Here is a 144,179-nt window from a genome sequence, read left to right as displayed (position 1 = left end):
TTACATGTTTAAGTTTAAATTTATATTGTGTTTATACATATTAAAAATTAGATTGATTTTTAAATAAAACCGACATTAAATTAAAAATGTTAAATGTTAAACATTATATTTACATTTACATGTTTATATTTTTATTTGAGATCTACCCCATACTGAATTGTTTACATTTATTTTTAAGTTTACATTTACATTTACATTTATATTTGCATTTACATTTTTATGTGAGATCTATCCCACACTACAACTAAATATAATATAATAGTACACACTTTTCCAAACAATAATAAAAAAACATTCTCGAGAATCGCAACCCCATTGGGAAAATGTAATAATAAACATTCATGTGATCGACAGTTTCAACTTTTGAAGTCAAATAATCACATGAAATACATTATACGTGAGGACAAATGGTACATTCCTAGTTTGAAGAATCGTAACACAACAATGATAAATATTAATAATAAAAATTATTAATATTTAAGTTATATTGTTTATTATTTTTAATATTTGTGAATATTTATGCGACCGACGAATAGCTTATGTTAAAATCTTGAACTTATTTGTGGGTCTTTTGTTAGAAGGGAGTGATTACATTTAGGAATTATAGTAGTGGTCAAAATCAATCTTCTATCACATAAATATGAGTGGAGCCTAATTTATTAATTTTTATATTATTTTATTTAAATTTTATAAAAATAAAATTTTTATATTATTTTATTTAAATTTTATAAAAATATTTTTTTTTATTTTTATATAAGAAAAGAAAAGTACATGATAATATAAAATTCAAATATATAATATCATTATAATAATTAAAATATTTATGTAATTTTTTGGTTTAAAAATATTAAATTAATATGTATTATTAAAAATTAGTTTAAATCATTTCAATTCTAGATCTATTACATTGAGAAGGATCAATTTTTTTTTCATTTTAAAAGAGATTTGTATTTCAAGAAATTTGATCCCTCTAGGCACTTGGTAGATCTGGGTTAAAATGGATCTAGACTGGTATAATTATTAATTATAAATATAAAGATTTATTTTATTTTATTTTATTTTATTTTATTTATTATTTTATTTTGACTGAGTCAAAATGTTAAACATTACAATATCTCTACCATATTGGAATCAAATATTTACATAGGAGATAAGTTTACTTATGAACCTTAAATATAAAGAAAAATAATAATAAAAAGTGGATATAATATTATAGTATTAGAATTACTAATTTAAATGTAATAAAATTACATTTTACCTAATATTTCTCATCACCCCTGACCTAAATATTACATTTTACTCAATATTCCCCCTCACTCTTGATAATTTTATAGTTTGTTTACTTTTAAACTTCAAATATAAAGAAAATTACAACAATACAACCAAACGAGTTGTCTTTAGTGCAGCTTTTTGGAAGCTTTTTGGGTGGGTTTTTCCTCTAAAAGCCGGTAGGAACTTATTGAAATCAAAAATTTGATGGGTAACACTGCACAATCGAAGTGGGTAACACTGCACAATCGAAGTGCACTGCACAATCGAAGTGCCCTAGGGGTTTTTCAGGCGCTGACTGTAAAAAAAAACCAGTTTAAATAACACAAATCAAGATTTCACCTCAATTTTTCGGTCCGCACCCAAAAGTCCAAAAAGTTTCACTAAAGACAACCTCGAGGAGAAATATTGAGTAAAATATAATACTATAGTATTATATTTTACTCGATATTTCTCAGCAGTAAAAAGTAGATGAAGGTATGCATAAATATTAGACAAAATGTAATAGTTACATTTTACCGAATATTTCTCCCACCTCCTCTCCTCACCCCATTTCATTTTCATAATTAAGCTTATTCATTTCTAAACTTACCATGGTAGATCTATTAGAACTCTATTTCTATAGCACATTCTATGCATATATACAAGTTATGTATTAGTTCATTCCACAATAAAAACAAAACATACAAAAATGCATAGGGTTGCCAAATAAATCCATACAAATGCCAAGTGCAAACATATCCATAAAAACATTTTACCTTTATAGGCTACATGGATTCAATGGCATCATTTTCTACAGCTAATTATGTATCTAAATATAACATCAAATTAAGATGGATCTAAGCTACTTTAATTTCCCCCTTAAATAGGGTATATTCCACATGAATATCATGGGTTAATACCATGAGATCTTAATACCATGGGCCATTTTTATTTTTTTATTATTAACTTTTATCGGGTTATTTTTCTTTTGTTATTTTTACACCAAAGGTTTCCTTTTTTAAATTGGTCAGATTAGACTTTGTCTACTTTTTCATCTACATTTGACATTTGTTCATGTGTTCTTTTGACATGCGTCAACTTTAACTTAAGAAAAAAAATTACACATCTTATTGTAGAATGGACCATTTTGCTAAATAAAATTTGCTTATATATAAATGAATGTTATAAATAATAATGAAGAACTTATCAGGGAGGAATTTATTAGAATTAGAATAATCTCAAATCCTTAGGAAATTAGTGGGTGGGGAGCCAAGTGACACAAAAATAATTTATTGAATTTATTAAAAGTAATAGATCATTTTGATAAATAAAATTTTCTTATATCTAAATGAGTGTCATAAATAATAATGATGAAATTGTCTTGGAGGAACTCATTAGAATTGGAATAATCTTGAATCCCTAAGAAATTGGTGGGCCAGGAGCCAATCTAACTTTTTTAATTTATTAAAAGTCAATCTAGGCCTCAATTAAAAAAAAAGGTTAACAGATCTTCATCCACTTTAAGTTGAAATAAAAATCCTTCAAATTAAATTAAATCAATATATTTTTTAAAAATAGACATTTTATTACATGATGAGAAATTTAACAAAATTTTCATTAATTTTAAAAATTAAAAATTTAATTATTTAGATAATCTTGTTTATTTTGGAATAGTTTTGAATTTTAATTTAATTATCAACAATTATTAGGTGGATGGTAAGGATTTAACGTCCATGAAATATTCTGAAATTTTCATAGTAGTATACACAAATCAATTATTGATATTTATCTCCAAAGTAATTATGTCATTTTTATCATTTTAATTTAACTAATTAATCAAAAAAATGTTATATGAACAAGTATCATATGAAATGAGTTATGGTTTTTTTGGTATGTAGTATTCATAAGCCATAGTAATGGCTCATGATATTATAACAAAGCCTATTTACAAATCAAGAGTCTCCACGATAAAGTAGGGATAAATATATTTAATTAATTTCTAATATATGAATTAAAATTAAGTTTGTTATTTATTTATTTTAAGTGTTTTTGAATAATAATAATAATAATAATTTAATTTTAAGATTATGTTTAAATTAGATATTTAATTGATATATGATATTTTTTCATTTAAAATTTATAAATGTATATATATTTTAATCCGCTTTGAATTTGAACCTATAACGTTTTACCAAAGAAACACATACTCTTAACCATTGTTTTATATATATATATATATATAAATTTCTCTCCTTTATATTTATACTTTGTTTATATGAAATTGAGATTTATAATTTCTCCATTCCATGTGCAAAACAAATATATGTAAAATAAACAATTCAATAATGTGAAAATTTTCCAAACTATAAATGTGTATTATATACTTAGTAGGTACTTCTTCAAATCAAAATTCTTAAGATAACTCCCACACAAAATAAAGTCCCACCTTAAATCATGTTCAACCAGAGATGTTATTGGGAATTTTTTTGTTTAGGAATGACCATCCTCGACATAAGAATTCTTAATTATGGTTAACTTACATGGTCACTAGTTATTGTGGGTACCAACACGAGCAATGCAAAGTAATTGTAATTACTTCTAAAAAGATGAGAAATAAAGAAATAAAATTTAACGTCCACAAGGCTAAAGATAGCCTATGGGACCTTGTTGGAGAGGCAAATCCCCTCTACGGATAGAGGCGATCCCTACTAGCCCAGAACGGGTCTAGCAACAATCAGTCAATGCTACTATGCAAGTTCCTAATTGCAATTAAAAGGTAGGCAAAGAACACCTACTTGGATTCCAGCGCTGTTGTTTGATGAAGAGATGCCACCTTCGCTCCTTCGCTCTGGCTGGTCACGATCCTCCGCGATCTCCGCGAATAGATACCTGCACACACGAAGAGGAGACAAACACAAGCGTCAAATCTAATAAAAGCAACTATACATCAGTCAGTAAGGATGTAATTCACATTAACCATTGCATAGACAAATGAGAATGGAACAATAATAGTAGTCATCTATTATTAATCAAGCAGAGAAGAGTACAACCAAATGTTCTGACGTCGATATCCTTCTCAGGAGGGGCCAGTCAGCAAGTCTCTTAAGCATTCACCTTTGGAAATGATTCTCCCAAGACAAGAAACTCTCTCTCTCACACAAGCAACACAAAACAACCTTCCCTAAGCTATCAAGCACTTCCACACTTATCACACCAACTACCTATAGTAGCAGCAATCTGAGCACTATAAGCTCCACACAATCCAAGCTATTCCAAACTCCCTGCTCATGGTAATGGTAGAGGTTTATATAGGAGAAGGAGTCTCCTTGAATGGTGGAAGGATGAGCTTATCTTCAAGGGAAGTAGTTGCAAAGGGTCGAACAGACATGCCATAGAAGGGAGGCGATACTCACAAAGCCAGCAACCAAGTCTGGAGTTATCTGGAAGGCTGGCTGTTGGAACAAATTCGCCCAAACTGAATCAGCGCGGGTGCATAACTGGTCTGGCGCGCTGACGTCGCAAAGGCATAATGGAAAGGGCCATGTCAGCGCGGGTAAATACAAACAGAGGCTGCGCTGGTCATGAAATTCGATCAGCGCGGGAAAGTCGTGTGCTTCCGCGCTGGCAGCGCACGCGGTCTGTTATGAAGCGCCGGTCATCGCAGATATTTTAGAAATAGACGCGCTGATGAGGAAAACTTTGGAAAAGTGGGTTTTTGGCCAGTTCAGAAGGCATGAACTTGATTATTGTGAACACCTGACACAGTAGGGTGATTGACATGGAGACAGTGACAAATTACTGTGTAACAGATGCCCCCTAAAGCATGAAGACCGAGAGAGTGGGAGGGGTGAAATGCTTTACAAAACTCGCCGAACTGGAACACCACCAGGAAGGACCGAATGTCTCTGATAATCAAGTACATGCAGTCTAGGCATGGGCGCAGCCATCCGAAAGACATGCGAAAAGGTCTGTGGAATGGACGCAGCCACCCAGCTAAAGAGACCAGAATAATGATAAGGTATGGTCGCAGCCATCCATGAAGACTCAGGTATGGGCGCAGCCATCCATCAATGAGTCATGTAATGATCATCCACAAAATCGCAACCTGGACCATAACAGACAGAGATCCAGGGTCTTGCGCTCCGTCCCGACCCGAACAAAGTACAAGTCCAAGCATGTGAATACATGAGCTGAAGTCGAACATGCATGGACATCGTCTGATTACCAGTCAATGATGAGAACTGTTAACAGACGCGAGAGGTACCACTAATAATGACAATGGTCCTCAAGGTACTATAGGCACAATCTACAGCGTGTGAATCAATGAGCTGGTGTCGAACACCCGCAGAATCATTCGATTGGAGGCCAATGATGAAAACCTCGCGTCGAACACGAAGAACCTGCCATTGAGGCATGCAGGTTCTAAGGCACCTGAAGGGAGTCTCTAAGTCACCTTCCCGGAAATGAGCTGAAGTCGACAGGAAGTGACCTTGATCGAAGGTGGGCCATAATGTTTCCCACATCATCAACACGAGACAGAAGTAAAATGATTTGCGTGAGATAGCAGATGAGGTTGTACTATTGCAGAGGCCAACTTCTCTTGAACATATCGACGGCACGACAGTGGATTTGGAAGTATTTGACATCAAATGGGCAGAGGGTATAAAGACGACGGCAATGAGAAAATGAGAGGTCAAATAGGATAACCCGTACCCACGGAGGTCAGTAGTGAAACAAAATGAGAAATTCCCACCCGACACGAATGCAGACCAGTGCCATGTTCAAGAGCGACATACTGCCGACGCGACAATTATTACAGTTCCATTTTCCCCACCATTTCTGGCAGGTACACCGATTATTTTTGGGTGACAAGCTTGACGGGGATAGCATATGCTTGGAAAGCGTCATTTCGACGGTGTCTGATGTCATTAAGTTTTAACGAGCCTGACAAAGGAGAAGCTCAGCGTCTTTTCTTGTTTAGAGAGTCTGAAAAGACAACGGAAAAGAAAACTCCAGGGGGGTCCTTTTTCGTAAAGTTGTGTCTCTCGAGCCCGAAAAAGTATAAAACAATGCTCGAAAGAACCGCCTGACCATTACGATCGAGGAGTACTTTTCGTAAGTAGTGACTTCGACCCGAAAAAGTAGAAAAGCGGTCAGAAGTACATCGTTTTGGAGCCAATAACGAGTTCGAAATGACAAAAACCCGGCAATCTTTTTGAGTTTAAACGGTCGAAAAAAGAGCTTTAAAGGCGATCGCCTCTCATTTTTTTAACGAGTCGAGAGGGGGACTCGACAATCTTTTCATCTTTAAACGGTCAGAAAAGAGCTGAAAGCAGACCTCCATCTTTATTCTCTTTAACGAGTCAAAAAGGGAAAAATACTCGGCAATCTTTTCATATTTTACGAGTCAGAAAAGAGCTTAAAGGTGACTCGTCCTAGAGGAACGAGTGGTATAAAAGGTAGCAACTGGTTCCGGCAATGGTGGAACTGCTCAAAACATGTAATGGTCAAGAGGCTGGCTAATAAAACCACTCATCGCTGCGGTTCCTCGGGAAAGGATAAACAACCAAGTGAGAGCATATGATCGGCCAAAGAGATGGTAGCAATGGAATGAAACAACCAAGGCTCATCTAGCAGAATTCAGCAGATAAAAATGGCAATCACGAGATGTAAATCGGGTATGGGTTCATTTTTACACAAGCTTGAACCATGGAGAACTCTGCTTGGATTTGATTTCATGTTTACACAAGCTTGAAACGAAAAACTATGCTTGTTATAAGTTCGCATGCCCCCAACATAATGACGCAAATCGAGGTACATGCCCCCCAAGCTTCATTGCATTCAACAAAGTGGATGGAATGAAGGTTCACTCTCGAGATCGATGAAAGACTCGACTTGTATTTTACGAGATCTTAATCAAAAGACTCGATTTTGAAAGGGAGGTGTTTCATTTTTTAATGAGGTTGACATAGTAAAAGAACTACCCTCATGACCCTTGTTTCATTTTTTAAGGAGCTTGACATAGGAAGGGAACTATGCTCCACCAAGCCTAGTTTCATATTTTAAGGAGCTTGACATAGGAAAAGAACTATGCTCCATCCAGACTTCGTCATAATGAACGGGAAGTGGAGGCCCCCAAGAAAGTGGCTCCGGAGGGAAGGCCAAGATCTCGGAAATCAGGACCTAATGCCCCCAGGACACTATGGACGATGGTGTCATCACTGGGTATGGGCACGGGGTGGGTGGCCACGTAGTTGATTTGCGGCGAGGCAGACGCAACTTGTGGATGAAAGCCAGGAGGGAAGGACGAGTGCGCTGGAGGGGCTTGTGGACGAACGAACGATAATTGATCGAACGTCACGATTCTTCCGTCATGTGGAAAGCAGACCACACGGAAAAGTGAAGAAACAAGGGCTCCCATGGCATACACATAATCACGACCAAGGAGAAGACTGAAGTCTAAAGAACCTTGGGTAACCGAGACGTCTATATAGGCAGTCTTGCCTCCCAAAGTAATAGGAAACTTCGGGAGGATCCCTAATGGCTGACTCGTTCCTCCATCAAACGCGGTGAGATGCGGTGCGACAGGTACAAGCGATGGGGAACCCAAAGCTCGCCAAGTAGTAACGGGCATGAGACTAACCGATGCTCCTTCGTCTAATACAGTGCTGGGCAACACCTTATTGCAAGCATAGGCGGTGACCCAGAAAGGCACATGGGACGGAAGGGGAGGGGCAGTCAAACGACTCCAATCAAAGGAGATGACCGAACTACTTGGTGGGGGAACCATATGGTTGCCCCCCTGCTTGGAAAGAACCGAATCTAAATTCTCCGGAGAGGTTTCAGGAGAATCTTTATCAAGCTCAGGAGAATCTGAGGAGACGAGAAGAACATGAGAATTTTGCTCTTCCGAAACAGAGTGCTTGAGAGGAGGTGAACTCGAATCAACACCCTTTCCGACCAACGACGAGTCTGGAACAGGCTGGGAACAGCCAGGTTCGGGAAGGGGGGCCTGGACAAAAGGGGAATCTGAAGCGATCTCTTTGTCAACAGGGGCGCGATCTACAGCTGTGGAAAGACGTTGATAACCAGCGGGAAATGGATTCGGAGGAGCAGCAAGACTTTCCAACACAGCAGAGGCTTTATCCATGAGTGGACAAAGGTGAAGGGGATGTTTGCCTTCACAAAGTCGATAGGGGATTCGAAGCTTCCCTTTCTCCTTACCATTCCCAACTGATGAGGTAGCATCGCCATGATCATCAGTGGACGATGAAGGGCGGGCCGGATCGTGAGACCAAACTTCTAATACCCTGGGAATGCCAGGACAATCATGAAGCAGATGGTCCTCCCTGCATAATCGACAAGGAAACTTAACCTTCCGCGGAGGAGCAGAAGGTGACCCGACTTCAAGTGTACTGGAGTGGATAGCTGGACTTGAGAGGGGGACTGTGTGTGTAGGCTCTCCCTTAGGGGACTTCTTCTTCTTGGTCTTCCTCTTCTTCTTCTTAGCCACCTGGTTACTCACATCGAGAATTTCACCAGGCGAAGTACAAGAGGACGACGTAGAAGTAGGCGTCGAAGGGGAGAGATCCACCTTAGGATCAACATGATGTTGTTCAGGTGGAGGGACTGGTGGACTAACAGCCAATACGGTAGGGACCAAAGAGGTTGAAAACAACCACACAGGCAACCCAACAGTTAACCCTGGTAGGGACAACGTCGCCATATACGGAGCACCAACATTCCCAAGAGGAGGGAATTGTCCTGGGTTCCCATCAGAGGGGGAACCTGGGTTAGTGAATCTCGGAAAAGTTGCCATAGCAAACGAAAACGAAACCTACTCAAGCTAACGCACACAAGATCTAACCAGGTGATGTTATCGTGGCCGAATAAATTTTTAAAACACAGGAACCAAACTTGACCTTTTCATGTTTCAAGAGTCGAGAAAAGGACGAAAAGATGACTCCAGTCTCCTTCGAATTTTTAATGAGCACGAAGTGACAAGACGCTCACAGGCACCTTTTCATTTAGAGAGTCCGAAAAGGATCAAAAGTGACTGCTCTGGAGACTCTAGGTAAAGGGTTTACCAAGCGACCCGTAAAACTGCTTATACACCTTAGCAATCGTATGAGAGCCAAGGACTTTCTGTACTGCAGTCAATCTTCCCGAATGCTGTGTTCGGTGCGTTACGGTTCACAAGGCGGCAGACTCGGCTTCCTATGGATAAAGGATAAAAGCCTAGTGGGGTCTCCCTATATACGCGACGGTACGTGGGAGCACAGTCCGTGTTAGACCACTATCGAGTCACAGAAGGAGGAATCACCCAACCATAATGTGAAACAACAGTGACTATGTTTAAAGACGTCGGAACACATCTCTAACCTAGACCTCTAGATATTTGCGTTTAGTCCCAATGCGTTTTTAGGTTAATTCAGTTCATTTTATGGTTGATCTTGAATTAAGTTTCGATTTCAGGTCCTATCGTGTGTTCTCTCACAATTACCTAAATGCAAACTACATGCCAAAGAATACCATTGTGTTCGATGAATTCTAGCTATGAGAAGGTAAAGAATTTTTTGATCAAACAAAACGAACACGAGAAATCAAACAACCTAGTGCAGCTAAAAGCAAGGAAAGGAAACTTTTCTTTTGAAAATGCGAATCAATGAAATGTTCTTTTCCTTTTCAATTCTCGAAAGCAAAGCTACTAGTTTGATTTTCTTTCAATGGCACAAAGCATCCAAATGAATTTTGAGGAACAGGAACACCAAGCAAATCACTTAATGAAAGCACACAAAGTTCCCAAAACATCCAAAAAAGATCTCCAAATCAAAAGGAAAAACCAAGTTCCGCACGAGCTATGTGATCTAAGCTCGGCAAGACAAACAGGAATTCAAACAAGGAAGAAGCAAAAACCGCTCGGAAACACAACCAAAAACACTTCAACAATCACTGAACAAGTGTAAAAAACAAATCTGAAGTTGGCTGGTCAAACAAGAGAACAAGATCCCTACGGAAGGCTTGACACACACACGGCCACTAGATGCCCTAGGGCTAGAGTGCGAAATCAATGGAGAAGAGCAAACACCCGGAGGATGAGAGTTACAACCAGTCAATGCTACTATGCAAGTTCCTAATTGCAATTAAAAGGTAGGCAAAGAACACCTACTTGGATTCCAGCGCTGTTGTTTGATGAAGAGATGCCACCTTCGCTCCTTCGCTCTGGCTGGTCACGATCCTCCGCGATCTCCGCGAATAGATACCTACACACACGAAGAGGAGACAAACACAAGCGTGAAATCTAATAAAAGCAACTATACATCAGTCAGAAAGGATGTAATTCACATTAACCATTGCATAGACAAATGAGAATGGAACAATAATAGTAGTCATCTATTATTAATCAAGCAGAGAAGAGTACAACCAAATGTTCTGACGTCGATATCCTTCTCAGGAGGGGCCAGTCAGCAAGTCTCTTAAGCATTCACCTTTGGAAATGATTCTCCCAAGACAAGAAACTCTCTCTCTCACACAAGCAACACAAAACAACCTTCCCTAAGCTATCAAGCACTTCCACACTTATCACACCAACTACCTATAGTAGCAGCAATCTGAGCACTATAAGCTCCACACAATCCAAGCTATTCCAAACTCCCTGTTCATGGTAATGGTAGAGGTTTATATAGGAGAAGGAGTCTCCTTGAATGGTGGAAGGATGAGCTTATCTTCAAGGGAAGTAGTTGCAAAGGGTCGAACAGACATGCCATAGAAGGGAGGCGATACTCACAAAGCCAACAACCAAGTCTGGAGTTATCTGGAAGGCTGGTTGTTGGAACAAATTCGCCCAAACTGGATCAGCGCGGGTGCATAACTGGTCTGGCGCGCTGACGTCGCAAAGACATAATGGAAAGGGCCATGTCAGCGCGGGTAAATACAAACAGAGGCTGCGCTGGTCATGAAATTCGATCAGCGCGGGAAAGTCGTGTGCTTCCGCGCTGGCAGCGCACGCGGTCTGTTATGAAGCGCCGGTCATCGCGGATATTTTAGAAACAGACGCGCTGATGAGGAAAACTTTGGAAAAGTGGGTTTTTGGCCAGTTCAGAAGGCATGAACTTGATTATTGTGAACTCCTGACACAGTAGGGTGACTGACATGGAGACAGTGACAAATTACTACGTAACAGACCTCTTTTAGAGTGTAAGCCTATGGGACCTCTTTTAGAGTGCAAATTTTGAAAAAAGTATGCACCTCAAGAGATTTAATCCTCTTCAAAATGGATCTATACTGGTTCTATATATGCTTATTGCATGTGTAACTTTTCATTTTTAAAACTGTATTTTTGAATGCATAAATGGATACAATGCCTTGAAACTTGGATTGTGTAAACTACACCACATAAATTTGCAATCACAACAAATCTTTGCTAGACAAAATTTAAATTTAAATTTAAAACTAGAATTAATGGCTCCAAATTAATTTAAAATTTTTAAAAAGGGATAGCTAAAATTCTAAAACAAACTCCCTTCTTTATGTTGATTGCAGAATATCCTAGAATCTAAAGGTCACTGGAGTGAAAGATGCTCTTTATTGCCGAAAGCTTCTTATTTCAATTTAAGGTGGATGAGGATTTGTTGATTTTTTTATTTTTTAATCTCATTATCAACATACACTAACTTTAGTAATTTGCTTTGTGAAATTACATTTTTTGTGGGGCACTGCCCACAAGGACCTATGGTAATGTTTCTCCTCATTACCTTGCATGTTATAGCTTAGATATAATATGTATATAAGATTTTGACATAGTGGTATGATTGGAAAAAATTGATTTAGCCAGGTGGTTTGAGCAACATCTGTCAAACATGCATTACCACAAGTGGGAGACTATTGCAAGCCTGAACACATTTCCTCCTCTCCATCCTCCACCCTTTAGGTTGTTATCTTGCCTTTGCTGCAACATTTTTGCAGTAACATCATAGGCATGTTCAATTCCTTCTGTGTATCTTTGCACCTTTAGGGGCAATTGCTAGTTATTACACTGAAGGTGTCCCTTTTAGAAATTGGTACTGGGAATTGTCTATCTTTTTTATCTCCATTTGACATTTGTTTGTCTGATGTTTTGACATGGGTCAACTTTAACTTAAGAAAAAAAAGGAATGACACATCTTATTGTAAAATTGACCATTTTGCGAAATAAAATTTTCTTATATATAAATGAATGTTATAAATAATAATGAGGAGCGTATCAGGAAGGAACTTATTAGAATTGGAATAATCTCAAACCCTAGGAGATTGGTGGGTGGGGAGCCATGTGGCACGAATCTAAGTTTTTTAAATTTATTAAAAGTAATGGACCATTTTGCTAAATAAAATTTGTTTATATATAAATGAATGTTATAAATAATAATGAGAAACTTATCATGGAGGAACTTATTAGAATTTGAATAATCTCAAATCCCAAGGAAATTGGTGGGAGGGGAGCCATGTGACATGAATCTAATTTTTTAAATTTATTAAAAGTCAATCTAGCCCCTCAATTAAAAAAAAAAAGTCAATAATTATTTGAATGGATAGTAAGGATTTAACCTTCATGAAAGACACAAATCAATGATTGAGATTTATCTCCAAAGTAGTTATTTTTTATTTTTATTTTAATTAAATTAATTAATTAAAAAAATGTTATATGAAAGTGCCATATGAAAATAGTTATGGTCTTTTGGGCATGTAGTATTGATAAGCAATAGTAGTGGCCCATGATATTATAACAAAGTCTGTTTACAAATCAAGAATCTTCACGATAAAGTAGCGATAAATATATTTAATTAATTTTTAATATCTAAATTAATATTAAGTTCGCTATTTTATTTCTTTTTGATGTTTTTGAAAAAAAGAATAATAATAATGATAATTTAATTTTAAGATTATGGCTAAATTAGATATTAAATTGATATATGAGATTTTTTCATTTAAAATTTACAAATGTATATATATTTTAATCCTCTTTGAATTTGAACCTATAAAATTTTACCAAAGAAACCTCTTAATTGTTGTTTTATATATATATAATTTATCTACTTTATATTTATACTTTGTTAATATGAAATTGAGATTTATAATTTCTCCATTCCACATACAAAACAAATATATGTAAAATAAACAATTCAATAATGTGAAAATTTTCCAAACTATAAATGCATATCATATACTTAGTAGGTACTCCTTCAAATCAAAATTCTTAAGATAACTCCCACACAAAATTACTTTAACTCATTATGAAACATTATTCGGCATTTTTTTGTTTAGGAATGACCATCCTTGACATAAAGACTTTTCAACTACGGTTGACTTTTATTGTGGGACCTGCGTGAGCTATGGAAAGGAAACCATAATTACTTTTGGAAAGATGAGAAAGAAAGAAAGAAAATTTTAACATCCACAAGGCTAAAGATAGCCCATGGGAACTCTTTTAGAGTGCAAAATTTGAAAAAAAAAAAAGATAGCTAAAATTCATTTAAATTTTTTAAAAGGAGATAGCTAAAATTTTGAAACAAACCCCCTTCTTTATGTTGATTGCAGAATATCGTGAATCTCAATGTCACTTGAATGAAATATGTTCTTTATTTAATCTCATTATCAAACAAATTGACTTTAGTCATTTCCTCTGTGCAATGACACTAGGACTTATGGTAATGTTTCTCTTAATTACCTTGCATGTTATAGCTTGGATATAATATGTATATAAGATTTTGACATAGTGGTATGATTGAAAAATGATTTAGCTAGGTGGTTAGAGTAATATCTATAGACAGACATGTGTGAGACTATTTACCTTGCATGTTATAGCTTGGATATAATATGTATATAAGATTTTGACATAGTGGTATGATTGAAAAAATGATTTAGCTAGGTGGTTCGAGCAATATATATCATACAAACATGTGTGAGACTATTTACCTTGCATGTTAGAGCTTGGATATAATATGTATATAAGATTTTGACATAGTAGTATGATTGAAAAAATGATTTAGCTAGGTGGTTCGAGCAATTATAGCTTGGATATAATATGTATATAAGATTTTGACATAATGGTATGATTGAAAAAATGATTTAGCTAGGTGGTTCTAGCAATATCAATATCTATACAGACATCGACACAAGTGTGACTATTGCAAGTGTGAACAAATTTCCTCCCCTCCATCCTCCACCCTTTAGGTTGTTATCTTTCCTTTGCTGCTACATTTTTGCAGTAACATCACAGACATGTTCAATTCCTTCGGTATATCTTTGCACGTTTACGGGAAATTTCTAGTTTTATTTTTCACCAAGTTAAAATGTCTACATTACATTAAGTTACACATGCCTACCATATTTTATTTTTATTTTTACCTTTTGCACCTTTAGGGGCAACTTCTAGTTTTATTTTCACCAAGTTAAAATGTTTACATTACATTAAGTTACACATGTCTACCATATTTTATTTTTATTTTTATTTTTACCTAGTCATTTGTTTACATTAATGTTACACATCTCTAGCATCATCGGTTAGAGAGCACCTCTTAGCCCAATAAAAAATGAGTAATTTTATTTAAATAAAAAATAAAAATATATTATATTATATTTTAAAATACAAATATTATATTTTAAAATATTATATTCAAAATCTCAAGTCCATCAACGTTAAATTAACCAAATAGTCTTTAAGTGTGAATTTGGATAGTCTTTAAGTGCGACTTTGGAAAATTTTCCATTTTGTTTTCTGATCTAATTTCTCTAAAATCCAACAAGGATTCATTGAAGGAGTTGTCTTTAGTGCGACTTTTTGGACTTTCTCGTGGAAAAATTTGAGGTGAAATCTTGATTTGTGTTATTTAAATTTTTTACTGTGTATATGGATTCAATTCAGCACCCTGAAAAATCCCTAGGGTACTTGGATTGTGTAGGGGTTACCCATCAAACTTGTGATTCCTACCTGATTTTAAAGAAATTACATCTGAAAAACCAACCGTAAAAGTTTCAAAAAGTCACACTACACGCAACTCATTCATTGAAATCACAAGTTTGATTGGTGGGTTCTTCACAATCAAAGTGCCCTAGGGGTTTTTAACGTTGTTGAATCCATATATGCAATAAAAAATCAATAGACAGAAATCAAGATTTGACACAATTTTTTTCATCGGATTCCAACGAGAAAACTCCAAAAAGTTGTATTTAAAGACTACTCCTAAATTAACTATCTTACTTTAATTATTTCACCCTTTCTCACACACATAATTCCACTTAATCAGTCCCACTTCACTTTCGTAAAACCAAGATTGAATTTATATTATTATTTATACATAATAATTATATCGATTTTTAATTAAGGTCAACATTAATATAAAATACTTAATATAATGATTATTGTGATGGTTGCACTAGTGAGTGCTTCCACATTGGAATTCACGCAGTTTCAACGACTTTGGCCCTACTCATTCCTGGTCGTTGATCGAGATGACAACAAGGATAAATTCTCTCTTCAACTTATTCGCATTCAAGTGGAAAACATTCATCTTTCGATGGACCACACGGAAAAGTTGTTGAAGATCGAGGCTCTTTTGTTCAAAGGCAAAGGATTTGCCTCCACCGGAACACAAATGGCCCTTATCGATCTCTCAACCTCCACCTAGCTTTCAGCAGCTCTGCTCCATGGTAGGCTTTCAATCTCTTCACAACCTTTCTATCATCCTCACTTCTAAGTTTAAAAGTATGGGCTCAAACAAATTATGAATAATTACATATAAGCATGTGAACAATAATAATGAACATGTATACTCGAGAATAAAAATATCTTATTTGAAAATATTAAAATAATAATAATTTTATTTTGATATTTATATTTTTAGAGTAAATTTCAGGTGAATATAATTTTTAATGAAATTATTAATATTAAATAATAATAATTTTATTTTAATATTTTTTATAATATTTTAAATGGGGTGACTAATGTTATGTTAATTTTGGATATGGGTTTTCTTGTTGTCGTTATATGCAATGTCTATGGAGAATATGATTAGCCCATTGACAATGCACATTAATTCTTCACATGTAAAGATGTGTCTTATACCTCATCATCTCTTACTCTGTAGGTTGGGAAGGCACCATCATCATTCAATATCTTGGCTTTGATATGCTTGTCACTCTCAATTATATGCTCATCCCATATGTTCTTCCACTTTCTTGGATATTTTCCTTTTTTTATGATGGATTTGCTTAACAATTGTTCCTTTCGTTTGCCCTTCCATGGTGAGATCTCATGATGGCTTTGTTTAGCAATTGTTCCCTTCTTTCTCCCTTCCATGTTTAGGACATGTACTTATTCTCCCTATTCCCATCATCGTTTTTGACATGGGATGCTTTCCTAAGCATTAAGCTTTCAATCTCATGGGTTTTAGTTTAGGGCAATAACTTATTTTCCTAGTTGCACCTGCTTACTCTTGTAGAAAATTGGTCATTCCATCTTTATTCCTGCCCTTTCCTGCCACGATGTGGAAACAAACTTAATGTAGGTAGAGTGGTGGGGTAGGGGTTATGAAGGTAGGTCGTGTGCTCATTTTTACTCTAAATCTTTAGTTCAACTCTATAATGTACAAAATCTACTAGAAGATCAGCAAGAGATCATGGATGTAGAGGATGAGGTAAGTCTCAAATGTCAGTGGATTTTAAAGACCGAAATATTGGGATACTTCACTGCCTAGGTGCGGGAAGTAGGTCACTTGCATGGTCGTCAGAACTAATATTTTCATACTATACTTATATTGGTACTTCAAGAATTTTCTTGGTAGGGTTGTATTGGGTCATCATGTAGCTCATGACAACATTCTGGTGGTTCTCAAGGAAATTCAACTCTAGTTGGACGATATAGAAGGAAGGTTCACTCACATTGAGTTAAGATTTTCACTTGAGTCAGCGTCAATATCTCCAATTAAGGATGAAACTAAGCCCATAGAGGTGGACACCTTGCCCTCTCACCAATTTCCAATCAATTCTCAATTCCTTTTCTTACAAATTTTGATTGTTCTAGACTTGTTTTCATAACAAAACTTGGTTTAAAGCTTGTTTTTCTTAGGCCTAGCTCATATGTATAAACTTAAATAATCTTTATCTTTTTTTTTACTCTCAAATAACATGTTGTTAAAGGATTAAAGTTTTGTTTCTAGTTTTGTTGCCCTATATATAAGCCAAATATAAATATCTTTCTATAAATCATGTACTCTTGTACCTCTACATTCCATGTGAGTAATATACATATATTGTCAGTACTATCAACCTCTATCATGTCATTTGTGGAAATTGACCCTAGGTGGGGAGAATTTCGTTCCTTCCTCCCAACCACCCAAGATAACCCCAATTGACATGTACTCATCCTAACTATTAATGAAATTAAATCTTAAAAAATATAGACAATAAATTTAAAGTACAAATCCTAATAATACCACTCATATGTATTTACAAATATTAAATTCATAACAATAAATATACTTTATTGAGAATAATACTAGCCTAGATCCATCTTAACTCCGGATCTATCAAGTGCCTAGAGGGATCAAAACTCTCAAGGTGCAAACCTCTTTTTTGAGTGCAAAATTTGAAGAAAGGTTTGCACTTGGAGATATTTGATCCCTCTCTGAGCTTGATAGGTTCAGAGTTAAGATGAATTTAGACTGGTTTAATTATTAATTTTACCTTTTTAGTTTAATTTTTATTTTTATATAATTTCACCAAGTCAAAATGTTTTAATTAATATTTTTATTTTTTATTTTTATGTAATTTTACCAGGTCAAAATGTTTAGATAACATAATATAATTGGACATTACAACAACTCTTCCATATTGGGATGGAGAGTGTCTCTTGGCCCAAAAATGTAATAGAATTAAATTAAAAAGCATTATTTATAAAATATTTTGATTGTCAAATGAGAATGGATTTTGGCCATGTGGTATTGATAAGCCATGCTATGGTATGGTTAATAATATCCATGGTAAAATGGGGTGAGTATCCATGGTTAAAAGCCTTGTTAATTGTAAGTATTATTTTGATTATAAAATGAGGGATGGTTTTTGAGCATCTGGTATTGATAAGTCATCGTATTGGCCCATGGTATGGTATTCATGGTAAAGTGGTGGTGAATATCCATGGTTAAAAATCTTGTTATATTGTAAGTATTAAGTTTTTTTGTGCTTGTTAATGAAATTTAAATATGGTTACAAAATTATTATTTTAATTTATATGGTGAAATAGATCTTAATTTATAGCTACTATTTATATCTTATATATTTTCATGTGATAGAGGTGTAGATATATCTCAAAAATAATTATAATAATTTTTCTTTTAAATTTAATAAAAAAATATAAAATTAAATTCAAATAAAATATTTATAAAATATTTTGAGTGTGAAATGAGAGATGGTTTTTGGGCATGTTGTATTGATGAGCCATGGTATTGGCCCATGGTATTGTAACAAAGCCTATTTATAAGTTAATAATATATATGGCAAAGTGGAAGTGAATATCCACACTTAAACATATTGTTATATTGTAAGTTTATGTGCTTATTAATTAAATTTAAATATAGTTACATAATCATTTTTTTATTTTTATGCCGTAAGGCGTTTCCCTTTGAAAACTCCCCTTCTTTTCTACCTATCACCCTTAGAAGATATGTTAGACGATTGAGAAAGGCTGAACTATTCGATCACAAAAAAGTAGTTACGAATTCGTTGCAGGTAGGTAGGTATTCAATTTGCATAGGTAAAGACGAAATATTGTTGCTCTCTCTGTAATGGCAGGCCTGGTCGTTTCACCGTTGGATTCCTGGAAGGGTCAGCTGCTTACCCCAATGTTCCTAAAACCCCAACTTCCAAACCATAGCCTTCCATCGGCATGGAGACAAGTCAGAATGATGGGAGGCGGTCCTCGCATGTTTCCTGGCGGAGTGACCAAATGGCAGTGGAAGAGAATGCAAGAGCAGAAATCCAAGCAGCTCCTCAAAGCCCGCCTCTTGAGAGAACGCCAGCTTTACGAAATGCGGAAGCGAGCAGAGCTCAGAGCAGCCACGACCAATCTTGAAAAGCCCTGGGAAAAGTCCGCCAAAGCCCCTACTTTGTTCGTCGTTATGGCTGACAAGCAGCTCCAAGCCTTGGTCGACAGGTTTCAGAAGCCTGGGGGAATCGATCTTTGGACCGAGAAAGATGGACCGGAAAGCCTCGCTTTCGATGGGAAGCTCTTTGTTTGGAGCGCGACGATGTACAATAGGGTTAACAGCATCGATGCCGATGATGCGAGGTCGTCCCACTCACAGCAGGTCAGTGGATCGACTCCGGCCAGGCAAAGGTATAGTTCTTCATCCTCTAATCAACAGCAATCAGACAAATACTCCAAAGTGACAAGAAGAGCAAGAAATAGTAATGATACTTAGAAATCAATTGATTTCACAAGAAGAGCGAGAAATAATAATGATACTCAGAAATCAACTGATTTCTCTACAAGGCACCAAATAAATTCGCTTGCGGGTTCTAATTTGGTAAAAGATGACGATTCATATACTTTCGACGTGGTGTATGATATTGGACTCCTGAATGGCTTCTGTGAATTTTTTTACTTTACCATGTTATGGTCACAATGAAAATTTCCAATATCTTAGTAATAACTGTATAGATCTACATTTCAGAGTTCGAAGGGTTTAATTTTCTAAGTGCCAGAGTTTTCCAGGGTTTTTGGTTTCTGAAACGACCCAGTATCTTGAAAAATGTTCGAATGGTCTATATGTATGGCTTTTGTGAATTTTTTTACTTGTCCAGGTTCTGGCCACAATGAAATTTTCTAGGTTGTTTTGAATATAATATGCCAGTTCTGTGTATGATAAAAATGATTCAAAACCACCTATTTTCTGGTCAAGCTCAAGGTAAAACATGGGATAGAAATTTGAGATGCCTGGTATGGGTTCACCTGTCAAAGTTCCTACGGCATAGTTCCTCCATGCTCTACTGGTTTTCGAGGCTTTTGAAATGATTCAGAACCTTACAATTTCCTGAAACGGCTTGAATCTACGCCATCTGTGAATTATCTTTACTTAATTGGATTGTGGGGACAATGAGCTTTTCTGGGGACACGCTCTAGGTATTTTCAGGGCCTTTGAAGTGACAAAAAAACCTTGAAAAATTGTTTGGATCTACGAATATATGCCTTCTCTATTTTTTTCCTTCATCAGATTCCAATGACAATGATTTTTCTTGAATAATATAATATGCCCTCCACCCCATTTGTCTTAGTTACCCATATAATATGCCCCTCACTCCTGGGTGTAGTTTTCGTACAAACATACTGTACTGATGCTCTTTTTTTTTCAACTTCAATCCACCGTGGAGAAAACTGTAGATCAAAATTCTATCATGTGAAAAAGCATTGATATATTGTTAATTTGTTTGACCAGGCGAAATAGGATATATTCCCTCTTTTCTTAGAAAAATTCCTCATATTAAATTTTCGGTCAAGTCTTAATTTCTTAATCAATTAAACGTGTTACATTTCACTTTCTTCTGATAGCATTGTGAATTTGTCAATATGATCTGCAGGGCTTCTTGTGATTCTAGACATTTTCGAAAGATTCGAAGTTGTTTCAGTGAATGGAAATGAGTGGTTGTATTTTCTCTTGGAGGAAGTGAATGGTTTAGCAGAATATCTTCTCCAGCAACTTAAAGAAGCCACATGGTTGACATTGGAAGGTTCTTCAAAAGGGACAACGAATCCCATCCTTAGTTTGTTGCCTGGCCCCAAAGGGTCAAGTTGGTTATCAATTCCCAGGAGTAAAATAGGCATTTTGATTTTCTCTTGAATTTACTTTGTATTTGGTATTCCAGGAGATCTCGTTGTTTAGACATCTCAAGGAGTTTATTCAGTTTTTGTTGGTGCTGGAACGGATCCGTATGAAGTGATTACTAGTGCAGTAAAGTGAGAACCCTTTCCATGTTTCAACTTTCATATTTAATTTCCTCTCTTTTGGAACTTCTCATATTTCAGTATCAATGTTATATGATTAGAATCAATTATTGATAACGCAGGGCTGTTGAGAGGCATTCTAAAACCTTTGCCCATCGTGAAAGAAAGACGGTAATTTCTCATGGAATTGAAGTTTGGCTCTTTATTGGTGTTTGAATGTGTTTTGTGTGCTAAAAAGTTTAGCTCGCCTTGAATTTGAATTGAGAATGACACATATTCTTGTATTGTTTTACTAAGTCATTATAAGTTCTCATTGGTTCTCTGTAGTCTTATGATTTGGATATTTCTCTTGCAGTTATCTGATATACTCAATTGGTTTGGGGGACGCATTTTACACAGATGTCACTGTCGAGGGTGTAAAACAAGGTTTAGAAAGGTTTATTATTTTTCCAGCCCCCTTTTATGTTCTATAATCATATATTAACTCTTGTCAAGATGTAGTTACATGATGACCTTATCCTAAGGCTCTAGTTCCAAATGATTATGATTTTATTGAATTTCTTTATTAGTCTAGAGAAAGGGGGCACCCCTCAAAAGTTTCTGATTCTTGATGATGGCTAGAAATTTGTTGAAATGGACCCTAATGCAAAGCCTTCTCCAGATTGAAATACAACAAAGTAGGTTTGACCATATTTTTTCTACAAATATCATATTTGAAGACAATAATTCTATCTCTCTTTGAAATCTGAAGATAATTTCCATACTCTTTATTTATCTGTATGCTCCAAACCCTACATTCTAGCATTTGCCTCATGAATTCATAAGCTACATTCTTTGTTTAGTGACTAGTCGATATATTCAAACTAGCATTTGTGTATGCAGACTACTTACCTCCATAGTTAATTTGGCACGCCACTTTGCTCTGAATTTATATTAAATTTGTATGATTCTAGGTACATTTATGTTTGGCATGAGTCTTTTCTCAAAGTGGCAATGCTAGATCTTTCTTCCCGTTTCTCTAGTCTTTTGCAAGTGGTAATGTTGGATTTTTCTTCTTGTTTCTCTAATTTTCTAATTAGGTCTCAAAATATAAGGTCTCCTTTGTCTATCAATTCTGAGAATATTGAGATTTTAAGTTGTCAATGATTCCTTAACAAGATTGTTTTCTATTGTTTTCTATTCAGCACACACTTCATTATGGAAATGAAGTGTTCAATCCTATGTTTACTGCATAAACATCATGTCTCAAGAGTAGTCCCTCTACTCTGCTAGTTTGTAAAGTTTGAATGTTTATTGTGTCATTCATTTGTGATTTGTACAATGAGATTGTGCATTTTGTAGAGTACTTTACCCTTGCTTCAGGTATTCTAATTTGACATTCTACTAGTGATAGAAATTCTAATTTGACATATTCTACCAGTGATATTTTACTGTCAATAATGTGCAATAAGAGGAAAGTGTGAAGCAGTTTTAGTATAAGTACTATGACAATTTTTTGTGATTCTATTCAATGTTATATTTGCATCCAAGTATGGTTGTTCTGTTAATGTTGCCTTCCAGATTTTTGCTTCCATTCAAATGGAATTTATTCATATCAAGCATGGATTGAATCTTGAACCACTTATTCTAGAGTCACTAAATTGTTTCATATGATGCAGTGGTTAGCCAACAACATCTCTTTTTCTCCCATTGGGCTAATCAAAATGTTCAACTCCGGAGGAGCTATTAGTGCATAGGAGTTCGATCCAAACACCTCAACAGTCTATTTGAAGGTTTGAGGTTGCGGGATTTTGGAGCATATTGTTTTGTGAGGCCACAAGCCGTCTATGTGGATTCTACCCAGATAGAATTCAGTTATGAAGAGGAATGTGGTCTGGCCACTTTCACATTGAGAGTGCCAGAAACAGAATTATATTTATGTGACATCAGAATTGACATATAAATGTTTTAACTAGTTTAGATTTAGGTGCTGCATAGTTCCCTACTCAACGGGCATCCTGAAAATGTTTACTGGTTTGAATGCAAGAAGTATGATGCCCTCAAATTCACAATAAGGAAAGAAGTGTTAGTGTTAGTTTTGTATCTTAGAGAACTAAATTTAAGGACTAGCGTTGTGACTTGTCATGTATATTATCTTCAGTGCCTCGTAATCTCAATTAGGATTGCAAGGCCATTTGGAAGTTCCAGAAAAATATTTTTCATGTCTGGCATGTGTTGGGCTTCATTTTAATGTTGCTTTGATGTGGTTCTCATATGGATCATTTTGTGATTGAGTTTCCTGTGTCATTTATACAGGTGCATCATACATTCAGACTTTTATGTTATAGGTGCATCTTACATTTAGACTTGTAATTGAGTTTATTGTGTGATTTATATAGGTGCATGTTACATTTAGATTCTTATATTATATTTTTTTACATGGTATCATCCTCACAGGAGGGTAATTGACATTTTTTTAAGTATCAAGAGTTTTACATTTGAATTTATATTTTTTTTTTCAACAAGTTGACACTTAAAATGCAGAAATGCATGTTTTATGTGGAAAGAAATTTTTACACTATACAGCATGTTCTATACCTCTTATTATATTGTGCTGAGAGACAAACTCCATCCCTAGCTAAGCATCGAAGGGAAGTGATACTCTCACTCTCTTTTATAAGTGACACATAGGGTTCATAAAAATATATATATTTCTTAGATATATGGATCTGCACTCTATCTAACTGATAAAAAATGAATTCAGAAAGACGCGAAAAATAAAACAGAACTGCCTGATCTAACTTTAGCACTGTATCTTTAACCTGAAATATAAAGATAGACTTATCCGATTCTAAGGAAGTTGTGCATGCCTTTGGTTTGAGTAGATTGTTTGATTGTATTACATTTAACATTTAGATTTATTTTTTCATTCAAATTTGGCTATAGTTAGATCACCTAACATATCACATTTTTTTCATTTATGTTCTTCTTCCATATGCGCTACCGACTTACAACGTTTCCTTTGCAGCGTCTCGTGCAAATGCTAGTATAAGGTAAAATGGATTTTAACTTATTGTTGCTATATATATTTTAATGTAATATATATATTATGATTTTTTTAATATAAAAAGTTATTCATAATTTTATTAATAAAAACAAAATTATAATGTGACAAATTTGAATTTTATTGTTTTGATTACTTTTAACTTTTTTTGGGACGCTAAAACATCTTTCTTAGACTATATATTAATTTTAACCAACATATAAATGTTTACCAATTTAGGCATTATAAATTAGACATATTAATATAAATTCAACATATTAAATTGACATGTAAAAATATTTACAAAATTTCTTACATTATATCTGCACATTACCGTTATACTAAAATATAAAAAGCCTCTCAACAAAATAAACTAGAATTACAAAATTCACCCACGAAAAAAATAACATTTCATTATTACAAATTGCATGGTCAAATTACTCTTCTTTAATGATACTTTATTAAAAGTAAAAACATATTTCGTGTCCAATGCATAACTATTCTTCTTTAATGATATCCAATGTTTTTTAGAATGAACTTTAACATCCATGTACACATCCTTTTTAGATAAAACCACATTATAACTTTTACATTATAACTTTTACAATGATATCTGCCCACCTTACCAATATTATGTCAAGTAACAGCAAAAGTTAAATGTTGAAAGTTAAAAGTTAAAGTACAAAAGTTAAATAATCATCTCAATTACATCACGGATGAGAGGACAAATGGTACAAGTCCTTCATCCATGAATGAAACTTTTTATGTGAAAAAAATATTCTTTACCTTAAAAAAACAAAATATGAAAACTATTTAAACTAACTGCACCGACAATTTTGATTCTTAATAATATCTAAGTCATTTGGCCAATTGTCCCTTAAAAATTTATCAAGCACGTCCTTATCAAGCAAGTCCTCTATAAAAGTAGAGGGCACGTCCTTATCAAGCAAGTCCTCTATTAAAGTAGAGGGCTTTCTTCTTCAAGACCAAGTGGTGGTAGAAGTGTTTATTGTGTGATCTCAATAGCTCCCAAAAAAAAAATTCCTTTATTATTTTATTTTTAAATTTATAATTCAAATTTATATGTTTAATTAAATTATTTTTTAATGGTGTATACATCACTTTATTTTTTGGTGTATTGAAGAAAATATTGTTTATATCTATCTATCTATATATATTTCAGTTTTATAATAATTTTTTTATGAGAATAATTATAGAAAATATTAAGTGGATGTGATTTATTTTTTATAACAAAAATTAGTTGCATTAAAAGATACTTTTACAATTTAATTTAGAATTATAATAGAGATGGTATTTAGATAAAATTTACATTATTGTATATCAATTATATGTGTGGGGTATTTATATAGAAATATTATAATGGGAATATAAATATCTTAATAATAATTAAAATTATTTTTTAATTTATTAATATTTATAAAAAAAAAATATTTTTAATAGAAATTGAAAATTTCAATTTAACAACATATATGAAATAATTTATCTTTTTATTTCAAGAGGGTAGAATGTACATAAATAATAATTGGGTATTTTGTCAAACATTAGGCTTGAGAGCTCGAAGGGGAAGGTAAACTCTTCTTCCCATGTGACTTTAGGATATTTAGGGAAAACCATAGTAATATGAGAGAAAACAACCATTTTGAAAATAAATTTGAAGATATCTTAAAGCCAATGAATGACCCTAACGATTGAACAAGGGATAAGGAGGAGTCAAGCTGGTAAAAGGGAACACAAAGGTTACAAGGACAACAAGCAATTTTGGAGCCAAGAAAACAACACTCAAAACTAAAGTACTATGTTCACTAAGAAACTAAAGCCCATTTCTAAAAAGATCAAGCACGAAAAGGACAACTAAAGAGCCTCTGAGGAAGAGAATTGCACCAAGATAAAAAAGGAAAGATACAATTACTGAAGGAAAAAACCTTGTCTGAAACATAGAACACCCTTCAAATAGAGACAAAATGATAACCATGAAAGGAAATAGTTATAACAAGCTAAAATTGTTTAATGACATTAATGTAAGAACCAACCTGAACCACAGAGTTTGTTGGAGGGTACTCCATCGCTAAGAAACCTAAAGACATGCCAAAGCTACCGAATACTAATGTAGTGTTAACCACCAACCCCATGGTTTGTGTTTCTCATCTATGTGGATTGAGCATGAACCATAAGTTTGGACAGAACCGAAACCTCCCATAGTAGGGGATTGCATTATTCTTTATTCCTAGTGCCTCACCATTTAAAATGAAATGGAGTTGAGGATGCAGATAATACCTAAAACCCACATGCCTCCCAAAATAAATACATAATGTGCCAATCAATCAGAACGTGTGAGGTCTCCTCACTATGAACTTCCAAGGTGCTCTAAAACCTCATGTAGAAAAACCTCCTTTGACCATAAAAGATTTTTGGATAGACATTACCACTTCATGATAATATTGCAAGGTTGGACCAAATGTTGATTTAAGCCACCACCTTGTGATTACCATCTCCCTCCAAAGACCATGGCATGCATGATAATATTTCAGTTGTCGTTTCCAAGTGGGAGGTGGCATGAGACACCACCATCCCCAATCGTCCCATCACATAAACGTATCTTGCACAAATCCCATAATCACCCACCATGGGGATTCACCTTTGATTCATAATAGAATTTGGTTTTCACCATATATAACGCTTTTAATATTGTATCTTTTATTTTCTCCAAGCAATATTGTGGGTTGTTTTATTTCATTCACAATGCAATCTAGATGAACGAAAAAGTAGTTTAATTTTTGTTTTAATTCAAATTACATAAAATAGAATCAAATTGTAAGTTAACTTTATTTGATGATTTATGTAAAATAGCAAAGGATTCTACATTAACAAGAGGCACATGGTGGCATGTCACTGCTTTTTGCATAGATGAATTTTGAGCATGTAGTTTTTAGTTTGATTAGTTGAATTGATGTGGTAAAACCACTAATCATGTCAACATCATAAATGGTTATTGAAAGAGTTCAAAGTAAAATTGACTAAGCAACATCATTAGTAATAACAATTCCAATGAAAAATGATTAATCTTATATAATTAAATATTTTTATGCAAACTTTAAGTAAGAAAAATTTATTTGATAGATACCTTGAAAATTGTATAAATATCCACTTAAAAAAGATAACATATTTATATTTTAAACCATCTAATCTCTATTTGAAATAAATTTTTAAAGAAAGAACTAAACAAAAGAGAAGCAATAAGAACGCTTCTTTGTCAATAAATAGCCCTTTTTTAGTTTTGGATTGTTGAAAAAATTAGCAAATGCACTAGCCATTAAAATTATTAAGCAACAACTTTTAGCCTCCAAGAAGCCTCTTTAAACCAACTTTTTGCCCAGTAGTTAACCTTGTTGGCAACTTAGTTTCAAATTTGATTCGACGGTTTCATTTCCATACATGCTCTTTGCCAATGGGCATTCCTTTAGTTGGAACTACCTTTTTAGTCCCCAAAGTTACAACCTTAGTAATTAGAATGTTTATATTTTTCCCATCTAAAGTAGTCAAGTTCACCATACAACCTGTAGGGGATTTCACAAGGGATACCCTTTTTGTAACTACCAGGTCATTACCTTCCCTCTTATAGACAGTGTGAGGCTTCTCATCAATCGCAAACACAAGAACGATAGGAACAACATTTGGCTATTCATTTATGTTTTCTGGGAATGTGATTTTTGTTCCTTTCTTCTATCCAGGTTTAACCTCAATTAACAAAATCTCCTCCATAGGTATTGATTTTCTGACAAATCCATCTTTGTTAGAAACTTCATACACTACAAATCAAGTAATCCCTACTACGTAAGGAATACCATGAGAGGAAAAAATAACCACATATATAAAGGAACTTACCCACAATGTTGAGCCATTATAAAGCTATTCCAATGTGTAAGGAAACTTGTTTTCCACTCAAGCTACCTTGTGATTACCTGTAGGATATGTTTCACCAAAGGATCTAAACTTATTTTCAACACCACTAAAATGACTAAACGCTCCATCTTGAAACCTTGAGCTTCTTGAACCCATACTAGTAAAGGTCCCAAAAGGGCTTGAACTACCAAAGAACTCTGTAAAAACATCTTTTGCATTCATGGGATTAATCCTTATAGCACTTCAACCAAAGCCACTCATAGATGTTACAAACATGCATGATTATGGGACTGCCTCTCCATCAAGGCATAGGCCCCATTCTACAACGTTTACCTAGACAACAAAGATGACATGAGAAAAATATTCTTTGATTGTCAAGAAATTTCATGGGACAAAATACAGAAGTTAATAAGTGACTACAAAACTAATTTAAATAAGAAAATAGTTAGAAAAACTTGAGAAAGGAAAACTGTTTTTTTACCATATCGCCGAAGCATTTTTTAGAAAACTCTGCAACTTCAAGAACAAGGAATGCAAGGACCTTTCTACCATCAACTCAATCCATTAGGATAGGGTAAATTCATTTCCAAAATATTAGGTGTTTTTATTATTGAAAAAATGTTCTAGATCTTACATTCAAGAATAGAGACACTACTATGAACTAATTTGTGAGAGAGATGTTATATACAATGTTATATTATGCTAAGAACCATGGTGATTCACACAATTATCTAATACTACAAAATTTTGGGAATATAATATTATTGGAAACATGAATACTGAAGGTTGAATACTTGAGACCCCATCCATGTTTCTGTAGATGGCTTGCATGCACAAATGAGATTAAGTTAAATGTTAAACGCCTAACCCCTTAAAAAGAATAAAATTTTGCATCTCAATAATTGTCTATTTTTTTAAGACAGTTATGAAAGGAAGCAACCATAACCTTCCTCAAATAATGACATGGGTTATTTCAATAAAAGGTTTAAATATAACATCAATTTTGTGAGATAGTCATCATCTCCTATCATTAAATAGAGATCCAACTTTGAAACAAAGAGACTATTGATGGAATATTACTAGAAATAGTACTAAAAGGATTTCTCCCAAGACTTGAGTTGACAGATGGGTGCCACTTAGTTGCAAAATATTTCATGCCAGTGATATGGCAAAGTGCTAGTAGTAGTAGATAGCTCAATTATTACCATAAAATATAAATTTACCATAGGAAGATATTACGATAAAAAGATCAATTTTGAACAAATTTCACTCAAATTTGAGAAATTACTCAAATAAAGATTTATGTTTGAGTTAAAGTCATACAAACTCAACCAAAAATCATAGTTTTTGGTTGTGTGTTAAATTTGTTTGAAATATTTCAATAAAATTCATTTTGTTACATTGCAAAAGAATTTTAATTTAATTTACTCTCGAAGAAACTAAAAAAAAAACCATAAAGAGAATAAAACTTAGGAAGACTAACGTTAGATAGATGTTGTTGCTTAGGTTATGCAAAAAAAGGTTAATGATAAATACCACGCTTCACAATAAGGGGAATTTTTTTTATGAGAAATTTTAAGGGAGTGAAACTAATACCTTTTTAAGTCTTTTCAGGAGAGCTATCTTGAACTGGAAAACACTTCTCCCGTTGGATGCGGGATCCAGTCTATGAGATTTTTTGAATGCATAGAACCGACCTGCAGTAAAGTAAAGCATGCATGATTAAGGAATAAACCCTAAATATATAGACATAAATGGAGAAAAAGTGGGATTAGGGGAAGTGATGAATACAAAGATAGGTGATGTGAGTGTTTTCAAGCTTAATATCATTAGCCACATGAAGAATCATGACGATCTTGGAAAGGGGTGAAGTGATGATTTCACTGTCGATTGACAATTTAGAGAGGTTCACCATTGTCTCTATCCTCATCAGGTTCCTCATTGTTTTTGTTCTTGACAGACATCAATTCGGTGTGTTGCTCAGGCCCCTACCTGCATGTTCTCTTTCCTTAATGACAACAACAACAAAAAAATAATAACACTGTTATTGATAGATAATTAGTGTTACACTAAAATATCGTCACCATGATTATTTTCAGTCAGTATGGGTCTATCATCACTTGTACTGTCCTCCTAAGCAAGTCTAAGACCTCAACTCTTCAAATCAAGCTTTGGAAGTGGGAGAAAGACATTAAAAATCAATGTAACTCTGGTTCCGCACTTTCTCTCATGGTCACCTGCGGTCCCGCACCTTCTGTGTACAAAAGCTGCGTACCTACCCGCTCTGTCCCTAATGATGTAGGTGCGGACCCCTGTGAAAGTCAAAAGGGTGCAAGTTTTATCTTAAAAAACTCACTTTGGGTTAATTCTAGAGTTTTCTAGAAGGAATTTTGACGTGGATTGTTCGCTCTGAGGTGGTTCATGCATCCCAAAAGAGAATGAGCTAATCCCTTTGAAGGAGGGCTTTATCCCTTTGAAGGAGGACCTAGTAACTTCCCTCCATTGCACTATAAATACAGGCATTGGGGTGAGGACTAGGGAGGTTAGAAGCTGAACATTTTGAGGGTAAATGCTGGTGAAATTAAGACTCTTTGGTTGAGCTTGAGAGGAGAGATCATATACCTCTTGGTTCCATTGGAGAGTGAGTGAAACTTGTCAAAGTAGAGGAGACATCTTGTTGGACCCTGGGAGGAGCTTGTACAGTGTCAAGGCAAAGGTTGTAAAGTTCTTCTTTTGAATTAATACAATCAAACTCATTTTTCTCAACAAGTATCTTATGCTATTTGTTTCATGGACTCCTTGACTTTCATGTTAAATATGTTTTATGCAATTGGTTTTTCAGGTGCTATTTAATTTGTTTGCCTTGTTTATGTTTGCAGATTCACGAAAAGGAGCTCATTTGGATCAAAAGAGCGAGGGCATCCACAAGCTTGCGTTGGACCAAAGGTAGGCCCTAAAAACACTTGTTTGCTATTGTTTATTGAAGCATATTTAGAGAAAGATAGTGTCTGGTTGGTTTGCTTGTCGTTAGGTCTTCTTTAGATTCTAGGAAGGTCTATCTTGTCCGCAAGATCGACTCATTCCGTGCAACAAAATGGCGACCACAGTGGGAGCTTGATTGTTTTCCTTGTCTATACTTTGACCTAAGAAACTGTATTTTCTGTTTCTGTTTTTGACTTGATGATTGTGGGATTGGGTGAATTTAGTATATTTTGAGTTAGTTTTCATTTTTCATAGTTTTGGGAGAGGTACGCACCCTCTGAGTTAAGCACAGTGCGTACCTGTACGCACTTTTGCTTTGTGCACAGAGCGTGGACGCACTTGTGTAAACAGGTTGCCTGCGTACCCTGTCAAAAATTTGAAAAATTTTAAATTTTTCTCTTTTTTATTAGTTTAGAATTTGTTTATAGGTTTTAGCCATTGCCCAGACCTGCTTGCTCCCTGTCAAAAACTTTCCTTGGTTTAATTTCATTAGCATTAGGGTTTTAGGTGGAATTCCTAGGAATTTTGCTTGTTGGGTTTGTTTTTCGTTTTTGGTTGTGTAGTGGCTCTGAGCTTAGAAGTTGTAGGGACCTCAGATTACCTTGGTGTCTACCAGTCTTCTTATGAGTCTGACCATTTATGAAATCTCCCCTTGTTGAGGAATCGGCTTTGAGTTTTCTCATTTCAAAATTTCGAAAAGCTTGTAGTTGAAAGTTTGGAATTTTCATTTTTAAAAAAGAAAACGAAAGATTCGTTGTTTTTTGACTAATTGTGATTCTGCATAAATTAGTCCTTAGCTCACATTTAGCTAAGTAAAACATCCTCAAAAAGACTTTTAGTAGGCTTTGACTTCAAGTAGCTTTTTATAGTTTGTAGCTCTCAAAGTTAGTCATTTTCATTAGTTTTGAGTGTTTTATTTACAAAATATAAAAAACAAAATCTCTTTTGGAAAAGTTTGTTTTTTGTAGTGATTGAGCGCTTTGAAAAGAAAAGGGAAAATTGTGTGAAATAGCTAGTTGTCTCGTTTTGAGTGCTTTGGAAAGGAAAAGCTCTTCTTTTAATTTGTTTAATTGAGAAAGATTTGTGTTTACAAAGTATTTGCATTCTCAAACTCTTTCTTAGTTTAGAAGTTCATCGAAGAGAAAAGATTGTTTAAATCATCTTAGGTGCATCTTTTTAGTGATTTCGAGTCGAGTCTTTACACCACGAGTTTCATCTCCGCCACCTCTTGACTTAAACAACAACCACTAAAATTAACGCTTAAAGTAAAATTCACCTAGTAACATTTTATTTCTAGGGCTCTGATACACCAACTTAGCTTAGGCTAGTGTCTTGGAGTAGGAGAGTAATTAACTCTCCAAGACAGTAAAAACAAACAAGTAGCTATATCTTGTGGTAGGAATAAATCCAATTGTTGCATTTATGCTCTGGGAAAGCTCCTCTTAAAGGAGAAGCACGAGATCGTGTCTGAACCAGTGTTGGAATCAATCCTTCCTCATTGGGAACGACGCCAGATATTCACGTATTAAAAACGGTAAACCTCGAATTAACCATTGTCGAGGAGCCTGGGTCACTTGTTGGTAAACCTTGGATTGTGTCAAGGAGCCTTCAAGGGGATTGAGCTTGCTACTCTACCCTTGCGTGCGTATCGGATCGTAGACTGTACCCCCAGGTGTATTTGTCTCAGTTGGTAACCTTAGTGGCCATATTCTTTAGGATTCTTCCTAAGGTGACAGTGGTGGGAAGATCCCACTGTACCTGGAGCAGACATCGGCTAGACTCACTTGGATTTTCTGGGGGGTTCACTTCCCTCGAGACGGTTAAATGGAGGAACTTGGTCCAGTCTATTCATTAAGCAGGTTGCCGGGGTAACTGTTCCAACCGCCATTTCTGTACTGAATTCTGCGACGTTGGATTTCATCACCAACTAGTGTTTTCGGTCCGGAAAGTTACTGTTTGTGTGTGTTTGATCTCTAGATTCTTTAGGCGTGTGATTCAAATTTGTTTGGTTCTTTAGAGGCTTTAGGTGTTTTTTCATTGAGATTTTACTTTGTTTGCGTGTGAAGTAGTTAAAAGTTTTTAACTGTGGCTGAATTACCAAGACAGTCCCGTAGACTTCGGGGCCACTCTCCTGAGTTTGTAACCGTGGCTGATTTATTGAGGAAGTCCCGTAGACTTCGGGGCCAACCTCCTGAAGAAGTCCCCAGCCATCTTGAAGGCTTGAAAGTCCTCGTAACTCCTAGTGGCAGTAAAGTTGGGTCACTGAAGAAGGAGAGTCTTCGTTGGTTGTACATCCTGATTACCAAACTCTAGTAACAGGTTATAATCCTGAGTCTATTTCGGTTTCCGAACTTGCTGGTAGCTTTTCATCTACTAGTGATATAGGTGAAGAACCTAAGATATCTGAACCTGTTACTCCAACATCGGGGTTTGTCTCTCCAACTTCTAGTGGTCCTAATTCACCTAGGGTAGAAAGAGTAATCATCGAAAATCTTCCTTCTGGTTTGATAGCTATTGAAGAACTTGCTCCGGAAGAAGAAGTAGGCATCCCTATCCCCGAAAATCAACCTATTATTGATCTAAGGGAGCGTGAATCAATTTTTTACAGTCCACCTAGAAGTACTACTTGGTATCTTTCTTTGACTAATTATTTGGAAAACCCAACGTTAAGTTTTTCACCACCTCGTGCTCCTTATCACCCTAGAGGTTTTTATACTCCCGTAAATATGTCAGGTCAGTCGTCCATGTTTACTCAATCGCCTGAATCTTTTTTGTACGACGGTCCTTTTGTTCCCTCTGGGTATCAGTCACTTTCTGGTACTTTTTTGGGAGCATCTCCTCAACCTATTAAACAAGGGTTATTCACTGGAAGCAATGGTGCAAAGCCGTTGAGCGTAGAAGACATTCTTATGATGTCAGGTTCTATTCCCAATTCTCAACCTCAAGGTGGCCAGTTACCGCCTGGGGGCAGCCTCAATTAACGCCTGGGGGGCAACCTCAAGGTACACAATTTGCATCTGGGGGGCAACCTCAAGGACAGTACGTACCTACGGTACAATACGTTCCTCAAGGTCAACCCCAGACTCAATATGTACCCCAAGGTCAACCCCAGTATCAATTTATACCTCAAGGTCAACCCCAGTATCAGTACGTGCCTCAGGGGTATCGACCCCAAGGTCAGTACTCGAACCAAGGTTTCCAACCACCCCAAGGTCAATCTTATGTTCAAGGAACGGGAAATGTACCTTTCAATTATCAATCCTACCCTCAACCCGGTTATGGTCCCCAATATTCTCAACCTGTTATGGGTCAGTACCCCGGAATGAACATAGTGTGGGATCCATCGCAAACTCAACAGGTGTTGCAGCCAAGTGTACAGTTGTCATCTCAAACTAGACAACCCTTAGTTTCTGGTTCACTCCAGCAACCAGTCCAGTCTAACATTCAAACTTCTGTACCTTCGGTAGTTTCTCAATCTGGGCCTACTGCGCCTCGTACTCCATCTCAAACGACTGCTGCAACTGCCACAACATCTGTTCAATCTACCCCACCTACTTCCGGAGTATCGACAGCTCCAGTTTCTACTATTCCTGTATCTACTCCTCAGACATCTTTACCACCGTCTGGATCTACGATTCAAAATACGGTTCAGATGCCTGTAGGACAACCTGGTTTAAGTACGGTTGTCACAAGTCAACCTCAATTCACCTATCAACCGTACCAGGGACAGTACCAACTCGGTCCTGCTGTCCAGCAGCCAGTTTATCAGTATCAACCGTATCCTGGGTACACTTAACAACAACCTCAACAACCCCAGTACGGTCCGGTTAATCCTGGTTTTCTGGGAGGATACAATATCCCGAATGCGATTCCTAGTTATCCCGGATATCCTCCTCCTGGGGCTGGTCTCATGACCCAGAGTTTTAGGGATCCTAATCGGCAGTTACCGTTTATCGCAACTTTGGACTTACCTGATTTGTCGCGCCTAACGAACGATCCGATTAATTATCTTCCGTTTTGGCCGCCAATGCCGAATAAGTTGCCCAATGACATTCCCAAGTTCGAAGGTAAATCTGGAGAGGACCCGTCGAACCATGTGATGACTTACCACCTCTGGTGTGCGTCTAACTCCATCACAGATGATTCGATCCATCTTAGACTTTTCCAGCACACTCTAATTGGTCTCGCGGCCAAGTGGTACATTGAGTTACCGTGAGGCACTTTTTATAATTTTAGTCAATTAGCTACCTCGTTTTTAACTCATTTTCAGTTGCCAGTCAGATATGACAATGGCACGGAATTGTTAACTTCGCTAAAACAATCGACATCCACGTACATTTCAGATCATATTCATGAGTGGAGACCTCGACGACGTTTAGTGAAGGTATTTATTCCGGATCAAATCTTGGCTGAGTGGTTTGTAAAATCTTTGTTGCCAAGGATCACTGAAGATGTTGCTAAAGCCGGAGTTGTTACTGAGGAGCAAGTGAGTGCTCAAGCACAGTACCTTGACTTGGTATATACTCAGTCAGGTACGTTACACAAAAAGATCCCTGATCTTCCCAAGTCAAATCAAATCACTGCAGCTCCTTCGGGATCTCATGCCGCTGACGGTATGATTGGTACGATTAACACTAAAAGTAAGAAGAAGTCTTCCAAGAATTCTTCTCCTATCATAACCTTTCCTGATTCCCCGACAGGAGATTCTTCTGCAGAGGTTTCCGCCGATATTCACGTTGTAGAGTCATCTACAGCTAAATCAAAATCCGGTGGGAAGAAGAAAGGAAAGAAGAAGAATAAAACGGACAAAAGTTCAAAAGAGAAATCTGAAAAGGCGGAATCCAATGATGAAAAGCGCAAACCTCGTTATCCATGTCTCATTTGTGACGAAGAACATTTTACAAGAGACTGCCCTCATCGAACAGAGGTTGCAAAGATCGTCAAAGGTTCCCAAACTCCTGCTCTTTTGAAGGATCCATTTCCAAGTCAAGATAGCAAGATGATAGGTTCTTCCTTGAGTGCCAATGAAGAACCCATATTGATGATGTCCCATGTAAGGATTGCGACTCGATCACAAGATTATGGCAGTAAAAGTCCTGTTGATGGTAAAGAAGTAGAATCTTCTCATCCTAATCCATCAACCTCAGCTCCCGGTTCCGATCCACTACAGATCGAAAAAAATAATCCAGACTTAGTAATCAAACTACCCGCCAAGGGTATACTTCGAAAGTCAGCTTTCAATCCACATGCGAGAGCGACTCAGAATTATAACATTGTTGAGGATTTAGCTGTTTCACCCTCAGCAATGTCGGCTTTGGAAGTGCTGCAATCATGCCCAGCACAGCGTAAATTACTTTTGTCGGCTATAGGAGCTGTTGATGTTCAGGACCCGAACCTAATAATCTTTGATCTAGAAAATAGTACACCTCGTTTGCCTCATCAAATGGCTTTCCAAATCCCAGTGATAGTAAAAAACAGGCTTATTCATCGGACTGTAATTAATGAAGGAGCTTCAACGTGTATTATGTCGATACAGTGTTGGAGATCGCTTGGTTCTCCTTCACTAAATCAATCCCCGACAATTCTTAAGGCCTTTGATGGCCGTGGGTTTCATCCTTTTGGCATTCTACAGGATTTGCCTATAGGGGTTGAAGGAAAAACCGTTAGTCCAGATGTGGAGGTGCTTGATGCCCCTCTAGACTACAGCCTTCTCTTGGGTCGAAGTTGGTCTTACGCTATGACAGCGGTCGTTTCATCGGTCTTTAGAGTAATAAAGTTTCCACATAATGGAAAGATTGTAACAATAGACCAGCTGGCTTACTTTTCATCCGACCCAGCCTCTTCGGAGAGTATTCAGCATGTCGATAAATCGACTATCCCATATAAGGATGTTGGAGTAGGATTAGTTAAAGATGCCAGTTTACTGGGAACTTTTCCTTTTCCTCCAATCAACGCATCATCTTCATTTGCAACCATTCATATGATTACATCAGACACCATTTCTTATGACGATCCTTGGATCGTTCCTTATGAATCTGAAATAAACGCATTTGGTAATTCCATGCCTTTGAGTCCATATGAAATTGCCTATGAAGCCGTGCAGTCTTTTGCCGACCCGTGTTCAACCAAAAATGACTTAATGAATTTGGTCCGTGAGGAATCGTTTTTCACATCAACCTCGGATTTAACTACGTTTTCTGAACTTGTTCACTCTGACGAGCAAATTCGTGAAATCCTATGTGTAGATGATTTACCATTGGAAGATCTTCATCACAGATCTTCGTTTTTACCTGAGGATGATCATTTTGAAAATGATTTCTCATCAATCTTTACGATTGAATATGTCAAGGAACCTCAGAATCCAATGAAACATCCCGATTCAGAGTTAAATTTGGGAAACATCTCTCGAACCATCCCCATTGACATTTCGGTTAAACTCGGAATTGTTGAGAACATTCATATAGGTGCCTCATGTACAGATGATGAAATTCAATTATATAAGGCCCTATTTCAAGAATTTCGCGACGTGTTTGCCTGGTCCTATGAGGAAATGCCAGGAATTGATCCCGCAATTGTTGTTCATGAGATCAAGACTTACCCAGACGCTAAACCCGTCCGGCAACGTTTGCGTCAGATTCACCCACGAAAAGCTGCTGCAATTAAAGCAGAAGTTGAGAAACTGTTGAAAGCAGGTTTCATTTATCCGATCCCGTTAACGGATTGGGTATCGAATATTGTTCCGGTTAACAAAAAACAAGGGACAATAAGAATATGCATCGACTATAGGGATATTGATCGAGCCTGTCCAAAGGACAACTACCCAACTCCCTATATCGATCAAATCATTGATGATTGTGCCGGCAGTGAAATATTTTCCTTTATGGACGGTTTTCCGGATACAATCAAATCAATATTCTACCTGCCGATCAACCAAAAACGGCTTTCATTTGTCCATGGGGGACATTTGCTTATTGCAAATTACCTTTTGGGCTTAAGAATGCCGGAGCAACTTTTCAAGGGCGATGTCTTATGTGTTTCATGACATCAAGCACATTGTGCAACCCTACCTTGATGACTTGCCGGCTCATTCATTACATCGAGTTGATCACCTCGTCCATTTACGAGCAATCTTTATGAGGTGTAGGCATTATCGTATTCGGTTGAACCCACACAAATGTGTCTTCTGTATAGAAACGGGTCGATTGCTGGTATTTGTAGTTTCGAAAGCCGACATTCACGTTGATCCCTCGAAGGTCGAAGCTATTATCAATTTGCCTCCTCCTTCGAGTCTTCGCCAACTCCAAAGTTTGCAGGGGAAAGTAAACTTTTTACGACGATTCATTCCTAACTACGCCGAGGTTACAAAGGGTTTTACACGGTTGTTGAAACAAAATACTCAATTTTCTTGGGATGAGATAGCTCAGAAATCTTTTGATGCACTCAAACACGCGTTGACCCATGCACCGTTGTTGCATCCTCCCAACTACAACCAGGATTACTTCTTATATCTCGCCGCCTCCCATTCCACCATTAGAATGGTCTTAGTTCAGGAAGATGAATTCGGAACAGAACATGTGATATATTACCTTAGTCGAACGTTAAATCCAATTGAGCTAAAATACTCACATGTGGAGAAATTGGCATCGGCAGCCGTTCAAGCTGTCCAACGTTTTCGTCACTACATTTTACTACGTAAAACTATGGTAATTTCGGATTGCAACCCTATGATCTACATTTTGAACAAACAATTGCTAGGGGGCAAGTACTCGAAATGGATTATTATCTTGCAGGAGTTCGACTTGGAGTTTGAGAAATCTAGGTCTAAGAAATCTTTAGTTTTTGCAGAATTAATGTGTGACTTCCCGCATGCTGACACGGAAACTGTGGCAGAGGAGCCCATTGCGGACGAATCTTTGTTTCTAATCAGCACTTTAGATCCGTGGTATGGGGATATCATCATCTATCTCCAGACCCAATCCTTTCGGCCAGAAATTTCAAGGTCGGAACGTCGGAAAATTTGATTCCAGTCCCAACAATTCAAAATTATTGGAGATACTCTTTATCGCCGTGGGGCGGACTCTATTTTTCGACGTTGCTTAACTCACGAAGAGGCTGAAAGGGTTCTAAATGACTGTCACTCTAGAGCATGTGGCGGTCATATGTTTGGGTATGCCACAGCCCAAAAGATATTGCGCGCTGGCTATTTCTGGCCGTCTTTGTTTAAAGATTGTATTACGGCGGTCCGAAAATGCCACAACTGCCAGATTTTTTATCGTAAGATGCACGCTCCACCTGCTCCTCTCCACCCTATAATTGTCGTTGGCCCTTTTGCCAAATGGGGTATCGATTTTATTACATGTAACCCTCACTCATCCGGGGGGCATGCATATATCATCCTTGCGGTAGATTATTTTACTAAGTGGGCCGAGGCGATGCCTACATTCGAGGTAGACGGCAAGACAGCTGCAATTTTCGTGTTCAATCATATAATTGCTAGTTTTGGTGTCCCACAAGCGATAATCACTGATCATGGGCGTCATTTTCGAAACATTATGATGACCGAACTTACAGGTCGGCTTGGTTTACGTCACAATAGTTCAACTCCTTATTATCCACAAGCAAATGATCTGGTTGAATCCATCAACAAAGTTTTAGTTATCATGATCCGATGAATCATTGGGATTCATCGGTCGAATTGGCACAACATGCTATTTTCAGCGCTTTGGGTGTACCGAACTTCAGTAAAAACATCGACAGGGTTCACTCCTTTCCAACTAGTCTATGGTTTGGAAGCTGTGTTACCCATTGAGTGCGAAATCCCGTCACTGCAAATGGCCATCTAGTTACTTCCAGCTACTTCCGAAGAGGAAAAACGTTTGTTATACTTAGCTCAATTAGATGAGAATCGACGTGATGCTGCATTGGCAATCGAGACTCACGCAAAACATATGAAAGCTCAGTATGATCGGAATGTGACCCCTCGAAATTTTTTGGAAGGAGACCTAGTGTTATTGTATGATCAAGCTAATGATAAATTAGGCGCTGGGAAATTCGTTCCTATGTGGCATGGTCCCTATATTGTTAAGCGAAAGCTAGCAAAAGGAGCCTATGAATTGGTAGACTTTCATGGGGACTCTTTGGGTAAACCCAGAAATGGCCTTTACTTGAAGAGGTACTATGCTTAAAAGAATGGGGTATGGAGATTTTTAGTTAGGATAGTTTTTCTTTCTAGCTGGTGTGTTTTAGTTTAAAAACAAAAGTGTGCTTAGCTTAGAGAGTGTTTTTCCATCATTTTTCCTGCTTATCTTGGTTTTACTCTTGATATTGCAGATGTCGATGCTTCTCCAAACATACATTGGGTTTGCTGTTGGTGCTTGTCGTAATACACAGAAAATCTCTTCCGCAGCTTGGGTTATCTATTCGCCCTCTGACGAGTTAGTTTCTATGCATGGGGTAAGCCTCGGTCAAACAACAAACAACATTGCAGAATACAGTGCAGTGATTGAGTTATTGTCTGAATCTATTTCATTTGGGATTCGGAGTTTGATAGTGAGGTTAGATTCTGAACTCGTTGTGTTACAGCTGAATAGAGTGTATGCCATTAGGAATCCAGTGTTATTAAGATTATTTTTTAGAGTGCGTCTCTTGGAACATGAGTTTGATTATATTGAATATCAACATATTCCAAGGTCTTTAAATACATTAGCAGATGCAATTTCTTCTCGAATGTTAAATAGACATTTGCAATAATCATTCATGTAAATTTAAAACCATTCCATAATATGATTTACAAGATAAGCCGGTAATAGTGATATATATATATATATATATATATATATATATATATATATATATATATAGGAGTGTGTCAAAAAATACATCGTCTTCGATCGTAGGTTGAAAAACACCTTATGATCGGCAAAAATGATAAGTACAAAAAACAAAAATGTCACATGTGCCCACAAAAGGCGATCATCCTATCACTGGTGATGATCTCTATAAGAAACCACTGCCCGGGCCACCTTGCAAAGGAACCTCCTAAAAGGTCCCGGGACTCCAATCACATAGCGCTGAAGTCGACGAGGAATGTCGTCTATAGTGGTATCAGGAATATTCCCTGTCAAGCGCTCAAGATGACTCTCCAACTCGGCCAAAACCTCTGCTGATTCGTCCTGTGGGGCTGGTGCGGGTGAAATTGGTTGCCTCCTCTTGAAAGGTCGGAGAGCGGCTGGTCGCTGTGGACCCACATCTGCATTTGAAATTTTTACTATTAGTTTTGAGACGATGGAAAAATAAAAAAATTAAATAGGAAAAGTTGAAAAGGATTTTACCTAACTCGTCCCACTGCTCTCCTGGTGGAAGAGCCATGTTTGGGTCACCACGGAAATCCATCCCAGCGTAAGGGAAGTCCTGAATGGAAAAAACCTGACTTTCCAACCATTGGAAATACTCAGGTTTGAACCGAGCAACTTCTGTCCTCTCGTCCGGGTGACGGGCCATGACTGTGACCCATCGCATCAATTTGGGCTCTCGAGGAAGCCCAGCTCCAACAGTAAGGTGCTGTGGGATCAGCATAGGAACCCTCTCCAGGCCAAAACTCATGACCAAAGCCCCATAACCAAAGGTCTTTAGTCGTCCGCTCTTGGCCCTGGTCAGTTGGCCTTTCACATTGGCCAGCACAGCATTGCACCAGTTGAAGATGGTGCCTCGAAAGCAATCAACTGCCATACGCATCTGGGATCCGGTGGCAATATGTAATGCGGCAGCTCCGCAAAGTCTGGTGACAGTAAACGCAATCACCATGAGCTCAGGACGGGATATGGTTTTTATGTCTATCCCTTTGTCTTTAGCCTGGCTGTTGTAGTACTCTAGCCGGAGGCTATCGACAGATTGGCCACCTGGCCTAGTCCCGTATAGAGTCAAGTCTTCGCCTCTCTTAGGCAAACCAGTCAAGAAATAAATGTCCTCCGGCTCGATTTCGAGCCGGTGCCCGCCAATGAAAAAAAACTAGTCCTGTATGCTCCATCTGTCAACCAGCCACTGTAAGAAATCTACCTGAGCCCTCATGCCAGGAATGGTCCAGAATTTGTACAGTCCGCATGCCCTCAAAGCATCAAGTGAAGGCTGATGATTCCATGCGGCAGTATCCACAACCTCATGCTCTCGTTCACGCCAATCTAGCATGATATACTCTCTGCATCAAGTATAAAGATTAATTAAAATGCTAGAAAACATTTTAATTGGTCCATTTTTGAGAAATTTTGGGTTCAAAACCCTTGCGGCGGGGTACGCACCCTCCGCGTTAGACATAGTGATTGGGTCCGCACTTTGTCTACACGGAAGGTGCGGACCCCGAGCTTTTTCCCAATGGAGAAAAAGTGGGGGTCCGCGGGTCCGCAATGGTAAACCTGCGGACCCCCGCACACGGGTTTTGCGCCTAAAAACCCTCCCAAAAAATGAAATGAGGGTCTAAATCAAAAAACTAAAATGTTGAAAATGAAGAGTAGGATGATGTGGATTACCTGGAGAAGATGGCGCTCGATTCCGACGGTTGGATTTTCCACAATCTTCACGGGAAGTTTTCTAAGCAAAAGCACTATTTTCTCACCCAAACTCGAACGGTAAAAATGAATTGACAAAGGCCCTTTTTATAAGTTTTTTGAGTAAATAAATCACAAATTTGTTTATGTTTCACTTTGAAAAGGTATTTTGCAACGCTTTTATCCATTTCAAACAGGTATGAGTAATGTTTGTGTTTTTGTGCAGAATAAAGGATTATTCAGGCGAAATCTATCATTTTCAACGAAAAAACAAGTAGAGTCATCTTTAAGCCCTTTTCTGACTCCTAAAACATGAAAATATTGCCGAGCGTTTCTTTTACACTCGTTAAAACGGAATTAAAAGACGGTCCACTTACAGCTCTTTTCCGACCGTAAAAACATGAAAAGATTGCCGGATTTTTGTCGTTTCAAATTCGATATTGGGTATAAAACGACGTGTCGTTGATCGCTTTTTTAATTTTTCGGATCAGTGACACTAATAACGAAAAGTACTCCTTGGTCGTAAAAGATCAAGCGGTTCTCTCAAGTATTATTTTATACTTTTTCGGGCTTGGGAGACACAAATTTACGAAAAAGGTCAACCCTGGAGTCTTCTTAAGTTTTTCAGACTCTCTAAAATTGAAAAACACCGAGTTTCTCCTATACTGGACTCGTTAAAATTTCACAGTAAAGGAGCTGTTCAATTACAAATAGGAACGAACCACTCCTTCTTAGGGTTCGAATTTAAACTAAGTTGGACTCATCCGAAGGATGAGCTTATAATCAAGCAAATGTTATCCTCCTCAAGCTTGTCAAAAATAAAGAGGTACTTGCCAGAAATGGTGGGGGAAAAGAGAGGAAAATGAGCCTGTTTGTCATACTTTGTAACCACTCTTGAACACGACACTTTTATTCACCTGGGTTGGGAAATCCTTTGCCTAACAGTTGATCAAACCACATTGAAATTCTTCAGCCGGTTTCTGGGTATTAACTTTGGGTCAATTGTCACCAAGCCATCTGTCGTGTCGTTATGTGTTCAAGAGGTCACTGCCAATAAGCCATTCATGTGTAAAAATATCTGTCATCCATCTTGACCATCCCTGAGTCAGTCCTTCCAACTAAATTTCTTCAACTTGATCTATGATTTCGTGTTGTGGGCTTGCCTACGAAGGATCGCTTTCTATCGACATCAGCTCATTATCTAGAAAGATGATTTAGAAATCGTCAGTACCTTGAGATCTGCATGCCTCAATGGCAGGTTTCTCGCCTTTGACGACAATTTACATCATTGACTTTCGATCGAAGGATTCCGTGATATGTTCGACATCAACACATTTACTCACATCTCATGGATTGTACTGGGTACTTTGAGAGCCATTGACATCACTGGTGGTTTCTCTCACACTTGTTAACAGTTTACATCATTGACTGGTAATCAAGTGGTTTCTACCATGTTCGACATCAACACATTTATTCGCATGGATAGAATCGTACTTTTTCGGGAAGTAGAAATGAAGACCCTGGATCTAGTTTCTACCATCCAGGTTGCGAGGAATTTTGTATTCATTGTATTGTGGACTATTTATAAACAGATGGCTGCGTCCATACTGTGTTCACATGAGTCCATACTTGTGATGTTTTACAAGATCATTCCTATATCAGAGCAGTAGATAGTTTTCTAGTTAGTTTTGATCTGAGTATGGGAATGCCTACCTCAGGGATGATATGATCTCATATATATATCTTGCATTGAATGTTTTTACAGGTTCCGACCAGGCTCTCCACAAGATGATCCTCGAAATGATAAAGTACTTCACTCTTCCTATATGATAAATGAAATCCTCATCTACTACAGACTTCGCACTTTAGGGGGCATCTGTTACACTAAAATATCGTCACCATGATTATTTGCAGTCAGTATGGGTCTATCATCACTTGTACTGTCCTCCTAAGCAAGTCTAAGACCCCAGCTCTTCAAATCAAGCTTTGGAAGTGGGAGAAAGACATTAAAAATCAATGTAACTCTGGTTCCGCACTTTCTCTCATGGTCACTTGTGGTCCCGCACCTTCTGTGTACAAAAGCTGCGTACCTACCCGCTCTGTCCCTAATGGTGTAGGTGCGGACCCCTGTGAAAGTCAAAAGGCGCAAGTTTTATCTTAAAAAACTCACTTTGGGTTAATTCTAGAGTTTTCTAGAAGGAATTTTGACGTGGATTGTTCGCTCTGAGGTGGTTCATGCATCCCAAAAGAGAAGGAGCTAATCCCTTTGAAGGAGGGCTTTATCCCTTTGAAGGAGGACCTAGTAACTTCCCTCCATTGCACTATAAATACAGGCATTGGGGTGAGGACTAGGGAGGTTAGAAGCTGAACATTTTGAGGGTAAATGCTGGTGAAATTAAGACTCTTTGGTTGAGCTTGAGAGGAGAGATCACATACCTCTTAGTTCCATTGGAGAGTGAGTGAAACTTGTCAAAGTAGAGGAGACATCTTGTTGGACCCTGGGATGAGCTTGTACAACGTCAAGGCAAAGGTTGTAAAGTTCTTCTTCTTTTGAATTAATACAATCCAACTCATTTTTCTCAACAAGTATCTTATGCTATTTGTTTCATGGACTCCTTGACTTTCATGTTAAATATGTTTTATGCAATTGGTTTTTCAGGTGCTATTTAATTTGTTTGCCTTGTTTGTGTTTGCAGATTCGCGAAAAGGAGCTCATTTGGATCAAAAGAGCGAGGGAATCCACAATCTTGCGTTGGACCAAAGGTAGGCCCTAAAAACACTTGTTTTCTATTGTTTATTGAAGCATATTTAGAGAAAGATAGTGTCTAGTTGATTTGCTTGTCGTTAGGTCTTCTTTAGATTCTAGGAAGGTCTATCTTGTCCGCAAGATCGACTCATTCCGTGCGACAATTAGTCCTAGTTCTAGCCCTATCTAATCCATGGGCATCATTCCTCATAGGACATTTCTTCATCTGGCATACGATGACATTTGGAAAAAATAATAAAGCTACCTACCACTTTCCCAAATGTGTCCCTGCCACATTACTCTATTGCCACATTAGAGGGGCTTGAGTTGTAGCTTTGTCCTGATGTCTTGGATTTTGAACTATGGTAGAAGGTGCATTGGGTTTTGGAGCCCTAATGTGGCGGTGCAACAAACGTCAGTCGCATTATGAAACCCAAAACCAAAGTGCAAGCTAAAAAAATTTGTACAATGTTAAAAAAACATTGTTCTAGCTAAATGATTATTTCCACATCCAATCAATGGATCCTACCCAATTCTAACTCATTCTCCAAAGCCCACTTTCCATGCTAATCCTTTTTTCTATGATGCCAAATGATTCGATTACTGCTTTCCATACCACAAAGACATTTTTTTGTGCTTATTTAGAGTCCTGACCTAGTCCTCCACAAAATTTTGATAAATGTATTTCCCATGGACCACTTATGTACATAAAATTTCAATAGAAATTAACCTCCATCCAACCTTAGCTACCAATGCCTTAGAGAAGCTAACCAAATTCTTTAGGCCCCATTCTCCCCATTTCTTAGGTACAATTATCCTATCTGATTCCACCCATGGGAAAATATGGCCATACGTTTATCCCATCCAGAGAAATTTGCAACAAATTTTGTACATAGAGTTTTGGATCCCCTTAGGAATCCATGATAGTGACATCCAAAAAACCAGTTTGGATTCTAAGACCGATTTAATGAGAACAAGATGACATGCACAAGAAATCCATCAAAAACTCTAACCCTTAAGTCTTTTCTCAATCTTAGATAGCAACTAGAACCAATCTGATTTTTGTATTCATTGGGATTTAGATGAAATCCCAAATATTTCAACTCCTCACTGAAATTCAATGACTGAAAAGGAAAATTATTTTGGGAATTGATGATCACCTCTCTGGATAGACCCACTTCTAAAAAAGATCATTTCTGAATATTGATCATCATACCCGTTTCTTTTCCAAAAACTAACAAAGCAACTTTGACTTAGATTAGATCCCTCCTAGACCCATCACTAAACAAAATAATATCGTCAATGAAAAGGAGGTGAGTGATGGTCAAATCTCTAGCCACAATGGCAACTTTCATGCCTCCTCTTATTTTAGCCTCTGTTAGCAGTCTACTTAATCCTTCAACTACAAGTAGAAATAACAAAGGAGACAATGGGAAACCCTAGCGAAGACCTCTTTCAACGTGAGAAAATTTAGATGCTGATCCATTTATTAAAACATCAAAAGAAACTGAAGTAATACAACACATAATCTGGTTTAGGAACCTTACCTCGAAACCTAGATTTGTTAGCAACATTCTAATATAGATCCAACTGACCCTGTCATATGCCTTGGACATGTTGATTTTGAGGACCATACCTTTTAGCTTCTTATTTTCGAAATTGTGAATCCCCTCTTGCGCAACCCCAATTGCCTCATGGATTTTTCTGCCTTCCAAAAAGGAAAGTTCTTCCTTTGAAATTTTCTAAGACAATACAAGCTTCAATTTGTTTTCTATAATTTTTGTAATAATCTTATAGATTTTTTTGCATAAAGAGATAGGCTCAAATTCATCAAAAGAGTGTGGGGAATCAAGTTTTGGTATAACATAAATGAATGTGTAATTAAACACATCGTACATCCTTCTAGGCCTCCTACATTCCTCTACCACTTTTTGAAGGTCACCTCCTAATAAGTCATAAAACTTATAAAAAATTCCACCCATCAGGGCCCAGGATTTTGTCCCTTTGAAAACCATACAAGACCTTTCCTAACTCATCTTTAGAAACAATCTCCATGATATATTGATTTACTTCATTATCAATATACCTGGGGAAATAATGAGCCAGATCAATCACTTCCGCAAGTGAAGCTTCTTGAAGATCCCTAAAAAGAGTTCTGAAGTTATTGATTCCCATCTTGTCAAGGTCCCCAAAAGTTAAAGCTTGACCTCCATTTTGATCATCTAATTCCCAAATAGTGTTAATAACACAACAAACCCTTGCAAATTGTTGAGAAAACTTTAAATTTTCATCCCTGTTATTCAACCACACCACCCTACTTTTTAACCTCAAATATTCCTCCATTTCCTCCAAAATTCTTCGTCTGGTAGTTTCCAATTGAATAATATGCATCTTTGACTCCATCGATAGATAACCCTTCCTGCAGGATCTTGTAACTGCTCCAATTCTTGTTCTGTCTTCTTCAAAACCTCCTCATCCTTTCGAGACTTTTCATTTTCCCATTCAATAGTAGACCTTTTTAATATTTTAAGGTTATCCAAGAATTGTTTTGAGATAGAACCCTTCCTATCACGATCACGAGTCTAAATATCCCTCACAATCTTGTGATAAGATTAGTCCCTCATACAAAATTGAATTTAAAGAGAGATTTTTCTTTCTAATACCCCCTTTTAGTCCGAGGAAAATGGGGTGATGGTCAAAGAAACCCCCCACTCCAACCCACTGATGAAAGAGGAGAATTTTATTAATCAAGGATTCATCCACTAGGAACCGATCAATCCTATAAGCTATCATGGCTTCTCCAACCCTCTTACTACGCCATGTAGGCTTGACTTTAATCATATCAACATCCACTAGTGTTATGAAACCAACTCACAAAAAGATAGAAAAGAAAGATCAATGCCTTAGAAATCAGCCTCTTCGAGGGGGCAACCTCCTTTACATTACACAAATGAACAATTCTAGGATGATACAAATGACAAAACCTCCTTTCCATATATAGGAGTCTAATGGGTCATAATATAATCAAAGCCGACATAACAATAATAATATAAGGGCACAAAAATAACAATAGTGGGCTTCTATGGGGCACAATAATAACAATATAGGGACAATAGGGGCACAACAATAACAATAAGGGCTACAATGATAATATTACTGGGGGAATCACTAGTATTATAAGGACCTAACATGCCCCTATCCTTTAAAAAAGTGTTGTCCTCAATGCTTGAGTAGTTTTGGATGCTTCTGTACAAAATCCCCATCCTCCCATGTGGAATCTTTAGCGGGTAAGTTCTTCCACTTGATAAGGTACTCTGAAATTGATCGATTTCGTAGCTTTCGAGTTCTTGTTTCTGTGTCTGCTTCAGGTTCCAATATGATTTTTCCTTCCTCGTCAAGTTTTGGAAATATTATTTGAATTGGGATCTTGTCACCAATAACCTTCTTTAAGCATGAAACATGGAAAATTGGGTGCACTTGGGAAGCTGCAGGAAGCTCCAATTTGTATGCCATAGTATCAATCTTTTGCAACACCTTGTACGGACCATAATAATTTGGTGATAATTTATTGTCCATCTTAGCTTTCTTGACGGACATTTGTTTATATGGTTGTAGCTGTAGAAATACCCAGTCACCTATATCAAAATTTCTTTCGTTGTGATGTTGATCTTCCTGTTGTTTCATTCTATTATGTGCCAAAGCTAGGTTATCCTTTAAGAGTTTGAGAACTTGGTGTTGATGCTCAATGTGATCTTCCACTGCTTGAGCCTTAGAATTTTCTCTTAAATATGATGTGATGGACAGTGGGTGATATCCATAAATTGCCATAAATGGGGTCATTTTTGCTGCAGTATGGAAGGAAGTGTTATACCACCATTTAGCTTACAATACTATTTGGGTTTCCATGTGGCTTTCGAATTGTTTCCATAAATTTAGTAGAAACTGTACTGGCTTTAAATGGATGAGATAATGCACAAAAGTGTGCATACTTGGTAATTCTATCAACTACCACCATGATGAAACTCTTTCCTTTGGACTTGGGTAAACTTGTGATAAAATCCATTGAAACCTTCTCCCAACATTGACTTGGAATGGATAAAGGTTTTAGTAGACCCGGGGTCTTAGTTGTTTCAACTTTATTTTGTTGGCAAACCAAACATTCCGCCACAAAATTTTGAATATAAGATTTAAGGCCATCCCAAAAAAATTTCTTCTTAACCCTGTGGCAAATTTTTAAAAATCCTAAGTGCCCTCCTAAGGGAAAGGTGTGGAATTCCATAAGAATATTTTGCTTGAGTTGGGAATTCTGACATAGTTATAAGTGATCTTTGTACCATAACAAATCATTTTTCTAGCTAAATGTATCAGATGTACTGGGATCTTGTTGTAACTTTTGAATGAGTGCCCACACTTCTTCGTCATTCTTCCATTCACCCCTTGCTTCGTTTATCCAATATGGTTGGATAATAGAAATGGCACAAAGAAATGCTTCCACATCCTCATCTTTTCTTGAGAGTGTATCTACCACAACATTTTGCTTCCCTTTTTTGTATATAATTTCAAAGTCATAACCCAACATCTTTTTGACCCATTTTTGCTGCTCTTCTGAAGATAATCTTTGTTCTAAAAAGCATTTAAGACTATCATGATCCGTTTTTACCTTGAGGTGTCTTTCCATTAAGTATGGTTGCCATTTCTTAAGTGAATGTAATATTGCCAACATTTCCTTCTCATAAATAACTTTGTGTAAATACTTTCCTTTTATTTGACAACTTTCAAAAGAAATGGGTCTTTCTTCTTGCATTAAAACAATACCAATTCCATTTCCGGAGGCATCACATTCCACAATAAAGGTTTTTGTGAATTCCGGCGTAGCTAAGACCGACACTTGGTGCATTGCCTCTTTAAGATGTTCAAAGGCCTTCGTTGCTCTGGAGTTCATAAAAATGCATCTTTATTCAATAATGTTGTGAGAGGTTCTGCTATTCTCCCATAATTATTAACAAACTTGCGATAATACCCTATCAACCTGAGAAATCCTCGTAGATGCTTTATGGATGTGGGGATTTTGCATTCCTTAATGGCTTTAATTTTTCTAGGGTCTACCTTAATACCTTCATGAGATACAATATGACCAAGATATTCCACCTCTTGTACTCCAAATAAACCATTGGATCTTTTTGCATATAATCGTTTTTCCTCCAATAGTTTGAGCACCTTGTCAACATGTTGAACATGATCCTTTCGAGACTTGCTATATATTAGTATATCATCAAAAAATACTACACAAATTTTCTAAGGAAGGGTTTGAAAATGGAATTCATCAAACCTTGAAATGTAGAAGGTGCTTGGTAAGGCCAAATTGCATGACCAAAAATTCATAATGAGTCTCATGAGTTCTAAATGTTGTTTTCAGAATGTCTTCCATCTTCATTCTGATTTGATGATATCTTGAATGAAGATCCAACTTGGTGAAGTAAATTCATCCATGCAATTCATCCAATAGTTCATCAATGATAGGAACGGGAAATTTATCTTTAATAGTGAGCATGTTGAGCTCCGTATAATCTGGACACATGCATCATGATCAATCCTTCTTGTGAACCAATAGTACTGGAGCAGAGAAAGAACTTTGACTAGGTTTAGTTATACCAGCCTCTAGCATTTCTGCAACCATACGTTCAATTTCACTCTTTTGGGCATAGGGATATCTGTAAGGCATGCTGTTTGGAGGAACACTTCCTGGAATCAAATGAATAGCATGATCATGATCATGAATAGGTGGGAGACCTTTGGGAGTCTCAAATACCTTGGAATGATTGTCCAAGACTTTTTGGAGATCTGGAGAAATAGATGATTTCGATGTGGGAACCTCTAGCGAACATAATTGTGCAATTACTCCTCGTTGTTATTTCTTTAGAAGCTTTATCATTCCATTAGAGATGATTATCTTTCTTGGTTTCCCTGTGATACCTCTTAGTTCAACTTCCTTTCCTTTTGAAGAAAATTTCATGAAAACTAAAAGTTATTGTACCCAATGATTATAGCCATTGGACTCCTAGTACAACATCAACACCACCCATTGGAATGGACAACATTGGGCTATTCAATATATATTCTCCCATGGATAGCTTGATATTATGGCACTTTCCAGAGAATTTATGGATCCTCCACTTGCAACCATCACTTGACACTCTGGTGTTGGATATATGAAGCAATTCAATTCCTTGGCTATCTTACAATGAATAAAATTGTGGGTACTGCCCGAATCAATCGACACTATTGCCTTTTTCTTCTTGATATGTCCTTCTTTCTTGATAGTTTGAGGAGTGGTAATTTCGGCCAATGCATTACAAGATATGGTTGGATTCATTTCTTCTTTCTCTAGGGTTTGTTCCTAGTGTATATCCTCTTCTTTTGAACTTTCTTGTTCCTTTTCTTCCTCCTCTTCACGATCTATGTAAAATAATTTCTTCTCAGCCCACTTATGACCTTTAGTGTATTTTCTATCACAACTGTAACAAATCCATTTTGCTCCAAATTCTTCCAGTTTTTGGGGTGTCAACCTTGTAGGTTGTGGAAGGCTAGGGGAAACAAAACTTCCATCCTTATAGTTGTGAGTGGTAGGCTTCCTTGTTGCCATAATTTTTCTTTCCGTTTTTCTTGCCAACCTGAATTCCTTCTCCAATGAGTCAGGTTCCCAAAGGCGAACCTCATGTTGGATGTTATCCTTTAAAGTCCCTATGAACACATCAATCCTATGCTCCTCTGGAATATATTTTACCCTTATATTCAATTTTTGGAAGTCCTCAATGTGCTCCATCATTGAACCCTTTTGTTTGAGGTTTATCATTTGGCTAAAAAACCTGTTGTTTTTTGTATCCTCATAATGTGCTATCATTTCTTCTGTAAAAATTGCCCAAGTGAAAATTTGTTTACGAGAGAAAAGCCATCAATACCATACAAACTAATTTAGTTCCAAATATAAATTTGCAATGCGTACTTTTTGTGTGTTTTGCAAATTATGGAGATTGAAATAGTGCTCCATCTGTAGTATCCATGTTATGGAATCCTTGCCATCAAACTTCCTCATATCGATCTTTGGAACATGGTGGGTCTTCAATCCAACGTTAGAGTCTATGAAATCATGATTAACATTTATTTTGTTCTCATCATGAGTTTCCTTTACTACCCTTTCACCATTAGTAAGAATTTCTTGTAGAAACTTAATCAAATCTATCTTCAAATCTTCCATGTCGCCTTTCAATTTTTCTTTTATACCATCCAACTTAGCATCCATGCCATTCATCTTAGCTTCCATGCCATCCATATTAGCTTCCACGCCATCCATCTTAGCTTCCATGCCATCCATATTAACTTGCACGCCATTCATATTATCTTCCACGCCATTCATCTTAGCTTCCACGCCTTTCTTTAAACCATCAATCTTAGCTACTGTTACCTTTCGTGAGAGTGAAATTTGTTGCACTTGGTCTCGTAATTTTGATATATCACGTTGCATTTCTTCCTCTTCTTCATGATTCATGCTAGAGCTTTCAGGTTGCTTACTAGGTGTTTCCATTTTCTTTCTTTGGGGCATCAATTAATGATAATTATGCTTCACTATGCCCTTTGAACTTCAAACTAATTTTTCAACCCAAACTTATGAAAATTTTTAAAAAGACTACACACCTTTTATCGCTTTGTAGAAGATCGATATGGAATTTGTTGTATCTCTGTAATTTCAGATCTCCAAGATCTAAAATCGCTTCCTTCGGTAGCCCTCTAAGTTCTATTTCCAATTCCACCAGTCTTATCAAAATTGGATTCTCCAAGAAAGAGTTATGCTCAATATCCCAAGATGACCTGATTATATAATTTTTCAGTAGAGAGAACTTGTATGACACGCCACGTGTCACTATTTGGACCTTCGGATCTGAAAATGATACACAGAAAACTACAGTTTGTCCTCTTTCTGCAACTTCTTATGAAATTTAAATATGATGCTCAAAGAGAAAGTTATGATGATTTTCACAAGATCACCTGTTTGGAATGTAATTTAGGAGTCTGTAAAAACCCTAGCTTCCTCAGATCATATCTCTGAAAATATAACGAGACAAGATCTGAAATTTTGACTCGAGGTTTAGAACGATTTCGGCTCAAATGGGTTTTTTTTAGCTTCTGAAACGTTGTAGAAAAAGAGTTATAGCGAAAATTCCACGATGACATGTTTGGAGCAATGAAACCCTAGAATGCAAAGATCTAATACCAAATGTTATGAAACCAACTTACAAAAATATAGAAAATAAAGGTCAACACCTAGGAAATCATCCTCTTTGAGGGGGAAACCTCCTTTACATTACACAAATGAATAATTCCTCGATGATACAAATGACAAAGCCTCCTTTCTATGTATAGGACTCTAAGGGGTCACAATATAATCAAAGCCGACATAACAATAATAATATAAGGGCACAACAATAACAATAGTGGGCTTCTATGGGGCACAATAATAACAATATGGGGACGATAGGGCCACAACAATAACAATAAGGTCTACAATGAAAATTGTACTAGGGAAATCACTAATATTATATGGACCTAACAACTAGGTTATGTGAATCCAACAAATGAGAAAATAAAATATGATAAAGGATCAGGGTGAGCATGCTCACCCCAAATTACAGAGACCCCCATGGAGATATTATGATCACCTCCGACAATCAAGTTCATGACACGCATATAATAACGATCCATTATGCTTTCCTAAAAGGCCATTATATCTTGACATGGACCATGAATATTCACCAGCTTGATACTTATTCCTAATTCTCCCACAAAAATATAAGCTCCTATAGATCCTTCAAAACCCTAAGAAATCAAGACTTTTAATAGATTTGTTCTTGAACCCCATGGTGATTCCACCAGAACTCCTTGTAACATGTGTTGCGATAAAGGGATACGATAAAGGAATATCCCAAGATTAGAGCTTCCAAAAATTTCACAACCCCCTCACCACCTCCTAAGGTTTCTTGAAGAAAAATTATATCAATGTTTAACGACTACATCAGATATTTTAGGGCTAGGTGTTTCGAGGTGTTAGCCAACCATTGGCAATTAAATGATAAAAGCATCATTAGGAACAAGAAGCAAGTGTATGCACTTCTCTAAGCACCCCTTCAAGATATTTTTGTTCACTATTCACTATGTCCTAGCTTGCTTGCAACTTAGCCTTAGAAATATGGGATTGTCTGCCTCTAAGGTTCCTAAGGAGTTTAGAGGGAGAGGGAGGAGCCAAACCTCCTAGTTTCCAACGACATTGATATCCTGACTTTCGATCAGAGATTATATCAAGAGCTGGATCTGAGATAGGCAAAATATTTCCAAGAAAGGAAAGGGATGGGAGAGGAGTAGGGAAACCTATGGGTGCACATGTAGAAGAACAAGGGTCAAGTCAAGGCTAATACTCGAGGGAACATAAATCGCATATGAGCATGGGAAAGACAATGAAGAGGGAAACAAATCCATAACCAATGAACATAAGAAATATATGAGATTTGAAACAAGGAGAGATGATGAAAATGTACCTATCATTGACGTAGTTGGCGACGGCACATCCACAACCAAAGAAGTTGGAATGGGGTCATGAATACCAATGTTGTGCTACCTCACATATTCCTCGACCGGGCTAACATCATTTTCTTTTGGCTAAAAATTATTCAAAGAATTTCCCAAACCTGGTCTAATAGAGAGCTCTACCTTTTTTCCTTTAGAAAAAACCCCTACTTTGGGTTTCTTCCCCTTTTTACCAGCAAAAGGCAATGGGCAAGCTTTCAACACATGACCCAGTTTGTGACAACGGTGAAATCAGAATGGTATACCTTCACAATACATAATTTTTTTGTGAGACATACCATGATAATAAATGTTTAGAGTTGCAATTAGACCATCTCGGGTGTCCAAGTTAACCATAATTCAAGTGAAATCCATTCTACCAGTTTATTCGAACGATTTATCAACTTCGAGGAAGGTACCCAACTTACCCCCTATTAAAAAAAATATGTCCTAATACCAAAATTGCATTGGCAACCTTGGGAGTCTTACCCATACCAGCCCAACCCCCAACTGCTCTCTCCTTGCATCAAAAAGGGGATTCCATCTCTTATGCATAATCATAGTCGATTCTATACACCATACCCTGCTTAGAGCCCAACTTGCATATGCATCTGATTTAAATCTAAGGGCGAACCATCAACATATAAGTATTCAAACCATTATAATATTTGATAGGTCCTTTTCCCTAACCAATTTTACAAATCCTCGCAACTTTACGACCGAATAATTCCTTCCACGAACTTTAGCAACTAACACTCACTAAGACGTAGTTATTAGTTCCTTGAATTGCACCCCCTCTTTAAGAACAAAATTCTTTGAATCAAATCTGACCTTGGTGCACTTTATTTTCTTACCCTTTTTCTCGACCCTTGGCACAACCCCAGAAACTGGTATCTAAAAAGGGTTTCCCTCTTGTTGTATGTTTACTCTAGAACTCAAATTTCATACTTCGATTCCACTGAGTGGTAAATCTCCCATGCCAAGCCCTATCTACCCTCCCTAGAGAGAATCATTAAAGAATTTTACACCAGTGTGAATACCACCCAAACCAAGGATTTCAACCACTATGTCCCTAGAAAAAACCCCAGTGCAACCAAACTCTATTCCACTATACGAAAACCCTCTCTATCCTAAGACAAGTAAGAAACCTTCACTAAAAGATTCACTTGAACCGCAAAAATTTGAAAAATCTAAACCTTCGGTCATCAAATGAGTCACCTCTATAAGCCCATAATTTTCATGACCAACTTGATTTGCGAAGCTGGGAGAAAATTGAGATGAACCCACAAACGAATATTCCCATGGACACCCATGGGATTGAGGAATGTTTTCCTATAAGATCTGATCTTGAAACCCTAACGACAGACCTTCCAACCCCATTGTCAAAGCATTATTTGTATCATATTGCACAACTGAAGAAAAGGAGGGCAAATCTTCTGGTCTTATTGAGACCATTTCCAATGTCGGGAGACACGAGAATATCCCTGTGTTAGAAGTGTCAAGTGTACCCTTGTCCTCCTAGATGTTAAGGTGGCGTTTCCGTCCAAATGGAAACATACTCGAAAGAGTCAACGAAAAAACCAACTTCTTCATCCATCCCAAATTTCTCCCTGACCACCAAAACCCTAGTCCACTAGCTTTTTTAGAGAAGGAGATTGTTCGAACCAAATTTCCACCATCCATAATACTCTCAGCACCCTCCAAAATAGTCTTTCCATCCCAAGTTTGAATAATACTTAAACAATCATTAATTATTATATTCTTTTTCAATAATACAATTATGTTTAGTTATTTATTCTTAAAATGTTTTAAATTATATTTGAAGGATCATTCATTATAATTAATATTATATTTCAATAATATTATTTTTATTTTTAATAAATAAATAATAATAATAATAATAATTTATAAAAAGTAATTTTTTTAATCATTTTAATTAATTAAAGATTGAATAACACTATTTTTAGGGGACAACTCGATTGACAATTGCATCACTATGAAGTCTTTGTGAAGTATGTGGTTCGATGTTTAAGTCCCTCTATGTAGTTGTGTGGGTTGTGTGTTGGGAGGCGCATGGGTTCACCTAAAAACGCAGTGGTAGTGATCAAAATCGACCTCATCTCACGTGAGTACAAACTCAACCCAATTACCATTTCCTTGAAAGAAAAAAAAAAAACTAAAAACCACTAAAAGTCCACATTTAAGTGAAATTTTCATAAACCCATCATCCAAAGTAAACAGAGAAAACAAAATATAAGGAAAAAAATAAAATTAAATTTGAAAAAGTAAAGCACAATGTAGTTGGAAACAAAAGGTTTTGAAATCTTGACGGATGGTCTTTCAAAGTATTTGAAATATGTCAAAATTCTAGAAAAATATTTTGAACTTTGGGATTTTAGACTAACATATTACAACTTATAATATTTTTATTTTTAATTCACTTTGGTTTGTAAAATTATTAAATTTTAATTATAATATTTATTATAATTAAAACTGAAGTATTAATAAGGAATTTAACAAAATTAAATGTTGTTGTCTAATTATTTTATGTTTTAGAATTTTTTGTTAAAATTTGGAGGCAAGATTGTGATTTTTGGTTATTTTTTTATTATATCAATGGATTCAACATCTTGAAAGAAATTTGGCACACCTAGATTATAAAGATTACACAACTCAAACTTATAAGTTTAACATATATTTACCCAATATTAAGAAAATCAATAAAAAATAGCCAAAAGAAACTTCAAAATGTAAAATAATTAGACTACATCAAAACAAATAACATTAGAATATTTAAAGATTTGAGGCTTTTGCGATTCGTGTTATGTGTAGTGTTATCTTCCAGAGTCATCACATTCATGTTTGTTGGCATCGACGTTTCGAACCAACCTCTGTGGTTCATCTTCAGGAATAGATCCAAGAATATTTAAAACAAATAACCATAAAATATATCAATTTTATTTTTATTAATAATTGAGTTAATTAAATATCATGTTTAAAATGGCTGTAAATTATAGTGATCCTAAAAAATTGTTGTTAATTATTTAATGATTGGAAATTATTATAATCATATTTAATGATGTTTATTAAAACATGTTGTAATTAAATTAATAATTTTTTACATTAAAATACGTGACCAATCCTTCCCCGATGGGGGTGGATGCACACTTGACAAATGGAAATGGCAGGGAGGGGAGGGGAGGGGGTGGAGGGGCAGGGTGAGTGCCCTTCACCATATTGACTCTCAATGTGATTAAAAAGGGGGGTCGTATGGCCTACCCCCCTTTGCATGAAGTGTACAATTGTTAATTTTCTTGGACTCATGGCTTATGATGTTTTAGAGTATTCCATTACAGTTTCTTTGCAACAAGGTCAAATTTTCTACCTTGAGAGTAGAATCCCCATGTTGCAGGTGGGACTATGGTATCCCCTTGGGAGTTTGGTTCTATGTAGACATGTTGTTGGGAAACTAAAGGTACAAGTGGTGAGACGGGTAATTTTGGATTGGATTAGGCATGTCGAACTCGATGCTAAATCTATGCTTCTTAGTGAATTTATTTTCCTATTTATCTAGCAGTAGGAGATGATGGTTATCTCATAGGAGAGTATGGTGTCTATATGACTATTGGTTTTAATATTGTATTTGGTAATTTTCTATACCTTTGGATGACCAATAGAGCTTTTTGGCGAAGAACTTAGGCTTTAGTTTTTTGACTCAGCTAACTTTAATTCTTCTCATGGTCATAACAAGGAAATATTTATACCCTTTCTTTATGTGTTTAGTTTCTAGGTTTATGGTTACTACTAGTGTGGTTTTGGTTTTGTGATAAAGTATGTGTAGGGGAATGTGGTTGTTTTGTATTGTTTGAGCCTGGGGACTTTGTTATTTTCGGAGTTGGATTCTCTCCCTAGTCCAACTAGTTCTTAGCCTAATGATGGGCTTACTGGACAAAATATTTTTAGACTATTTTGTTTCAATCTTTTTTTGCCTCTATTCATTCTAGTTATCTGTTTATTTTGAGGGATAGTGGGTCTCTGGTATATGGAAGGCATTGGGGGAGTGTCATTTACTAGCCTTCTGATTACATTCCATGCCTCTGAGGGGTTGTTTCATGTTTGGTGCCTGTGGAATTGGTGGATTTTTCATTTCTTGTATTGCATTTCTTTATTAGTTATTGGGGTCATTATGTCGTGTTAGCAGATGTGTGGTTTCCATGGGGCTAGGGGACATGGTCAACAAAGTCGATCACATACTGAAATGTAGGCTCAAGAGGCGGCAACTACATATCATTCTACAACCTCTCATAGTACACAAGAATAGATCTAATGGTTAGAGATACATATTCGTCAAGAAAAACAAGATTATTCAAACTCAAAACTCCTATATAAGGTTTCTCATTGAATTCCCGACCCTGGCCACAACAAGGGAAATAGGAATTAGTACATGCATGCTTACTCTCTATGTGAAGCTAAAGACCCTATTGGGACAAGTCTTAAAAGGAAAAACACACAAACAAGAATGACATCATTTCCTTTCTAAACGACATCCAATGAAGCCAATGGAAAATGAAAACATGTTTGGATCGACTGGAATCTCACTTAGCTCACATGGAAAAACATATTCAATGTGAGTTTAAGCTCCCAGTTCCCCCTGGTATAATTGCCAAGGACTTAGCTCCAGTGACATCTTTGGACTCCTGATCTAGATATCATGATGTGGATTTCTTTTAGTTGTTTATTTTTTGGTTATATGGTCCCTTATGTACAATTGTCACTTTTATCCTTTTGTATAAACTTAGTTATATCTTATATCGACCAACATATTTGGTTTCGAGTGTGGTAGAGTGAGGATGATATAATTTTTCTCAATGGTTATTAGTGATGTAATCTGATTTTTTAAAGGAAATATAATTAACTTATAAAAAAAGGTGGCCAATCCTACATCAATAGATATTTGGCATTAAGGGTGGCTCTCCATAAAGAACCTAACAATTAGAGGGGATAGTGAAGTAGTGTGGATAACATTTATTTATAGTGTGAAAAAAACCCATGGTAGATTAAGAGGTGACAAAAACTTCTTTTTTTGGCTTAAGAGTGGATAGTAGACTATTATGTTGAGGTATAAGGTTTTGATCAAAGTGTGAATTATAATATTATGCTTGGTGGTGAAGTAAACTATGAAAGCTTAAGGCATTTAAAAATACGACTTGTATTTGGTTGGATATACATAATAAAATTTATCTTACTTGGGATTCTTCCTAAATGCAGAAGAGAGTTGGTCTAGGGTTTTGTATTCTTTATAGAAATAATGAAAAGAATGTTTCACATTTGTTCATTCAATTTTATTTTGGTACATAACTTTGAAAGGAAGTGGAGGTTTTAATTACGATAAAAAAATGTCTTGGAAAGAGAATACACTAGAAACAAGTTTGAAACATTGGATTTTAAGAAATATTGGAAAACATTGAGATGAATTCCATGCCTTGTTCTATGGGGGATATGGTTGACAAATAATGGAGCACATTATGATGGGAATTTATTCCAAATTTTTAGATTGTACTACGAGTTCAAATTATTATTGTGGGGTAAGAGAACCCTTTAATCAAATGGATTCAAAGGTAATAAAAGATTTGTCTATTAGCGAGTCAAAGACTTGGGGCTTTTTTGATGGGGACAGTCAGAATTCTTTTATTGTGAGTGGAACCCACAACTTATTATTTCTTTTATATTCTCACTTATTTAAATTCAAAGTTGATCCAAATTCAAAAACAAACAACCTTGTGTTTTTTCGTATGCTCAAAATATTTTATTAGTCATGAAAACACATATATCACATATACATTTGTATCCTCCCACAATTTACCTTGGCCAGCCAGACTAGAAACCAAACCAAAGGTAAAACTTGAGAGTTTTGAATCAATGTTTCAAAATGAATTGAATAGTTCCCATAAGAGAGATAGCATGAGTACAAAAAGATGTAATTTTAGTCGAGTGCATGGTAACCATAATATTTAAAGATAGAAAACATGGATTAAAATGAGGTAAATTAACATTATTAATAACATGCATATGCCAAAAGAACATTATGGTATATTAATGGGCTTTGTTTGTTTAGGATTTCTTGGTGGAGTAGGCTCCTTGTCACATAGAATGACAACCTCCATGTGCTTCCTGTGCTCATCCATATCCTAAAATTGTAATTGGAGTTCCTCCATGTGGAGGAGTAATTCATCCCATGTGTTATTCCTTTCAAATAAAACTTTTCTTAATAGGTTATCAATGTGCCAATCAAGGTCAATGGTTTGTAACTATTAATTTTTCTCACTAAGTGAGTTTCCTAAATTTGGCACCCAATCTAAAACTATAGCCACAATTTTTGAGTCTAAGTGGTTTTCCCTCTCTTGGATAATTTCTTGTTTGACAACTTGAATTTCATGTTGGATGTCCAATGGAGTCCATTGATAAAATATATTGGTAGAGGAGTGAGATTTGGAATGAGATTGAGTATTGTTGTAGTCTCCCCGACCACTAATGCCCCTCCTGGAGTGAGCTCGTTGGTGGGGCATGTGGCCTAATTGAGAAGATATGTAATATAAAAAAGGGAGAAAAGACTTCTAGTGTAACTGGCCAATTTCTTGCCAACTGAGATGAGAATAATATAGAGAAGACCGATGGGGAATAAAACGGTAGATGCACACTAGATCATTGGCTTGGGCTAGCAAAATCCAGGAGAAGGAGAGAAAATGGGGAGAGGGCTCCCAAAAAAGCCGAAACTTAGAAGATAGAAAGCTAGCCTAATTTTGACTAAGGAAATAAAAAGAGAAGAGAGATGCAAAATACCCAGAGCCATGTGTAGGAAGTTCCTTCTAGAATGGAATAATAATTCCACTCTCGTGATTCACAAAGCAATCCTATCGCCAAGAAATTTCTATTAACTAGATTAGAAATATACATGTTCTCACTACCAACGACTAAGGGTTCCTTTGTTTGATTGCTTGTCGCTATTCTTAGGAGGCTACCAAGAGGTACTTGACCCATCTCATATGAGCCAATGTGGTTCCACCTTATACAAATATCTCCTTCAAAACTAGTTAAGCTCAAATGGTTGTGAGAAGGAGGAGCTAGGCCAGGAGGGCCTAGTCCTCCCTTCAAATAAACATGTCTAATAGACCATTTTGTTACATCTGATCAGTGCTCCTCCTCATGGGATCAATCAAAATACTATTCCCCCTTGTCACCATCTTTCACAAAGCCCTAAGCATGTACCTTTCATTTCCCATAGTTTTAGCTGTAAAATGCTTCATCTGACACAGTTTAAGGACCAACGCTCCCTATAAACCTAATGGGGTGTGTTAACCAGCAGGTTGCTCCACTATGGCCTGCGTTGGTCACCAAAAGGTTGCTCCCCTTTGCACCTGCATTGGTTCTAGAAATATGAGAGAATGATCGGGATTCCAGAAGCTTCCACTTCTAAGAGTTTCCATAAATTCTTACAACTACTTACCTTGGATTAAACGTTCAGATCCTATCCTTCCCTATATTGGAGTTTTCACCACTTATCCTTTGATTCTATCCCTCCATCAAAGGTGGATCTCTTACCCTAGATTGGTAATTGGATAAGAACTCCCAACTTACCATACTTCTCTATATATTCCCAGCCTTCTATGTGGTTGGGGGTTGGATTTTGGAGAGTGATTTTTCCCTTATGCTGTTGTAGTGAGTGGTCATCTTCTCATGCACTTAGGATGATTAGAGGTGAATATTGTGATAAGGAAAGGACGAGTCAACAACTTGGAGGAGCTCTTCTACAAGATCAACTGCTACTTATGGTTGTAATCTCCTTCCATTTATAATAATGCAAATAATTCATTGTTTTCATATATGTGATGTTGTTATTTCACTTATTTCAATACCATATTGATCTATTGAATGAAGTACTTAGATAATACTGCATAGATCGCATAGTTTCTTGGCTTGTTTGACTGTGCAGGTTCTAATTTTGGCATTCGGAGCTGGAATTGGAGCTTCCAAGCTAAAGAAGGAGCAAAGTGTGCGAAGGATCCCCGATAAGCCTCACTCCATCATCTATTTAATTTAAGGAAAAACATTGTGTTCCTTGTCTCTCCATTGTTTTAGGTTAGCCACCGACCTAGGGAGATACTTTTGTCCACAATCGTAAATATCGTATAACAATATGAATAATAAGAAGGGGAAATTCCTTAATCCAGAGAGAGTTCTAGAGCTAGATCTCCTTCAGAAAATTCCAAATGTGTTTCAATTGAGGAAATGCTAAAATCATATGGATTCCTTGGGGCGATCATGACCATCAATGACCAACCCCATTTACCTTGTTGCATTCATGTTGTCTAAGCCAACTTTCCTCTATGTTTTCATCTACGTTGGATATCCTTTCACTTGTTGCATATTCATTAGAGGAGGTGCATTCACCACATCACCAACTAATCCACCTTAGGGATACAACAAATTACCCCCTTCCCTTCCCTCGTACACATCTCATATCACCTCATCTAAAGAACAAACAAACAACCTTATTAAATTAATGTCATTAAAACTGTTATTTTTTCAACTGTTATTTTTTCTTACTAATAAAAAATGTAGTTTAATTATTTTTTATTTAATAATTTTAATTATACTTTTAAATAGAAATTACTTTCTATTGCACATCATTTAAAAAATAAAAATAAAATTTAACAAAAATGATATACACATTAAATATAATTATCTAAATAAAAAATAAAATGATAAGACACCACATCTTCCCTGAACTTAGAAAACAATGTGTCATTGACCTCTAATTTATTGGATAATAGAGCATCCCATCTTACATAATATTTTTATAAATCCCTAAAAAGTAGATAATACACATAATTATCTTTATAACTATAATGCAGATTAATATAGCTTTATAAGCAAAAGGTATATAACAATTTAAAAACACATGTACTATAATATATCATTTATTTATTATATTTATATTTCCTATAAGTCACTAATAATAACCTATAAGTCACTAATAATAACCAATAGCGAAAGTTTCATAAACTTAAATAAATGCCATTATAAGAAGCATTCTAGTACTTGAATTGAAAATGTTTATAAACAGTCATACATAATGTCAAGTCAAGTAGGCACATTATTAATCACGTTTTATGGTCCCAATAAAATTGAGAAAAATGCAAGATTCTTCCCATCTTCCTAACCACATTATTTAAGCACATGGAAACCAAGTTGTGTTCCCACATCATAAGAATTTCACAATGACAAATTGGATCAAGTGATTGAATTTTTCACTAAACAAATGGATCTAGACATGATTAGACACCACAGGGAAATCAATTCAGGCCCCCACAATATCAAATAGCTTATTCTATAATCATTATGCCAGCTTTTCAAGGGCCAAAATCACTTATAGGAACTCTAGAGTGGGAGACTATAGTGGGGCCAATATAGGAACCATTATACCTATAGCCTTTTTCTTGTCCCCACTAAAACAAAACAAGTTTTGGGTTGATGGGCATCTGCAGCTACCAAGTAGGTGGTGGGTTGGAGTGGGGAATAAACTGACCACCATACTTCTCCAATTTTGACATATAAAACAACCTTGCAATTGCAAATCTTTAACTTCAATCTTAGTACAAGTGTCAGAAGCAAAAGAAACATCTTAGTTGTAGATCCTACTCCTCATGGAGGTGGGCTATTAATATTGAAATTTCTTAAGCCTCACTCGTTTGGGTGACCAAATCAATATTGAAATTGAAAAAATAACAAAATTATTTTTCGATAATTCATTTGCTTTGTACTATGCCAAAATATGATAAGAAACTCTAGGTTTGTTTGCAGTATTTGATTATTCTTTTATTACATAAAAAGAAAGCTACCCACCACCCGTACAATCGTTTTCTGCAAAAGATAGATGGGACGTGAGCAAACCGTTACCAGCCGGCAGCCATGGTCACATACTAACAACTCAAATTAAATTAAATTAGAAAAGGTTGCGTGTCATGAGCCGTTCTTAAATTAAATTGGATCACATGTGGCAGTTATTTTTTTTTGGGGTTAATGTTTGATTTAGTGATAGGGTCCAAATTATATGGAATATTGAAAATTGTGGGATAAGGGGGTGGTTTTGTTTTTTTTGAAAGTTAAAGTTTCATCTCTGTGATAGGATCTTTGCCCTTAACGGTTTTGGTTAATTTTAATTATCGAATTTTGATCCATTAAAAAATGGAACTCATCAAAAGTGAGGTGATTTTTGTGTTCTCATGTGAGGATAATGTAACATTATTCATATATTTTTTATTACTTTATATTCATTTTATAAGGTTTAATATTCGGATTTTCTTATAAAATTAATATTGGGATTAGGTATTGTTATGTAAATAGTTGGAGATGTGTGTTATAGTTTTTGCATCTAAATTGTTATTTATGAATAAAATGGTTTCTTTGTAATTAGGTTGAGCCTAGGCCAAGGCCAACTCATCTATTAGAGGGAAGAATGATCTACCCACTAGTGGGATGTTATCACTATGATTCTACAAAGATTGGTCAATCTTGGACACCCCTTGGGATAGTTTAATTTCCCCAAACGTGTTTTTTATGCTCAACCCCTCCTTATGAGGTTTGAACATGAGACCTCGTGAGGACTAAACCCAACTCAAATCAACTTGTCTACACCTCATGGTGCATTCATACATAAAATGTTATTTCTCGCATGTGGGTCGTGCATTAATCCATAAGTCTTAGCTATTTTTGATTGGTGGGGGTGGGGGAGGGGGGGGGTTGTGCTATTTTGGTCAATTGTGATATAATCTCAATTAAGTGATTAGAGTTGTAATATAATCTTGGTTAGAGGATTCGAGTTTTGGATGCTAAGGAATACTTAATTATTGTATTATGAACAATGAAGTTATTACACAGAAGTCGAGAGAGTTATAGTTCTAGTTTTGTGAGTTTTCCTAGTTAAAGGTCTCCAATTTAGATATGTGTATTGTGTGGGCATAACATTGTTTTACTATTTATTTTCCTTAAGATTTTGTATGCACTACCTCATTTGTAAATGTTTAAAACTTACACAAACAACCCAAGTTCAAACTTCGATTATTGTAGAGCTTTTTTGTATTGGGTGATTAACATGTTTAACAGGCCAAATTATTTTAAGTGGACATGAGCATATATATATATATATATATATATATATATATATATATATATATATATATATATATCTAAGAGGTCATATTTTACATTCTTAAATGACATCCTTAGTAATCCATTAGCGTAAACTAGTTCACTCTACCCAAGGGAGATTTGAATTGGGTCACAAATCTAGGCAATGACCACACACCATTGAATGAATATATATATATATATATATATATATATATATATATATAGCACCCACCCTCCAACCCATAGATAAGGGTAAGATACTCCTCATGTCTTATGAAGAGCAAATATGTCACAAAATGGGAAGGATAACTATTCTTCCCCTTAATCACCAAAGGAAACTCAATCAACAAATGAAAATGAAAGTAAATGAGAGTGGAGTTTTGATTCACTTATCTGTGCATGGGTTGCAAGATCATTTTATATAATGTCTCTACTTGCAATCGTATATTCAAAATTTTGATCCACTTATCTGCGCATGAGTCACAAAATCATTTTATATAATGTCTCTAGTTGCCATCGTATGTTCTATCATTATTTTAAGATGCTTTGGCAGCTTTAGAAACAATCTTGATGGGAATTGAACTTTGTCTGTTGATTAAAATCTATAAAAATTAAAAGATATATAAACTAGAAAAACAATCTTCATATATTTATTTTAGTGTGATATAATTATTTTATATTTTGACTTTTTCCATTAAAATTCAATGATACAATTTTTGATAAAATTGTGATTTTTTTTTTCAATATCTTTTTAAATACATAAAGACTTTCGCGCGCTAAAAATTCCGAAACATTGTATAAATTCTCAATCCAAATTTATATTTCCAACAAATCTCCGATCAAAATTATCCCAAAAAAATATTAAAAAATTAAAAACTAAACCTAGGAAAGTTGGACAACAACATTCACTTTTAGGACATATTGATATATGGGCTTACGTTTCTTGTGAACAGTATCTTTAATCTCCTTTGCATGTCTGCCGATCACGGGTAATGTGCATTGAAAACCCATTAAAAATACAAGCAATAAGTGTGCCTTCCAAACAATTATTAATGTGCACATGTACTCCATGTCATTTAAACGTGTATTGTATGACGAATCCAAGTTTTAATTACTTGTGCTATGATATAAATGGCGTTAGATTTTTTTTAGAAATCTCTAAGACAGACAAGGACAATTGATCAACACACAAGCCACAACTGGAAGGGAGGTATTACCTACGCTGTACAATTTAATAATTTCTTAACTAGTCATTATAAACTGTGATGCTTTTCGATAAAATATTATTTTTAAAAATAAATTGCTAAAAAAAATTGTGTAGAAGTTACGATTTGTTTTGGATTAGCTTGAAGTTAAGTTGTGGCTATTTTGTTTATTGGATGGAAGAAAAATGATCAATCCATTGCAAGATGTTATCATTAGGATTGTGCAAGGCTCGATCGATCTTGGACACCTTTTGGGATGGTTTAATTCTTCCAAAATTGTTTCCATTCTCAACCCCTCCCATGAGGTTTGACTTGTGACTTGGCAAAGACTAAGCCCCACTCAAACCCAGTGGTCTACACCTCATGGGTAAAAGGTCATAATTTCTTTAAAAAATGAAAAATTTAAAGGAAAACTTCTAAATGGTTATTCTAAAAAACATAGAGTGATCAAACATTGAAGTAAATTTGATACATCAATGTCAATTGGTGTTATCTCAAGTGGTTGGGCGAAATGATTATTATTGTCCCCACCCAAGTTCAAATCCCCACTAGTGACATGATGAGCTACGATGCCTTGATAAATATTGTTCTCCCCCACAGGGCAACTCGATTGGCAATGACCATAATATGAAGTCTTTGTGATGTGTGTGGTTTGAGGTTCAAATCCCCCCCTAAAAAGTCGTGTGAGCCATGCGTCGGGGTGCGCATGAGCTCACCTAGAGGTATATTGGTAGCGGTTGAAATCAACTCCATGCCACGTGAGCATGAGCCTAACTCATTTGATGATTCCTCTAGGTACACTACAAAACAAATAAATAAATTGATACATTAATGATTATTCTACTCGAATGTTGGATGTTTCAAAACTTTGGACACAATATTATTCCAAAAGACAACTCTTCAATTTGATACACTATGAAAATATATATAATAGAATATCAATAAATATCCATACTCTTCCTCGTTCATTTATTTATTTTAACAATAACAATAATTGTATTAATCAAAATAGTTGTGTCAAATCTAGCAGTAATATATATCACAAAGTACACACAATAGATTCACTAATTTAGAATAAGGGACATACATCTAGGTTGACATATATTATTTCTAGCATGTTATTGAGGATATATTTAAAAGTTTTTCTACATGTCAATAATTTAACAAAATCGCCCATGATACAAACAATAAGAAAAAATTATAGCCATTATTTAAAACTTAGCACTATCATGTACTTCTTGTCCCACTGAGTAGAGGGGTCATGATCTTCTATTTCCAACATATCTTTTTACTGGTGGATTTAGTCTTCTTCCACATGACATGCATTAACCAAATACTAGTCTCTATGTTGTTTGATCCAAGAGATAGGGTGTCCATTCTCTAATCCAAAGAGAGGGATCTTAATCTTTTACACTCAACTTCGATATTGTTAATACATAGACTCTCAACTTGAAGAATATGCATCACAATGGCATAATGGGATGCTTGACTCTATTCCATCACCACTAGCTTATCAAAAGTTGATGATAGGGCCATGTTATTGGCTTAAATGACTTCTTCTTATGAATGAAACACCTTCCTTACTTCTTTGACTTCTAGTTTATCGATAGATAACCTGCTAAATAATGGAAGTTGGACAAAAATAGAGCTAAACAAAAGGAATTGCAAATACTGAACGATAATAGTCCTAGATTGAAAACATATACTCTCCATTAATGAGTGTGATGCACCAAGAGGAGTTCAAAAGAAGTTAAGCACCATAACACCATTAACATAGATACCTAGTAGAAAGAAAAAATCCAGTGGATTCTCAGTGATACAGATACCTAGAATTTGCATGAGAAGCCAGGATAAATAACGGATCCATTGAGTAGACCCGAATAGAGGCCATGACTCTTGAGATCTATGGATAAGAGGAGAAATTTCCCTATTGTAGGAGATTACACTTACGTAAACTAGTGAATAAACCCTCAATGAAGCCTTGAGAAACCCTTCCTCCAAGTGAAGCCAACTCATGATGAATGCATCCACCTTCTAAGCTATGAAGTTGAGGCCTAATGCACCACTTAGATTACCAATGTGTAGAATGAGTTGAATCGAGTGAAATATGATGAATGTACACATCATCCATTTCGGGCCTTTTAAGGACCATCAAATGTTTTAAGCAAAGTGCCCCTCAACACATGTGAGGAGATAGGAGGCGATGTCTGAATATCCCAATGCAATCTTATTGCCCCATTAATCATTAAATCACCTTCCTTCAATGTCCTGCAAAACTTCACGCAATGGTAAGCTTTGATATGATAAAATCATGCTTGGTCGAATTGACTAACTAAAGACTTAATTCTTACGAGGAAGGGATTGAGCTTTATATCTACTAAAAAGACCATCTTTATCATTAAAATAATTACTAATATTGAATCTTCTAACAAAACAATGCTAATAAAAAACCTTACCAAAGTGCTAATGCTTCTACTGCTTATTAAGAATTTTACCAAAAATTCTATATAAAATGTACTATTCTATTACCTTCATAATCATATAAGCTCCCACCCACACCTACCACCTTAATCATATCCCTCCCTTTTAGAAAAACACCACAAATATTAATCTAGTAATGTGAAATAAGCCAACTCCTCTTTAGATGCAGAGGTGACACCAATGAAACAATTTGAATTAAGAAATAAACTCAATCCTTTTTTACCAATTTAGGAAAACCAGGGAAATTGGTATTATTGGGTTTCCATCAACTTTAAATTAACTAGTTGAATCTAAAAAAATTATAAGGGAAAAAAATTTTGTCACATAAAATTTATAATATAACGATAATCCTAAGTTGTAATAAAATTTTCATACTCAAATAATAAAATAATAGTATTTGATACTCGATACTTGGATATTATATAAAAGCCAAACTTAAACCTAAAGAGATGAACATGTTTATGAATAAACGCGTTGACCATTTTAAAATACCAAACAAAAAGCTGGTTGATTGTAAGTAATAAAAATAAATCTTTACATGTCTCAAGGGGTACTATTGTGTTTCTTTCAATTTAGGTGCTAAGTTTTAAATAATATGCATTTATTCAAATTATGGTATCAAATTATGGTATCAACTAGGCTATTGGTAAGAATTCATAATATTTATAGTAATACAAATTTATTTAATTTTTAGTATGAAATTTATTAATTTCTGGGTATTTATGTATGTCTTTTTTATAAACATGGATGATTTTGAGGATTTGAATCTCAAACTTTCTCACATATAATATTTTATTTTCAAAGCCATCACTAATTGAGCTGTCCTATAGTAATTAACATTAAGCTGTCTTATAGTAATTAACATTAAGGACAATATAAAATATTTAAATTTATATTACCATTTTTTTTCTTTTAGATTTTATAATAGGATTTTTTTACAAATATTTGTATGACATGTTATTTTACATGCATTCATATACAAAAAGACATAAAAGTAAGGAAAATGTAGAACAAAAAAAACATAATTGATCCACTTTTTAGAACAAAAAAACCATAATTGATCCACTTTTTAACCATTCCCTTAAAAAAAAAAAAAAAACATTATATATTTTGTTTAAAATATTTTACTATCAAACGACGTTTATAAATATGGTTGAGATATGTCGATTCACATCATTTTCTTCTTTTTAAAATTAATGGCTTTACCATAAATATTTATTTTATAAATTATTCATTTTATAAATCCATTTATTCATATGATACTATTTCTTATTTGATAATTTGCATAATAACTAATGCAACCATATAAATTAAATGGACATGTATAGGCATCATGATAAATATCAAAACACTTCATGAGATATCATGTTGCTAAAATTAAAAAATCACGAAAATCAACTAAATTATAATTTTATTTTAAATAATGATTATTAGTTATAAAAATAATTAATATATAAAAAAAATTCGTAGAAAAAACAACTATAATTTTATTCATCAAGGAAAATAAAATTACATTTTTCATATGCTATAAGCATTCCATAAATGCATCTCATGACATTGAGATCAAAAGAAAAAACAATTGTAAAAAAACTTACAACAAAGAAAAATATGAAATTAAAGTGTGATAATTCACACTTAGCTTCTTCTTTTTTTCTTTTCTATTTTTGCACTTTCGACTAACCATCTGGGTTTGGTTCAACAAGAACTAATTCCAATCCTCTTCTTGTTTCCATTTGAGAAACTTCTTTGTATGAATCCGTGCTCTCAAATACATGAGCTCTTTTTGTGCCTCCATTCCCATAAGGTACCTGAAAACCATCATATTCAATACCCTCTTGAATAAGGGTAACAAAACCTGACTATGCCGCATTATCCCCATCTGGTTGGTTTCCATGTTGAGCAATTGGATCCACTTCTGTTTGGATAGGATGACTCTCCATGGTATCTTCTTCTTCTTTTGTGAGGTGAGGACCTGAAAACTACCATCATTTCGGTGAATTTTGGCCTATTGACCTACCTCTTTTTCTTTTTTGGTTGTTTTTAGCCTAAGGACATGTGTTATGCAAATGTCCTATTTGGAAACATATTCAACATCGAAATGTCATGTTCTCATAATCTAAAACTTGGGACTACTAAAAGTTGTTTTGTTTCAATACTATGTGATCTACTAGACCTGTGTTGAGTTCTATCTCTACATATATTATGGAAAAAGTATAAAGATCTTTCTATGTTCTTTCAAAGGTCCATGTTTTTTAATTTACCTAAAGTATTTCCAATATCCTTTAGGACCTTATGATGCCAGAAAGCAAGAGGGAGATTTGGAAATCCCTCCCATACTAACATAATTGACACCACCATATTTGTGGCATCAAACATTGGGAACCATGGAGTGGTGAAGAGCCCATTTCTACCTCTAAACCATGGCTCTTCATGTAGGAGATAATCCAAATCTTTCTGTGCATCAAATTGGACAATGAAAAAACCTTTGGCGCATAAATAAACACCACAATTGGGTGTCCAAGAAGAGAAGACCCACTAGTGTAGAGCTTCATGTTTTGGCCAGAAGCCATTAAACTTGCAAATAACAACCTTGGAATGTAAGGCAAAGAAGAGGAAATTTACCTCAGGGAGATTTACTTCCATTGTTGGGACTGCTTCCATTTGTTCTACAATATAGAGACCTGGGATGTTTTGAAGTTGTTCAACTAGAATGGAAGGCTTCCCTTTCATTCCATCCTTGAAAGAGACATATGTCCCATTTGGTATCTTGGGTCTTGGAGCTCCTCCACACAACCTTAAGTTCATGAATAAGTTTGAATTCCTTTTGATGTCGTAGTCTTTGATCTAGGAAGAATTATGGAGCACCTTTGCTTCAAATTGCAGACTTTGAACCTTTGTAGGTATGCCCCATTGCTCCTCAATGGTCTGCTTTAAGGAAGGGACATATTTTGAACTTTATAGGCAGAGTGTATAGGAGTTCCTTTTCACATCCTTGATAGAAATATGAAAAGGGTTCAACTCCTTAATTACCATAGGGACATTTTAGTCAGTCCACAAAGAATGGATGGGTATATTTTGTGGAGAAAACATCCATTTGTGCATAGGGTCGAAAAACATTGGCAAGTCCTCTGCCCATAAAATTGAGAACACACTAGACATCAAGGCATAAGGAGCATGGAATTCTAGATAAATCATAGAAGAGTGCTCCCATCGAACCAAACTCAAGAAAAACGAGGTCCAACCCAAGGGAATACCATTTGAAATCTTGGTTAGACAATGGACCTTGTGTTGGGTCCTCTAATTATTATACTTACTTCCATATAATCTCTAAGTCTTCATAACAATTCCCTGTTCTTGTTGACTGATATTCATGTTATTTGCTTAATATGATGTGAATTGTGGTAAAAATCTATTTGATCATATAATTGTGTTTTAATAAGATAAACCAAGGATGTTTTCTTATAATTGGGCTAATAATTCGTTGGATGAGATCATGTAGAAAACATGATTGTGAAGATCTATGGAGAAGGACCTTATTGAAGGAGTTCATTTCTAATTCAAGCAAAGTTGTTTCTAATTGGAGAATCAATCATGAGGTAGAATTCTTGGACTCTTCGTTGAAGAGAAGACAATGGGCCTAATTTAAGATGAGCGTTATGAGAATCTTTGATTCTCAGGAACATTCCTCATTCTGTATATTTTCTGTTATTACTCTTTTTTTTGTAATATAAGAACAAGGGAATTTACCTCTAGTGGTTTGGTTGTACTTTTTGTAAAAGAAGGAACTATGAACAAATCTTTTTTACTATAACCATTTCTCTCTGAAGAATTATAATAAAAATACTTTTCATTTGATTTCAACATTATCAATTACTTCTTAATTTGAGTTTCTCTTAGAGGCAGTCTGATTCTAGGCAATTCGGGCCTGCCTCCTAGATGAAGCACTGTCTTATGTGTGTAAAGTAAATTAGATTAGTGTTTGTTGTTCCCCTTTTCTGAATATGTTGGGCATGGAATACCCCCACGACATGTTTTGGGGCTCAAAGACAAAGTTTTGAGTTGATATTGTTGTAAAGCTTCGCAAATTGCAGGCGCGAAATGTATGTTAGAGTCATAGGGTTGTCCACCCTAAGTTTTGAATGTAATGTCGGCCTACTCATGGTCTGTGGACCATGGGATTGTATACATAGAGCGAGGCTCTAAGTTGTAAAGAAATCATCTAATAGAGGATGGACATGAAGGATCTTATAGATTAAGTCATAGTGCGAAGGGTGTCTTGGGTCGTAGAGTAGGAAAAGGCTCTGCAGCTGAGTGCGCAGAGGCCTAGTAGAGTCCGCAGCTGAGTGCGCGGACCCCTACAGCTAAGTGCGCAGGGTAGAGTTAATAACCAGGGAAGAGATTAATAAAGAAAGGTTTTATTTCCAATTCTATGTATCTGTTCTGAGTTATTAGCTATTTGATATCATTTTCAAATATACTGTTTCTTTACTGCGCGCACTTGTATGAATTGTGAATATTGTTAAGTATAACTAAAAGCATACAGATAAGCTAATTTAATCAACTAATATTAGATTACTAGTAAGGAATTGGGTAATAACACTATTCGGCCCCCGAGTAGGGCTGAGCGAAGGCAAAATCTCAGGCTGTGAGGCTCGAGTAAGTGTGCGTAGCGATGTGCTTGCAGGGTCGAACCGCGAACCACTTGCACTCATTAGACATCTCGAGGGAGCGGAAACCTAGTTCTAGCACCCTCCCATACTACTTCGGGTGAGACCTTAGTCCGCGCTCTATGAAATGTTTCCAAAAGGGCCAGTAGTACTAGGATTTGTTTGGCTAAATCACCTCTGAACCTAGGTCAGGCCCCAACAAGCCAACAAATGGTTCTGTTGCTGGGCCCGGGATCTGCATAAGGGATGTCTGATGTTGTGTCACTGGAATCTGACAAAGAAAGAAATTGAAAAGTGGCTGGACAGAAATATTCACAAGTTCGTGACGCAGGAAAATAGGAATCCGTGAGTATCAAAGGAACAGTGGTTAGATCCACAAAATTTTCTTTGCATCCTTCCCCATTGAGTTATATGATTGGATCGAAAAGCTAGCAGACAGTCAGAGAAGGTGTAGGCTCGACAAACCAATCATGTGGGCTCCAGAGTTGGTGCGTAGACTAGAAGTGTCAAAAGATAAGATCACACATGCTGTGGACCATTGGCTCGATCGAATCATGGGAGGGTTTATCACCGAGTTCGCAGTAGATACATCAGTCAGCTACAACGAGGTGGAACAATGCTTCCTTAAAGGGTCGTCGGGTAAGTATATTAAATCTTTAAACACTTGGATTAAAATGCTACTGTGTGAAAAGCATGTTATGCAAATAAATTGATGTTTGGGGCTATGCGAAGTGAGAGAATCTATAGAAATGAAGGTAGCGTAGAGATAGAAAATAGCCCCTTGATTTCGCCTCGATAGGAAAGCGAGGAAGAGCTCACGAAAATTTCTCCGAGAAGCACAATTAGCCTGATAAGGCAGCGAATTCTGCACATACCACCCCCACTTACACCGCCACTAGTTTCACCATCTTCACCTCCATCTCTGCGCACACCACCTCCGCCACCTTCGCATTTTAGTATAGCAAGTGCAATAAAGTTGCCGGTATTCAAGGGAGTATGGAACAAAGATCTGGACAAATTTTGGTTCATGGTAAAGGCTGTATGGGAAGCGCAAGGGGTCACGGATGACAACATAAAGAAGGCAACACTGATAAGCACGTTGCAGGATCACGCACTGACATGGTACATTAAGCACTCTAATTCCAATCTGAACACATGGATTGTAGATATCCAAGCTACACTGAATAGGGAATTTAGTAGGCCAAAATCGGAGACGCAGTCGATTATTGGGTTTAAGGAAATTGCGATGCTTCCAGGCGAGAACCCCTGGGAGCTAGATTAGATGCTGAAGGGAATGATTCATGAAGCCAACATGACCTTGATAGATGGGAAACACCGCGCATGGTTTGTAGCGTCACTAACGCCTCAACTAAGAATGGTGCTGTCGTAGCAGAAGTTATCCACCTACGCCGAAGCGTTGGAGATTGCAATGAGACTGCACAAGACCCCAATACAAGATCCTAGCCTAGGAGTCCAACAAGTCCACGTGCAACTAAAGAATTTGTGTTTAGAAATGCAGGGTTTAAAACAGGACAATACAACTCGTCCAAAGGTGCGCGAGGTGGTATGGTGCATAAAATGCAATGGATGGGGATATGACAAGGACCATTGTCTGGTCTTCGCAAATTACTTGGTGGGGGGAGGGCCAATTCCACTGAGACTAAAGGCACAAGCAGGATCGAGCGCGACGCTTACATTATGGTGCGCGATTTGTTAGATAGGAGGAAAACATACGATGGATAATTTTCATCTATTACAGAAGTATATGCAGACATCCCACCAATTGTTCTGTAATTTTTGCAAGTCGGTAGGCCATGATGAGCGCACCTGCAAAAGCTATGAACTAATGATGGATCGTACCCCTACCTATAGGGTGTAGATCGAAACATGAGCCCTTGATCAAAATGCAGGGATGGCGCGCATTAGATTTCAGGGGAACGGACAAGGTCAAGGTGGAATGGGACCGGGAAGGGGTCGCGACAGTTGATTTGCTACAATTGTGGAGGGCCAGGGAATTATGCCTGCGATTGTACAAATCCAATGAGAGCATCATGTTTATATTGTACCCAATTTGATCATGAGATGGAGGACTGCCCTCCACTGATAGCGAGGTTGCGCGATAAAGGAATACTCCAACTTCCCCCAACTCAGAACCTACAAATGATGAGATCTGAGCCGCACGAAGAGGACCCGAATGTAAACATAGTGCTCCAAAGTGGTATCACGATAGGAGATGAAAAAGGTAAGAAGCCTGAAGAAAGTGTGTGGGTTTGCAAGGCTCCTACAAAGGAACCTACATTTGATTTGGAGCATGCGAAGGAGACATTCATGGAAGCTAAGAAGAGCTTCACAGAGGCCTCCACTTCAGGTAGTAAGGAGCAACAAGAACCGTATATGGATCATTCAATTCTCACTACCTTTCTGAAGACATGCATGAAGCTGCTGCGTGACAAAAATGCGGTGAAGGGACTGCAGGAACTTATCACTGGGGGTGCGGGCTCAAGAGAACCACGTGTAGTTTGGAAGCTTGGGAAACATACATCGCGAATAGGAAGGGAGATGAGATTGACTGCGCAAATCGGGGAGTATGAAATGGATCAAGTAATTCTGGATCTAGGATCGGACGTAAATGTACTGCCAAAGCAGACATGGGAGCGCATGGGCAGGCCCGCGTTGCAGTGGTCTCCTATTCAATTGTGAATGGCGAACCAACAAAAGATCCTACCCATGGGAAGATTGTAGGGAGTAATGGTGGATATTGAAGGTGTGAACGCACTTGCAGATTTTGAAGTGATAGAGATTGTTGATGACATCAATCCATATCCCACACTACTAGGAATAGATTGGGCCACCAATATGAATGGGGTGATTAATCTCAAGAAGCGAAAAATGATTTTTCGAGAAAAAGTCACTACGCGTAGTGGTATTGCTAGACCTTACGGAAAGAGCATGATACACAGAACTGGTGCACGACAATGATAGTGATGATGATCTCGACTGTATCTACAAGATAACTGCATGAGAGCAGGATTGGGTGAATCCAAAAGTAGATGGTAGGATTTCATGGGAGTGCGAAAGCTCCTACACGTCGAATTCAGATGAGGAAATAGAATGATGGAAGAACCAGTTACACAAGGTAACCACGCTAAACTCCAACGTGATGATAAGGTCACTACGATGTGTAGCAACAGAGGTGAGGGATCTACCTATGTATGATAGGTTGATCGAGGTGGATGAATTCCTGACAAAATTTGAAAGAGAAGTTCCAGAATAGCAGCGCTTTGATGCCCTGAAATCGGCATTGTGCGCTACGCTCACAAGGTGGTGGGGTACGCACCAACAAAGTTTTGAGAATTGATGCGCATGCAGAAAGATGATGTACCTATGATTTGGGAAACCGCAGATGTGAATAACAAATAAATATGATGACCGCAATGATCCATGTGCACACCTCGCGAAAGGGACCAAGGTCTACAGGGAAGAGCCATAACCTGAATGGGTGCATTTGTTCTATCATACCCTAGATGTCATACCCATGAATTGGTATACTGAGACAGAGCTCCGCCATGGTACGAGTGAATGGGATATCTTGTGCGAGGGATTTCTATTAAATTTCACTTTTGAAGATCATTGGTGGGATACAGTTGATGATGCGCTGTAAGTAATAAAAGCAACTATCTTCAAATACCCTAGGAGCCAATGGAAGTGCTTCATCCGGAATGGCCGACACAGCTAAGCTGCGTGATAGAATGTTACAATGTAAATATTGAGGAGGATGATGAGGATCCACGGAATATTAACATTCCAGAAACAGAAGGATGTTGCGAGGTTCGAGGACCATTGATTGAGGATCCCGACGTCACCGCACCACTAAAAACGAAGCAGGTAAACATTGGGACAGACACGGAAACAAAGTATGCAACGCTTAGAGATTATTGGGATGATGCCACGATGGATAAGATCACTGAGTTATTCCGTGAATACCAAGTCTTATTCCTGACTAAAATTATGGATTTAAAAGGGATCATTGGAGACTTAGGGATGATGAAGATCACCCTAAAACCCGATGTGAAGCCGGTTAAGTAGAGGCCTTACCGCTTGAAAATGAAATATAAGGAAAAGGTTCACATAGAACTAGACAAAATGCTCGCAGCCATAATTATTGAGCCAGTGGAAGAATCTGACTGGGTGAGTCCTATGGTAGTACAGGAGAAAAAGCAGAAGGGCGAAATAAGAATATGCGTGGACCTCAGGAAGCTGAACGATGCCTGTGTACACGACCCATTCCCGACACCATTCACAGATGAAGTATTGGAAAATGTTGGCGAACAAGAAGAATACTCGTTCATGGGTGGGTTCTCGGGGTACCACCAGATCAAGGTCACGCCAGAAGACAAGAGCAAAACAACCTTCCCAACAGAATGGGGCTATTTTCAATACACCATTATGCCATTTGGATTGAAGAACGCACCAACCATCTTTCCACGCATCATTGTTGTTGCATCTTTCCACGCATCATTGTTGTTGCGTTCAAAGAATACATCCACAAGTTCTTGGAGGTCTATATGGATGATTGGACTATCTTCGGATTAGTTAAGCACCATGTTGCAAGTTTATGCTTGATGCTCGATAATTCTGACGACACCAGATTACGCTGAACCTTAAGAAGTGCACATTCCTCGTTCCCTTTGGAAACTTGTTGGGACATTTCGTCTGCAAACAGGGACTGATGGTGGACCCTACAAAGATTGTTGTTATTCTAAATTTGGAAGCACCACGAAAAGTTAAACAGCTGCACGCTACCTTGGGACACACCGGGTACTATAGAAAGTTTATCAAACGCTATGCCCAAATCACAGCGCTGATGGAAAAATTATTGAAAAAGGATGTTACATTTTGCTGGAAAGACGATTGACTGAAAAGTTTGGATGTCCTGAAGGGGAAATTGGCCTCTGCTCTAATCTTGGTCTTCCCAAAATGGGATGCGGAGTTTCATGTCCATGTTGATACATCATGAATCGCGCTGGGAGCAGTGCTCACCCAAGAGGGCGGGGAAGGCTTGGATCACCCTATTGCATTTGCAAGTTGCAGATTGTCCAAAGCAGAGAAGAACTATTCCACCACCGAGCACGAGGGGTGGAGATTGCGTATGTGCTCCATAAATACGACACTATTTGCTCGGAGGATATTTCAATATGTATACATACCATTCCTCGCTGAAATACCTAGTCAATATGCCTGTGTTGGGGGGGCACATATGCAGGTGACTCTTATTGTTCTAGGAATATGCTTTTGAGGTCGTGGTAAAGCCGGGATGCCTGAAAGCAGGACCGGATCAATTTTCACGCATTGAGATGGGTGAGGAACCCACAAATTGTGAGAAGGGACTACCTGATGCTCAGCGTTTTGTTGTGCAAGTCATGGATGGAGACTTCAAAGATATAATCCACTTTCTGGCCATAGGGACCACGCCGAAGGAATACTCCGTCCAATAGAAGAAGGAATTGGTGGTGCTCATGACAGATTTTTCTATCATTGTAGGGCACCTATATAAAATGGGCAATGATGAGATATTGCGAAGATACATACTTGAATTTGAATGAATTCAGTTCCTTGCAGAAGAACATGGGGGCGTTGTAGGAGGAAACTATGTAGGGCGAGAAATTGCACAAAAGATTCTCTGTGCAGGGTTGTGGCGGCCAACCCTGCACGAGGATCTAAAAGCACATTGTAAGACCCGCGATATATGTCAAAGGACTGAAAAACCATCATGGAGGGACGAGATTCCATTAAATCCACAGATGACGTTGCAACCATTTGAGAAATGGGAATTCGACTTTGTGGGACCAATAAAACCTCAAGGAAAGATGGGCGCGCGCTACACATCACCACAACGGAGTACTTGGCATGATGGGCGGAGGCGTATCCGGTCAAAGGCTGCGCGACCGCTACAACTGCGAAGTTTTTGTTTGACAACCTGTTGACCCGATTTGGCTGTCCGAAAATCTTAATGAGTGATCACGGAACACATTTCCTAAATGAAACCATCAACACTCTCACAGAAGAGTTCCAGGTGTATTTTCAGAAGAGTACACCGTATCACCCACAAGTTAATAGGATAGTAGAGGCATTCAACAAAATAATGGAGACTGCGTTGACCAAAGTGTGCAAGGTGCAGTGAAGTGATTGTGACCTACGCGTACCAGCAATGTTATGGGCTTATAGAACAATGTGTAAGAAACCGACGGGACAAACACCTTTCCGGTTAGTTTACGGCGTGGAAGCTGTCATGCTAATGGAATATATCATACCTAGTCTATGAATAACAGTGCTCACAGGGATGATGGACTGTGAAGCTCTAGAAGAAAGACTCGTGCAGTTAGAAGAACTTGAGGGGAACAGTTCTTAGCTGGTTTTCATCAGCAGGTTCAAAAGCAGTGTGAAAAATCTTGGCACGATCACCATATTAAGTTATGCACATTCAAAGTAAATGACTTAGAACTGCTATATGACAGTAAGTTTGAAACATTTCTGGGAAAATTCAGGATGCATTGGTTGGGACCATACATAGTTAAGGAAGTCACAGATGGAGGCACAATCCAACTCGTCAAATTAAATGGAGAACCCTTCCCAGGAAAAGTAAATGGCATCAGATTGAAGCCTTACACAGGTGGGTTGGCTATCTAGCTAACCGACAGAAGCACAGTCTTCACGCTCCAGGGAGCTGGAAAAAGGCGCAGGACTATAAATATATACTAGTCAAGATGGATGGGAATAGTTTAGTCATAGAGGTCTCAGAACAATGGATGCAACAGGTTCAACAAGCAGCAGCTTAGTGCGGTGTAGACATCAGTACCATTCGAAAGCAGTTGGAGGGACTCCGCGCCAAGATCGTCGCGCTGACAAAGTGACTCGAGGGTGAGTCACTATGTTTGTGTTGGGGGGCATGCAATCCCCCCACAACATGTTTTGGGGCTCAAAGCCCAAGTTCTGCGAATTACAAGCACAAAATGTATGTTAGAGTCATAGGGTTGTCTGCCTTAAGTTTTGAATGTAATGTTAGCCTACCCATGGTCTAAATAGAGTGAGGCTCTAAGTTGTAAAGATATCATCTAATAGAGGATGGACATGAAGGGTCTTAGAGATTAAGTCATAGTGCGAAGGGTGTCTTGGGTCGTAAAGTAGGAAAAGGCTCTGTAGCTGAGTGCGCAGAGGCCTAGTAGAGTCCGCAGCTGAGTGCGTGGACCCCTGCAGTTGAGTGCGCAGGGTAGAGTTGAGTCTGTAACCGGGGAAGAGATTAATAAAGAAAGGTTTTGTTTCCAATTCTGTGTATATGTTCTGAGTTATTACTTGTTTGATATCATTTGCGAATATACTGTTTCTTTACTGCGCGCATTGTATGAATTGTGAATATTGTTAAGTATAAATGAAAGCATACAGATAAGCTAATTTAATCAAATAATATTAGATTACTATTAAGGACTTGGGTAATAACATTGTTTGGCCCCCAAGTAGGGCTGCGCAAAGGCAACATCTCAGGCTGTGAGGCTCGGGTAAGTGTGCGTAGCAACGTGCGCCCAGGGTCGAACCATGAACCACTTGCACTCATCAAACATCTCCAGGGTGCAGAAACCTGGTTCTAGCACCCTCCCATACTACTTTGGGGGAGACCTCAGTCTGCGCTCCGCGGACTATTGCTGAAAGGGCCAGTAGTACCGGGATTTGTTTGGCTAAATCACCTCCGAACCTTGGTCAGGCCCCAACAGGCCAATAAAATAGTTATTTTCTGATAAGGTGATCATAAAGAGTTTCACTTATGTTTTGTTAGCAACAAAGTTCATAGCATTATTTTGTTTTGTTGTTTCTTTGGTAGACGATAATTGTTTCCTTAATTTTCCATTGTTGTTTCCTTAATTTTGTGTTGATGTTTCCTTATTGTTGTTTCTTGAGGAATTGATGATGGAATATATTATTTTAATATTCTTTTATGAATGGTTAGCTCGTTGATAATTCCAGAATTGAAATTCTTTATGCTGTTTCCTAATTAGAATCTTTATTCAATAATTAGATGAGCATTTAAATTTACTTTCCTTAGTTAGATTTGATTTCGTTAAATTTGTTATGTTGATAATTAAAATAAGTTTTCTTACATAAGAAAGACTTAGACCTTAGATAAACTCATATAGCACCAACTTTAGTTCTTGAAATCCTCTTGCATAGATTTTTCCGACTGCCTTGAGGTAGAAATATTAATCCTTAGGTGGATGAATTAATGTTCAATACTTGGTTTTTTTTAAGCAATAAATAGTATCGACACCTTGGTGCAACAAATGAGGGGGCATTCCATTGCAAATCTGAAACAATTCCCCCATATGTTGATTCATAGACTAAAGTCGAAGGCAACAACTCTGCAGTGTAGTCCATTCATGAAAGAAGAAGTGAATCCTTGGCCAACAATGACAACTGAGAAACATTCACAACTTGAGAAAACCTAAACAACTCACACTCCATTTTTCCACCAATGATTAATATATAAGTTAAACATATATAGATTTAAAAAAACATGTAAAATTTTTTTAATCATGGAGATTCACCCCCATTTTATAGAAATATTCTTAATATGTAAATAGAATTTGTTACAATAGTATGGGTCAATACCAAGGCTTATAAATATCACATGCCAAAAAAAATCATAACTTATCTACTTGTCCCTATGACATTTTTTCTAATTAATCAATTTAATTAAAAGAATAAAAAATACATAACTCTTTGGAGATAAATCTTAACCTCTGATTTGTGAATACTACTAAGAATATTCTAGAATATTTGGTGGATATTAAATCATACCATCCATCTAATAATTATTGATAATTAAATTAAAATTTTAGAAACCAATAATTGTATTAAATATATATATATATATATATATATATATATATATATATATATATATATATATATATATATATATATATATATATATATATATATATCCATTTTAATTTGGATCTATCCAGAGGAATCAAATATCTCAAAATGCAAACCTTGTTTTAAACAAAACTTAAGGAAATGTTTGCTTAACATTTAATTCCTCTGGGGTGTTTTAAGATAGATCTATTCACATTCTTAATAATATTATTTATATTTATATAATAAATTCTACCTATTAACTCAGAACATATACATTCTGTGTAAAATCTACCTATTAATGCCTAGATCCCCAGTTGTTCTCCATGTTTGAGTGAATATGGTGGAGTTCTCCATATCTGCAATGTCCACAATATTGTGAATTTCATGTTGTTTAAGGTGTACGATGAGGTCATGGGGGAGAAGATATAGGTTCCCATAGCCAGTCCAAGGATCACTGCCAAACCTTACATATTGACCATCTCTAATGTGCCAAATAAGTCCATTTCTGACAATGGGAAGTGCATGGAGGACAACTCTCTAAATTAACGAAACACCCGATTTATTCCAAGTAGGAAGCCAGATCCAATCCATGATTGGTAGTGGCCAGATGTATTTGTAATGTAATACCTCCTTCCAAAGGTTGTTGGAAGTGAGAATGAGCCATCCCATTTTTGCAGCAAAAGCATGGACAAAATTTGATAAATCTTTAAGTCCCCAACCCCCCCACTTCTTTGGAAGTGCAATTTGGGTCCATCCCACCCATGTAAAAGGTTCCCCTTCCTTATGTCCACTCCGAAGGAATTTGCAACATGATTTTAGGATCCGGGCTAGGATTCCTTTAGGAATCCATGCTAATGACATCTAGTACATTGGCGTTGCCTCCAGAATATATTTGATGAGGACTAGCCTTCCTGCCCTTGATAGGAATCTATGATTCCAATTGTGGAGCCTCCTTTCGATCTTGGCTACCAACCAAGTCCAATCAACAATCTTGTACCTATGGGGTTTGATCCAGAATCCTAAATATTTAAGTCTCGACTCCATTTTTGTGCTGATAGGGAAACCTTTGAGAGGTTGTCTGCATTTCCTGAATTGTGCAAGAAGAGAAGGTGATAATGTATTTCATCCTGTTGGGCTCCATACCTGTAGCTACTGTGAAAAGTAGCAAGATCTCATGGAATGCAGTGGAGTCTTGGATGCCTCCATTTAAAAATATAATCACATCATCCACAAATAGGAGGTGGGTGATGATGCATTGTTCAGTGATACTTAGTCCCATAATTCTCCTCTCCCTTTTGGCCTAGTGTATGTGTCTACTGTGACGTTCCATAACAAGGAGGGAGAGGAGAGCGGACAGAGGGAAACCTTGCCTCAGACCATGTTCAACTTGAAATAAATATGAGGCAGAGCCATTTATAAGGACACTAAAAGATGCAGTTGTAATGCAACACATGGTCCAGTTGATGAAGGATACCAGGAAGCCCAAGTAGGTAAGGAGCATTTTGATATATAACCAGCTAACCCTGTCAAAGACCTTGGATAAGTCAATATCGAGAAAGGTTCCTTTGAGCTTCTTCAACTTGATAGAGTGGAGGGCCTCTTGAGAAGTGCCCATAGCCTCATGGATTTGTCGCTTGTGAAGGAAATCAAACTTCTCAAGGAGGATATGATTAGACATAATGGGTTTAAGGCAGTTGGAAATAATCTTAGCAATGATTTTGTACAGGCAGTTGCAGAGAGAGATAGGCCTGTGTCATCAAAGGAGTTGGGTGAGTCCACCTTGGGGATAAGGGTGATGAAGGTGGAGTTGATGGCCTCATATAGATGACCAGTGAGTCTACATTCCACCACCATATTGAGTAGATCCTATCCAATGATGTCGAAAAAGGCAATATAGAACTCAATTGTCTGCCCATCCGGTCCATGGCTCTTATCCTTCTTGAACCATTTTATAGTGCCCTCTAATTCTCTCATGGAAATGGGTTTGAAAAGCTCCTCAGAGTCTTCATGATCCACATATCGAGGGAATAACCGTGCTATGTGAATAATTTCAGCCAAGGATGCTCTAGGGGGGCCTTGAATAACTTCTGGAAGTATGAGTTCATGAGGTGGGCAAGCTGATGAAAAGATGTAGCAGACTGACCTTCTTCATTGGGCATGCTCCAATTAGTGTTGTTGGCCCTCCTGTCTTTGGCAGAATTATGGAAAAATCTTGTATTATCATCTCCAGGTTTTAACCATATGGCTCTGCTCTTGAGGCGCCAATATATTGAATTTTTATATACTCATTAGTTTTTTTTTTTTTTAAATCTTGGTAGGACTGCATCTTCATCATGTCCAATATATCACGCTAATGGGGGTGGGGAATTGAACCGCTGACTTCACATAAGGAATTAAGGGGGAAATTGAACCGGTGACTTCACATAAAGAAATTACTTAACAAAGCACCGATCACCGTCTCGTAGACACTTATTAATTAAATTTAAATATAAAGCTTTAAAATATAATGGTTACGAACATGAATCATTATTAGTCCTTGCCAGGACTATAACAATCTATTTTTCCGTGCCAGTATAAGTTTAGCATGCACTAATGCAAGTTATAATGTTTAACTTTGAAAAAATAAATATTTATTTTTCAATTTTATTAAGAAAAAACTATTTTTCAAACATTTGATTGAACAATAACTTGAAAGCTTTGCACAATACAATGTGGATAACTACCTCATAGATTGTGTGCCATAATTTCTAGATATATTTGCCATATTTATGCCATGATTCTTAGATATTTGTGTATTTATTTTTTGTATAAAGGTTTGCAAAAAGAACACCTAGAATATAAATTTTTGAAAATAGCTTATATTTAGATAAATAACATATTTAACATTAATTACTGTCAATCATAATTTATGCATGTATTTGTATAATTTTTTTATAAAGATATAATGCAAATAAATAAACTTGCCATGAGTTAGTGCACACCATTATTTAAGCGTTCTTCAACACTTTAATAAGTAGAAGTAAAAATGTAGATGTGCAAGACTTATTAGTGGTCACAACCAATAAAAAATTATGCACAAAATACACAATTAATTTCTCCATTTAAAATATAAATTTATTTGTCCTTGCTAATGCGGACTATAGAAAAGGATTTTCGTATTGACCACCAACGCACTTTATAATGCTTAACTTCGAAAAATAAATAAAATATTTTAATAGTAAAACTACAGTTATAAATATGGTTGATATATGTTGATTGCCATCATTTTCTAATTTTTAAAATTAATGACTCTAGCAATCACATTCTTTTTTATGAACTATTTATTTTATATATACACATATTCACATGATGCAATTTGTTATTTAATAATTTACATAATTACTAGTACAACCATATAAATTAAATGACTGTATCGAAATCCATTAATCCATAATAAATATCAAAACACTTACTTCATGAGGTGTCACATTGCTAAAGTTTTTTTTTGTCAAGTGGTCTAAGTTCTCTAGAGACTGCATCACACTTGACCTATGGCTTGAGAAACCGTGAGCCAGGGGAATCTAAGCTATCAAAATCTCCCAAGGATTGCACCTGACCTGGGACACACCAACCCTTAACATGGCTAGATTTTTTCTCAAGGAGTTTCGAACGGGTGAACTTCACATCACGGATTGACTTAACAGTACACCTAAACACCCCCGTGGGTGTCACATTGCTAAGGTTAAAACAATAATGATAATTAACTAAATTATAGCCTTATTTTAAATTATTATTATTATAATAAAAATTATTAATATATAAGTTGAACATATATACATTTAAAAAGACATGTAACAAGACTCTTAACCATGACCCACCCTCTGTGGAGATTCTTAATCTATAAATAGGATTTGTTACAATACCATGGCTTATCAATACCACATACCTAAAAAACCATTACTTATCTCATATGACACTTGTTTACATGAGATTATTTTAATTAATTAATTTAATTAAAATGATAAATATATCATAATTATTATGGAGATAAATCTCAACCTTTGATTTATGAATAATTATTGATAATTAAATTAAAATTTTGGAATCTCTATTTCCAAATGGATGTACACATATATGAGTAATTTAATAATTGTATTAAATGAGCATAGATATATATTAACTCTGGATCTACTAAGCATTGAGAGAAATCAAATCTCTCAAAATGCAAAGCTTTTTTAAGAAAAAGCTCGAGGAAATATTTTCACCTTAAAGATTTGATTCTTGTCTATGCTTAATAGATTTGAATTTAAGATGGATCTATGTTCTTAATAATATTATTTGTATTTATATATATATTTCACATATTTATATAAAAATATTCTTATTTTTTATTTTATTAATTTTTTTTTTCTCTCTCTTCCCAACATTTTTCTTTCACATGTTTTATTATGTTTTTATTTTATTTTATTTTTTAATGTGATATGCATAGCGTTGAATATAAATATAGATAGATAAATAAAATTTAGAAAAAAAACCACTGTACATATTGAATTTTTATGTGTTTATTAATTAAAAATTATGAAGTTTTGAAATATAATTATTATGAATATGAATCATTATTTTTTTCTAAGTAATACTATTCTATTGATAAAAAACAAAATTAATAATACAGCGAGGCGCCGACCTTTGCGGTGTTGAACAGAGTTATGTCAAAAATAATCAAAAGACTATAGTCCAGTGCCCACCAAGGGGAAACCAGTCCGAGTGAACCCAATAAAAATCCCACACCGAGGTCTTAAGGATGAACTTAAAAAGGCTCACACAGGGGTCCTAGATCAAAAACTAGTCAAAACTTTCCAGATGGTTTGAAAAAAACAGAAGAGAAAAACTTCATAAAACAGAACCGTAAAACATCTAGCGAGCGGCGAAGTGACACTTGGCGACTGGATTAGCAGTCTGGATGGAACCCTTGGGTGTCATGTGAAGTAGGCTCTTCTACAATGCGACACGCGTACTCATACTAGTCATCATCCTCTGCTGACGTGTCACGCGAGATTCCACCAACGGCTTGCATGCCTGCTGAGCTGCCCTCGGTTGCATGCTTGCCTGACATGTCGCCAGGGATGCCACTAACTGCCTTCGTGCCACTCGCGTTGCCTTCGATTGCATGCTTGTCTCTAGCTGGCTCCTTGCCATGCAGAATGCTCATTTTCCTTGCCATCTGCTGCTTGCTGTCGTTTCCTTCCTCTGGTTCACTATCATCCCTATTCTTCTAACTGTCTTTTGTTGCTCGCCATTGTTCCTTTTCTCTGGTCCAAAGTCATGGGTCTGAGCTTCCTGCTCATCCCGCAGACTAATTTCCTCACAGAAGGTCACAGTGACAGTGGCTATGATATCGAGACGAAGCAATGTACTATGGAAGCGAAATTGGGTCGTGTGGTGAGTGGGGTGAGGTGGGGTAGGGAGATTGGTTGTTTGGGTAGCTGTGTTCACTCTTATAGCACCATGGGCTTGTGCCCGACCTCTGCTACTACAAGTGTCAGGGTAACTTCCGGAGAAAGGACCTCTGGAATGAGTAGCAGAAGGGGAAGAGGAAGGAGTTGTAGGTTCAGGGCTGGGCGTTGTGGGGAGGCGAATGCTTCCACCTCGTCTTCCAGCTCTTCTACTATGCATTCATTGGCGAGTGTTCGTCATGACTGTGTTGTTTTCAATGTTTGCAATTGGGGAGTTAGAGGTATCTCTGGGGTTGATGGAGCCATTCAGAAGAGAAGAAGAGGAATTTGGGGTGGGATTCAGTGCACAGTGAGTTGTTTGGGGGAAATGGAAGCCATTCCCCAGATCAACACAATTGAGAATCCAACATCGCCTTCCAGTAATGGTACGTGAGCTCGGCTTCGCAGCGTGATGGGGGCAAGAGCAGTTTAGTGGGGAAGGGATGAATGGTTTATGGCTTGCAGAAGCCATGGCCTTATGCCTGCTACAAGTTCCTTGACTTGAGCACCAGAGTAATGGTGCTTGCAGACCAACTGTAACTTACCATAAATTGGCATGGAAGGGGACGCGGGTGGCCATGTGGCCTGGCCGCCTGCCATCCTTCTGTCTAATTTGCATTAATTTCATAATAATCACCTGCATTCGGGTTGAATATGAATCATTATTAGTTTGTAGGACTATAGAAATTAATTTTAGTGTTGACCATTAGTTTAGCATTGACCGATGCAAGTTATAATGATTAAATTTGAAAAGTAAATATTCATTTTTCAATAATATTTAAAAATCTATTTTTCAAACATTTGATTGGACAATAACTTGAAGCGTTTGTACAATAAAATTCCATGTGGATAACTCACTATAATTTATAGTTGCACTATTCATGACATTATTTTTAGATATTTATCTAGTGGTTTTTTATTATAAAGTTTTATAGGAGAACCACCCAAAATATAAATCCTTGAAAATAACTCATATTTACTTAAAAAAATATTTACCCACCATAATTTATGCAAGTCTTTGCATAAATAAATGTATAGAAATAAGATGTAAATAAATAAGCTTACCATGAGTTTCAATGCACCATTATTTATGTGTTATTCAACACTTTAATAAGTAGGAGCAAAAATGTAAATGTGCATATTCACTAGTGGTTAATACTCACCAAAATTTATGCAACTCCTTGTGTCATAGTAGGCAATTAATTTCTACACTTCAGATATCAATTTGTTAGTACTTTCCAAGGCATGACTATAACAATGAATTTTAATATTGACCACTGTTAGTTTAGCATTGACCAATGCAAGTGATAATTTTTAGCTTTGAAAAATAAATATGCAATTTGTGTGATAACATAATTTCTATATTTAATGGTAGGGACTAAGCTGCCCTGCAAACTTGTTTTAATTTATATGGTCAAATGGATTTTACTATTTATCTTGTTGACCACTATTAGTTTAACATTCACCAATGCAAGTGATAATGTCTAACTTTGAAAAATAAATATGAAATTTTTATGAAAGCATAATATATAACTTTGGTGGCAGGGGCTAAGCCACAACACTAGTTTTACTTTACATGGTAAAATGAATCTTAATTTATAGCTACTATTTTTTTTTCTAACAAAAAATTAGTACATATTTATGAGAAACAATATATGAAAAAAAGACTTTATAACAAAAGGAGGATAGGGATTCTTGGCTTAGCGAGATGTAGAGCAGCTACTAGGGTTTCTGCAACTCACTGATCAATGGGGAATTCTAGCGATTTAGAAAAGAAATATATTTCTATTGAAGGAATGGAAAATCTAGTTCTATTCTTTCGGCTGTTCAGGATTCTCCCACCCTTAATTTTCCTTTGAAAGAGGATGTCCTCAATGGTGAATTTTTTTTTAGATCAAGGTTAGGTCTATAGGTTTAATGGTTTGGCTGTGATTGACCAAACTATACAAATTTATTTTTGATAAGTGGAAATCCCTCTTGGATGTTGATTTGAATATTTACCCCTTGGCTCATGAATTTTTTTGTGTGTGTTTTTATAATATTGAGGATAAGAAAAATATTTATGAATCAGGGTCTTCGTTTTAGGGAAATCCTATCCTTTTCATGCAACTCTAGTCTCCCACCTTTGATATGGTTACGTTGTCATTCTCCTTGGCTCATGTTTGGCTAAGGGTCCCAAACTTTCCCCTACATATTTGGAACATGTTATCACTTTGATATTTCTTTTGAAGTTAATGAAGAAAGAAAAGTCAAAGGTAACCGCCAACCACTTTTGGAGATCAGGACCTACCCTTCATGATGCTTAGAGAGGGCTCTCTCTTTATAATTTAACTTTGTTTTAATTAAGATGATTTTAGGCTAGTTATTGATTGCACTTGGGTTTTGGTTTAAAATTTTGGGTGGTGGGATCACTTTACTTAGATGAACAGAGGTTTGCTTTAACCATTGGGCTATGGGGTCGAATGTCAAACAAACAGGATTGGATTCAGTTCTAAAAAAAATGTCTACAGGGAAAGATAGATGAGTTACTGTAGATCTCAAAGGCTAAATCGTGACATGGTTTCAAATTGGATACAGGGAGCAACTAAGGGTTCCCTATGCCGGACTCTGGAAAGAATGAATGAGGTCAACTGGGATGAGAGAGCAATTAAGGGTTCTCAAATATGGGTATTAGAGGAAAATATGTAAATGAATAACTGTGCAAAACAGAGTGTACTTAAACAATTTCTGAGTGATATTTCCAGTTAATTCATTCAAATTTAGAACACATTTAAGATTACGAAACACATAAGAAAGTAACAAAATCACACAAAGAAGATACTTCACTACAAATGGCTCATCTCATGAATACTGTAGCTAAATGCTTTTATTACTTGGTCTAGTTTGTTGACTTGAAAATGGTACAATCACCCTTAGGTTTAAGATCAAAATAACTCTATAGATGTAAAATAATCCACCACAATACTTCAAATTATGAAGTATTTATACAAGAGGAATTACAAAAATATCTCAAACTGCATTGAGAGCTAATCTAGGAAAAAAGAAATATCTTCTTGCAAGAAGATAGAGACAACTATTGAACTGTTGCTTGATGTCCCTGTTATTTAGGTTATGCTGGCTTTGCTCTTTGATATTTTGCCCTTTATGCTGCTTGGTTGTTTGGTCTTCACGCTGGATGTTCTATTTTACTTTAACCTTTCACTTGATACTCTTTCGCCTGATACACTTTAACCTTGCTGACTTGTCAATATCCTTTTACTGTGTTGTTTTACTTTTTACTATACATTTATATTTTTACTGTGTTTTTACAGTAAATCATTGAGTTTTCCCCATCTTTCTTCATCTGATAATTGGATATTGAGCATTTTTCTGTATATTTCATCTGCCTCTATGTATTTGGCAAAGGTAGGCTTATTAATAAACAAGTGTTTTACCTCATGCTGGAGGTAAAACAAGTTTTCAAAAGTTTGGTACAACACTTTGCCTGTTTACATGCCCTTTATGAATGAAGTGATTACCTGTTATCTGGCCACTTCCCTAATATTCTTATTATAGTCCTCATGTGTCATTAACTTATCATTTATTACTAAGGGATTAGGAATTCCCTTTTCCTTCGAAAGTTCAAACTTAGCCATGAACCTGTCAATGGCTAGTTGCATGTTTTGACACTTATCTTCTAAATTCAACATTAAATTCCTCTTAGTGAGGACTTTTCTGACTTCCAAAATTGTACCTCTCCTGTCATGTATCTCCAGTTCTTGTAGTTCATACTTATTCTTGGAGTTGAGGAAGTGGATGATTCTTGCTTCTTCCTCTGGCATGTCTCTAAGTTCTGTTTTAACCCTTTCTATGGCTTCTGTAGTCTGTTTTATTAAATAAATCTGTTCGAAAATAACCTAGATGGATGACCAAATATCATTGACAGAGTCAATGATATTGGCCCACGGTTGGTCTTTAGCCTTACCTATAGGCTCACTCAATGTTAGTTCTTTCTCTAGGCTTTTTATCCTCTCTTTCATCCTTGTATCCTTTTGTTTTTCGCCTTTATGCATGATTTGGGCAAGTTTGCAATCTGTCTCTAGGCAAGTGACTTTTTCCTTGAGTTCGTTCATCTCATTGGTTTGAATGGACATTTCTTCCATTGCTTTGACCAGCCTGTTTTCTTCATCACTTGTGGAGGCTGTTGCTATTGATCCTATTGCTGATGCATTTGGTGCAGATGTCGAAAGTGAAGTGGCCATTGGAGCAGTGGGAGCTAATGATGCTGCCAAGGTAGAAGGTACAATTGTGGTCACTGTTGGAATGACAGTTGCAGGAGCATTATCAATACTAGCTTGTTTGAGTTGAATCAAGCTATCCATCTCCTTCTTCATCTCCTTTAACTAGTCATTCAGTTGCAACACTAAGTCCATCATTTCCTCATGATTGGTCTGGCTTTCCAGGACTTCTTTTATCTGTGGGTGTTGCAAATGAGGTAACTTGAGCTGTTTCTTGAGGTTTGCTATGTCCTCATTCTTCTTTTTAATCAGTTTCTCTGTGGCCTTAACATCACTTGGGTCATGGCCCAGTTCAATAACCAAGTCCTCCAAGGACTTTATCTTGGTGTCTTTAGCCTGTGAAGAGGCTTTCTCCAGCTTGAATTGAGCTGTTACATTGTCTAATGAATCCTGCAACTTGTAAGTAGCCATGGCCTTTGCTGTGAGGGTGGAGTAGATCATTTCTCCAGCCTACTTATGAAACTCTATCTAGTTAATGGGATGAACATCCCTGGCCAGCACCTCAAAATTTGTCTTCTTGTAATCTGCTGGTGTCTTTGGTTGCTGTATAGTGGGCTACAAGAATGAGACCTGCACTTTTCCTTCTTTGATGTCAAAGGCTAACATCAGTCTAGTCTGGTTTTGTGGTGTAAGCTTGAGGTACTTGGCATTTGTTTCTGCTTTCAGTTTCTCATTCCTCATCTTTATTTCTTTACATATGTCTTTGATGTCATTTTCCTTGTTAGTTGGCCTGACATAGGAAGAAACCTTCATACTCTTTTTTCTCTCTATCATTTCTGTATTGGAGGTTGATGACTGCTGTGTTTCCTATGATGCAGTTGCTTCTTTACCTTTCTGTCCCATTGCCTCAGAGTTAATTATTTTTTTTGATGCAATGTTATCCTCCTGTTCAAAGACAAGATTCAACTTGCACCTCTTGCTTGGCTTAATCAGCTCATTAGTAGTTTCCATGGTAGAGCTAGATGCTTCATCCCTGCTCCTTTTAGGATTCTTCTCCTCATTTACTGGGTTTTGTATGACAAGAGGAATGTTCATTGGCTCCCCTTGTTGTGGAACCTACAAGAAAGAGTTGTGATCAAATTGTCTCTCCAATTCAATAAGTGTGTTCTCTACATCCACAACAGTGTTGTCCATGTCAATCAAGGTGTTCTCCACCCACTTCATCCCTGCTCCTTTTAGGATTCTTCTCCTCATTTACTGGATTTTGTATGACAAGAGGAATGTTCATTGGCTCCCCTTGTTCTGGAACCTACAGGAAAGAGTTGAGATCAAATTGTCTCTCCAAATCAATAAGTGTGTTCTCTACATCCACAACAGTGTTGTCCATGTCAATCAAGGTGTTCTCCACCCACTCATCCTGGTTAGTAAACTGTTTAATGTCAGGCCTTGGGTGGTGGATGTATGCTCCTAACTTGACCTTGAGTCTGAGTTTTTTTATGACCCCACGAGGGTCATAGTGCCAGATGAAATTGTTTCTGAATTTCATTAGTTGAAGTAACTTATCGACCTCTGGTCCATCATATTTGTTGTGGCAAATAAATGGGCCCATTTGGTTCTTCACTTGGAACTGGGTTTTCTTCCTATAAGCTAAGAATTGGATCTCATCAGAGCTAATGATTTTTCTGAAGTACTCAAGAGAAAATATTCTCATAGGGAGGTATTTGGGCAACTTATAGGGGGATAGCTCACAACCATAAATTCTGATCTCAGTGTGGTTTTGGTACAAGTATGTTAAAATTGGAAACCAGGGAAAAACTTCATGTGGGTCATCTTATTCATGGCTGATAATAATTTTATTAGATTCCTCTCGTCGAGAGGTGTAGTATTGCTATAAAGATCATCCGATTCCGATAAGTATTCATGGAGATATGAATTTATTTTGATTATGGAATTATTATCAAGCCGACCTACAACTCATGTAGGCTCAGAAGCCCAACAGTTGCATCTATTCACCCACCAACGTTGTGTATAAATATAAGAGGACTTTTCCTCATTTAGACTCACTCATCTCATCATATCTCTCTCTCTCTACTGCGCAGATATGAGTCTCTTCTCTACTGCGCTGAAATGGGTCTCTCTCTCTCACACATGTGAAGCCGAAAGCTGTTGAATTTGAAGCTGCAACTGCAGAAGTAAAGATTGACTTGCGTGGCCTAGAAGATCTCCTCATCTGAACTGCACTATAGGTTCATCTGAACCTCCTTTGAAAGCCGCAACTTTTGGTGGTGGAATGAAGTCAATCCGATGAACGGTTTGCAAGATATCGACTGCCCTAGTTTGAAGCTGGAAACTGCTGAAACTGAAGCTGCAACTGCAGAAGTAAAGATTGACTTGCATGGCCTAGAAGATCTCCTCATATGAACTGCGCTGTAGGTTCATCTGAACCTCCTCTGGAAGCCGAAACTTTTGGTGGTGGAATGAAGTCAATCCGACGGTCGGTTTGTGAGATATCGTCTGCCCTAGTTTGATAATGAAGCCGCTAATGCTGATGCTGCTGATCTAGGGTTTGCTACTACTGATATGAATCAGATTTATTGTACTATTTCTCTCTACTGAATTATTGAAGATAAAAGAAGATTTGATCAAAGGGTTTCCCCACACATTATGGGGTTTGTCCCTGGCTAGCCGCCACATCTTGTGTCTCTTGTCTTGGCTTGTTTTCTGTCGATCGTTTAATGTTCTATCTGCACTTTACTTTATGTACATGTGATTGCTAATCGGTGGAATATAATAAGAAAAAGAAGTAAACTGTTATAAGCATAGAACATACCATAACTTAACATGGTATCAGAGCTGAGGTGAAGACAAAGCCCGAGCAAGAGCAAGAGCAATCATTGAAGAGAAGATTGGCAAGGCTATCCTAAAAGAACTATGGGGTCCTCAACACTCTTTCCTGCTGAAGAAAAGCTCCGTGAGAAAGCTGACTATCACAGGTGGAAGATGTCTATCGATCTAACCCTTGAAGATCAAGGAGTGCTGGACCATGTAAGAGGCAATATTGTTGAGCCTTCATCAAATGCATCTGCTGCTGCCTGGAACAAATGGAAAAATGGAGAAGTCAAAACAAAGAAGATCATCTGGGACTCTATCGACAAGTGCTTGGTGGCCTACATCTCTGATCTAGACACCTCCAAAGAAATCTACGACAGACTGGTGAGTTTATTTAAAGTTAATGATGCAAATCAAGTTTTGTTTCTTAGAAATAAGTTGAGGGAAATCAAGAAGGGTAAAGATGAAAGTATGCAAGCATACTTCTTAAGAATCACCGAGATCAAGAACGATCTCCTATCTATTGGGGAAACCATTACTGACAGAGAAATGGCACTCACAACTCTCAAAGGATTACCATCTGAATGGTATGTGTTCAGGACTACTCTTTTGAACAATAATGTAATTCCTAGAATGGCTAGATGCATTCAAGAAGAAACAAGGGAAGAAGTGCAAGAAATGCCCATGCCTAAAGGTCCTCCTGCTGCCTTTTCTTCTCATGCAAAGAAAAGAAATAATTCCGGGACTAAATCAAAAGGAAAGGCTGGACCTAAGGCTAGAAGAAAATGACGATGTTACATTTGTGATAAAGCAAGTCACTATGTATGAGATCATGATGAATGAGATCATGGACATAAAGGGCAACATGAGATCATGGACATATAGGATAGCATGATGATGATGCACACTAGTTTGAGCAGCATTATGATGGATAAAATCATGGAATGGGCAGCATGATGATAATCATGATTAGAGAAGCATGGTACAATATACAGTGGTGCAACTCGAAATCCCTCTGATGGCAATCAAAGGAATGACAAATTCAACAGCAAAGGTAAGAGGAGAGCTGGGAATCAAGGAAGAGGACAAGCATTCAAGAAGGCTAGAAATTCTAGGATGTATTAAATGCACCTGACCTCAAAAGGAACCTAGTGTCTATCTTGGCAATAGAAGACAGAAGCTACAAGGTAACCTTCAGCAATGGCAAGGTATGTATATGGAAAAATAATGTTAAAGATGCCTTTACTCTTGGGTTTAGTGTTGATTCATTATATCAGGTCGATGGATGTCTGCCAGGTGTCATGTCTTGTGACACAACTCTTTAGTCCGAACTTTGGCATCGGAGGTTTGCCCACCTTCATTACAATGCTCTACCCAATGTGAGACAGATGGTAACAGGGATGCCCAAATTCCAAGTAGAGAAAGAAGGTGTATGTCCGGGATGTGCCAAAGGAAAGCTCAAAAGGAGACCATTCCCCTCAAGCCAAAGCAAGACCTCCGATATATTACAATTGGTTTACTCAGGCATACTTGAGGTTGGCATTAAGAGGGAGACTACTACACCACATACTCCTGAGCAGAATGGTGTGGTGGGAAGGAAGAACCGCACGATGATGGAAGCTGTCTGGGCCATGCTACATGACCAAAGTCTTCCTAAGTTTCTATGGGCTGAAGCTGCAAACACTACCGTATATGTACAAAATCGATGCCCTCATCAAGCATTGGGTTCCAAGACTCCTGAAGAAAAATTCACCGGTAAGAAACCTGATGTTTCTCATTTTAAAATTTTTGGAAGCCCTGTATACTTTCATGTGCCGAAAGAGAAAAGAAATAAATTGGGAGCATCTGGAAAGAAGGGAATTTTCGTGGGCTATGGTGAAAATACTAAAGGCTATAGAATCTATGTAGCTGGTCAAAGGGAAGTCATAATTAGTCATGATGTCACCTTTGACGAAGATATGGCTCTCAGCAAGGTGATCAATCTTCCGACTTTGAGAAGCTCTCAAGAAGCCGACACCAAGGAACCGAAAGAAAAGGATGATGAATCGATGCCTGATGTAGAAGAACCCATGGATCCGATTGATCCTCGTCCATATGAGCCTTCCTCTTCTAGGAAGAGGCCTTCATGGCTTAAGGGGTTACTTGATGATGCTGAAGGACATGCTGCACCCCGAGGAACGTTTCGTGAAAGTAAGAAACTTAATAGGTATCAAGGATACCTGACCATCATGAGCACGATCATACAAAATGAGCCTTCATCATTCTTAGATGCCGTCAAGAATCAAGTATGGAAGGATGCTATGACCGTAGAATATGAGTCTATTATGGAGAATGATGTCTGGGAAGTAGTTCCCAGACCCTGGACAAGACAATTGTTACTTCAAAATGGTTTTACAAGATAAAGCATGCAGCAGATGGAAGCACGGAAAAGTATAAGGCTCGTTTTGTTGCTCGAGGTTTCTCCCAAAAGGAAAGTATAGACTATGATGAGATATTTGCACCTGTTGCCAGATATACGACCATCCGCTCGATCATAGCCCTTGCCGCTTCACAAGGATGGAACCTACATCAGATGGATGTCAAGACTACGTTCTTGAATGGCTCGATCAAAGAAGAGGTCTACGTGGAGCAACCCGAAGGATTTGAGATTTATGATTGAAAATCTCATGTATACAGGTTGAAGAAAGCTCTCTATGGGCTGAAGCAAGCACCCCGAGCATGGTATGAGAGGATCGATAGCTACTTGATGAAGCTGGGATTCACTGGGAGTGAAGCCGATCCTAACCTTTACTTTAAGGTTGAAGATGACAAGCCTCTCATACTGGTATTGTATGTGGATGACCTCTTTCTAACAGGTGCAGACCCTCTCATTCATAAATGTAAGAGGGAGCTGGCCTTTGAATTTGAAATGAAAAACCTAGGACTGATGCACTACTTCCTAGGACTTGAAGTATGGCAAAAGCCAAGGGAAATTTTCCTATCTCAAGGAAAATATGTGGTAAATATATTGGAAAGATTTGGCATGATGGACTGCAAGCCTATGACTACCTCGAGGATCTTAACTTTTAGAAGTTATATGGTAGTGATGTCGGACCAGACTTGGGAAATGCCTCTGAGTTTCAAAAACTCATTCGCATTGATGTTCTTGGTGAACCTCCGTCCGAACATATGTTTTGCAGTTAGCATTGTGAGCTCATATTTGGTTGAGCCTCACTGGATTGATGCCAGGAATCTTTTGAGATGTCTTCAGGACACAATCTCTCATGGATTAAGATACACTGCCAGAGATGTGAGACTACTTGGGTATACTGATGTTGATTGGGCAGGCAGTGTGGTGGACCGTAAGAGCACTTCCGGGTACTGTTTCACCTTGGGATCTGCTTCGATATCCTAGATAAGCAGGAAGCAGAAGTCAGTGGCTTTGAGCGCCGCCGAAGCAGGGTGTATTGTTGCTAGCATAACCTCATGTGAGGCAGTCTGGTTGCGAAAGCTCTTCAATGAGCTGTTTGGATTTACAATGGACACCACTGTGATTCTCTGTAACAACCAGAGGTGGGATTCGATTATTAAGGAATCCCGTATTCGTCAATTGCTCCAGCAGATAGACATCATCTGGGATATGGTAAGTCGATGAGCAAGGAAGCTCCATCACATTAAGATGATGTACAGGTTGATACACCTTGTCAAAGCCCCGAGGAAAGATCTAATCTGTGATTTTCCCAAACGACTTGGAGTCGGCAAGAAACCCTTGTACAAGGGTCCTGCATGTTGCATACATTGAGCTCTGGGAGCTCTGAGGGCTTGTGGTTCCTACTGGAGCAACATATGACCACAGGGTGACTCACCCTCCCCTGGTGGTGCACACTGGAACAAGATGATTCGCTCTCTTGTGGGACAAGATGATTCGCTCTCTTGTGGAACAGGATGATTCGCTCTCCTGTGTAGCAGGATGATTAGTTATCTTGTGAGGCCTGGATTGATGTGTTCTCCATGGCAGCTTGGATTGATGTGTTCTCCACGGCGATTGTAGTAGGATTGATGTGTTCTCCTGTGAAGCCTGGATTGATGTGTTCTCCATGGCGATTGTAGCAGGATTGATGTGTTCTCCTGTGAGGCCTGGATTGATGTGTTCTCCATGGCAATTGTAGCAGGATTGATGTGTTCTCCTGTGAGGCCTGGATTGATGTGTTCTCCATGGCAATTGTAGCAGGATTGATGTGTTCTCCTGTGAGGACAGGATTGATTAGTTCTCTTGTCAAGGCATCCTGCCCATGCAGTCTGGGACTCATGGGAAGTACCTCTCATCTGATCAATGAGCAGGGAAATGAAGTTAGGGACCATAGTAGTACCGATGGATGCATCGTTGTAACTACCGTACTCCCTACGCTAGGATGACCTCCATTGATCTGGGATCAATGATACTGGTCTGGGACCAGTGGTAGGAGTTGTACCATACTATGACGCTGACTTCGGGTCGGTTGAGACTGGTCTGGGACCAGTGGTACATACTCGGAGACTGACTTCGTGTAAGTGCAGTACTGGTCTGGGACCAGTGAGAGTGGTACATACTATGACGCTGACTTCGGGTCGGTTGAGACTGGTCTGGGATCAGTGGTACACTCTCTGAGACTGCGATACTGGTCTGGGACTAGTGGTAGGAGTGGTACTTACTATGAAGTTGACTTCAGGTCGGTTGAGACTGGTTTGGGACCAGTGGTACATACTCTGAGACTGACTTTGAGTCAGTATGATACATTCTCGATCATTTCTTCTTCTTCATAATTTGGACAAAAGCAGAGTAGAACAGAACAATGCAAGAGCAGAGCAGAACAGAGCAAAACAGTACAGATCAGTGCAGGCAGAACAAGACAAAGCAGAACATGCAAAATAGAGTAGAGTAGGGCAAGGGTTAGGTTGTACAGGGCAGTGCATTTGATGGATGAATAGTAACGACTGATAGACAGATTGCAGATGAAGTTCTCCATGGTTGAGAGGGAGTGTTAAAATTGGCAACTAGGGAAAAAATTCATGTGGGTCATCTTATTCATGGCTGATAATATTTTTATTAGATTCCTCTCGTCGAGAGGTGTAGGATTGATATAAATATCATCTGATTCCGATAAGTATTCATGGAGATATGAATTTATTTTTATTATGGAATTATTATCAAACCGACCTACAACTCATGTAGGCTCAGAAGCCCAATAGTCGCATCTATTCACCCACCAACGTTGTGTATAAATATAAGAGGACTTTTCCTCATTTAGACTCACTCATCTCATCACATCTCTCTCTCTCTACTGCGCAGATATGAGTCTCTTCTCTACTGCGCTGAAATGGGTCTCTCTCTCTCACACATGTGAAGTCGAAAGCTGTTGAATTTGAAGCTGCAACTGCAGAAGTAAAGATTGACTTGTGTGGCCTAGAATATCTCCTCATCTGAACTGTGCTATAGGTTCATTTGAACCTCCTCTGAAAGCCGCAACTTTTGGTGGTGGAATGAAGTCAATCTGATGAACGGTTTGCAAGATATCGACTGCCCTAGTTTGAAGTCGGAAACTGCTGAAACTGAAGCTGCAACTGCAGAAGTAAAGATTGACTTGCGTGGCCTAGAAGATCTCTTCATCTGAACTGAGCTGTAGGTTCATTTGAACCTCCTCTGGAAGCCGAAACTTTTGGTGGTGGAATGAAGTCAATCCGACGGTTGGTTTGTGAGATATGGTCTGCCCTAGTTTGATAACGAAGCCGCTAATGCTGATGCTGCTGATCTAGGGTTTGCTACTACTGATATGAATCAGATTTATTGTACTATTTCTCTCTGCTGAATTATTGAAGATAAAAGAAGATTTGATCAAAGGGTTTCCCCACACATTATGGGGTTTGTCCCTGGCTAGCCGCCACATCTTGTGTCTCTTGTCTTGGCTTGTTTTTTGTCGATCGTTTAATGTTCTATCTGCACTTTACTTTATGTACATATGATTGCTAATCGGTGGAATATAATAAGAAAAAGAGGTAAACTATTATAAGCATAGAACATACCATAACTTCACAAAGTACCAATCTCCCACCTTGTTGTTCTTGGCCAATTACACTACTCTCTTGATCTCTGGGCTGATTCTAGGCTAAGTCTTAGAAGTCATCATGTTCATGACTGGGTATACAAAAGAGTCTATGAAGTCTTTGTAGGTGAATGATGTGGAAAACTTGTGGACTAAGGGTGTCCAATAGATGATTGATCTCTCCTTTCCCTTGGTGTCCAATTTCTGGATCCTCAAAGGGAATTTATCCATATGGTAATACAAGAACATATGAAAAAACATTTAAGAGTATTTGAAACCTCTTTCAGTGGGCAATCTAGTGAATTGTTCATGCATTCTGTCTGCAATGAACTGGGCATAATCATACATAATAATAGGAGATTTGCCTAGAGTAAAAATGGACAAGAAGGCTATGATGACATCATCCACATGCTCATCTGATGTGTATCCTAGGATGCATGAGAGCATGGTGATTATTCTCCTGCCAGACTCAGAAAAATAGTGGCAACATAGGGTGGAATGTCTGTAGGAGTATGTCTTTCCTCAATGATGAAATTCTGGAAAATTTGTTCGATTTTCACTGGGTCCAGTGTGATGTACAGGTCCAATAGGTTTCCAATGGACAAAGGATTTATATTAGGACTAGGATGGATTTGTAGCATCTGGTTGATGGATTCAATAGTAACGGTGAATAATAACTCATGGTTTGGTGCCTTAATAGCCCTATGGCTTGGAACATAACAGGCATGACAAAAATGTACTATGTATGGGAATGGGTGAACTTATGAGAATGTATACTTGGGAAAATTGGATTCCCAAAGGTTGATGTCATCAGCATGGTTTAGGAAACTATCCTTACTCCAACAGTGGATTCTCAGAAGGTGGCCTATAGTAGTTGTGTCTTTAATTTGGAAATTCCTATCTGCCAAGGCCAAATGGTCAATGTCCAGGTGAGGGGTTGAGACCAGTCTGACATCCAAAGAGGTCGGGGTAGCCATCTTTGTGATAAAATATGGGAATTGGGCTTATACATCTTTCGGAAATGAAGTTTTGATAGCTCTGGTACATGGATAGGGTATTGGCAGTTTGCAGGATAGGGGTTTTCCGTATTTTAGGGGAAATACTCTCAATTCAATGGAAATTTATTAAATTCAATTGCTTTAATGTTTGAATTTACTATATACCTTTGAATTTGAGAGGGCCGTTCTGGTTCTCTGTCGAAATACCTAGAATTTATGGTTCAAGTTGCACACTAGTTTTGAATGGTGGCTGCAGAGGGTTCTGTGGCTTTAGTCACATACTGGAGGGCTGAACTGGGCTCCCAGAGCATGTTCGTGAGGGAACTGATGGTCGGAACCAGTTGCAGAAGCTTGGGGGTGCAGGTAAGCTTAGAATGCTTTCGCAGAGTAAGCGAGTGAAAAAGAGTGAAAATGGGGGTCTACGGGCTTTTAATAGAGAATGGTTAGAAAATTGGCACGAAAATTTTTTAGTGAATAGTGAACAATTTTTCTTTCGGTGGGGAGGTGGTTTAGGGAGTCATTGCACTGCTTTTTAGCGATGGGTGGTATTTTCCCGAGAGCACGCGACTTAACATGGTGTTGTCACGTAACCTAAGGGGACCCGAGCAATACCGCCCATATCGCAAGCTTTCGGGCCGGTAAAGGTTGGGAGATGAATGGGCGCGATATGGGCAAGGGCCGTAGGATCTAGGGGTAGAAGATCCAATGAAAATCATGTGGCAGAGATGCACGATGGGAGATGGGGGGCATATATTAGCGGGGTCCAGGGGTTAATTACATTTAAGTGTAATTAATCAGGGTTATTCTGTAATGTAGTTTTATGGAGTGTAACAGGTAAAAGTGAATTTGCGAGGTTAATACAGTAATGTGGGAGGGGAATAATAGTTAGGATAAGAGGTTTTAGTGGGTTTTTTTGGGGTTTTTAGGGAAATTAATAAAGGGAAAATGACTTTTTAGATGGGGAAAGGGTTTCACACTAGGGAAAAGGGGCTTTTTAAGTAGGGGAATGAATTTTGAGGGTAATTTGCTAGGGGATTATGTGAAACCAAGGGGGAAAGGTAAAAATGAAGGGAGAATGGGTTTACATAAGAAATGAAGTGGTAAAGGGGGAAATTAGTTAAGTATGTAGTGAGGGGTGAAATGGAAAGGGGGAAGTTAACCAAATGAACTTATGAGAATAATTTTTCTTTCATAACTTCTCCTACACACTGAAACACATGATTAAACATGATAGATGTGCTTATGCCTCAAATAACTTGTATTTCTACAACCTTTCTTTTACTTACCCTAACATTTTCTTCTTCACTTTGTTCGATGAACTTAAGCTAGCAAACCCTTTTTTTTCCTTTTTATTTTATGAAACAAACTATCTACTTCTAACCTTATATCTTCCAAGGGCTCAGATTAAACTGATGAGCTCCTTTTATTCCTATACCTATCTACTAATCTGCCAAGATTAAACTGTTTGGCTAGACCTTATTCTCTAACTATAAACATGAAATTCAAAGCATTAAGTAGTCGATATTAAAAAATTTGACTATCATGGGTTGCGGCATGTATGACAAGCTGCACACAACCATTATTTTAGATAGTAAAGTAAAGAGTAGTGGCACTTGGACTTGCATAGTTTCATGATCTGTTTTTGTTTGGGGTTCAAATTTTTTCATTTTTTTGATATTTTCTTGTTCTTTTTGTCCTTTGATATTTCTTTTAGGAAATACCCTCTTTACATTTTTAAATTTTAATATGGAAAACATTTACAGAAAGCAAAGGTAGGTACAATATTACAAGACTTAACATCAACCAATTCAAAAATTATGAATCCTATCACTATAGGAATCTAACAGAACCTTGCAAAATTATCTTCCATTGGTGATGCATTAGGGAAGTTTATTGCCATAACCCAAAATATAAATATTCTTATAAAACCACTTGTGCTCAAATATGTTTTGAGATGGATTTGAACAAGAGTTTTCCTACTGAGATTAATCTAATGGCTCCACAATATGTGTGGGTCCAGAATATTGATTAAGAAAATGTTTCATTTCAATGTTGAGCATATTATGAAACAAGACATGTAACAAAAAATACCCAAAGCGTTTGTAGAATAATAGAGTGTAGAAGAATAACTAGATGCTCAAATGGTGAGAAGGAGCTTAGAGTGAACATTATATGATATATAAAAAAAGAGACTTAGAGTAAGAAAGAAGAAGATATTGTCAAATATTATTCATATAAGGAAACAAAAACTAATAAGGAAGAAGTGTCTGAGGACCCTCTCGATTTAGTGACAATGGAAGCGCAACATACTCTAGTGAAAGTCGGATCCCCTCTAAATCATCAATGGAAAAAGCCAGAAAAGAAACTTATTAGGCAGATAAGGAAAATAAGAAAGAAATTGAAGACAACTATGTTTACTTATCGAAGGGTGAACCATTAGACACAACAGAAAATGCAGGTTGAATTCAAATGGGGAAAATATATATTTTCCAAGGAAAATCAGAAGTCAACCAAAATTGAATAAAAAAGTAGTGAAAACTGGAATTCAAATGCATTTGGATCTTAGGAGTATTTTGGAAAATTCTTAGTTGGAATGGGACTGGAATTTTTGTATCATGGGGTAATCAATTGAGGGATTAGATTGAGTCTTTAGTCTCAATCTCAAACTGCAAGGAAGATAGGTAATTTTGAAGAAATGTAATAGTTCTGGGCTGGATCCCAACTTTCTTTTTTAATAAAACTCTCAAACATGTTTCTTTGACAAAAAAAAAGGATGATATAGGTTGGGCTTTGATCCACTTATGTGTGCACATGTCATGGAACCAAGGGTTAAATTTTATGGCTACTTATCTATATTTTTCTTATTTAACCATCAAATATTTACCATTTTAAATTTTGCACATCACTTAGTTTTACAAACCATCAATTTGATGGGTGACATAAATTTCTCTCTCTCTCTCTCTCTCTCTCTCTCTCTCTCTCTATCTCTCTCTCTATCTATATATATATATATATATATATATATATATATATATATATATATAATGATGCCTTGGATACATTCATACTTGAATCTAAACACAATTGGGTTTGGGCCTTTTATGTGTTATATATATTGAGTTGTGTTTAGATTCAAGTATGAATGTATCCAAGGCATCATTAGATATATATATATATATATATATATATATATATATATATATATATATATATATATATATATATATATATATATATATATGAAATTCTAAATAAAGTTCCAAAAAACAAAAGAAGTCTAACATGACATGTTCACATCCATGGGCCATTGGTGTTCTATATAAGATACTAAGTGATTTTTTTTAGTGTCTTATATAGAGTACCAATGGCCCATGGGTGTGGAAATGTCATGTTAGACTTCTTTTGTTTTTTGGAACTTTATTTAGAATTTCATATATATATATATGAAATTCTAAATAAAGTTCCAAAAAACAAAAGAAGTCTAACATGACATGTCCACATCCATGGGCCATTGGTATTCTATATAAGACACTAAGTGATTTTTCTTTTTTAGGTGGGTGAAAGAGCAAGTTTTATTTTAATTTCTGTAGTTTTATATAGTTTATTTGGTGTTAACACACACGTGATAGATCTCAATTTTGTAAATTGGATCTATTTATTGGTTTGATTATAAAAAAAAAATCTATTTTGTAGTTGGATATGGAAATCTCAAATGTGTGATTAATAAGTGTATGATGCCTTGGATGCATTCATACTTGAATCTAAACACAATTAGGTTAGGGCCTTTTATGTGTTAACCTATCTATGGGAGAGCTCTATTTTTCTTCATTGTCGGAATATTATGAAACTTGCATATTAATAAAAATGGCTTCAAACTTGTTTTATTATTTATAAAGTCCTCCTTAAGTCCAACTCATGACATTGAAAGATGAGATTGATTGTTCATTTTCAAATTACATTATAGTTAATGGGTTTGACCAAGCTACTTCAAAACTTTTCAATCATAGTTTAGTATAATTTGTAAAATCTTTGAAATTATATAAATAATGAGGAATGGACATGGTTGAATATGTTGGATATTTTTAAAGGAATGAAATCATTTGCATCTATTATATTACTTGGTTGAAGCGTGTTGTTTTAAAAGAAAAGCATCCTCTCTATTAGCAAAAGGGTGAGAGAGAGGGCTAATACAATAATATTCATAGGCATTGGGTGGATGAGATAACAACCATTCTCTCCAGCCATCGTAGATAACCCTAATTGATAGCTGAAGGATATTTTATTTAGTCAAGATCAAATTAAAAAATTTACTATGACAAAACACAAATCTTACATTAACAAAAAATGTTTTTATATCCACAATTAAAAATGAATAAAAATACATAATACATGATATTTAAATGATGGGTAAAGATAAAGAGCAAAAGTCATGCGAATGACAATTTTAAAAGGAAACTGTCATAAAAAATTTACTTGACCTGCCCTTGTCAAATTTATACCCTGCACGGAACCATTTTATATGTTCTCTCTTGGTGCAACTACTTAATTTATAACTACTATTTATATTTTGTATATATTTCACATTTTTTTTGTTAAGCTTGGTAGGTCCTCTCTTTCCATTCATTTTTAAAGCAAATTTATACCACATAGATTGGCTAGGTGGCTTCAACTTTCCCAATGGGAAACCAAGTCTGTTGGCCACCTATCCAAATTGTATGCCATCCAGTAACAAAAGAGTTTAAGTCTTTCTATCCAAGATATATAAGTATTTGTTTCATGTCCATACTCTAGATATCTATCTATACATATTCTTGCATAAGGAAATGTAAAATCTATCCGCATATAAAACAAAACTTAACACATGAAATTCTCTAATCATTTTGATATGTCGAGGGCGATTTCACTGGTGTAGGGTCTTTGGTGTTCAACCCAGGCATCTCTGAAAGTTCCAAGATACATGGGATGTGCCTCTCAATTCTACCCCACCTGATATCTTGCTTGTGAAGTTGAAACTGCAGTTTCTGAAATTCATGTTTATAATTCGGCATACCTTGGACATTGACAGCCATGCCCACTGAAATCTTCTCCGTAGCCTTGCCCAACAGGATTTTCTTTAGCCAATAAAGGTACTGTTTAAATTAGGTGATCCTTCCTCTAGTGTTGCCAGGATTTGGGACTAGGGTCCTCCAATCCTCCATTTCTTCATCTGTCACACTGTCTTGCTTCTCTTCCTCTTCTTTTTCCTCTAAAATTTTGCATATACCTTCATCTATGCCCTCATGGTAAGCCTCTGGCGCCTTGCTGATAAGCCTTTCCACATATTTCCTTCCCCTACGGACCTCAGACGTGCTTGGTTCCATTTCCTTTTTGGGCACTTGGGCCTGTCTTCCACGGCCACGACTTTTCGCAGGACGAGCCATGGTGGCGATACCTCAGTCCTATTCGTTGCAACAATTAATTAACTAGAAGAAATTAAATAGCGTATGACAATTTTCTCACCCTTGGGTTTTATTATCACAGATAATCGCCCCACCTTGCTCCTCCCCTTGCCCTTTCACGTTGATGCTAGAGCCTTCATGGTCATAGGTCCATTCCCAAGGTGGGGCAGACCTACTTCCACCCATATAGAGACCATGCCGCCACACCAACTTCCTCACAAACTCACACAGGTTAGCTACCACTCGTCAATTACCAGTTGATGAGAAATTTCACATGCCTTCCTTCAACCAACCTTGGTATGCATACCCTTTCCCGTTGTCCAGGACGCTAGTGGATAGCCATTGTTATTTTCTTGCCAGACTTCCCACCCGTGGTTCTCATCATTGCCCTCTCTGCGATGGTTTTTGTATACCTCACAACAAGTACACTTGCAACTACAACAGGGTTGAGCTCGTAAACTGCAGCTTAATTGACGCACTTGCCCCTCCGCACTTGTCTCTCTACCTTTACCCGCAAGACCCCTACACACATCCCGGCTCATCCCTTGACTCACAATTCCCAGGGTCCCCATGTGAGACAGTAAGATTTCAAAACAAAGGGAAATTGAAGCTATACCAGGCGGTTTCAGAATGCAGACGCAGGACCAAACCAAAACTACTAGGCGACACCCCCAGTTCCTCCATCGTTTCTCAACTTCACCATTTTCACTCCTAATTTTCCCTTGCTCCCTCCAGCAAAAACCCAAACAGGTCAACATTTCTATGGAAGAGAGATACCATAATACATACCCGTTAATACTTGCAGGCGATCGACAATCTTGGAGCCGAGGATGGCATCGCAGGCCCTATCTAGTGCACTGACCTCCCCATTTGCGATCAAACCCAACTACATCGCCCACCTGTCTACGCTATCTCCATTTATGCCTTCTCCTCCACCACCCTCGTTGCCACTTTTCCCACCTTCCCTGCATTTAATCATGCCAAAGGCCACTGCACCCATTTCCTTGAGCGGGGGGGGGGGGGGGCGGTGGTACAGTACTCAGAGGTACCCTACATTAATCCCCGTTTGCTGTCCCAACCACTAGCTCGCACGCTGATTGGGGTATATTTCACATTTTTATATTTATAAATTTTTATATTTTATATTTTTATATGTTCATTAATTAAGTTTTTTATATATTTCCCATTTCTATATAGAAACATTTTTGTTTTTAAGTATACTTTTATTAATCAAATTTATCATGTTTTTATATGTTTATTAATTGTATGTTATGAAATATCATGGTGAAAAATATGTATCATTATTATTTAAATTTATTTTAATATGATATGCATATTATGATTTTTTTGAGAAAAAGTATGTGTAATTTTATTAATAAAAACAACATTACAATATAACAAATTGAATTGAATATTTTTATTACTGTTTTAATTGAGTCCACATGGTGTTTTATCATTATTATTCTTTAATTTAATGCTTCATTTTATGGACACTACACAATCTTTGTCATATTGAATCCACATTTAAATGTTTACATTCATCTACAAACACTACAACATCTCCCCCATAATATGTTATAGAGGGCATCTCCACACAATAAATGTGAAAAACTAAGCATGTATTCACATGATGTCATTTATTATTTGATAATTTGTATGGTAATTTCATAATTGTATTAGGTAAATGTGAAAAGGTAAATGTGTATTCACATAATATTATTTATTATTTGATAATTTGCATGGTAATTCCATAATTATATTAAATCAATGTGAAAAAGTAAACATAGATTTAAATATGTAAGTGAGTTAATATTTGAAATTCTATTCATTCTTTCATGTAAAAGAAACTATTAGGATATGCCACTATCTTTCATTTATGATCATAAAATAAAAATTTAGATTAAAAAAATCTATAAACATAAATAATATAAAAATATGCTTTAACAATTTATGAACTTAATCCATAATTATAACAAATAACAACCATTTTTAAACCTTAATTTTGAGGATAAAATCCCAGTTATATCAATGGTGAGTATACTCATTATTGATAGGTGTTCAAAGTTTTACTATGTTTATTATCCCATTCTTTTTAATGATTAACTTTTTATTGGTTTTAGAAGGTAAATCGGGTCACTATGTATAAGTTGATATAAATTTATTTTTTATTAATTAAGGAGTTAGAGTAAGTCAAAGTTTTATGGTTTATATATTTTGTTTATTTTTAGTAAATTTGATGATATCGTACTCTTGAATATATATATATATATATATATATATATATATATATATATATATATATATATATATATATATATATATATATTATATTTATATTGCATTTTTGGATGTATAAAGAGATTCAATGTTGAAAATAATACTGAGAGGGGGGGTGAATCAGTATTATCAAATTCTTTTTCAATATATATTTATACTTTGAATTATTCTATGTCAGTACCATAAAATAATGAGCATGGACAAGAAAAACAGATAGTCACACCAAAGAACACCAGATATAAGGTGGAAACCCAATGTGGGTGAAAACCACCTGCTGCAATATGTCTCTATCTTCTTTCAATTAGAAACTCCTTTTACAATGATTTTGTACTGGTGCAGTCCTTTACCAGTACGCAGGCTGCAACCTGCAGAGAGCTACAACTCTCTCTCGTTTTCTAGTCTCTCCTGGAAGGGAGTTACAACCCCCTACTTCTTTTCTTTCAAGGACCACTTTTCATTAATTTTCAGACTGGATCCAAGAACATCAAATAAACATCAAGTACATGTGAATCAACCAATCTCCTTATACAATCAATCCAATGAGCCACCCAAAATTCTCAGAATGCTATAAACAGAAAAAAAACACCAGTAACCTAAACCCAGAACACAGCAGCAAATAGAAAACAGGCAGCTAACAAATATTTCAAAACAGGTCCGCAACTTCACCAATATACAACCGCGGATACCCGCACTTCACCTTCAGCTGTGCTGCATATACACGCACTGCGCCTTCTTCTGTACCGCGTACCCCGCACTGCGCCTTCAGCTGCGCTGTGTATACCCACACTGTGCCTTCCTCTGTACTGTGTACCCCACACTGCGCCTTCAGCTGCGCTGCGTATACCCACACTGTGCCTTCCTCTGTACTGCGTATCCCCACACTGCGCCTTCATATCGCCTGCGAACCTCTGATTAGGGCCAAATTAACAGTCCTCCAATGTACCACAGACAGTCATATCCACAAATCTGATCATGCGCCCGAGAGATCATGACTCAGCAATAGATTCGCCTTTAAATTTTACCTTGATTTAGATCTGGCTTTTAAAATTGATAACCCAAAATTGAGTTCTTATGATATTCAAATTTCAAAGATATCTAAGCCAAGTGATCTCCTTCCCTATTTATAGTCAAGCCCTTATTCACACCATGGGACAAAACCATCAATAACCAATACAAGGGATCCAAACCGGGGCTAAATTAGATCCTATACCATGGGCCAAAACCATAGGATCATGAACGACGGGCTAAATACCACGGGCCAAACATAAGAAACCCCATGTGAGCGCACTTCTCTGCCTTGAAGTGAGTGAACTAGGGGACCACACTTTCTGAACGGATAAACTGCGGGTATGACCGCACTTCCTGGAAGGAGAACCTGCGGGTCCGCACCTTTTGAACCATTCACCTGCGAACCTCTTAATTTCCATCATTTTGAGAGCCTGAACAGAGTTTTGCCACTTGAGTGAGTTGCCATCAAGTACAACACCTGTATCATAGAGCCATACCAGAATCATAATGCCAACAATCTCCCCCTTTGGACTTGATGGCAACCTCAAGATCCTCAACGTCATTCTCCCCCTTTGACATCAAGGGCAAAGGGTTATGCTCCCCCTAAGACCATGCTCCCCCTGACTATAAACCAGATCTGCAAAGAAGAACCATAATCCACCAAACACCATAAATGACCATGAAAGAGATAGAGACATATCGCAACAATATTTCTTCTGTACTTCCTCCATAATGCCAACAATCCATTATATGCTCCCCCTGAACCTGTGCCATTCGATCTTCGACCAATCCGCAACTCAGCAAATGTACGCATATACCCCAGATGAACCTTGCGTACAACCAACAATCAGAAGAGAGTCAACAACAAGATGATGCATCAACAACCCCCAGCTTTTGCCTGAGGTATTCAAAGGTCTCCCTGGGCAATGGTTTGGTGAGTATATCAGCAACTTGTTCCTTAGAAGGAACATACTCCAACTTGACCTTTTGTTCAAGCACTTGTTCTCAGAGAAAGTGATACTTGATTGGTATGTGCTTGGTCTTTGAATGCATGACTGGGTTCTTTGAAATGCTGATTGCACTTGTATTATCACATAAGATGGAGATAGGTGGTGTACAAGTGATTTGAAAATCCTGCAAGGTCTGCATCATCCAAAGGAGTTGAGTGCAACAAGATGCAACATCCACATATTCCACTTCAGCTGTAGACAAAGCAATTGAACTCTGTTTCTTGCTGAACCAAGATACTAATCGGGAACCCATAAAGAATGCACCACCACTTGTGCTCTTCCTGTCATCCACCCTTTTGGCCCAATCTGCATCTGTATAAGCATGAAGTGTGAGATCTGTATCTCTAGGATACCATAAGCCATATTTTTGAGTCCCTTGAAGATATTTGAAAATTCTCTTCACTTCTTGAAGATGAGTATCCTTTGGATTTGCCTGAAAGCTTCCAACTATTCCCACTGCATGCATGATGTCTGGTCAGGTACCTGTCAAATAAAGTAGACTTCCAATCATAGATCTGTAGGTTGGTTGATGCACTGCTGCTGATTCATGATTTGCACTGAGGTTACATCCTGTGACCATGGGTGTACATACTGGTTTTGCTTCTTCCATACCATATTTCTTCAAAATCTGCTTGAGATACTTGGTTTGAGACAAGAAGATCCCTCCTTCATTTTGTTGGATTTGCAATCCAAGAAAATATGTCAGTTCTCCAAGCAAAGACATTTCGAATTCTTTCTGCATCAACAAGGCAAAGCTTTGACTCATAGCTTCTTCATTGCTGCCAAAGATAATATCATCTACATACACAACAAGTATTAGCAATTTGTCATTTTCAATTTTTATATAAAGATTACTATCTGCTGATCCTTTTGAAAAACCTTGTTGATGAAGATATTTGTCCAAACGATAGTACCAAGCCCTTGGAGCTTGTTTAAGACCATAGAGAGCCTTTTTCAGTTTGCATACAAGATTTGGATCATTTCCAAGAATGAAACCATCTGGCTGCTCAATGTATACTTCTTCTTCTAAGTCTCCATTCAGAAACGCTGATTTCACGTCCATTTGAAATACTTTGAACTTTTGAAAGCTTGAGAGAGCAAGGAACATTCGAATGGCCTCAAGTCTTGCAACAGGAGCAAAAGTTTTTTCAAAATCTATTCCTTCTTGCTGGGCATATCCTTTACAAACAAGTCTGGCCTTGTTTCTAATTACTTTCCCATTTTCATTCAACTTATTCTTGAAGATCCATTTTGTCCCTATAACATTCTTATCCTTTGGTCTAGGAACCAACTCCCAAGTGTTATTCTTTTCGATCTGCTCAAGTTCTTCATCCATTGCTTTGACCCAACATTCATCTTTGCATGCTTCTCTTACATTTTGTGGTTCAGTGGAGGAGAGTAATGCCAAATAGCTTGAAGCTTTTGCAATCGTTCTTCTTGTTTGTACACCTGCTTCTTTCTGCCCCAAAATCTGAGATTCTGGATGATTCTTCTGAACGTACCTTGATGGAGTCTTCTCTTCTATCCTTATCTATTCCTCTGGTGCTCCTTGAGGTTCTTCTTCTTCATCATTCTGTCTTTGAGGGTAGTCTTCATTTTCTTCGATATTTTCATGATTTACTTGCCTAGGAATGTATCCTTTTTCATCAACCACTACATCAATGCTGTCAACAATTTTTCCAAGTCTTTTATTGTAGCACTTATATGCTTTGCTGTGTGGAGAATAACCAAGAATAATGCCTTCATCTGCTCTAGGTTCAAGTTTTCCAAGTTGCCCATCAGTATTCTTAATATAGCATTTGCTCCAAAAAATTTTGAAATGCTTTACCGAAGGAGTCTCACCATACAAGAGCTCATGAGGAGTTTGAGTGCTGTTCACTCGAACATTTGTTTTGTTGAGAATAACAACCGCAGCATATGAAGCTTCACCCCAGAAAGTTGCGGGAGTTCCAGACTCATCAAGCATAACACGAGCCATTTGTTGAACTGTTCTGTTCATCCTTTCCACCACTCCATTTTTCTGAGGAGTTCTAGCTGTAGAGAATTCCCTTCTTATCCCATGTTCTTCATAGAAATTGAAAAATTCATTTGAGGTAAACTCCCCACCTCTGTCAGACCTGAGGCACTTAATTTTGTAACCTGATTCATTTTCAACCAAGGCTTTGAAGGATTTGAATTTTTTGAATGCTTCGTCTTTGTGCTTCAAAAGTCCTAACCAAACAAACCGGAGAAATTGTCAATGAATAATATCAAGTATTCTTCTCCTCGAGGTGACCTTGTCCTGAAAGGACCACATACATCTGTATGGACTAGTTCAAGAGGCCTGCTGACTGATCCTTCCTTCTCCGGGAAGTTGGTTCTGGTTTGCTTACCAAACTGACATGATTTGCATATAGTGTTGTCTGGAATTTTGATATTTGGAAGACCATGAACTGCCTGATATTTGCATGCCTTCCTTATTTGTGAAAAGCTTAGATGCCCCAACCTCCGGTGCCATAACCAATGTTCATCATCCTTGCTCAAATAGCATTGTTATTGTCCTTCTTCAAATATGTATAGATTATTTGGAGTTCTTCTACCTTTGATCACTGTTTTCCCTGTATCAAGATCACGAACACTACATCCATTTCATCGAAATATTACCTCGGTTCCTTGATCGCACATCTGATTGACACTCAGAAGATTATTCTTCAAGCCATCAACATACAAAACATTTCCAGCTTTGACCTTTTCTTTTAACTGAGCTGTGCCTTTTCCTTTTATAGCTGCAGGAGTATCATTTCCAAAAGAAATTTTCTTTCCCTTTTCTAAAGCAGAATATGATTCAAGTTTTTCTTTATCACCTGTCATATGCTTCGAACATCCACTGTCGATGTACCATAGATTTTCCTGTCCCTCTGCATAAAAGGCTATCCCACATCTTTCTGATTGTGGTTCTTTTATTCTCCATGTTCTGGTGCTTGAGGCCTGTTCCTTTGCCTGCTGAAACCTGCTCCTGCATTTAGAGTCTTCATGACCGAAGTTATTACAAATAGAACATTCAATTTCATTTTCAAGAGCCGAAAAGTTGTTATAGGTCCTTTTTGTAATCCCAGTCATACTTCTTTGTTTTTGAGCTTCTCTAGTCATGATTGTTTTATATGCAACACATTGAGCTGCTTTGTGACCAAAGTTATGGCAAGAGAAACATTGGCCATTGAAGAAACTTCTGCGGTTATCAAATCTACCGGCCAAATGATTGTAATTTCTATTGTCATCCATTCTTGAAGCAAATTGAGAAGATTTTACCTGTGGCTGGTTGTAGCTTTTGTTCACCCTTAAGACAGATTGCCCCTGGTTTACCTGGTAGTCTTTGTTTGTTCTTGATGTAATTTGTCCCTGCTTTACCTGGTGATCTCCATTGTGATTTTGCTCATTCCTTCTTGCTGCATCAAGATAACTCTTTGAGGTGGATGCTTGAGATGTTTCTCCATTATACCCCAGACCTGTCTTGTTTAGCGGAGAACGTTGTACATTGATGATCTTATCCAGAGTTTCAGATCCTTTGACAAACTTAAGATTAATAGCCTTTGTTTTCTCAATTTCTTTTCTAAGGCCAACAATTTCACATTCTAACTTTTCAAGAAATTTTTCTTTTTCATCAATTTGAAATTGTAGAGTATCAATGATCACATTCTTTTCTTCTATACATGTCTTGAGTCTAGAAATCTCTTCATAAAAGCTATCCACATCTATAACATCCAAGTAATCATCATCTTCAAAGGCCATTAAAAGTTTATAGTCATTACCTCGTTCATCTTCATCACTATTTGATAGACCATCACTTTCTTCATGAGTGTAGTATCTTTTCTTATTTTCATTCTGTTTCTTGTTCCATCTAATAGGTTACTTTCCCTTGTCGATCTTATCCTTATGAGGACATTTGGCAGCATAGTGACCTACTCTTCCACAAGCAAAGCATTTGAAGGGTAACTTACCTCTGAACCGTCCAACACCACGTTGAAGATTTCTGACAAAATTTGATACTTCTCCTTCTTCTGACCCACGTCCTGATTCATAGTACTCTCCTTTGCCTGAAGCCTTGAAGGCAGTTTCTCTCCTGTCAGATGGACCTCCTTTCCTCATTTCATAAGCAGTAAGAATTCCATGTAGTTGTGACATTTTAAGATGTTGTAGATTCTCCTTTTCTTCTATAGCAGAAACTTTAGATTCAAACCTAGGTGACAAGGATCTTAGAAATTTTTCAACCACAACAACCTCTTTTATTTCTTCACCCAATTTTTTCATACAATTAACAATCTCATCCACACGAAGAAAATAGTTAGCCACACTTTCATCATTATACATCTTGAGATTTTCATATTGAATCTTAAGGGTTTGAAGTTTTGCACGTTTTACCTGATCATCTCCTTCATAGCTCAAAACAATCTTGTCCCATATTTCTTTTGCGGATTTATACTGCATAACTTTCACAAATTCTGATTGAGATAGACATCCTAGAAGAGTATTGACTGCCTTTGCATTTGTTTCATATTTCTTCTTCTCAGCTGGATCTGTAGGAGTAGCTGATGGAAAAGTATACCCTGTTTCTATGATGTCCCAGACGTCTGTACCCAAAGATTGAAGATAGGCAGTAACTCTTACCTTCCAATACACGAAGTTTGTCCCATCAAAAATCGATGGCCTGATTGATGCTTCCTTCTCGTAGTTGCTCATGATGGATCTTCCTTCAAGCGATCAAGCTCCTTCAGAATAAATTGGCTTTGATACCAATTGTTGAAAATAACACTGAGAGCGGGGGGTGAATCAGTATTATCAAATTCTTTTTCAATATATATTTATACTTTGAATTATTGTATGTCAGTACCATAAAATAATGAGCATGGACAAGAAAAATAGATAGTCACACCAAAGAACACCAGATATAAGGTGGAAACCCAATGTGGGTGAAAACCACCTGCTGCAATATGTCTCTATGTTCTTTCAATTAGAAACTCCTTTTACAATGATTTTGTACTGGTGCAGTCCTTTACCAGTACGCAGGCTGCAACCTGCAGAGAGCTACAACTCTCTCTCGTTTTCCAGTCTCTCCTGGAAGGGAGTTACAACCCCCTACTTCTTTTCTTTCAAGGACCACTTTTCATTAATTTTCAGACTGGATCCAAGAACATCAAATAAACATCAAGTACATGTGAATCAACCAATCTCCTTATACAATCAATCCAATGAGCCACCCAAACTTCTCAGAATGTTGTAAACAGAAAAACAACACCAGTAACCTAAACCCAGAACACAGCAGCAAATAGAAAACAGGCAGCCAACAAATATTTCAAAACAGGTCCGCAACTTCACCAATATACACCTGCGGATACCCGCACTTCACCTTCAGTTGTGCTGCGTATACCCGCACTACACCTTCTTCTGTACTGCGTACCCCGCACTGCGCCTTCAGTTGCGCTGCGTATACCCGCACTGTGCCTTCCTCTGTACTGCGTACCCCGCACTGCGCCTTCAACTGCGCTGCGTATACCCGCATTGTGCCTTCCTCTGTACTGCGTACCCCCGCACTGCGCCTTCAAATCGCCTGCGAACCTCTGATTAGGGCCAAATTAACAGTCCTCCAATGTACCACAGATAGTCAGATCCACAGATCTGATCATGCGCCCGAGAGATCACGACTCAACAATAGATTCGCCTTTAAATTTTACCTTGATTTAGATCTGGCTTTTAAAACTGATAACCCAAAATTCAGTTCTTATGATATTCAAATTTCAAAGATATCTAAGCCAAGTGATCTCCTTCCCTATTTATAGTCAAGCCCTTATTCACACCATGGGACAAAACCATCAATAACCAATACAAGGGATCCAAACCGGGGCTAAATTAGATCCTATACCACGGGCCAAAACCATAGGATCATGAACGACGGGCTAAATACCACGGGCCAAACATAAGAAACCCCACGTGAGCGCACTTCTCTGCCTTGAAGTGAGTGAACTAGGGGACCGTACTTTCTCACGTCCCATTTAGGCAGGGGGACAAAGTTGAATTTTAGAATCTCTCTTGAATGTACTTTGAATTGTAGGATGGCCCTATAAACCTTATCTTTTATGGTGGAAATAATGCTATATTTTGTGTCATATAAACAAAGCAATGGACATGCAATATTGAGAAAGAATGTAAGTACGTCCGTCATTGGCTTCTTTTATGGTTACATGGTATGAGTTTGTTAAAAAAAATAGACATGTAATATTGACAAATAATATAAGCACGTACTTGATAAGCTTCTTTCATGGTATTACAAGGTATGATTTTGTTATTGAGAAATAATGTTAAGTATGTACTTCATTGGCTTCTTAAGGTATGATTGTGTAATTTTCATGTGACATGGCATGTACAACGTTGAAGTTAAAAGCAATTGGACTCTTGCTTTGTTTTAAGATAAAGGACGTTTTGTTCTCTTGCATGTACTTATCTTCTTTCATGGTTACAAGACAAATGCCATATTTTTATTAAATAATATCCTACAAATTCTTTTGAGGATAGGACATTGAGAACAACAATACATTGGAACTGCTTTCAAATGAAATATGTCACACCCTCATAGGCCAAACAAATCTCTATTCAGAGATAAACTAATGCACATAAAGTAAATAGAAAATGAAGTAATATATATGATTTTCACTATCATCTATTACAAATGCTATTAAATGTACTTAATCAAGAGGAACCAAAAGCAGAAATATAAATTACTCTACAAAAATGATTATTACCCAAGAATACAAACATGAACCTTAACCATAATATTAAAGGAAGCGCACTTGATATTTTGAAACTCATGTCACCTACAAGTAGAGATATAAGTACATGGAGGACAAATACATGAAAAAACCATGTCCAAGAGAGAAAAGAGTTGCATGGCAAATAGCAGAGACACAAAGGTTATTCCTGGTTATAAACTTACTTTTTAATAAGCTTATGTAACAAAAACAACTTCTAAAAATTTAGTTTCGAAAATCACATTTTGGAGACCCTCATTTATTTGAATTTTTAATTTAGAATGAATAAAATAATGTCAAATGAAACACAATACACTTCAATATCAACTAAAATATTTATGATAAACCAAAATTTTTTTATCAACTTCACATTCTTCCCTGGGAAAAATTTTCAACATTATTAGCATAATTCTGCAACAAACTACATTATTTTTTTTTCGAATGGTTTCAACTAGAATGGAATTGATAATCATGTTCTTTTTTCTTAAACATTAACCTTAAATTCTTATTTAATATTTTGTAGTGAAGTATATTTGTATTTCAAATACTAAAGTGTTATAAAGAGAGAAATAAATAAATAACAACGACCATATAGATATTTGTAGTAAAATTATGTCTAAATAATAAATTTATTATTCCATGACTTAAAGTCAATTTACAGTAGAATCATATCTTTAAATAGTTTGTATAATATGATAATATTATGGGAAAAACTATGTGTTGTGGAAACCTTAAGCCCATAAACTACCAATGGCATATTGACTATATGGTCGAGTCAAGTTTACCCTATTTCCCCTAACAATTCCCCCTTAAACTTGACTTGGGGAGATTAACTTGGTCCAAATATATTTATTGAAGTCGATATAAAAAAGTTTCCATCCACCAAAATATATGGGTAACTAGCCATTGTATCCACTAGTTTTCTAGGACACATTTTATCATACATTGTTCAGTAACCACCTCAGATCCTAAGATATCACATCTCTCTCCTTAACCTAGCACGTGAATACACCTGCCACCCTCGTACCTATTCAAGTGATCCATTCCACAACTTGATCATACATAACTCCATGCACCACTGCACTACAACATGTATGCCTAAATAACATGCCTTACAACAAACTGATTTCAAGTTAGCATACAAGTACACATGCTACCCTCACACATATTTAAGTGGTTCATTCCAAAACTTGATCCTCCAACCTCTTTATGCATGAGAGGGATCACATCACGTGCTACCATGCTATATCTATGCCTAAACAACAAGTCTTACAAACATCTTGGGGAATACCTGTTTCTCAGGGATATGATTTACAACTTTGACCAAACACTCTAGGGTGTTCATCCACTACTGTGGCTCTCCATAACATGTTGGCTCCTTCACTAGGCATTGAAACCATAAACTCCATCCACCTTCTCTTTTCCATGTAACTAGGTGACCTCTCTCTCATGATATACCCATGCCTTTGAGTTCCTTTATACTCTACCTCCACTCGACAATTATCTATTGTGTTGGTATCACATTGACCTAACCTCTTACTCTATTTATGTGGCTATCTAGCCTATGTATCTCTCCAATCAACTAGATCTACACGATGGTTCACTTCACGAATCTCCCATGTAGATCTCACACCCAATGATCAAATTTAAATCAAGTTTCTTTGTCAATTTCAACCTTGTACAATCCAGTGGAATTTGCAACCACCACCTACTTATCCAGACCATGTTCCCTTGGCTCCAATACCAATTATAAAGAGAGAGAGACAGAGAGTAAACACATAGCAGAAATAATACATGCACACCATATATATTGGAAACCCTTGCAATAAAACTAGATTTGAATAATAGATATATTATTCCATGGAGCAAAGGAAACTTACAATGGATTCATCCTGCCATTAAATAGGCTACATAACATGAGAATATCATGGGAAAACCATGGGTTACTGAAACTTCAAGCCCACAAAAAACCAATGGTAAATTGAATTTATGATCAAGTCAAGTTTACCCCAACTACCCTAACATAAAGATTATTCCAATTGGACCATTATACCATCTATAACTTGGTGAGTTTATCAACTACTTATTTATTTATTAAAAAAAAAAATCTATAGAAAAAATTGGGTGGGACCATCTATAGAAACAATATCATAAAATGACATTGGATATTCATAGCATTAATCATGTTAAATTTTTTTTTTTATTAAAATATTTAGACACTTGGGAGTCAATTAAAATTTAATGTGTCTTTAGGGGTGGTAGGAAAGGAAGGGGTGCTTTATGATGCGAGGAAGTTAAAGTTATAAATTATTCATGGGTTTTAGGACATTTGAAGAATAACCAATCTGTAGCCTATGGTCTTTATCAAGGTCTTATTTTGTCTAAAGAAAATCATATCAGTGTGCTTATTGTCTTGGGAGATTCTTTGCTAATTCTTTAGCATTTGATTAAGGGCTCCTCCCTGAAGGAAAAATCCCTAGAATCCCTTATGAAAAATCCGAAAATATACAAAAGGAATTCTTTCACTATAATTTTCCTTGTCCTAAGAGACTTCAATAAAGAAGCAAATTGTTGTGATAATGTGGGGACTGTAAATTGCAAATGGGTGAATTGAAATTTAAAGGCCAAATCATACCTTCTCCAATCTAGTAGAAATGAATGGAGTTAAACTTAAAAATAAAATTAAAAATGTTAAAAGAGAATTTTTAATTCATAAAAATGTCGGAGGGCCATGGAACAACATTGTAACCCCTATGAAGATAGTTCATGTAAACAAACCCAACATTCACTCCTATATCATTTCACAAGTTGTGAAGCTCTTGATGGTTGTCCCTTCTAGGAAACAAAATATTGAATACTTCACCTCCTAGCTCATTCTCCCATGGACTACTTTTAAATCACATGGTGAGTAAATTATGAAGATTTATGGTGACTGGTGTGTTAGTAAATGTATGAACATGGTGAAAGGATGGCTTGGGTTAATCCTGCTTCCAACCTTACTAGCGTCTGATTTCCGAGTGCAAATTAATTTGGAAGAGAAGAGTCGGAGAAGGGATCATTACATGTTTTGGAAATTTTCCTTAGCAAGCAGTGTTTTTTGGAGGAAGCGGGTATATTTTCCCTTCATCTTGGGGACAAGCTCCTATGGCAGCCTTTGGAGGCCATGCATTTCTCCTTGGTGACATCTATTGGTAGTTTGGAAGATGGGTATGTGCATCTTCCAAGTTGGTATTTAGTCTATCTTTGTACCTTCACATTAGCAACTAAGGTGTGTTATCATGGGGAAATTTATTCAAAACCGTTTTAAAAAATTATGGTGTAGCGTCACATGGGTTATGTTTGATGAATGGTGTACATATTAGTTTCATTTGGAAAATTTCCTATTGGTTATAGTGGAAAATTACTAGAGGAAATGGCTCATATACAATGTTGTGAATCCTCTGATAGTAAGGTTCCTTTACATGTGTGAAAACTAGATAATTATGTGTGCCTCTATGGAGTATCATGGTCCCATTCCGTTTTCTTTGGTCATTGTTGTAAGGGGCCTTCTTGACCTTGGTATAATTTAGAGTTTATTTCTGAACAGAGAACTTTATGTCCACATTTCAATCACTCAAGGAATTAACAACAAATTACCCTCACATAATTGGTTTCTCAAGGGCCTGGGTATCAGCTTAATTTCCCTTGATAGTTTCAATGTTGTTGACATTAATAGTAAGGCATCCATGGGGTGTAATTACAAGGTAACCATTGCCTAGCTTGTGGAGAGGATTGACTCATTGCAATTAGATATTTCAAGTTTAAATTAAAGCATAATGAACACATAGCTTCTAATTCTTGGGTCATGGAAAATATCCAAGAGGTGAAATAAAAATTAGAGAAAAATGAAGATGAAGGGAATGCACTTTGGAGGTAGATAGAAGAGCTCCCATTAATAAATCTTAACTTAAAAGTGCCCATGAATGTTTCATGTAATTTCCTTGTCATAATATGTAAACCAATCAATATCCGTTAAATTTTAAAAAGGGTAGATGTAAATATTTTGTAGGGGGAAAGAAGATAACTTTTTTTTTTAATTGTATTTTTGGCTTATCTCCTTATAGGTTTATTCAAATTTCAAGTGTAAACACTCATTAGATGTGAAGTTAAATTTTCCATCCAAGGAGTACCCATTCTTCATACTTTTGAGAAGACCCACATTGATAAAACATGAAGTTACATTTAAAAAGTGCGTTTCAGCATGTTTCTTTAATGTATCTTCAATTTTTATCAATGTGGGTCTTCTCAAAATTATGCATAATTGGTACTCGTTGGATGCATGTTAATTCCACATCCAATGAGTCTCTACACTTGAAATTTGGGTAAACTTATAATGAGATAAACTAAAAATACAATAAAAAATAGTTTCTTTCTTTTTCCCTCCAAAATTCATAACTCTTTTTTATTATTTTAACTAGTATTTTATTATTTTTCCTTAGGAGGGCACTTTGGGTTGAAATTTCCTTTAATGAAGCACATGGGAACAACTTATCTCTCAACATGATGGATATGACTAGTTCAAGCAATTCAAACAACATTAATTGTATTGATTTAAATCAACTGCCCAAGATTTGAGTAATATGGGAAGTTCAAACATTCCAAATACTGTCAGTATTCCTCATGTAAATGAACCTACCCATGACTTAAACAGGTTCATTATCATAAAATATTATATCATAAATCAATAGTTGAATGAAATGCCAATTTTTCGTTTTGGTCGGGAAAAAACTATAAGGTGTATACCTACAAAACCCCCTTTTATGACATTCAAAGTCATGTCCCTTATGATATAATTGTTATTTTATTGGATAGGAGGGAACACTATGAATTTTTTTTGGTGCTGATATGTAATACCTAAATTACTAGTTACGATCTAGCCTACATACTTTTATCTTAATACAAAAATTCTCATTATGGTTTAAAAAAAACTAATGTGTCTTTAACTAAAGCGGTTTATTAATTATGCATTTGTAATTATCTAATAAAATGGTCACAATTATGTCCTAAACATAAAGTGATTCAACAGTTCATATTATCCTTGGTATATTAACAATTATTGTTATATGGATTGACATCCAATTGGTCCATAATCTTTATTTAAAAAGCGTGGAAGATCATTTCCTAGTGATTAATTGTTGGAAAATCATAAGTAAATATTTTCACTTTTGCATAATATATTGCCTCAAGTGGCAACATTGGCTAGGGTTGCTTTCCCCTCTTTGAGAGTTTTAACCATGTATTAAGATAGTGTTTTGATCTATGATCTATTTATCTAAGCAATTTCTTAATATGTTCGACATGTGTAGATATACCATGTTTATTGAACATGGGATTAGAATTCTTAAGAAGACCCACTCCAATTGTTGATCGAGACCCTAAACTTGTGTTACTTCATGCATCAAAGGAATTTTTGTTGGCTTAAGGGGGCCTGACCTAGGTTCAGAGTTGTTTACGCTAACCAACAAAAGCCTAACTGCTAGCCCTTTCGGAAACAACCTGCATAGTGCAGGTTGTAGTCTCACCCAAAGCAGTATTGGGGTATGCTATAACCAAGTTTCTACATCTAGAGACTGTGTGATAAGCGATCTTAAGCTCTTGTAGCTCATATCTGCCTTCGTGCGAACCTATATCTTTCTATGGTCCGCTACTATAACTCTAAGAAAACAGCTTCTAGACCTTCGCGAAGGTCTGCAATTAGACTTTATAGACCTAAAGGAAGTGGACTATCCACTTTCGCGTAGTAAATAGTAACCTTAGATCTGCCTTCACGTAGATCTACCCAATTCAACAGAAATCATAACAAATTTAACCTTTATCTTCGTGAAAATAGATAATTACTTAGTTCATGCATAGATCTTAAAGATTCAATAGATTCGCACAACAATTATACTTCATTTCACAGAAAACATATCATTAAGCCATAATGCATAACTTGAACAAAAATAAGAATAATACACAAAGGCAAGGTATTTGTTCCAAAACCAGTCTTTATTAAGTTCACCGTTCAATTTATAGACTATTGCACCATGCACACCCAACTATAGGGACCTACGCACTCAGCCATGGACTTGCCAAGGTCTCTGTGCACTCAGCTGCAGGAGCCTTCCCCTTTCGCCTAAGTACAAGAAACAAAGCTTTCTTGCCTTAGCACTTGCCCAAAAACAATAATCTTCTATCTTAGATTTATACTTAGACTCGCTATGACTCAAATATATATAGTTTTTTCATACAATACCATGGTCCGCAGACCATGGGTGAGTCTCAAAACTGACCTATCACTTACCCAAACAAGGGGCTAAAGCCCCTTTGACTCCTACTTAGCTGCACGCTCCACTTCCACATTTCACGGAGACTTTACATTCTTTTACAAAATATTTCTCAAAAATTGGTTAAACTAACCCAAAATTGACCCTAGGGACCCTATCCCAACATGCCCCAAACAAAAATATGGTGACTCGCCCCTGAGTTACTCGACTGGTGCCTTGATCTTGTTACAGAGGCCATGAAATGACCTACAATGCCGCTACATCAGTAGAACTTTGTACTACGGTCTGATGCACTTCCTCTACCATTATTTTTTTCATCCGGCCTTCAACTGCTAGGCACATCATTCTCTGCGTTTGCTGAAGTGTATTTAAATTTTCCTGAAATGATAGGGTAAGCTAATAGGCTTCCTCTATCCATGGCTATAGTCTAGCCTTGAGAAGGGCCTCTTTCCTCTATAGCTCTTCAATATGTGATTGTAGCTGTTTTTCTTCTTACAATCGTGTGATGCGTTGGACTGGCACCAAAGTGCATGCAGTCACTCTGACTTCATAAAACTTGATTTGTGTCTCCTGGATGTCTGTGTTAAGCTTATGTAGGTTTGGGTCCTCCTGCAGATTCGTCCATAGCTCCATGGCCTAATCAAATATCATCAGACAGTTTGTGACTATTGTATCCAATGTGCCCATGTTTTCCCTGATAGTTGCTCCACATTTCTCCCGGACCTTTTGCGAAGTGGTTGGCTTTAAATTCAACTGTAGCTATGAGATCTTCACCTGGAAGTCAAACGCAACTTTGCCGATCTCATCCTTGGATGTGCGGACCGCAACAACCAATTTCCTGATTTTTGCTGTCACTATGACATCCTCCAAAATGTTTAATTCTTGAAATGAATAACACACCTGTGTGATTGTTGTCTCCAGGCTTTGACTTCATGTTTGCAACTCTTCCTTTTCTTTCAGATTATGATATTTCTCCCCGAACATATGCTTATCGTTTACTTTGAATTCATTGATCACTGTAAGAGCACACTTCTCTCTGATCCTAAGCTTGTCCAACACCCCCTGATGCAATGCATGGAGAGTCTTAAGCGGAAACACGACCAAGTTCACCCCAATGTCTTTAACTATGCTCAACATGACATGGTATTCCTCTAATTCTGTGCAGACTGATCCTTCTAGTAAGGGTATGACTATGAGGTCCAGAGTTTGTTCCAGCTCTACTACTTTCTCTCTCCCTTGCGCTAGGCTCACTTGCACCCCACTCTCTTGCCCAACGCTCACTTGAATCTTTTCGGTCTGGATCTGCTGCTTGTGCAGATCCTTCTAGACTTTTCTTGTTGTTCAAATTGCTGCCACAACTCTATTTTGGTATCTGTTACCTTGTCGCCAATCTCATCTACCTCCCCTTTGGTGAGGATCATCGGGTTAATGCACGCCTGTTTATCGGATTTATGCTTCTTCCTTGCCCCAACAACTATCTCCTTACTACACTTCCTCAGTGTGAATGGAGTGCTCTGCTCCTCTCCACTATCTTTGCCTTGTCTTGACAGTTCTTGCTCCTCAGACTGCTGGGAAGTCGAAGCTTCAACTTCCTTTGTACCAGTGCGATCTCCCTTAGCACATTCTTTCATAGTGCGCTCCTTTCCACAGCTGCCTTAGCAGCAACTTCTTTATTTTTCTACTCAGCCAATTCTTGCATTGCTTCTTTATCACTCTGGTGGCCAATTGCCCACAATATCCTGCACATCTGTTTCTGAGACTAAGTGTGGTAGCTTGTGCCATATATGTCTGGGGTCCTTCCGCTCCTTAATTGAGGCATGATGGAAATCAGCCTTGAACTCCACAAAGGCCCTCAACTGCTCAAACAAGGTTGGGGACAACCTTGGTCACTGACTGATTATTGTCTGAAGATCCATTTCCATTAAGATCTAGAAAATCTTTGATTCTTTGATCCACTCTGGATCCTTTGTTGAACATAGCGAAGCAAAATTCATTGCCTCTGGTAAATATTCTGCCTGTGGAGGAAACTGACTATCCTCCTCTCCATGCTACTAAGACAATTGACAACAGGAGCCACACATAATGAGATGGATTACTATACTTTTGTGCTTCACAATAGTTCATGAGGAACTCCTTACACAAATACTGTACTCAGTTATATTGTACTCCCTTCATGCACTAGGTAGCCAACAACACCACGAGTGCCAGAACTTCATCCGCGCGAAATTTCCTCATAATTTTGCTTACAAGAATTTGGGTGGTGCACCGCTTGGTCCTGAATGGAGTAGATAGAATATCCGCACAACTTCTTTACTAAACTAAATTAAACTTTCATCTTATCAACCAACTCCTTTTCTCCACTTTTCCCTCCAAACTCCTTGGGAGGGTCTGCCCCTTTATAGGGAAGCTTTGTAATCTAATGGATGAGCATATCCGTGATCAAGATGGGTTTGCAGATCCATAAGTACCCATTGTGCACCAGTGCGAGCAGATAGCACACACACTGTGTTGATGATGGTCCTGTGAAAATGTTGTATGCAAAGCATGTGCGACAACCCGGCCTACTCGACACCTCTGACACATTTCATGGGTTCTAGATGCGTAAGCCCAATTTCTTCATAATAAATCTTCTTCATGTATTTGTGAGTGGCCAAATCAGGGAATATCTCATGGTCTGCGAGATCCCAATCTTCCATCTTCAGCACCGGAATGCGCGGTAAGATCATGCCTTCAAATTCAACATGTTTTGGTAATAGGGGTGTTGAGACTATAAACTTCCCAGAATCAAGGTCTTTCATTAATTTTGTTGTCCCTTTCCATAGAGGGATATAATCTGGGAGCCGTGTGATAGGCTTACCCTCCTTAGCATCCAATTCCTCTACTCCTTGGAATTCTTCTTCCTCCAGGTCCACGATTTTCTCCAGCTGCTTATCCTTATTCTCCTTCTACTGAACCTCCAAGTTCTTCCTCGATGAATGTCTCACTGGCATAGGTTTCTTCTGCTTCTCTTTTGCAACCGATTGCTTCGACCTAGGTGACCTCGATGCCATAGGCACAACAGGCATAGCTTCCATGCTTTTTATTTCAGGGGCCATCATGTCGGAGATGAAAGCTTCAGAACTAACAACCTCTGCAGGATTTATGGTAGTCATTCGTTCAAAGAACAGTTCAGGGGGTTCTTCAGACAAGATTGCGAACGAGGGTTGTGAAAAGAGTTCTTCCCAGTCTTCGCGCTTCATAAAATTAAAACAACAAGGCTCACATACAATTCTCTGAACAAAAAATTTTCTTCAGCGGACCAACATGCCTAATTTATAGGTGGTTTTGAATTCAAATCTGATCTTTCCCTCCAATTTCGGATCATAAATGTGTCTTTGGCGGTAGATATTCAAAGATTTTCGCCATAAATGGCACCTACCCACTCCTCTTAACGAAATTTTTTCCATCAAATCATGAATAATAACTCCAATGGATAATTTTGGACCCATCTGCATGGTACCATCCTCCCTCGCGCAACTCATCCAGTGCAGGTTCACCTTTCGCATCACTGTCTTCCATCACGCAACCTCCCTACTATGTTTTCTCCTTCTCAGGAAACGTAGTTTTAGTCTCGCAATCCCCTGTAGCTTCCTGGATTACTAATATGTCCTCCTACCATGTAGTCATTGCACAGGGGTGGGATCCCCTGTATATAGCTTCAGCCTACTTCCATTCACTTTCTCAGGGAATGGTTCCCCATTCTGCTTCATGAGCTGAACTGCACCACCATTCGTGATCTCCTTAACAACATATGGCCCCAACTAGTGCTTTTGAAATTTCCCTGGAAATTTTGTGAATTTGCTGTCATTAGTAGCACTAAATCGTCTATCATAAAAGGGAGCAGCTTGATATGCCTATCATGCCATGCTTATCACATTCCTTTTGCACTTTCTAGTGAAAGCCTTCAAGAAAGCGGTCCTCTTCTAACTCCATCAGCTGCGTGAGTCGTTCCTCCAAGGTCTCATGATCTGCCATCTCTGTCAAAGCTGCAATACATAAACTTAGCACAATATACTCCATAGGCATCATTGCTTCAATCCCATAGACCAACCTAAATAGTGTTTGGCCAACTTCTTGCAGGTCATCTTATATGCACATATCCCAGTCATTCCTCTATGCGTTGCAGACCTTCGTCAACAAATTCTCTGATATTTTGTTAAATTCTTCCACTGTGCCATTCACCCATGGTTTATAGGGCATGCTCTTTTGATGATACACCTAGAATTCCTCAAGCATCGCGCTGATCATTTCATTCAAGAAACGTGTACCCCTATCACTCATCAATATCATAGGGCATCCAAACTACGTTAAGACATATTTAAATAAAAACGTCAGAGCAATGGCAACTATAGAATCCTTCACTAGCTACACTTCCACCCATCTGGTTAAATAATCTGTGGAAGTAATGATATACCACGCGCCCGTCGTCTTACTTGGTGGTTGTATTGGACCTATGAAATCAATGGCCCAATTATCAAATACCTGCAATGAAACCTGAGGATTTAAAGGCAATTCATCTCTTTGCGAAGGTTTTGTTGTCTTTTGGCAAGCATCGTAGGCCTTCCAGTATGCCTTAGAGTCCTTATGTAATGTCAGCCATCATAAGCCAACGCACAAAATTTTCTACACAGTCACTTTTCCTGCGTAGTGTCCTCCAACCACTCATCCATGTGCTTCACCAAGGATACTAGTGCGTTCAAATCCAGGAACATACCTTCGTAGTATTTCATCTGTTCCCATCTTATACAAGTGACCTGCAATTACTGAGAAATCCATAGAGCGAACTACTAATTCCTTCTTTTGTTGCATAGAATAGCTTTCCAGAGTTGTACCTATAGTAAAAAACTGAATGATATCTGCAAAATGGTCATCCGCGATGCATACCGCAAAGAGCTGCACATCCGATAATCCTTCCTCCAAACTATTTGGTTCTTCTTGAAACAACAGTAACCAACGACAGATCTTCCCCCCCAACACATGCTTATTGACCAGGAACTTCAGTGCGGAGTGATCTGTATACATTTTAAAGTGTCCACCCAACAAATAATGTCGAAAATTTTGTAGCGCGTAGACCATCGTCAGCCCTTCGCACTCTATAGTAGAGTAATTCTTCTCAACCTTTGATAACTTTCTACTTGCGAAGGCTATCGGATGATCAAGTTCGCCTTCTCCCGCCTTTGTTAATACCACACCTAGCGCAATGCAGGAGGTATATACATGCACATGGAATTCTTTATTCCAATCTAGGAACACCAAAATAGGCGTAGTTACCATATTTTCCTTCAAGACATCCATGTTGTGCTAAAAGTCTTCATCCCAGCAAAACATCACATCTTTCTTCAATAATTTTTCCATCGGGCGATTATCTGAGCATATGCCTTGATAAAATTTCTATAATATCTAGTGTGCCCCAATGTTGTGCACAACTTCTTTACATTCCTAGGAGCTACCAAATTCACAATTACAATGATCTTCGTAGGGTACACCATCAATCCCTTCTTACATACGACATGGCCGAGCAAAATTTCGAAGGCCACACAGAATATCTACTTCTTCAAGTTCAGCGCGATTTGATACCTTTGAAATGTATCCAGCATAAGGCGTAGGCTTACAGCATGGTGCTTCACCAACACAAACACAGTGCAATCATCAAAATAGTCTTCCAAAATTTTATGAATAAACTCTTTGAACTCTACGATCACTACCCAAGAGAAAATTACAGGCGTGTTCTTCATTCCAAATGGAATTACTATTATTGAAAGCAAACCCACTCCATCGCAAAGGTTGTTTTGCTTCAATCTTCCGACGCGATATTTATTTGATGATATCCTGAAAATCCATCACTAAACGAATAAGCCTCCTATCTGTTAACATTATCTAATACTTCATTTGTAAATGGTGTTGGAAACAGATCATGCACGTGTGCATCATTCAGCTTTCTTAGATCTGCGCATATTCGGATTGTGCCTTTCTGTTTCTTCTCTTGGTCCACCATTGGACTTATCCAATCAGATTCTTCTACTAGTTAAATAATACTGGCATCTAAAATCTTATCCAGTTCTTGGCACACCTTTTCTTTATACTTTGGGTTTAGCTGATAAGGTCTCTACTTAATAGGCTTTGCATCCGGCTTCAACGCAATCTTCATAACACCTAAATCTTTGACAATCCCTTTTAAATCTGAAAACTTTGTTGGGAATAGATCCCAGTACTCACGCAACAGTTCAACTACCTTATTGATTATGTCTTCATCACAATAGTCTCCTATCTTTGCGAACTTAGGTTCTGCTTCAGATCCAATATTTACTTGTCTAGTTTTCAAAGGTTCTGATATATCTGTGTTCACAGATTTCGGTCCTTCGACTTCGCGCTATCTATCTTTCTCTGGAATGTTAATATTTCGTGGGTCTTTGTCTTCCTCTTCATCAGTCCCATTGTAACACTCTAGTGCATGTCGCAGCTTTGTACTCCAATTCGGTTGATCCCATTATATAAGTTCCTTAGGTGTTCTGAATATAATTGCTTTTATCTCTTGGAGTGCTTCATCAATGCACTCAAACCCATCCTCAAAGCTTAAAGTTAATAAAAAACTCTCCCTTAAGATGTCCCATTCAGTTGACCCATGGCAAAGCTCTATCTCCAAATACTAGTTCATTGGAATTGTATCTAAGGTATGACAAAAAATGTGCACCCATTCTGGCTAGGGCTTTGTTCCCTAGGCCTTATTCCATTGTGCCAAATGATCACGCAGATCATCCTTCCCACTGTATTTTTCTATCATCCAGGTATTATCATATCAAAACCTCAACTTCATCATCCTTTTTTATTCCTTCCATCTAGGGAAGCTCTCCTTATGCGTACCCCACCAACGAGCAGGAGTAGCACGCAACGCCAACTATAGTGCTTGAAAGAAATATTCATCCAGTAATTCCCTTTCAAATTCATTTAGAAACAAATCCACATTAGTCAAACCATCATATGTGGAAGATTCCTTATCTCAGTTGAGACACACCACAGTGATTTGGTCATCATATTGCAATAGAGCGTAGATGCTTTGTCCAACTGATTCTGCCAGTGTTCAATCTATTCATCCGAATCTGAGTTGCTTGAGCTATCCTTGTCCCATGCAATTCATCCATCAGCCATAGCGTCGATCCAATATTCATCTCTCACTGTGATCTTTTATATCTTATCTAAATCATCATCACTTTCCACAAAGTCACGAACAGGTTCAGTATAACGCGCTCCTTTAGCAAGATCTAGTGGCACTACAACCCTGAGCGATTTCCTTTCAGAGGTCATCTTTTGCTTCTTCAAGTTTATTACCACATCCATATCAATAGCCCAGTCAATTCCTAGTAGCGCGGGGTATGGGTTGCTATCATCTACTATTTCAATGACTTCAAATTCAGCCATCACGCTTGCGCCCTTAATGTCCACCATTACAACATATGAGTGCCCCATCAAAATAATATTCTGTTGATTTTCCATGTGCAGCTAAATAGGAGACCACTGCAACATAGGTATCCCCATTTTTTCCCACGTTTTCTTAGGTAGGATATTGGGATCCGATCCTAGATCCAAGATTACCTTGTCCATTTCATATTCTCCTATTTTCACAGTCAGCCTCATCTCACACCCCGTTTGCTTCTTATGCTTACCAATCTTTCTCATTGTGCGTTGTTTAACAGGAGTCTTTTCTTTATTTTTTCACTTGTCGATTAACTATTGCAACCCTTATACCACTTTCTTATCATGCAGTAACTTCACATAGGTCTTCAAAAAAGTATCCAGTATCGCAGGATCTACTTCTTGTGTCGCACTAGTTTCTAGTATTTTCTCTTGGCTTCCTGAGGTGGAGGCCTCAATGAAGTTTTTCTTTGCTTCCATGAAGGTCTCTTTAGCACAATTAAGATCAAATTCTACCTCCTTCTCAATAGCCTTTCATACCCACTCGTCATCCTCAGTCTTCTTACTTTTATCTACACCAGTCTCCATACCACTTCTTGTCACTATATTTAGCTCTAATCTTCTTCGTGGGGCTCTGCCCTCATCATTTGGATGTTCTACATAGGCTGATAGGGTTGTTCCTTCCTTTATTGCATATTTTCCACAAGGACTGGACATTCTTCTATCACATGGTCAAACTATCGACAATATTGACATGACAGATGCGTGGGGTTTGTATAATCTCGTGCGAAGTGCCCTACTTTGCCATAGTTATAGCAAATTACCTGCCCATGCCCTCGGCCAGTTGTGCCCCCACTTCCTTATCCACGACCTTGGAACCCTCCTTGGATTGCTCATGTGCCTTGATCACGAGGCTGGTTCTCTACTTGCATTCGGTAGGTAGGGGTTTGATCCATCATTAGCTCATAACTCCTACAATGGCGTTCATCATGTTCCACAGATTTACAGAAATTACAAAACAACTGTTGAGGGGTCTGTACAAACTTCTGTAGTAAATGGAAATTATCAGTTGTGTGTTGTCCTGTAACTTGACAGATAGCGCACCACAACACAACTCCCGTGCTTGTCCCAACATTATTCTCTCGTTTTAGGGGAACATGCCATCTCCCCATAATATAATTCTTATAAACTGGGTAATGGTCCTTATCATGTCCATGACTCTTGCACTTCAAACACAATACTTTAGCGTGCACCTTCAGTTGAGATTCCTTTCCTTTCTTTAGGGTCTGTAACTCCAAGTGCAGGATTTCCAGTTGGGAGTGAATCTGTCGCACTCCTAGGTTCTTATCCTGTATGGGCAAAGCATCCAACCTCATTGCAATTTCCAAAGCTTCTTCTTTCGTTTCTATATTTTTTTGTGACAGAGGCACTCTCAAGTGTGGCAATAGTGATGCTATATACCAGTTGCAATGTTGGGAATATGTAATTATCATATTGGATTGTCTAATTAGGAATTTCAATCTCTGACCGAAATCCCAGGGTGTCTCATCTACCTTTTGTCGAATTTCTTTAAACTCAGTCACCGACTACGCCTCTGACTTAGGCTTTCTGAACTCCTTGTTTAGAGCTTTCTGGGTCTCTGCCAATGACGTAGTGGGGTTATCAGTGCAATACTTGATGTACCATGTTAATTCACGATGATGTAAGGTTGTGACTAGATGTGCTTTCTTGATGTTATCATCCATAATCTGTTGTCTCGTCCATATAGCTCCCGTGACAAACTAGAATTGTTCGAGATATTCTCTCCCTACTCCTTTAAGAATCAACATCTTCATTGTTTTTTCCATGTTGAATGGTGCAAGTGGAGGTGGAGGGGGTGAAGGTGTAGGTGAATGAGGCAGAAGTGGAGGTGCAGGTGGAGTGGATGGATGAGGTATCCTCGGGATACCCTGTGTAATTAACTGGACTGCACGTTACGGCGTAGTCAGCACTGTTCCTTTGTCGTCACTTGAAGGAGGTTCAATGAGCGGACTGTATTCTGAGTTTGATCCTTCGTTTCTTCTAAAGAATCTGCAACTTCGCGTAGCCCCAAATATCAAGGTAACTGCATAACTTTCTTTTCACATAACAACATTTTAATCCAAGTCTTGAATGATTTCAAATACTTACCTCGTGGTCCTTTAAATAGACTTCGTTCCGCTTCATTATAGCTGATATTTCTGTCGATCGTGAAATAAGTCACAAAACTTCCCAATGTGCAATCAATTTAATGAACCACAACCCTCGTGATATTTCTTCCTGATTCCTCCAGACTTCACACCAACTCAGGAGTCCAAACTATAGGGTCGTCGAGCCTCCACGTCCTTTGACTAGCAGCCAATTTAGACAACAACTTGTGTATTTCGTCACGGAATAAACATAAGAATGCATCAGTCTCGTCTATGTACAAAAATCTTTGCAACAACTATTCCTTGGATACTTTAGGGCTCCTTTTCTCTTGAGCCATGAATGTGTGCACATTTCGGTCAATCCACTTTTCAATCTCTTTCTTTGTAGGAAACCATTTATCGCACATCTCTTAGATAGATCCCGGTCCCAGCAATGGAATCATTTGTTGGCTTAAGGGGGCCTGTCCCAGGTTCAAAGTTGTTTGTGCCAACCAACAAAATCCTAACTGCTAGCCCTTTCAGTAGTAACCTGCATAGCGCAGGCTGCAATCTCACTTGAAGCAGTATTGGGGGATGCTAGAACCAAGTTTCTGCATCCAAATACTGTGTGATAAGTGATCTTAAGCCCTTGTAGCTCAGATCTGCCTTTGCGCAGATCTGTATCTTTCTATGGTCCGCTACTGTAACTCTAAGAAAATGGCTTCTAGACCTTCATGAAGGTCTGCGATTAGACTTTATAGACCTAAAGGAAGCAGACTATCCACTTTCACACACTAAATAGTAACCCTAGATCTTCCTTCACGTAGATCTACTCGATTCAACAAAAATCATAATAGATTTAACCTTTATCTGCGTGAAAATAGATAATTACTTAGTTCATGCATAGATCTTAAAGATTTAATATATTCGCACAACAATTATACTTCATTTCACAAAAAATAAATTATTAAGCCATAATGCATAACTTGAATAGAAATAAGAATAATACACAAAGGAAAGATATTTTTTCCAAAACCAGTCTTTATTAAGTTCAATGTTCAATTTACAAGCTCTTCCACTCTGCACAGCCAACTGTAGGGACCCACACACTCAGTTGCGGACTTGCCAAGGTCCCCACGCACTCAGGTGTAGGAGCCTTCCGCTTTCACCTAAGTATAGGAAACAAAGCTTTCCTACCCTCGTACTTGCCCAAAAACAATAATCTTCTATGATTTCTACTTAGACTCGTTATGACTCAACTATATATAGTTTTTTCAATACAATACCATGGTCCGTGGACCATGGGTGAGTCTCAAAACTGATCTATCACTTACCCAAAAAGGGGCTAAATCCCCTTTGACTCCCACTTAGCTGTGCGCTCTGCTTCCACATTTCCCGGAGACTTTACATTCTTTTACAAAATCTTTCCCAAAATTGACCCTGGGGACCCTACCCAACACTTTTGATTTTTACACTTCTTGAGTTTATGGGTTGAGTGAACTACTCTAATGCATTTAGAGTGTTGTTTTCAATTTGAAACCATTTTATTTTTACCTAAACAGGTTTTCACTTTTCCAAGATATTATCATTTATATTAAATCCAAACATATATAGTTTTATTTCTATTTCTAAATTCCCTCTCATTTTTTCCCAAGGAAAAATCGTAAATTTCATTAAATAACTTAAAATTTGCATTTTGTAGGTGCACTATAGTGCATTAAAAAAATCATCAAAATGATAAAAAATCCATCAAAAAATACTAAAAATATGAGGCCTAAAAGCCCATCTCAATCAAACAGCACCCGTGTAACATTAATCATATACATACATATCAAAATTTCACCAGTAATAAGTCCTCCTATAACAGTGAGAGGATCCAAGTATAAATACATGTTGTGATGAACAAAAACAAAAAATTAATCCTGGAAATGTTCCATCCCTAGGGATTTTATGAAAATCTTGTGGTAGAACTCATAAAATGCCTCGCCATTCTATTTTGGTATCTTCCATGTGTGAAGATCTTTTTGTGTGCCTACTTTGGAAAGGTCATCAGCCATGGTGTTCCTTTCCCTAAAAATATTAGTATAGGAAATTTGGTCAAAACTTCTTTTTAATTGTAAAATCTACTCCAACATAGGAATAATTGTGTGTACACGACATCTTGTAGCTTCATTAAACCAATTAATAAATAATAAGAGAATTGCCAAAAATATGGAGTTGTCTAGATCCCTTTTCAATGCAAAATAATAACAATATCTTTAGAATATATATAATGTAGCAAAATTGTTTGATCTCCACCCCAAGGTGCTTTGGAGTTTCAAGAAAAAAATTTCATGCAAGTATAGGAAAATTCCTCCCCCACATAAGCCATTGGCCTGAGAAATACCATCGAAATAGGCCTAGGGCTGAGATAGATCCACCACTTCAGGATTAATATGCCTCAGCCTATGTAAATCATTTGACTTCGGGATCAGATCATAGATAGAAAGGGAATTAGCTACCACTCTATTAGGGGTTGCAAGGTTCTCCTAAAAAATGACATGGTTTCGTGCTATCCAAATCCCCAAATTTATAATGGGCAGGAGATTTCTAATTTTCATAGGAGAAAATTTTTCCCACCATCAATGTCATGCTTCCATGCATGAGATACCCTACCAAATTAATGTTAGAGAAAAATTGGTATGAAGAAAGTCCACACAACACAGGGGAAAGGGAATTCTAGGAAATGTGGACCATTGTTTCCTCTGCGGCTTTGCAAATAGAACACTAGCTTGGCCCAAGGAGGCATCTCTTTTTTAAGTTATCACCTTTCGGGAGATTTTTTTTCAAGAATGCACCATAGGAAGAAACACCATTTTTATAGAAAACCGAGCCTCCACAATTTCTTCCACCACCATGCTAACACTGTAGGTTCCTTGTTTCCCATGATAAAAAGGTAACATGTCTTGGGTGTGTATTCTCCTAGGGAGAATGTGTTGGGTGTGGATATTGATTATCTTCCTAATTGAGAGGTATTATTTTAGATGTGTTTTGATCCTAGTCCTGAATGGGGGGGTGTGTGGGGGGATATCCCCCCCCTCCACCACTATTTTTTCTAGGGGGGTCTTAGGCCCCCCCTTGGTAGGGGTTCGGGGGAAAAACTCTCGAAAGAAAAATTTAGAGAAAAATTGCCTTATGAAATATTGAAATTTCATAGTCAATCTGGGCCATTCATTAGGAAAAATATCTGATAGTAGAATTTATGTTAATTTAAGGTTTTTTCCCTAGAAGGAAACCCTTGGTATATATGAGGGACTTGTATTGCGAGTGTGTATTATTCTGTCTGAGAAGAAGAGAGGAGACTGCGTGAGAGCGAAGAGGAAGTTACAACCAATTTTTTGTAGGTTGTATCCCTTTAGTTTGTTGGATAAAATAAAAGGAAGGACTAACTATTTCTTTGTAGATGTAGCCCAAATTGGGTGAACTACGTATATCCAAGTCTCTCTTATTTTATGCTTTTTTGGGTTTTTTCCTTCTGTAACACTTTATGTGTTACATTTCTTTGTTATTTAATTTCTAACATAATGTACCCAACATAAAATATCCTCCCTGTCACTTAGTCTAACATAAGAAGAATTACGGGTAGTTGTGTAATTCTTCCACAACCCTGACCAGGTAATTAACATAATCAATTGATTTTCATCCATCTAACCTTGAGCCTAAATAGATGTTTTTTTCAAATCTGTCACTTGGTTCAATGTTATAAACCCTCTTTCATTAAGGAATGCAACCATCTCCTATGGAAGAATGAAATTAGGCACGTAGATGATCCAAGGAGCTTGACCAATTCTAAATCATTCACGGAGGCAACCTTCCATGCAAGACCCTATTCGATCACGCCAAAAGAATCTGTAACAACTTTCCAAACTACTAAAACATTTGGCTTGTCACTTTATTAGGAGATATGATCCAATATTTGATAGAAATTAGGGATATGTATTTTCTATAGACCACATTAGTCCGTAAGCTTCTTTTAGATATCAACCTCCAACCTACCTTGGCAGCCAAGGCTTTTGAGAAGGAAATTAAATTTTCCAAGCCCCAACCACATCAATTTTTTGGAAGAGAAATTTTGTTCCATTTTACTGATCCAGATTTAAACAGGAACGCAAAAAATTACAGAGATAACCATATACACAAAGATGCAGCGGAAATAATACTTCATTTCATTAATGGAAAATACTGAAATATGCTTACAACCAGAAATGGAAATAAACCAGCTAGGGCGATGGTAGCTTATCTCTGAGAAGAGATGTGGTGGCAACATGCCTCTGAACTGTGTTACAATGAGGCTCGAAGGCCTCTTTATTGTTGAGAAACAATGGACAACCCTTCACATTCCAAAACCTAACCCTAGGAGATGAAACGCCAAACTGTGGGCCCCGTTTGGGTAAATTGGTACATCAACTTCCCGGGGTCGTAACTTTGGTATACGATCTCCGTTTGACGCATACAATAGCTCATTAGAAAGATCTATCCGAGCACTACCACTTTGGGAAGGGAAACATGGTCCATGGATCCATGTTGCCCCCAGATTTCCCAAAAAACGTCGTTTAGGGCCTCAAAACGGCACCAGACGTTCAGGACTCGAAAAACTGCTAAAAATAGTAAGTTGTGCTACAATTAAGGAAACTGAAAATGCTGAGAGAAAAAATGGTGGGGGTCCAGGTGGACTTGGCAGGTGGCCACCAATATCCACCTGGATCATTTACCCATGGGAAAGCTCTTCCTTCCTTTTAACCCAACCATAGAAATGTACAACAACATTTATGAACATAATTAAGGATTCCTTTTAGAATACAATAAAAGACATCCAAATAACCTGAACTTCCTATAAGACATATTTGATAAGCACCAATCCGCCTTCTCGAGGCAACCACCTAAAACTCCACACCATGTAATTTTTCAATCTTTAATAACAACCAATTCTAGTCCATATTTCTATAGTCATTAGGTTTAAGTTGAAAACCTAGATATATAAGCCATTGAGGAAAATATTTTGGGCATTGGTAATCTCATCTGTAGACAAACCCATTGTTGAGAAAGATGATTTCTATAGAATTATCACCATACTTGTTTCTTTTTGAAGAAGAGACAAAGTTGATTTAATTGATGTTAGTTCCCTCCTTGATCCATGAAAAATAATAGGATGTCACTAATGAACAACACATGTGTAATGGTAAACTCACTTGCCATTGCAGGTCCTTTTAAATCTCCCCTCTTTTTGGAATCTACTAGAAATCTACTTAAACCTTCCACAACCAACATAAATAATAATGGGGATAGTGGGAAACCCTAACAAAGGCCTTTTTCAACATGAATAAATGGAGAGGTGAATCCATTAATAAACATCACAAAGGAGACTATTGTTGTTCAACACATAATCCAGTTGATGAACCTTAACTCAAAAGCCAGATGCGTCAAGAGAATTCTAATGTACACCCAACTAACCATGTCATAAGCCTTAGATAGGTAAAATTTGAGAACCATGCATTTTAGCTTCTTAGTTTTTGGACCGTGGAGACCCTCCTATGCTACCCCAATGGTCTTATGGATCCGCCTTCTCTCCAAGAAATCGAATTGTTTCTTTGAAATATGTTGGTTTTGCTTGAGTCTATTTGAAATGATCTTTGTAATAATTTTGTATATGATATTATGTAGTGATATAAGCTTGAATTTGTCAAAAGAGTGTAGGGAATTAGTCTTGGGAGTCGGGGTGATAAAGGTGGAACTGAAAGCATCGTACATCCACTCAAACTATCTACAATCCTCTATTACTCTGATAAGATCATCCCCAAGAATATATAAAAATTCAGAGAAGAATTCGACTGGCCACCCATCAGGGCCAGGGATTTTGTCCCACTGGAAGCTATGAAACACCCTCTGAAGCTTCTCCTTAGATATTGAATCCATAAGAGAGTCATTAATAGTTCATCAACAAAGTGGGGAAAATGACGAGCCAAATCAGTCACTTCAGCTAGAGTGTATCTTTTGAAAATGCAAGAAAAGTCTCAATATGATTTTTTCATTAATAAAATTGAGGAAATTCGAAATTCCACATCAACAGACAACTTGGAGGAGTTAACTGAGGTGACATGGCTCTTGTCACTAAGTTAAGAACACTCAATTCAATTTAATGAGTTGAATTTTAGTTTACTTGAGTTGAATCATAAAAAATAGGAGTATAGCTCAGTTAATTCGAGTTAGGGACATGAAGTTCAGTTGTGTGCAGTGGGTTCCTAAATTTTACGAGCCTAGGTTGAGTTAATTTCAGTTGTAGCAATTTAATTCAATTAAATTGAGTCATGGTCAATTAAACTAGTTCTAATTGTTGGAGGAACTAGTGGAAGGTCAAGTCGTGGAAGTGGAACTTCAACAACACTGAGTGATCATCCAGATAACTAACAATCAACCTAAATGAACTCATGCATATAGAGAATTTGAGTTACCCAGTTGAGATTGGAGTTCAAGGGAAATGTACTGTCAATTGTAAACTATTCCAAGTTGAATAAGTGGTGCGTACAGTTAGAGAATTGACCTAAAGGAATTGTGCAATCCAGATGAGGGAATTTCCTAATTAATAGGGGGCTAATTCCCAAGGGAACAACACAAGGAACTAGGAGCTTGGAGGGCTTGAAAATTGGCTAAGTATTGGCTAGGTTCATTCATTCAAGCAAAGGATAAAAGATACATGTGCAAGTTGTGCTCAAGCTTGAGTAAGCATACTGTATTCATCCAAATTCTTTGATTAATGCAATACAGATAGTAAGTGGTTTTGAGAAATTTCTTTCCCCTAGATAAGTATATGTTCATGTGTTATGTTTCCTTTTTCATGTCTATGATTCTTGTTTTAGATGGTGAATTAACTTCTGCAGATGAGTAGAATAGATTCAAGTCTTGTGATCTAGTAAATTTCATGAGTATTATTGAATCTACACATTAATTTCTACATCGTATCATAGTTGGAATCACTATAGAGCGGATATTTTGAAGTTGTCATTGCAGGAGATTAAAATTTCAAGATAAGGGTTGCAGGTTTTCTTTAGGATTGAGAAGATGGATTTTAATGGACTCATGCTCGAGTATGCCTTGTAAGGCACCTTAAACTTTGTTGCATGGAAGGAACAGATGGAGGAAATATTGGATGATAACGGGCTGCTAGAATACATCAAGAAATATGTAGCAAAACCCCAAGAATCTGATGCCCATAATATTTCTGAGTGGAAGAAGGATGTGGTTAAAGTGAGGAGAGTCATATTGGAGGGATTTTGGGATCATATTGTCTTGAATCACCACCAAAAAGAGACTTCGTTCACGATGTGGAAAACACTTACCAAGTTTTACGAGAATAATAATGGCCACATGAAGTTGGCACTTAAGTACAAGCTTCGAACTATTAACATGTAGAAGAATGACACAATTCCGTAGTATATGAGAGATTTTACAGAGTGTCATGATGAACTTACCAGGGTCGGAATTAATTTTCCCGAGGAAGAAGTGGTAGCTATAGCGCTTTTGGGCCTTCCCAAGAGTTGGCATAACTATCAAGATTCGGTAAATGGTAGGGAGAAACTACTAAGTTGGGAGCGCTTATTATCAGGCCTGACATAGGAGGAAATAAGGTGGAATACTAGAGATGGTACCTCATCCAAAGAAGAGGAAGAGGAATTTGCATTATTCAACAAAGGAATGATGGCCAAAGGAAAGACTTCCCAAGGTGAGGCTAATTCCAGTAAAGGGGGCAAGTAGAAAGAATTGTCCAAAATCAAGTGCTTTCACTGTCATGAATTTAGGCATTATGCAATGAAGTGTCCACAAAATAAGGAAAGTAAGAAGGAGCTTGTAGTAGAAGCAGTAGGTGAAGCTTTGGCTTAATAGTTCAAGCTTGATTTTACTCTCATTGCATGCATGCCCAACATAATTATGGGAATTGTGTGGTATCTCGACAACGGTGCATTGTTCAATATGATGGGAAATATAGATTTTTCTAATGACTTGGAGGAGAAACATCTCTAGATGAACATTGATTTTGGAGAAGACGGAAGGTACAATGCAACCAAGATTGGTATAGTCACCTTTCAGAGGGATTCAAGCTCCCCTCCCAGGCTCAAGGTTGTGATTTTTGTTCTAGATCTAAAGAAGAATCTTGTCTCCTTTGGAGTTTTGGAAGACTATGGTTACGATGTGATCTTCAACAAAGGAAAGGCAATCCTGAGACACATAGCCACGGGACAAGTGAAGCAAATTGGGGTTTGATTCAAGAACCTATATGCACTTGAGGTAGAAGATTCATGCAAAGCCTTAGGGAGTAAGGTGGAGACTAGAGATTTGATGGTTGAGAGGGAGCATGTTAGACCTCTCAACATGCAACCCTAGAAGAAGCTTGAGGAAGTTTTGAAGAAACCACAAATGGAGAAGAAAGCAAGAGGCATAGTGGAGACAACCATTCAAGAAGAGACCTCCAGTAGGGTGAGAGTTTGAGCCAAGTGGGAAAAGGGAGAACATGCAACCATACCTATAGGTGTGAGGTGGGGTGATGTGAAGCCCTAGTCGAAGAGTTGCAGAAATTTGGGCAGGGTCCATTGAGGTGTTGTCCTCATGGATCATTACATTTCTATGGCATCCCACAATATTTAGTAGCAGTAGCATCA

The 144,179-nt window shown here is 37.2% G+C and overlaps 1 protein-coding gene and 1 pseudogene across 1 annotated transcript; one reads left to right on the top strand and one right to left on the bottom strand.

The window, feature by feature from the left end:
- The first annotated feature begins 19,187 nt into the window (after positions 1–19,187).
- On the top strand, positions 19,188–19,703 carry LOC149209680 (putative DEAD-box ATP-dependent RNA helicase 48). Its single transcript, XM_089398699.1, has one exon. It carries the CDS (start codon positions 19,188–19,190, stop codon positions 19,701–19,703), a length of 516 nt encoding a protein of 171 aa, XP_089254825.1.
- Positions 19,704–27,599: 7,896 nt separating this feature from the next.
- Positions 27,600–88,702, bottom strand: LOC149209679 (uncharacterized; annotated as a pseudogene).
- Positions 88,703–144,179: the final 55,477 nt, after the last annotated feature.

Source organism: Pinus tabuliformis, chromosome 1_2, assembly GCF_031772625.1.
Source record: "Pinus tabuliformis cultivar Carrire ecotype Pingquan chromosome 1_2, CPIR1, whole genome shotgun sequence".
In the NCBI taxonomy this organism is placed as follows: domain Eukaryota; kingdom Viridiplantae; phylum Streptophyta; class Pinopsida; order Pinales; family Pinaceae; genus Pinus; species Pinus tabuliformis.
This window is presented reverse-complemented; position numbering and strand designations above follow the sequence as displayed.

Coding starts and splice junctions, on each gene's coding strand:
- LOC149209680 (XM_089398699.1), top strand. CDS start 19,188: ATGGGAGGCGGTCCTCGCATGTTTCCTGGCGGAGTGACCAAATGGCAG.